General features: G+C 42.0%; 1 protein-coding gene across 1 annotated transcript; it reads left to right on the plus strand.

Moving 5' to 3' along the window:
• Nucleotides 1-11,631: 11,631 nt before the first annotated feature.
• On the plus strand, nt 11,632-111,150 carry NDUFS4 (NADH:ubiquinone oxidoreductase subunit S4). Its single transcript, XM_066253552.1, has 5 exons — nt 11,632-11,782; nt 42,684-42,762; nt 88,607-88,779; nt 90,740-90,813; nt 110,952-111,150. The coding sequence occupies exons 1-5, from the start codon at nt 11,685-11,687 to the stop codon at nt 111,053-111,055; spliced, it is 528 nt and encodes a 175-aa protein (XP_066109649.1). The 5' UTR covers nt 11,632-11,684; the 3' UTR covers nt 111,056-111,150.
• The last annotated feature ends 33,029 nt before the right edge of the window (nt 111,151-144,179 follow it).

Here is a 144,179-nt window from a genome sequence, read left to right on the forward strand (position 1 = left end):
TTTGGAATCAGAATTATGCTCGCCTCATAAAAGGAGCTTGGAAGTCTTCCTTCCTCTTGAATTTTTTGAAATAGTTTGAGAAGGATAGGAGTTAGTTCTTTGAATATTTGGTAGAATTCCGTTGTGAAGCCATCGGGCCCCGGACTTTTCTTTGTTGGGAGTTTTTTGATAACTGTTTCGATCTCATTTGGTGTAATCAGTCTGTTTAGGTTTTCTGATTCTTCCAGATTGATTTTTGGAAGATTGTATGTTTCAAGGTATTTGTCCATTTCATCTAGGTAGTCTAGTTTTTTGGCATACAGTTCTTCATAGTATTTTCTTACAATATTTTGTATTTCTGTTGTGTCAGTTGTTATTTCTCCTCTCTCATTTCTAATTTTATTTATTTGAGTCCTCTCTCTCTTTTTCTTGGTGAGTCTACTTAAAGGTTCATCAATCTTGTTTACCTTTTCAAAGAACCAGCTCCTAGTTTCATTGATCCTCTGTATTGTTTCTTTAGCCTCTATGTCACTTATTTCTGCTCTGATCTTTATTATATCCTTCCTTCTACTACATTTGGGCTTTACTTGCTGTTCTTTTTCTAATTCTTTTAGATGCAGGGTTAAGTTGTTTATTTGAGCTTTTTCTAGCTTCTGAAAGTGTGCCTGTAGTGCTATGAACTTCCCTCTCAGTACTGCTTTCACTGTGTCCCATAAATTTTGAGTTGTTGTATGCTCATTGTCATTCGTTTCTAGGAATTTTTTTATTTCTTCTTTGATCTCATTCTTAATCCATTCATTATTTAGCACCCTGCTATTTAGTTTCCATGTGTTTGAGAATTTTTGAGCTTTTCTGCTGTGATTCATTTCTAGTTTCATGCCGTTGTGATCGGAGAGAGTGCTTGATATGATTTCAGTCTTCTTAAATTTGTTGAGAGCACTTTTGTGCCCTAACATGTGGTCTATCCTAGAGAATGTACCATGAGCGCTTGAAAAGAATGTATATTCTGCTGCTTTAGGGTGAAAGGATCTGAAGATATCTATTAAATTGAGTTGATCTAGTGTTTCCAATAAGTCTGCTGTTTCTTTGTTAATTTTCTTTCTTGAGGATCTATCTAGTGATGTTAGTGGAGTATTGAAATCCCCTACTATTATAGTATTGCTGTTGATCTCGCCCTTTAAATCCATCAAAGTCTGTTTTATATATTTGGGTGCTCTTATATTAGGTGCATAGATATTTATAATAGTTATATCTTCCTGTTGGATTACTCCCTTTATCATTATGTAGTGGCCTTCTTTATTTCTTACTATATCCTTTAACAGCACACATTTTATTTTTCCCTTGTGTTCTTCCAAATCTCTTCCAGGGTCAATGGGTGAAAGCCATTAAAGTAGTTTCCTTTTGTTTTTTCTTCTTTTTCTTTCTTTTTTTTTTTTTTTTTGTATTTTTTCTGAAGCTGGAAACGGGGAGAGACAGTCAGACAGACTCCCGCATGCGCCTGACCAGGATCCACCCAGCACGCCCAATAGGGGGCGACGCTCTGCCCACCAGGGGGTGATGCTCTGTCCTTCCCGGGCGTCCTCTGTTGCGACCAGAGCCACTCTAGCGCCTGGGGCAGAGGCCGAGGAGCCATCCCCAGCGCCCAGGCCATCTTTGTTCCAATGGAGCCTTGGCTGCGGGAGGGGAAGAGAGAGACAGAGAGGAAGGAGAGGGGGAGGGGTGGAGAAGCAGATGGGCGCTTCTCCTGTGTGCCCTGGCCGGGAATCGAACCCGGGACTTCTGCAGGCCAGGCCGACGCTCTACCACTGAGCCAACCAGCCATGGCGTTCTTCTTTTTTTTGTACCTTTCTGAAGTGAGAAATGGGGAGTCAGAGAGTCAGATTTCCGCATGCGCGCTACTGGGATCCACCGGCATGCCCACTAGGGAGTGATGCTCTGCCCATCTGGGCCATTGCTCCACTGCGGCGGGAGCCATTCTAGTGCTTGAGGGGGAAGGCATGGAGCCGTCCTCAGGGCCCAGGCCAACTTTGCTCCAGTGGAGCCTTGGCTGCAGGAGGGAAAGAGACAGATATAGAGGAAGGAGAGGAGGAGGGGTGGGGAAGCAGATGGGTGCTTCTCCTGTGTGTCCTGGCTGGGAATTGAACATGGGACTTCCACACGTTGGGCCAATGCTCTACCTGTGAGCCAACTGTCCAGGGCCAGAAGTAGTTTCTGATAACATTTTTAGGTCTTTAACTGCCTCTTGTCTAATCTCATGTATAACGACTGTGTGGACACTGTAGTATGGAACCATTTTTCAGAAACATCCCAGTGTGTTTCAGAACTAGGGTACCACAAAGAGAGAGTTGAGGCTATAGGTAACTCCAAACCTTGAACAACTAAGAGAATCAAGTTGCCATTAGTTAAAATGCGGAAGGCACCTGACCAGGTGGTGGCGCAGTGGATAGAGCGTTGGACTACGATGTGGAAAGACCCAGGTTCGAGACCCCGAGGTCACCAGCTTGAGCGTGGGCTCATTTGGCTTGAGCAAAAAGCTCACCAGCTTGGACCCAGGGTCGCTGGCTCCAACAAGGGGTTACTCAGTCTGCTGAAGGCCCACGGTCAAGGCACATATGAGAAAACAATCAATGAACAACTAAGAAGTCGCAATGCGCAACGAAAAACTAATGATTGATGCTTTTCATCTTTCTGTTCCTGTCTGTCTATCCCTCTCTCTGACTCTGTCTCTGTATAAAATAAAAATAAAAATAAAAAAATAAAAAAAGTGCGGAAGGGCTGGAGGCTGAATGGATGACGAGACCAAGAATTCAGTGGGGACATGTTAAGTTCGTGATATCTAATCAGTATCCGAGGGAGAAAATTGAGCCCACAAGCGGAAACCAAAGCTTTTAATTCATGAGAAAAGGATGAGGGGGAGATGAAGGTTTGGTAGCTGTTGGTAAATGGAGGACATTTAAAAGCTAGGAGGCAGAATGAGGCTGTGAAGAGAGAAGTAAAGCGGACCATGGACTGAGTCTGGGGACATGCCAGCACCTATGCGCTGCAGGGGAAGGAGCAGGGACCAGCGTGGCATCTGAGAAGGAACATCGAAAGGAAGTGGAAGGGAAGCCGGGACAGTGCTGAGTCCTGGACACCACATGAGGGACGTGCATTCAGAGCTGAGTCATCAATTGTGTTCAGTGATAGGTCAGGTGACATACAGTCTGTAAATTCATAATGGGATTTAGCAATCAGGAGGATTTGGGTGACCCTGAAAGAGCAGTTTCAGTGCAGTGTCAGGAGAGAATGGTAGAGTTGCAGACGGTGTACATAGACAACTCTTGTTGTTGCAGAGATGGGGCAGTAGACCATATTTCCCCTTGTATAAGACACACCCACTTTTGAAAATTTGGGGGTCTAAGAACTGGGTGCATCTTATACAGTGGTTGTAGATTTTTTACTTGCATTTTCTGCGGTTGTTGTCTTTGCACTCATAGTTTAATGAATAAAACTTGAATTCAATAACTTTATGCAATACATTTTTTTTTTCAAGTTAAGGCCCCAAAATTAAGGTGTGTCTTATACATGACAGTATCTTATACATGGGGAAATACAGTAACTCTTTTTTTTTTTTTTTTAATGGGAGAAATGATCACAGGCATGTGAACTGAGGAGAACTGTCCCAGGAGCCAGGGAAAGATTTATGATGTAGGGAAAAAAAAAAAAAAAGAGGTAGACGTATGGGAACACTATTCTCACATGGAAGTTTCTCAGGTAGATAGTTTAGGAGTGGACCTCAAGTATAGGTAAAGGGATTCCCTTTCAATGGGAGAACGGAGGGTTCCCCTACAGTAACTGAGGGGAAGACAGAATATATTAGTGCAGTTGTTGGTAAGTGACACGGTGGTACGTGTCTGAAGAAGTGTCCTTTTGATTAATTCTCAGCGATGTGGGAAAGCCATCAGCAAGACGTGAGGGTATGAGGAGAAGTCACAGAGATTTCAGAAGTGAGAAGAAAGTGCTAGTCACCTAAGGAAGTGAGAAAATGAGTGGGATAGGAATATTTGAATATAGAATATTGGAAAGTTTAACAGGATTGCCAGTAGAATTATGGTCCAATTTTAGGTTTGTGACCAAGTGAGTCAAATCAGTCTAGTTTACTAATTCACCCCAGTCATTATTAGCTGCATAGGTGCAGGCTCAGGATAGAAAAAGGGTTGGGGCTGCCTGACCTGTGGTGGTGCAATGGATAAATCACTGACCTGTAAGGCTGAGGCTGTCGGTTCGAAACCCCAGGCTTGCCCAGTCAAAGCACATACAGGAAGCAATTACTATGAGTAGATACTTCCTGCTTCTCCCCCCTCTTTCTCTCTCTCCTCTCTCCAAAAATCAATTAAAAAAAAAAAAAAAAAAAGAGCTGGGGCTGACCTGCGGTGGCGCAGTGGGTAAAGCATCAACCTGGAAACGCTGAGGTCACTGGTTTAAAACCCTGGGCTTGCCTGGTCAAGGCACATATGGGAGTTGATGCTTCCTGCTCCTCCCCCCTCTTCTCTCTCTCTCTTTCTCTCTCTGTTTCTCTCTCTCCCCTCTCTAAAAAATGAATTTAAAAAGATCTTTAAAAAAAGAATTGGGCCCTCGCCAGATGCCTTGGTTGTTTAGCATCATCCCAAGGCACAGAAGTTGCTGGTTCAATCCCCAGTCAGGGCACATACAGAAACAGATCAGTGTTTTGTTTTTGTTTTTTTTTCATTTTTCTGAAGCTGGAAACAGGGAGAGACAGTCAGACAGACTCCCGCATGCGCCGGACTGGGATCCACCCGGCACGCCCACCAGGGGCGGTGCTCTGCCCCCCAGGGGGCGATGCTCTGCCCATCCTGGGCGTCGCCATATTGCGACCAGAGCCACTCTAGCGCCTGAGGCAGAGGCCACAGAGCCATGCCCAGCGCCCGGGCCATCCTTGCTCCAATGGAGCCTTGGCTGCGGGAGGGGAAGAGAGAGACAGAGAGGAAAGCGCGGCGGAGGGGTGGAGAAGCAAATGGGCGCTTCTCCTATGTGCCCTGGCCGGGAATCGAACCCGGGTCCTCCGCACGCTAGGCCGACGCTCTACCGCTGAGCCAACCGGCCAGGGCCCAGATCAGTGTTTTTGTCTGTCTGCTGTCTCTCTCTCTCTCCATTCTTCCCTCACTAAAATCAATAAATAAAATTTTTCTAAAAAAAGAATTGGAGGCCCTGGCTGGTTGGCTCAGCGGTAGAGCGTCGGCCTGGTGTGTGGGGGACCTGGGTTCGATTCCCGGCCAGGGCACATAGGAGAAGGGCCCATTTGCTTCTCTACCCCCCACCCCCTCCTTCCTCTCTGTCTCTCTCTTCCCCTCCCGCAGCCAAGGCTCCATTGGAGCAAAGATGGCCCGGGCGCTGGGGTGGCTCCTTGGCCTCTGCCTCAGGCGCTAGAGTGGCTCTGGTTGCCGCAGAGCGATGCCCCGGAGGGGCAGAGCATCGCCCCCTGGTGGGCAGAGCGTCGCCCCTGGTGGGCGTGCCAGGTGGATCCCGGTCGGGCGCATGCGGGAGTCTGTCTGACTGTCTCTCCCCGTTTCCAGCTTCAGAAGAAAAAAAAAAAAAAAAAAAAATGTTAAAAAAAAAAATGTAAAAAAAAATAAAATAAAAAAGAATTGGATTTGACTTAGGTGGCAGTTTCACTGAGTATAAGAAAGTAAGAAGGGCAATGGGCTTTTGAGTATAAGCAAAAAATTGGTGATAAATAATTGGCTGTGGAATTTAATCTTTTTTTTTTTTTTTTTTTTTTAGAGGGAGAGAGGGAAGGAGAAAGTCAGGAATGGAGAGAGATGAGAAGCATCAACTTGTAGTTGTGTCACTTTAGTTGTTCATTGATTGCTTCTCAGACATGCCTTCACAAGTTCAATTCAAGCCAGTGACCCCTTAATCAAGTCAGTGAACTTTGGGCTCAAGCTGACTACCATGGGATCATGCCTATAATCCTATGCTCAAGCCAGCGACCTCAGGGTTTCGAACCTGGGTCTTCACCATCCCAGTTCAGTGCTCTATCTACTGTACCCCCACCAGTCAGGCAGGAATTTAATCCAGATGAGGAGGGAGAAAGAACCATCATCAAGAGAGTGCAAAATGGGGAACTGCTCAAAGGATAGGCAGTTCTTGTGCTGTGGTCAGCAAACCGTGGCTATGAGCCACATGCAGCTCTTTGGCCCCTTGAGTGTGGCTCTTCCACAAAATACCACGTGTGGGTGCAAAGGCCAGCTTAGAAGCACCTTAATTAAGTTAATAACAATGTACCTACCTATATAGTTTAAGTTTAAAAAATTTGGCTCTCAAAAGAAATTTCAATCATTGTACTGTTGATATTTGGCTCTGTTGACTATTGAGTTTGCCGACCACTGTTCTTATGGAATCAAAGGATGATTGGCAGAACTGGGCCCCTCCCCCCCCACTACTTGCTCTTCATGGACAACTTGTCTTCATGATCTGAGCGAGTCTTTACCTTGATATCTAAGGAGCAGGGTGATAGAACAAATACACAGAGGACATAGAGAAAATAGATAAAAGGGTGATGAGAGGAAAAAGAGAAAGGAAGTACAATTGCTATCTGTTTGTGGTTGATTGATTGATTTTAGAGAGATAACAGGGAAGAGAGAGAAAAATATTAATGTGTTGTTCCACTGATTTATGCATAATTTGGTTGATTCTTGTCTGTGCCCTGCTCAGGGATCAAATCCGCAACCTTGGCATATTGGGACAATGCTCTAACTAACTGAGCTACCCGGCCAGTGCCAACTGCTATTTGTGTTTAAAGGGGGCTTCTCAGTTGTCACACGATACTTTTTTCTTGGATTTCTATTGGCCAGAACTGGTTACATGACCATTTCTGGCAAGACTGAGGTTTAAAAATAAAGTCTTTATCCCAGAGAATAATAAATAAAAAATAAGGATGAAGGAAAACAAACAAACGAACATTGGGCTTAGGCAATTACTTTATTTCTTTGCTTCTAAAATGTGCATTTCCCCACATTTTACCTCTCTGAGATCAGGATATATAATATATAGTTGGTAGTGTGTCGGGGTTTAATTTTTTGTCCTTAAAATACAGAAAATAACAATGCACTTTACAGTTGACGACATCTTATATTGGAAGAAAGATGGTAGTGTTTTGCCAAGACAGGAGAATTCTGGATGCAAGGAACAGATTTGCTTCGGGTAAGAGGAAAGGGGAGGAATACAATTAGTTTGTGTTTCTACATGTTAAGTTTGAGAATTTAGGATTGGAATGCCAGACGGTGATGGGGCATGTGATCAAATTTATGTGGGAAAATTCCAAGAGTTCTTCTGAATTTTGATTTGTTTATACCCTTTGTTTTCCAAAAACAATGTCAAGTGGCAGTTTTTTTCACTCTACGTAGAAATGATTCGACTTGTTGCCAAAGGCTCAGCAACCCTGCCAGATGTCATCATCATTTTATAAGATGATAGGGTCTCAATTCAAGGCTTTCAATTAAATCAATGGCGAAAAATAAAATGTGATTTAAAATAGGAGTTTGTAGCCAATAAGTGATGGTGAGGCTTTTTTTCATGTCTTTAGCGATTGCATGTGAAACTTCTGATAGAAATGTCTGGTTTTAATTTATTTCCCTTTGGATGCTTTATTGAAGATCCAAGTGCAAGGGTTGAAAAAAATTAAAACCAGACAACTTCAGATCCACTGTAAATTTCACATGCCATCAGAAAGCCTAAACTAAATGTTTCTTTTGGCCACCATGCTTGAAATGCAAACAAAAAGTAAAATCAATTCACATTTTAATACTCCTATTTGAAATATTAAAATGGTATTTGGACCTAGACATCTATTAAGCCCCGTGGTAGAATCTATAAGTTGGGTGAAATTGTAATAAATAAATAAATGCACATATCAAATTATTTCTGTTCCTGAAAGACCTGTATCCTGTGTTTGAAATGTGAGAAATAAGGAAATGAAAGGGATTATTAATTTTTTTTCTAAAATGAAAGCCTAGTAAAAGACAGATTCATGGTTTCAGTCTCTTGCCAGCAACACGGCGCCCCTGTCCCCAACATCCCCAACAAGGTGTTTTTCAGGAAATGGGATTTGACCAAAGATGAAATATTAGAAACCAATAAGATGTGTAGAGCTGAGAGAACAATCACATTACATATTATTTGCACAACAAATTGGCAGTTACAAAATAGTCGCGGGGATGTAAAGTACAGCAAAGAGAACATAGGTACTAATACTATAATAACTATGTCTGGTGTCAGGTGGATACTAGACTTACTGGTAGAATTGCTTTGTAAGTAATATAAATACCTAACCACTATACTGTACACCTGAAATATAATATTGAATGTCAACTGTAGTTGAAAAAAAATTCTACAAACTTTTTCTAAGCAAAAATAACAAAAAGAAAAGGCACTGTCCCCAAGTTATTTTATTTTATTTTTTTTATTTATTCATTATAGGGAGGGGAGAAAGGGGGGGGAGGAGCAGGAAGCATCAACTCCCATATGTGCCTTGACCAGGTAAGCCCAGGGTTTTGAACTGGCAACCTCAGCGTTTCCAGGTTGACGCTTTATCCACTGCGCCACCACAGGTCAGGCCCCAAGTTATTTTTGACATTTTAAAAAATTTTAGTTAGAGCCATCCATCCATCCATCCATCCACCCATCTATCAATTTCATTCTACATCTTCCTTGGTGACTTATTATGTGTCAGGGCGAGGTTAGGCACTAGGAAAATGATCAGCAAGAGCGTATATGACCCTTGTCCTCAGAGAGCTTACCTTTCATTTTGGAAAAAGAGGTGATGACATTGTATAAAAACTGCAGCATGGGAAGTGCTCTGAAGGAGAAAGATATGGTGCAGGTGGGTCTACAGATAGAGGAGTCAGTGTGGACAGGGAAGCCAGAGAAGTAGTCCTTGTGTGAGAGCATTGTACAATTAAGCCACTTGTTTCCTATAGCAAAGAGTCTATTGCTTCTTCTTCAAGAAAGGAAGGGAAAGAGACAGAGAGAAACATCAATTGGTTGTTCCACTCATTCATTCTGTCATTAGTGGATTCCTGTATGCGCCCTAACCTGGGATCAAACACGAAACCTCAGCGTGTCAGGATGACGCTCTAACCACCTGAGCTACCCGGCCAAGGGCGAGTCCAGAGGCGTTTTGATCGGGGTTGATTCAGAGGCTCACAGATGCCATTGAAGACCTAGGCTCTTTCCCTCTCTCTGCTCTCCTGCCCTTTCTTGTTGGCTAGGCTCTCATGCTTGTCCCCTCACACCAAGAAGGTGCCACAGCTCTAGGCATTATGTCCTCATACAACTGCATCCAAAGGCAGGGAAAGAGGCATTTCTCTCTATGTGTCCCTTTTTTTTCCAGAGGGGATTTCAGATCCCCTTGGCCATGTGCTAGCTGCAAGAGATGATGGGAAAGCAAGTATAAGGCATTTTTTAGTGTCTATAGTAAAAGTCAGTCAGCCTCTGTCAGCAAACAAGGGATAGGTAGGAAATGCCTAAAATGGTACCTACAGATTCTGCCAGACGGAGTGACTCTCAGCAGTGATCTTAAAGGCAAGGGGGCTGACCAGATAAGAGATAACGAAGGTCATTCCAGTGGCTACAGCTTGGGTGAGGAGCTCTGGAGAAGGACAGGAAGACAATGGCCAGAGAGGAAGGGGGGGGACAGACCATACGGAGCCTGTCAAAGCAGGGTAAGGGACTTTGTCCTCATTTTGTTTTTCTGAAAAACTCTGATTAACACACCATGGAATGCTCCCATCAACAAAAAGGAATGAACTATTGATATACACAATAACTTGGGTGGATCTCCAGGGCATTTTACTGAATGATAGAAGCCAGCCTCAAAAAGTCATATACTTGCATGAATCCATTTAAGTAACATCCTTGAAATGTCAATATAAATAGAACCAGACTAGTGGACTTTATTTCAATGTCAGGTTCCATGCATTGATATCGTATCAGTTATTTATATGATCCATGACCAGGTAGCTCAGTTGGCAGAGCATGGTTGGGATATGCCAAGGATGCGGGTTCCATTCCCGGTCAGGGCACATACAGGAGTCAACCAATGAGTGCATGGGTAGGTGAAACAGCAGATGAATGTTCCTGTCTCTCTCCCTTTCTCTCTTTCTAAAACCAATCATTTTTATTTACTTTTTTAAAGATGTGGCCTGACATGCGGTGGTGCAGTGGATCAAGTATCGTCGTGGAATGCTGAGGTTGCCAGCCTGAAACCCCCCCAACCCCCATTTGCCTGGTCAAGGCACATGCAAAAAGTAACTATGAGTTGATGCTTCCTGCTCCCCGCCGCTTTTCTCTCTCCCCTCTCTCTAAAATCAGTAAAGTCTTAAAAAACAAAAAGAAGATGTAGTCAATAGGGAAAATGTTGAAGGGTACACAACACCTCTCTGTACTGTTTTGCTTTTATCTTTCTGTACATTTTACCTGTCCTTGGACATGGCTTCCTCTCTTTGGTGCTAGGTACAGTTGCTGAATCTCTTTCTCTCTCTCTTTTCCTGTTGTATCATGGCTTCTTTGCATTGTCCTCGATGCAGACGCAAGTCTTCCCCATCCTCCTGTTAACCCTATCCTTTTAATAAGGTGCTGTTTCCATATGCTTAATCCTAAAACCAGCAGCATTGTTTTTTAAAAATCTCTTTAAAACACATACACACACCACACCCCGGCTTTTTATTTTATATCATCAGTCTTCTTAAGTTCAGTAGTCCACACTACAAACCTGTTTCTAGCATGTGTCTCAGAAGATAATTTTTTGTTTATATGGATGACACATTAATAGTATTTTTGGTGTCTGTGGAGTATGATCACATATTCAGAAATTACTGGGAATACAGTGACATCAAATATTACGTTTTAAAAGTTTTTCATATAAATTCGCACATTAAAAAAAAAGAACCCTACGCCAGGCCACATGTGCAGAGCCTTCACTTGGAACCTATGATTGTCCCAATTACCACACATCGTCACTCAGAACACAGCCTGGTTTTGGGAGCTGGCGAACTCAATCTGGCAACACTTGCAAAAGTACTACCTTAGGTTCTCAAGGGCCAAAAGGGCCTGCTGGCTCTTCTACTGGGTCCAGCCCTAAATAATCACGGTCCTTTGAAAAGATTATGAGTTGCAGGTGTTTAAATTTTCAAGTATTTTCTTTTGGTCTTTTCATTAAATAAGGAGGAGTCAAGGCAACAATTACACTTTGATGGAGGTAGTATACTGCTCACAAAAATTAGGGGATATTTCAAAATGAATATGAAGCGATAAAAAAAAGAAGCTTTAGATTTTTTTTAGTAAACAAGAACATCAGAAAAGCAAACAAGTCAAAGAAAGTTGTTCAATTATGCAAATGAATGCAAAACCAACTTTTATTTCATTGGTGAAAATGCACTATTCAAAAGGCTGAAAGAAAGTTCTGGAGTATGTGCACGCTCCCTGATCTCCTAATTTCTGTGAGCAGTGTATTTACACTTAAAACAGTTCTGCATTCTTTTGCAACCAAACTCTTCCCTGATGTTCTACATTCCAGTATCTATAGAACAGAACACCGAACAGGAATAGGAATAGAAGACCTGGTTCCTGTATTGCGGTTCCGCGGCTCGGGGGACGGAGGAAGTTTGTCCCTCGCGCGGCGCCGTGCGGCGTTCGCGCACGGCAAGATGGCGGCGGTCTCAATGTCAGAGGCGCTGAGGCGGGCGCTGTGGGGGAGAAGGGCAGCCGCTCTGGCTGCGGTGTCTGTCCCCCGGGCTCCGACCAGGTAACGGGGCTGGCAGCTTCTTCTTCAGGCTTCTCGGGCGTCGCCTCCGCTCCTGCGGGGTCCTCTGCGGCTGGGCCCCGAGAAGGCCTGGGGGAGGGGGGGGGAGGCGTCCCGAGAGGGGGCGGGCGGCGCTGCGGGGAGGCCGGGCCGGCGGGCGGTGCGGGGCGGCGGGGGCCATTAGGCGGGCGGGCTGTCCCGGCGGCTGCCAAGCCTCGGGAAGGGGCGGAGCCTCACCGAGTCCCCGTTCCCCACCCTCCTTTTCACCTGTGGCCCCGCACTGACCTGGGGGTGTGGGGGTGAAGTCACCTGCTGTCCATTCGCTCCCGTCCTTACCTGGGGGTGAAGTCACTTGCTGTCATTGCACTGCCGTCCTTACCTGGGGATGAAGTCACTGCTGGCCATTCCTTCCTGTCCTTACCTGGAGGGGGTGTGTGAAGTCACCTGCTGGCCACTCAGGCCTGTCCTGATCTGCGAGGAAATGACCTTCTGGCCATTCGCTCCCGTCCTTACCTTGTGGGGGGGGAGGTGAAGTCATCTGCTGACTGGTCACTCCCGTGCTTACCTGCGGGGTGAATTCCTCTTCTCTTTCATTGATGTTGATTAGATTTCTGAAGTGAAACATTGTTTTATGCATCCCTGCTTAGGAGAGACACTTGTTGGGAAATCGACGTTGGTAAAAATATTGGAAGTAAAAATATTGGAAATTAATTTTTCAAAGGCTGATGATAGTCCTGCTGGGAGGTTCCTCATCCATAATTTTATTAAATCCTTGCAATAATTTGGAAGTTTTTGTTATTGTTTTGTCTTGAAGCATCTTTGCGATGGTGGTATTTTTTGCGACTGCATTACTTAATGCTTCATTTTCCCAAGTTTTCCAGACTTTGTTGTCTTAACTGGACAGAGAGTGCGCACATGCGCGCGTACGCACACACACACACACACACACACACACACATTCTTATCTGCGAATAATTATGTTTTATTGCTGTTTAATATTGTTAATATAACTATAAACCAGGGCTCATATAGTGTGTCCTGCCTGAGAGTAAATATTGGGAACAGGGTCAGAAGGACTGGACAGACTGATGTGAAGAGCACGGGACCTGTGGGAATTGTTAAAGTGCTAATTAATTTAAGTGTTATATTAAATACATGTAAATACAAAGGGGGTGCAGAGGGTTAGAACTAGAGTTAACTAGAAAGGATTTTTGGAGGTAACTTTTATCAAAGTTTTAACTAGTGAGTTTTGGGCAGGTTCTGTGGGTTATGGAAAGGATTGAAGGCCGTACATAGTTCAGAGATATGTGTATAATACACAGTCATTGGAAAACGAGGATGCGAAGACTGGGAAAGATAAATAAATTTGCATTAACTGTCCTGCATACGAGGGACTTGAAGAATGGAATGTATTTCTCTAGTGTCAGGTACTTCATTCACAGTGTGACTTAGGGCTAGGCTAGAGGTGACTGAGCTTAGTTCTTATTCTCCTAGTCATTATGGACATTAATTTTGTGTTCCCAGTTAGTAATGTATTCTCTGTTGCCCTAGAACTGAAAACAGATTTGAAGGGCCCATTGGTGCATGGCTAGTCCGAACATGGCTGGATGTCAGCTGAAGTTAAGATACTACATTTTGGACACTTTGATGATAATCATGGCTACTAATCCAGAATTAAAGAGTTTCTTCTTACAAATGTCTTAGAAGAGACTTGGAAAGAAAATTAAAATTTAAGTTACTGAAGATTACTTTTTTTTCATACTTTAAAAATTTTAAAAGCTAAGGAAAACATTTTAAACAAGTCAAATCACATCCTTATTTGCTTTCCCCCTCCCCCTCCCCCTCCCCCTCCCCCTCCCCCTCCCCCTCCCCCTCCCCCTCCCCCTCCCCCTCCCCCTCCCCCTCCCCCTCCTCCTTTTTCTTCTTCAAGATTTATTGATTTTCTGGCATATGGGGAGGAGCAAGAAGAATCAACTCATAGTTGCTTCACTCTAACTATTCATTGCTTGCTTGTTGTATGTGCCTTGACTGGGCAAGCTCAGGGTTTTGAACCAGTGACCTCAGTGTTCCAGGTTGACACCAGGCTTTATTTGCTCTCTATGACACTTTTTTACCCAAAGAACTTAACGATGTTTATCTCGAGGGAAATCTATGGCCCTTCTCTCTCACATATTATTTGCTGTTCATCCTTGAGCTCTGTTTTTTCTTTGTGCTTCAAGAGTAATGAGTATCTGAAAAGGTTGAGTGTGGAAAGAAAGCCAATAATGTTTAGAAAACATTTGCAAATGATGTAACACTACAAATGACTTCAGTAGTCATTCTTAGGGAGTATTAGGAGTATTAGGGAGGGTAGCATCAGTAAGGCACTTGGTAAGGAGGGCAAGTAGTGAAAAGGTATAAATATTGGAAAAAAGGAACTGTTAGTAGAAGGAAAGGAGCTGTTAATGGCTACATTAACTTAGAAATTTTATTATAATGTCAGTAAACAATAAAAAAGCAAACCAAAAAAATGTCCAAAAACATACACATGGGAGAAAAAAATTATTTGAACAGTGTAAATGATTCACCTGATGTAGTTACTTAGCTCCTGCTCTAGAGTGAGTGAGTCTCAGAGATGGAGGAGAGCTGATGAGTGGCCCATAGTTATCATGATTTCCAGAGGGTTTGTCCAGGGTCAGTTTAAATACCATATTTCCCCAAGTTTAAGACCCTCCCATATATAATACGCATCTCAATTTTGGGGCCCGAAATTTGAAAAAAAAAGTATTACATAAAGTTATTAAACTCAAGTTTTAGTCATCATAAATTCATACAACTCCTCATCACTGTCAAAACTCCCATCTATTAGCTTGTCCTCATCTGTATCTGATGATGAATCACTGTCTTCATATATTGCCTCATCCTCAGTTCCATCAGTGGCATTTGAAATGCTACAACCACTGTATAAGACTCACTCAGTTATTAGACCTCAAATTTCTTGGAAAAAGGTGCATCTTATACATGGGAAAAAATACGGTAGGTTCATTTGAAAGCCAGATGAAGTGGCTCCAGTTTCAAAGAAGCCATACTTAGGACATTTAATGCAGCGATTTTTGTTTTGTTGTCTTTAGCCTCTTCATGCACACCTATCTATCTCATCCAGTTCTGGTTTCATTACTCCTGAATTTGGACTGAGTCTTGTATTTACCTCAAACACAGCCCCTGAGGGTCTGCAGAAGGTGCTAATGAATGTGGTGGTGACTGTGTATATGGGACCTTTTTTTTTTTCATGCTGGTTTTGTGCTCCAATTTCTGGCTCTATCCTGTTGCTCTGTTTCCTTTTTTTCTTTTAAGCATTAGATAAGCCACTATAAATTTATGCGTCTGCAGGAACCTGGGATGAGTAAGAGGCCCTAAGATTGACAAGTGTTCTGTGTGTATTACACCTTGCTAAGGAAGTGTCTCAGCCCAAACTTGAGAAAATTTAACAGAGGTAGTCAACCTTTTTATACCTACTGCCCACTTTTGTATCTCTGTTAGTAGTAAAATTTTCTAACCGCCCACCGGTTCCACAGTAATGGTGATTTATAAAGTAGGGAAGTAACTTTACTTTATAAAATTTATAAAGCAGAGTTATAGCAAGTTAAAGTATATAATAATAATTACTTACCAAGTACTTTATGTTGGACTTTCGCTGTTTGGCAGAATAAATCTTTATAAAACAACTTACTGTAGTTAAATCTATCTTTTTATTTATACTTTGGTTGCTCTGCTACCGCCCACCATGAAACCTGGAACGCCCACTAGTGGACGGTAGGGTCCAGGTTGACTACCACTGATTTAGTACATGTAAAACCCAGTATGTTGTCCTTACTTCAGATAAACTGGATAAACAGATTCCTCTCTGAAGGGCAGCTACTTTTGCTTTTTCTTTGGAACATATCAAAGCCAAGTTTTGTGAGCTTGAAATGTTTCTTAAGTGCTTTCTAACAGGTTTCATTGTTTGGCTTATTTTTCTCATTAAAAAATAACTAATTAGTTGGTCTGTTTCATCAGTAGCAGTATCTTTGTTGAGTAATTCTTGGGAAAATTAAGTATGTTAGAAGTGTCTGGCAAACAGTAAAGCTTACCTAAATAAATGTTAATTTATGTTAATTCAAACCTGAATATTTTTCTTTACTCTTGGTAATAGATGGAATTACTGTTTCAAATACTTGACTCGCTTCCATTCCCAGTGACAGGATTCTACATCACTGCCTTGTTGGCCAAATGACCGGTTTTGGCCAGTGACATGTCACTGGAATTGAGATACCTTGTCAGGCAGAAGCCTGAAGTGGTCCCATTTGCCATGTCTCTTTTCTTTCTGCTGTGAGATGGACGTATCTCGAGTCATGTTTTTTAGCCTAGATCCTGGAATGCAGATAACAGAAGCAGAGTGGAAGCTGATTCTTGTAGCGTATATAAAATATAAAATAACTAAGAAATTAACCTCTGTTGTATGCCACAGAGGTGTTTGGATTGTTGGTTACCTGAGCATAACAACCTATATGGACTCTTTGTATACACACACACACACACACACACACGCATGCACTCACTCACATTTACAAATGAGCAGGTATTAGCACAGGACTGATTAGTCCTGTGGCCACAGGCTTTTGGAGGGCTGGGAAACAATTTATTTTTGTATACTTCATGGCACCTAGTATAATGGCTCACACTTAACAGGCAAATGTTTATATAGATAAGTACATATTTGGGGTGTGTGATTGTGAAGAAAAGGAGGAAGCATAAGCAGTATTCCCATTTATAGCCGCATCAGAGAAAGCCAAGTAGGTACTAATCTACATAAATGTGAGTATAAAGTATCTACAATACCTACTCTTATTACCTGTAACGGTCTAAGTTTAGGATATTCACCCAAAACTGTTTACTTCTGTGTTGAAGTTGTCTTAGAAACAGTTTTTTTTGGTACTTCCACATTTCCTTGGCAAATGTCCTGATTCCTCTCATATATTCAGATTTAAAAGAGGTAGAAATGAATTTATTAGGAAAAGGGTACTCATGAAACAAGAGCTTTTGGAGTACTAGTAAGAGGTGTAATTATCAGACTTGCTCTCCGCAAGCTACTTTATGTGAAGTTTTTGAGTTTATAGTCCACGGGTCTTTGTGGAGATGATGGAGCAGCCCAGCTCCCATGTAGTACATGTTAGCAGGGCTCTCTGGTTGGTGTGGGTTGCAGACACAGTAAGACGATTCTGATGGAAAAGCTTCTAAAATCTATCACATACCTTGGTGGAATTTGAGAATGATTTTTATGGTATTTATTCTAAGCACAAATTAATAATAGCAGCCAACATTAGTTTTTCACCTTGTATTAGCCAGGGTGCCGAGGGCTTGACCTGCATCATCTCATATGTTTCTCCTAGTAATTCTGTGAGCTCAGTTGTTCCTAGTCTCTTCATTTTTTCAGATGAGGAAACAGGTTTTTCAGTTTACAGGCATATTGTATTTTATTATGCATGGCTTTATTGTGCCTCACAGGTGTTGTGTGTTTTCTACAAATTGAAGGTAAGACCGTTCACCAGTGAAAAGGTTATGACTGGCTTAATTGTGAGACTTGCTTTATCGCGGTGGTCTGGAAAGGAACCCACAACATCTCCTAGGTCTGCCGGTATGTTACTAGGAAATGGTCTGATTCAGGGGTCCCCAAACTTTTTACACAGGGGGCCAGTTCACTGTCCCTCAGACCGTTGGAGGGCCAGACTATAAAAAAAAAACTATGAACAAATCCCTATGCACACTGCACATATCTTCTTTTAAAGTAAAAAAACAAAACGGGAACAAAAAAAAAAATATTTAGCCCTGGCCGGTTGGCTCAGCGGTAGAGCGTCGGCCTAGCGTGCGGAGGACCCGGGTTCGATTCCCGGCCAGGGCACACAGGATTCCCGGCCAGGGCCTATTTGCTTCTCCACCCCTCCGCCGCGCTTTCTTCTCTGTCTCTCTCTTCCCCTCCCGCAGCCAAGGCTCCATTGGAGCAAAGATGGCCCGGGCGCTGGGGATGGCTCTGTGGCCTCTGCCCCAGGCGCTGGAGTGGCTCTGGTCGCAACATGGCGACGCCCAGGATGGGCAGAGCATCGCCCCCTGGTGGGCAGAGCATCGCCCCTGGTGGGCGTGCCGGGTGGATCCCGGTCGGGCGCATGCGGGAGTCTGTCTGACTGTCTCTCCCTGTTTCCAGCTTCAGAAAAATGAAAAAAAAAAAAAAAAATTTAAAATAAAGAACAAGTAAATTTAAATCAACAAACTGACCAGTATTTCAATGGGAACTATGCTCTTCTCACTGACCACCAATGAAAGAGGTGCCCCTTCTGGAAGTGCGGCAGGGGCCGGATAAATGGCCTGTGGGGCCGTAGTTTGGGGACTCCTGTCTGATTTAACAGACTAAAGTCGTGTGTTGACTCTTGCAGCGAGAAATATTATGTGTGATAATAGAAATTAAAACCTCAGTATTTTTTATTTCTTTTCCTTTTAGTGAGGTATGTTCTTGATTTGAGAGACCATCTGATGCGCTTTACTTAGGCTTCACTGTGCCTTTTGTTCAGTAAGCGTCTCCAGTTGAGAAATCAGGTTTTTTCTTTTGTTTATTTGTTCTTCAGTTAGGATTTTTTCCTGTAAATTTTGTAATTATTTTGGTGACAGACTTTCTATAGGTGACTTGATTTTTATACTTTCCCACCCTCTTAAACAAAGTACACATAATTATAGGCATTAACAAGGAATACTGCACATATTTTTCTGTTGTCTTGTTCCAGCAATCATTAGGAAGAAGTTATGTGTTCTGCTGACTTTAAAAACCATCAGGTGTCCATTAGCTTTCTGAGTTCTTGTGTCTGCTGTTTAATAGTGTTTTGGGGTCCTTCCCTGACTGGTCTGCTTCCCCTCTAGCAGTTTCACTACCCCTTTTGATTTATAATGGGTCTGAATATCAAGCAGGTAGACCTGTTAGAATTTTGTGTAAAGTTAAGGAGGGTTAATGAAACTGTGATGATGACCAAAATTTACTTTGTGATTAAAGCCTTTAGCTCATTTAAGGTTGATAGATAATTATAATACATGAGCTCTTATTACAGTTTTTTCAGTTTTCTTTTTTTAGTTTCCAGAGATTCTGATGGAACTTTATCATACCTGAATTATTCCACATTTTTCATCATGACTTTCGTCTAAATATTTGGGTATTTTAGCTAACTATTTTAAGTCTTTTGTCCTTTAAGTAATGGCATGAGAGCAATTCAGAATTCTAGTTCAGACTCTGCTTCTGTTGTCTGTTAAAAGTATTTTGATAAGTGAATAAATACATACAACCTTAGGTTCTTTAGAACTAGTGAGCTGCTCAGAACTGCCCTTTGGTCCTGCCCTTACTCACTAGGCTTACTTTTTCCTTGATGGGATTCTGCTCCATCCAGTTTGGTGGTTTTTAGACCCTGGCTGTTCACCAAAATCACCTGTTTGTGTGCCTAAAAAATTCAGATGCCTTGGCCTCAGTATATAGGGTTCAGCACATTTAGGTCGAGGCTTAGCTATATGGTGATTCTGATGGGAATCTAGGGCTGAAAACGGCTGTGTTTTCTATTTTTGTTGTTTGTTTGTTTGTTTCCTTAAATAGTTTCCATGCTCTATCCGGAAAGACTTCAAAATACATTTTTCCTTGGGGGGAGAGGTGGAGATTTCCGGAAATAAACAACAATGCTTCAACTTTTGCATATTTTCCTAATATAAATGAAATGTTATGCTTTTCGCCCATGCACTGGATCGAGGCTTTTTCTTGGAGAAACTTTTCTTTGAGGCAAAGCAGGCATTTTGAGAATCTTGGAGAAAGCAGGCCATGTTACTCGCTCTCCAGAGACCCTTGTTCTTCCTTCTGGAAGGGCTCAGGTTTAATACAGCGCAGCTGTTGAACTCTGCCCTTCAGAGTTTTTAGAAGAAAGTGTTTCACCCTTTAAAATGGAAATGCCTTTTTTAGGGAGATGGTCTTTGGTGGATATAGTTCTCTAAGAAAGTTTCATGCTTTTCTAGAGTTCTTTTGTTTCAGTGATTTCTTAGAATTGTTTCCGATGTTGAGAGGAGTGTCTCTGAGAGTGAAGGGCCGGCTGCTTTTGTGTTATGTTTTGCTGTATCCTTAACAAAGCTTAGATGAAGAGTTTGTTTCTTTGTGTTTTCTAGGACTCAAAAATATGTTTTCCCCCTTTATTCAGCCACTCCATACATGAGTAAATGGACCTTGAATAGGGTTTAGTAGACAAAGGATTCTGTTCTAGATGACTGTTCAGCAAGCCATATGCTTCTCCTAAAAATGTCAGTCTGTCCTGATGGGCTTTAAAGTGAATGCAGATGTTTTGGCTTTTTTGAGGACTACCACTCTGTGTGTGAAAGAGCACTTCTTTTTCAAGAGATTTCTTTAAAATACTTACAGAAATTTGCATGACATTTATATTTATACATTTTGTCTTTTAAGTCTAATGAAATGAGATTTAATTAGACATTAGTCATTTAAATTCGATGTTAATAATCTTAATACAAATGAGATTTAGAGAAACAGGTCTCAATATGGTTTTTGTTAAGACTTTATTATTTATTTAGTCTTTTTAAAATTTTGGAATTTAAAGTGCTTTATAATACGTACTTTTGTGCAGTGAAAGGTGATATTTTGGCAGGAAGGGATGCCTTTTTTGATGTTCGGTGCCTTCTGCTTTGGTAGGTTAACTCTAGAAGTTAGAGTTGATAGATTCATGTAGTGTTTGAGTTGGAAGAAAATCTAGGTTCATTCTGTTCCACCTTTATTTAATGCACGCATCTCCAGCAATTCCTGCTTCTTGGTTATCTAGCAGTTGAGGAATATATGGTAAATTTCTGACAGCCCTAGAAAACCCTCTGTACTTTTAGACTCATTGGCAAGTGATCTTTCCTTTTAATTATTTAATTATTTAATGTTTCCTTTTAATACTATAGAAAAAAATGGTGACCCCCGCCGCCCCCCATGCACACATCAGCCCTCAGAGCATTGAAGACTTTAGGTATCACTCATTCTTCCTCCGTGTCTGTGCTCCAGGCTTAACCTGTCTAGTTTGTGTACCCTTTATTAACTACCATATTTCTTCATGCTTTACTACCCCTTGGTAGTTCTTAGAATGTATTCCATTTGGCCAGTGCTTTTTTTTTTTTTTTTTTAGCTATACAGTGTATATTATTTTCTTGTTGTTGAGCTTTGAGAGTTCTTAAAATATCTGTACAGAAGTCCTTTGTCATACGTATGGTTTGCAAATATTTTCTCCTGACCTGTTTTGTGTTTTCATTCTTTTAGCAGTACCTTTTACAGAGTAAAAGTGTTTAATTTTGGTCAAGTCTGGTTTACCAGGTTTTTCTTTTTATGGGTTATACTTTTGGTTTCACATCTAAGAACTCATTGCCTGACCTTCAACCATGAAAATTTTTCCCTATATTTTCTTCTTAAAGTTTTAATGTATTATGTTTACATCTAGATCTATGATCCATGTCAAGTGAATTTTTGTATAAGCTGTGATATTTAAATTGAAATTAATTTTTTGCATATATGCATAAATTTGTTTTACTTCTATTTATTGTAAAGGATTTTTTTTTTGCCATTTAATTGCTTTTGCACCTTTGTCAACAGCAATCTATTGGCTATATTTGTTTGGGTCTGTTTTTGTATCCTCTACTCTATTCCAGACCCTTTGGCAGTATGATACCATCTTGATTGCTATAGTTTTACAGTAAATGCATATTGTAATTGAGTAGCTGTAATTCTTCCAATTTCCTTTTTCAACAGTTTTTTTTAGCTATTCTAGTTGCCTTGCCTTTCTATCTAAATTTTAGAATTAGCTTATCTATTGCTGTGAGAAATCCAGGTGGAACTTGAATGGCATTGCTTTAAATCTATAGATTAGTTTGAGGAGAGTTGTGATTTTTATTACGTCGAGTCTTCCAATCCATAAACATGTTATGTCTCTTCAGTTATTTATTGATTTCTTTTATTAGTGTCTCATAGTTTTGAATGTACAGATTCTATATATGTTTTGTTATATTTATGCCTAAGTATCTCAGTTTGGAGGAGACAGGGTAAATAGCATTGAATAAAAATTTAGTTGCTAATTGTATAATGTATGCGGAGGTAGGATTGATTTTTTTTTTTTCTGTATTTTTCTGAAGCCGGAAACGGGGAGAGACAGTCAGACAGACTCCCGCATGCGCCTGACCAGGATCCACCCAGCACGCCCACCAGGGGGCGACACTCTGCCCACCAGGGGGCAATGCTCTGCCCCTCCGGGGCGTCACTCTGTCGCATCCAGAGCCACTCTAGCACCTGGGGCAGAGGCCGAGGAGCCATCCCCAGCGCCGGGGCCATCTTTGCTCCAATGGAGCCTTGGCTGCGGGAGGGGAAGAGAGAGACAGAGAGGAAGGAGAGGGGGAGGGGTGGAGAAGCAGATGGGCGCTTCTCCTGTGTGCCCTGGCCGGGAACCAAACCCGGGACTTCTGCAGGCCAGGCCGACGCTCTACCACTGAGCCAACCGGCCAGGGCCAGTAGGATTGATTTTTTGTGTTGACTTAGTATCCTGCAGCCTTGCTAGACTCACTTGTTAGTTCTATAAGTATTTTTTAGATTCTTTGGGATTTTTAAGTAGGTAATCATATAGTCTCTAAACAGGAACAATTTATGTCTTTTGGTCTAATCTTTATGCCTTTTGTTTCTAATTGTTTTCCAGAAGGATGCTAAGAAAGAGTGGTAACAATAGATGGTCTAAACATTTTTTTTTATTTATTGGTTTTGGCTAGTGAGGAAGATGGAGGGGGAGGAAGAAACAAAAACATCGATCTGTTTCTGTATGTGCCCCGATGGGGTACCAAACCGGCAACCTCTGCACATTGGGACAATACTCTAGTCTAGCCAACCAAGTTGGCCAGGGCAACAGTTGATGTTCTTGCTGCCATTTATCAATATTAAGGGAAAGTATTCATTTTTTCACCATTAGTATAATGCTAGCTTAAGTTTTTTTTGAAATGCCTCTTCTAGATTGAGGAAGTATTCTTCTCCTATTTTGCTAATAGTTGTTTGTTTTTTATCATGAATAGGTATTATATTTTGTCTAATGCCTATTCTTTATCAGTTGACATAGTCTTTTTTTTCTTTAGACGATTCATATGATGAGTTTATATTGATTGATTTTTAACTATTGAACCAGCCTTGCATTCTCAGGATAACACCACTTAGTCCTGTTGTTTAATTCTTCTTATGTATCACTGTATTTGATTTGTGAGTATTTTATTTTTTTGAGGATTATTATGTCTGTGTTTATAAAGCATATTGGTCTGTGGCTTTCTTTTTTTGTACTGTTTTTGTTTAAATTTGGACTCATAAGATGAGCTGGGAAGTGTTTCCTCATATTTTCTTTGGAATTGCTTTAGTTTCATCCTACAAATTTTAATATATTTTATTTTCATTTGGTTCCAAATATTTTCTTATATCCTTTGAGAGTTCCTCTTTGATGCCTGGATTGTTTAGAGGTATTTTGTTTAATTTCTAAGTAGTTGGAGCTTTCCCTATCTTATTTCTAGTTTAATGCCACTATGTTTTTTTGTTTGTTTTTTGCCATTATGGTCTGAAAACCCAGCTCCCTGGGGTGTCCTGTACAGTTTCCATCCAGAACCCTGTGGCCCTCGTTACCTTGCTCTGCAGTGCAGTCTTACATGTGCACTTGCATCAGTTGGTTGGGAACAGGACAGAGAGAGATAAAACAGAAAAGCAATGGGATTGATCCTCCATTAGATTCCTAACTTCAGTGAATGGAGAGGAGAGCTTCCTTCTCTCAGGGCTTTGGCTCCAGCAGGTTTCTCTGTGGCCACGGGAGTGCCTTTGGCTGGTGCACGGTGCGTGAGAGAACAGAGAAGAGAAGGCACATGACCGATTCCCACACTTGCCCATTTCTGCTAGTTCCTTCTAGCTCTTAAGTGATGTTGGAGAATTACCTGTGGATTTCCTGCCACATTAAGTTCAGGCAGGGGATATTGGAGGAAAAACATGGTCAACCATTGCTAGATGAGGGGTACTGCAGATTTTGGTGATCTTCCCTGATTTGTTTTGTCTTCAGAGTCTTCAAATAGCTGTTTCATGCATCCTTCAGTGGGAAAGCTATCATAGGAGCAGCTGTTCTATGATGTTACTACTTTTTTTATTATTATTTTTGAAGTTAGAAGCAGTGAGGCAGTCAGACTCTCGCATGCGCCCGGCTGGGATCCACTCGGCATGCCCACCAGGGGGCGATGCTTGGCCTATCTAAGGTGTTGTTCCACTGCAGCCAGAGCCATTCTAGCACCTGAGGTGGAGGCTGTGGAGCCATCCTCAGCGCCTGGGCCAACTTTGCCCCAATGGAGCCTTGGCTGTGGGAGGGGAAGAGAGAAAGAGTGAGAGAGAAAGGAGAAGGGTAGAGAAGCAGATGGGCGCTTCTATGTGCCCTGACTGGGAATCGAACCCAGGACTTACACATGCCGGGCCGATGCTCTACCTCTGAGCCAACTGGCCAGGACCTATGATAGATTATTTTTAAACTGAATTCAAACATATCTTGCATTTTAGCACATCTGAATAGATTGGAAAGATCTAAAGGTGACTGAACGTTCTTCATATGATCAGATTCTAAATCATTGATTCTGAACTGTGATGTGGGGAAGGGAAGAGTTCACATACCAAAAACTTAGAAATGGGGAGAAGAATGGATTTCAAAGTACATGAGCCCTTAGTTAAAAATCATGGCATTTAATAAAAGATAGAAGTTTGTTGCACAAGCTAGTGGGTAGAAAAGTACGTTGAGTCACTGATTTCAACCATCAACCAGTAAATCTTTACTATTTGTATTGCTAATTATACTTCTGTATCATATGCATGTAGATAATAGCTCTCTGGTGTAATGAAAGGTGGGCCCTCCTGAATAAAAATTAAGAACAGTAATATTTTATATTGAGATAACTTTAGGGAACAAATAATGTTTATATATATAGGCAGTCGCCAGGTTACAAATGAGACAGGGTCTATAGGTTTGAAAATTAAGTATTTTGATGTACACAAAGGTAAAAATAAATACTAAGACAAACATCTGTCTCAATTGCATTTTATAGATAAATGTACTTGCTCTAGCTTACATACAAATTCAACTTAACATACTACCTGCTTCATAACCCAGGGATTGCTCGTATTGTGTAGGTTGACCTCTTACCTTTTCTCCCAATGAACTCTAAGACTTTGCTTGCTAAGGTTTGTTCACTAAGCCAACAGACATTTCTATTTCTTTCCTAGTCTCAAAAGACTGCTCTGCTTTGAGGGGGAATGTGTAGGGTAGACGAGTTCAAGCCCAGGCCAGGCGCTTTTTTCTCAGGGTCTTTGGGTGGGCTTTGTCTCGGGTTGGCATTTCCCAAGGTAGAGTCTGAGAGGCAAGGATGTGGTTGTAGGTGGTTTACTTGTGAGTTGAGCTGGGGACTAGACGTGAGGAGCCAGGGCATGAGACAGGGAAAGGAGGAGAAAACAGTCTGATGCTGAGATGGTTACTGTGAGCGGCAGAGGCTCAGCACAATGGGAACTCCCTGAGAAGCACACGGGGTGCCTTTCTGTGTGGACATTCACCCACTGGCCCTGTACCTCTCTGCTCACAGAAGGTGTCAGCTCCTTTTACTCTGAGCTGTCCTTGGGTGCCTGGAGACCCTGAGGCATCAGAGGTTGAAGTAGGATGTCAAGAGGATGGATGACCTAAGTCTGAGTTTCTGTAGCTGAACTGACAATGTGCCAAGAGAATGGTACCAGAGGCGTTGGTTACAGGCTTCTTATAGCTCAGGAGCCTCTGTGACCTATTTGGGGGGGGGGGTAGTGCTAATAATAATAAATCATTTATTGAGCACCTGGCCACTAAGGTATATGCTTTATATATGTTATTTCATTTCATGGAAGTGATCTCAGTTTTAGATAGTCTATTGACAATTATGTTGTACTTTCATCTGTTCCTACAGTTTTAAATGACCATATTTACTAGAATTTGCTTTATTCACCAATATTCTTGAAGGCCAAAGAATCAGAAAGTGAGGGCTTAGGATTCCCTTAAATGTAAATAATAATAGAAATACTCCAGGGAAGAGGTGGTTTCTTCTGTAATATTCATTGTTTAAAGACATTGTGATGGCAGGATACTTTCGTTTGGTGTGGTTGACCAGGGTCTGTGTTGTGTGTATTGTCCCAGCAAACAAAGCTGCCTGCAGTTTCCTTTGAGAATGTAACAGGTCAGGCTATTTGCCAGTAAACTGGATGATCTCATTCTTTGGGTGAATGTGTATTTTCTCTTCACGGATGCTGCCCTAAATGATTCAAAATAGAGACCTTTTCCCCACAGCTGCCTTTTAGGATCTTGCTTCTGTCTCAGTGTCTGTCTGATGGCTGTTGTGTAGGCTTTTCCTGCATCATACGAATGTGTGTCAGCCATTGTAGTGCATAGTTACTGCCAGGCTGGATGCCTCTTGCTAACTGGCAGATTTCAGCTTCTTCTTCCCTTAGTTGAGATTTAAAACATTGTTACATTGCTGATGAAGTTCATGATTTGAGTCTATCTTAGGTTCTGCTTGTAAGCGGCCCCTCCTTAGGACTCAAGTTTTAATTTTGATTCCAAAGATAATCTTTTGGCTTTGAGTTCAAACTGTGGATGTGGCCAATTCCCTTAACAGCCTCTTACTATTGTCCTTGACTCTAGCTTTGGGAAAAAACTCTTCTCTGGAGATTTTATATTGACTCCTGATTCTCGCCTTGGCTGTTGTAGCTTCCTTATACTTGAACCGCTCTCCTGGGTCTATGACCTCAGTATCACCCAGGACTGAGGAGCACACGTTTTGAAGTCAGCTCTCCCAGCTTTGAGTCTTAGCTCTGACACTGCCTGTCTCTCTGCCTACTTTGTGTCTGTTTTCTGTTTCATAACATGGACAATAATAATCTTTTTCATAAAGTCTGTAATGTCCTTAAAGCAGTGCCTGGCATATGCTAAGTGCCTAATAAATTATAACATCATCATCACCACAATCATCATCATCATTTTTCTTTCCTTTGCGACTTTTTTTGTTTGTTTGCCCCCATCTTTTTTTCCCTTCCTTTCAAAATTTTTCCTAGATTCTAGTTCCTCTCTCTGGATTATCAGAGCCTCTTAGGTTTTGTCTATTTATTAACAGTATTTTATTCATGCATCTATAAAAGAATGATCTGCACCTGGCTTTTTCCAGATCGTGACCTCCCGTGCACTCCTCAGCTCCACGCAGTCTATTTTCGGCATCCATCATTCCACCGAAATAGCTTTCATCAAGGTTGACAGTGACCCTGTTGCTAAATGAATAGACTCTTCTCAGTCCTTATCTAACATGACCTTTGCAGTCCAAAAAGATGACTTTCTCATTCTTGAATGAGTCTTCCTTTGACTTCTGTTTGTTTTTCCTCATTTCCACCTGCACGCCCATCACCTTTTGCCCATTCTTTGAACTGTCAGTGTTTCCGAGCTTGGACACAGCTCATTATTTAAAAAAAAAAAAAATTATGTTACATAATATTTTGTACACACGTGGATATATGTTAGGAAGCATAATGGCAGAATGAGTTTGTATGGACCCTCTGTACATTTAAAAGCTGGAGAATTACCCAGTCTTTATTCTTGGCATCCTCTGGCTGACAGGCTGAGTGACCCCACCCTGATGTGTCCATCCTCATCTCTCACACCTGGGGACATGGCAGCAGGACTGAGTTGAGGACCATGAGGTGAGAGGTGATCCTGTCGGCCCCCTGTACTAAGAGAGGTTCTGCTGAGAAGCATGCAGGAGGGACAGAGAAGAGGCTGTTAGCGTGGCAGCAAAGACGGGAGTGCCTGCGAGCAAACGCCCAGAGAAGCAGCAGCCTCTGGGATCCGGGAGCATGGGCATAGACTCCCCTGCGGCCTGTGCAGGAGCCCGCCCACGCACACTGGGAGCCGGGAGCGTGGGCACAGACTCCCCTGCGGCCTGTGCAGGAGCCCGCCCACGCACACTGGGAGCCGGGAGCGTGGACACAGACTCCCCTGCGGCCTGTGCAGGAGCCCGCCCACGCACACTGGGAGCCGGGAGCGTGGGCACAGACTCCCCTGCGGCCTGTGCAGGAGCCCGCCCACGCACACTGGGAGCCGGGAGCGTGGACACAGACTCCCCTGCGGCCTGTGCAGGAGCCCGCCCACGCACACTGGGAGCCGGGAGCGTGGGCACAGACTCCCCTGCAGCACATCGCCGTCAGCCCTGGCAAAGTCATTTAGACTTAGGACCTCCAGACCTGTAAGAGAATTAATTGTGCTTTCTTAGTCCCCCAACGTGGTGGCACTCGTTGCAGCAGCCATGGGAGATGAATGTGCTCTCTTTGTGTCGTCACCAACCGTGACTTTAGTCACCTTTTATTTACACTAGCACTTATTAGGCACTTAGCATATGCCAGGCACTGCTTTAAGGACATTACAGACTTTATGAAAAAGATTATTATTGTCCATGTTATGGAACAGAAAACAGACACAAAGTAGGCAGAGAGACAGGCAGTGTCAGAGCTAAGACTCAAAGCTGGGAGAGCTGACTTCAAAACGCGTGCTCCTCAATCCTGTGTGAGACTGAGGTGATAGACCAGGGGTCCCCAAACTTTTTACACAGGGGGCCAGTTCACTGTCCCTCAGACTGTTGGAGGGCCGGACTATAAAAAAAAACTATGAACAAATCCCTATGCACACTGCACATATCTTATTTTAAAGTAAAAAAACAAAACAGGAACAAATACAATATTTAAAATAAAGAACAAGTAAATTTAAATCAACAAACTGACCAGTATTTCAGTGGGAACTATGCTCCTCTCACTGACCACCAATGAAAGAGGTGCCCCTTCCAGAAGTGTGGTGGGGGCCGGATAAATGGCCTCAGGGGGCCACATTCGGCCAGCGGGCTGTAGTTTGGGGACCTCTGTGATAGACCCAGGAGAGCGGTTCAAGTATAAGCGCCTAAATGGGTAGAGCTCATTTGCATCACACACGTTTCACTCACAGAAGTCAGCACATACATGCGGTGACTAAAAAATATAGAAAATATTTTAAAAAACATTTAGAAATTCAAGTTAGTTCTCTCATTCTTCTACTTAGTGATTATTTAGTTCTCAACCAAGGAAACAGCAGTATATGCTGAGGCTGTGGGTTCCATCCCCGGTCAGGGCACACACAGGAATCAGCCAATGAGTGTATGATTAAGTGGAACAACAACTTGATGTCTCTCTCTCTCCCTTCCTCTGTAAAATCAATAATTTTTTAAAAGAAAGAAACAGCAATTTCAGTGGTAGAGGACTGGATTAGTAAGAGGTGGTGTGTGTTCTCCACTGGGGGTTCTGGGGCAGTCCTAAAGGATTACCTAAGTTAATTTTACTGTTTGCAGTTTATGCCTGACATGCTGACTGTAGGACCTGCTCTTCATGTGAGATGTGACTCGACCTTTTTGCCCTTAGAGCTCACAAGGATGTGTGCACACGGCTCTTGCACACATGTGTGTCACAGCGCCCCTAAGACCTTCTGCGTACCCCCTCCCCTGCGTGGGTCCCTCACCACCACAGCTGTCTAGTGGAAACCTATGTGTGTCGTTCTCCTCTCCTCTCGGCTCCGGTCAGCTAGCGTTCAGTCCTCGTGCTGTTCTGACTCCTTCAGTTTCCATCCTTACTGCTACTGTGGTCACTGCCATGCTTTCCCACTGGTCTCTGTGACCCCAGCTGTCATGTGTTCTCCGTATCGCCCTGACTTCTTAGTGTGCTGCACACGCAGTGCCTTTGTATCCTGCTCACACCTGCTCGGTCCCCCTCTCACTGGCTCCCGCCGGCCGGCCCAGCCCCACACACTCCGTCTTAGTGGACCCAACGTTCAAACATGCCTTCTCTCCCACAGTTTTGGTTCTGTCTGCACACTGTTTCCTCTAGCTTTCCTCTGGCTTCCCTGCCCCACACCACCCCAACACCCTGCGCCTCCTTATGTTCTGTCTGCCTTCAGGTGGCATTTAGGCATCCCTTTCTCTCAGGAGCACTGTTTGAAGTCACAGGTTTGGATTGTGATCGCAGAGCCACTGCTTAGGCATCTCCTTGTGTGCTACCGCTGGACTGCGTGCTCTGAGAGCAGGAACTGCATCTTCCCCACCTCCACACTTTTCATCACGCGCAGTGATACCAGCACGTCTGCACACTCATTTATTATGAAATAATACAGGAATTTAAAGACTATTATTCCATAGCATGTTAAGCAGAAGAGCATTTGAGAGATGTGTTTTCCTTAAGACACAGTACGTGGTCTTAAGAGTAACTGTCATGGACGGTGATGTTACAGATCATGAACAGTGATGATGTCTATAGTTTTATGATGTTCCCTGCGAACCTTACATTGAATATTAGTATTGCAGACTTTATCTTAAGGCAGTATTTATTAAAATACATAAGTAGAATTCTGTCGGACAGCTTTCTGTGTGATTTGGATTTTCACTAGAACTTCAGACTTTTCCATCAAAGAAACAATGGAAAAGATGGAAATATATTGCAAATTATAATTGTCGATAGTAAAGTAACATTTTCTTTCTGTAATAAATAGCTGTGTAGCTATTATACTACAGATTTTGGAATGGCAGAGTGCTTGTTATATAGAGTAAGCCTTAACTTTTGAGATTGAGGATTATCATTCTGCTGTTATAGTCCACATTAAACAAGTCACGTAATTTTACTTAATTACATTTATTTTAGAAATAAAAGCAAATAAAAATGGAATCTGTTAGGGTTTAAGGAATTTTGGAATATTATAGATATTGTTAAATTTTATTTTGTTTAATTTACTAGAAGAGTTGGGAGTAGAAAAATAAACACTGTTGGGGGAAGCACGTTTTTTGGAAAATAAAGAATTCATGAGTTTTCAATCAAATTTAAACTATTGTTTTTGTGGTGTTATACCTACTTTAAAAGTAAACTGTGAACATGTTTGACAAGGCTGTGCCACACATAATAGGCACTAAATATGGGAATTAATATGCCAGTTATTCTTTTAATTGCTTTCTCAATTGTGTAACATTTGATGCTCAATGGGAGCAAAATATCTGCCCTGACAGTCCTGCCACATCCACCACACCTCTCTGTCCCCAGTGCATAATTGTTCTACCTTGTATCTACTTTTGTCATAGAAATTACAAATGTTGATCGACTTACGACCTATGCAACTTACGACCATTTGACTTTACCACCACAATTGCTAGCCACGACTGCTCCGCGTCTGGCAGCGCAAGCGTTGCCCAGCTGGGCGTACGACAGTGCGGACCAGCTCCGGCAGCACTACCATCTCCGCGTGCACCATTTCATCTGTTATCCCAGACTCGGTACAGAAATTTGTGTTTTGTCTCTTGGATATTTTTCATCAAACCCCTCCCAAGATGTCTACCAAGAGGAAATTGTCTTTGCAAATATTAAACCAGTTGTACTGTAGTGTTTTACTTAAACCTGACTAATGTAAAAATAAGAAACAAAATGGTGTAGAGATACAAATGGCATAAAATGAACAAAGAAAATTATGATATATAACAATGATGAAAGAAAATTATGATAAAATATGACTTAAAGATTTTTATAACATCATTTCACAGTACTGTACATATAGCCTACTCAACTTACAACCAAATCGTGTTATTACCAGTCTGTCGGAACCAGTCGTGGTCGTAAGTCGAGCACTAGCTGTACTAGATTCAAAGCAGGGACATTGAATCATTGCTTATATGTCTACCTTCCCCCAATAAAATCTTTAAAGCCAGCATTATGCAGAAGACGTAGTAGATGTTTTATTATTATTTTTTTCATAGTAGATGTTTTAATAGATGTTTGATGAATTGAGAGTAGGATTAGAGTCTTGATATACATTCTTAAATATATATAGTCAGCAGAGTTTGGGCTTTGAGAACATAGATATACCGTACTATTTTGTAGTCAATAAGTATATTCACTCTTTCAAACTTTTCAAACTTTTCTTCAAACAGTATTTTATTGACTGTATATGCATAAACATAGCCAAAATATTTTAACGTTAAAATATAGTGATTATTAGTTAATAATACTGTATTGCATAGTGCCGAGAGTAGATACTAAAAATTCTCATCACAGGAAAAAAAATTGTAACTATGGATGGTGACAATAATAACTAGAGCTGTTGTGATCTTTTTACAATAGATACAAATGCAGAATTCTTATCTTGTACACTTGAAACTAATATACTGTTATGTGTCGATTATACTTTAATTCATAAAACTCTTCTTTATCCCTGGCTGGATAGCTTGATTTGTTAGAGCATCATCCAGGGATGCAGAGGTTGCCAGTTTGATACCTAGTCAGGGCACATACAGAAACAGATTGATGTTCCTGTCTCTATCCTCACTCCCTTTCCTCTCTCTAAAATCAATAAAATAAATGAAAAACCTAAAAAATTAAAAATCTTCTTTAGGTTAATGTATTTTTAAAAGATGAAATGTTTTGGAAAGTTAATTGAAAAAGTACTGGTTACATGTCTCATTGTCTTATTGATTTTGTTACTGAAATTAAATTGCATATGCAGTTCTAACAATACCTATTTAAAAGTCATGGACTTGGGTGTTTTTGTTCAGCGATTTACTTAGGGAAGTCAGTGGAAGTTTTAATTACTGTGTACAGGTCTAGTAAAATGTAGTTTTATGACTTTATTTGGATCAATCTTATGAGTTTTTCTTAAATGTCTGAAGGCCTGTAAAACTATTAATTGAATAATAAGCAGGCTATTTTATTCATTAAGCCAACCACTCTCAAGTTTAGAGTGTGTGTCTTTTATTTGGTCTTTTGTGCGCTTGTGCATATATATTTTGTTGTGTTACATTTATGAGGTAATAAAATCTGGATTGTATTTTATACTTATTTTTAAAACTCTTTAAATTTGTTTAAAAGAATTTATAGGTCTCTTCATTTTACAGGCATAAATTACTTTAAAAATACTTATTTCAAAGGGACACTGCTTGGCTAACTAGTATTTTCAGTTTGTCTTTTTAAGAACTCACCTTTAGTTACATTAATCTATTATTAATTTTTTAAAATTATGCCTTAGTTAAAAAAATTGTTCTAAAATAGGTCATAGGTAACTAACATCTAATGCAGCTGTTTAGAGAAATGAGTTATTCATTTTTTAAAAAGATTTTATTTACTGATTTTATAGAGAGGGGGGTGGGAGCGAGAAATAGCAACTCATAGTTGCTTCAGTTTAGTTCCTTACTTGCTTGTTGTATATGCCTTGACCCGGCAAGCCCAGGGATTTGAACTAGCAAACTCAGCGTTCCAGGTTGACACTGACCCATTGCGCCACCACAGGTCAGGTTGTTTTATTATTTTTAATCTGAACTTCTTTTTTTTTTTTTACAGAGACAGAGAATCAGAGAGAGGGATAGACAGGGACAGACAGGAACGGAGAGATGAGAAGCATCAATCATTAGTTTTTCGTTGCACATTGCAACACCTTAATTTTTAATTGATTGCCTTCTCATATGTGCCTTGACCACGGGCCTTCAACAGATCAAGTAACCCCTTGCTCGAGCCAGTGACCTTGGGCTCAAGCTGGTGAGCTTTTGCTCAAACCAGATGAGCCCTCGCTCAAGCTGGCGACCTTGGGATCTCGAACCTGGGTCTTCCGCATCCCAGTCCGACGCTCTATCCACTGCGCTACCGCCCGGTCAGGCCTGAACATTTTTTTTGTAATTGAATCCATGTCTTAGAATTGGCATCAGTTTTTGAGTTATGCTAATAAGAATTTAAAACATCTAAATGGAATTTAATTGTTTTTTTTAAATTTTATTCATTTTAGAGAGGAGAGAGAAAGGGAGAGAGAGAGACAGAGAGAGAAGGTGGGGAGGAGCTGGAAGCATCAACTCCCATATGTGCCTTGACCAGGCAAGCCCAGGGTTTTGAACCGGCAACCTCAGCATTTCCAGATCAACACTTTATCTACTGCGCCACCACAGGTCAGGCCGGAATTTAATTGTTAATTGAACATTACTTTCTCAAAAATAATACTGATCACTAATAATTTTACCTGAAATGGATCAGGGATAGTGTTATGTGCCTATTGTGTATATCTCATTTAATCTCAGTGGCTCCATGAGGTGATTGGTACCTTGCTGAACTATAAAGGTAGGTGATAATTTTTGATGATAGGAATGGTCTATGGTCAGGTCAGGCATCAGGGGCCTCCATGAATAGGTGGTTCGCAGGCCCCACGATGAGAATATTGGTTTACTGATGATAAACCATAGCAGTAGGTAGGTGGCAGGACCAGTCAAGTCGGGCAACAGCGTCTTCCTTGCAGTGGGAGATATAGCCTAAGTGGAGTTAGACCTGGAGTGCCCCTCTAAAAGTCTGGCAGCTGCGCTTGCTGAACTGCTAAGCTTGTTCAGTGACGCACCTGCAGTTTTTCATATACCACTCATTTTTCCGTGGAAAAGTAGTTTCGGTCTTGATTTATGACAAAAAAAATCTTATGATGTAAATTTTGAAAATGGTATTTGAAATTTATGTCTGTAGTAGCCTCTTCTGCAGAGTGTAACTAACTATCCCAAGGGTGTAGGTTAAGATGAACTTGTACACAGTAGATGGTACATTAATACTGAAGATTTTTTTTTTACGTCAACAGCTGGACTAGCTGACATTTATTGAGCCTTGACCAAGTGCCAGCTACTTACTAAAGCTCTGTGTATGTTGTTTCATTTAATCCTTACAGTAACCATATGCAGGGAGCAAAAATGTGGTCAACATTACTTTTCCATGTCGTATTTTAAATAGATAATGCAGTCATAGATTTCTGTGTGTTTAGGTAAATTATGTGCACGAGTCTTGACCCCCATCTGCTAATTTCCCACTGCTCCCACCCAAGAAGTCACTGTTACTGCTTTCTTACCCTGAGAATTTATCTGTGTGTGTTCAAGAAAATGCATTCTTACTCCATTCCATTTTCCACAAATGAAGCATACTAATTATAATATTTTTCACTTTGCTTTCAATTTTACAGCTTCCTAAAATCTTTACACATGCAAACAAGGGTGCAATGAATTTATAAACCCACGACCTTGATTTGACATTAATATTTTGCTGAGTTTTTATTTTGCTCATTTTACACTTATGCATATGTGTAATAGATAAGCAAAATGCATATATATGCATATATACACATATATATATATATGTTTATCAGCAAAATGCACATATGAATATATTCTTTTTTACCTAAGCTATTTGAAAGTAAATTATAAATAGGGCACTTGATCCCTAAATACTTCTATTTTTTTGAGATAAATTACCACTGCCAATGAAGGTTTTTAAGCAGAGGAATGGTATGCTTGGTTGTAATTACTTGGCCTTGTGGGCGAGGAGGCCAGTTAAGTGACTGTTACAGTAGTCCAGGGAAAAGGTAGGGACAGAAGTAGGGCAGTGAGTTTGATAGTACTCTGTGCTTAATTGCACAGAAAAGAAAAGTTGGCTTTTCACATTTTTTTTCAGAGGAAATCTAGAAAAGAAGTGTTTATCAACCTTTTGCGGGATTCCCTTTTCTCTCACCAGTAAACGAACTGGTCCTGCTTGTTATGAAAGGGATAGAAATGAACTTTTTATTTCTACATCAGGCACTCCATGCTGATTACTTAACATGTTATTTAATTCCGCCAGTCATTCTAGGAGGTATTATTACCCTTATTTTTACAGACGAGGAAATTGAAGTGCGGCATTGTAAAGTAATTTGTTCAAGATCACATTGCTAATGACTGGCAGATCTGGAATTTTAACCTGGGTCTAACTCTGAAGTCACTATGAGACCCTTTTCCAAGTTGTTTCATGAAGTTAAAAAAAAAGTCTTTGCATGTTGGTGATTTTTCTCTTCTATATATATTTTTAATCATGTAATCATCAGTCTTTAAACAATAGTGTCTCAAGAATGCCAGATTTGCCAATGGACAGATCATTTTTGAGTTGAAGAGTGAACACCTCCAATTAACTTCCTCTTTGATGTAACATTGCTAGGTGATGAATGCTAGTCTGTTCAACTATCATGTCCCATGAATTCAGCATATTTTTTGTGATCAAATTTTTTATTTTTTTAATGTTTATTTTTATTGATTTTTAGGGAGAAAGGGAGAGAGAGAGAGAGACAGGAACATCAATCTGTTCCTGTATGTGCCCTGACTGGGGTTTGAACCGGCAACCTCTGTGCTTTGGGACAATGCTCTAACCAACTGAGCTATCTGGCCAGGGCTTGAATTTTTTATTTTAAATATATTTATGATACAAACATGATTCCAGTGGTTTTATGGCAGCTGGGAGTTTTAAACCAAAAGATTTCTAAACTGAAGCAAAAACAAGTTGGGGATACTTCAAAGTAAAGATAAATGAAGATAAAATATATAGCCTTTTTTTTTTTTTTAATTAGGTGAGCTCTCCAAGATGAAACAGTAACATAAGCTGGTGTGAAGCAAAATATTTAATGGATTTTGACACCTTCTAAGCTTTTTAAGGCATTAGAAAATAAATTATGTTGCTCTTAAAGACCAAAATGTAGCTTTTCAAAAGTGGTATCTCGATTCACTTGAAAGTAGTAAACTCTCAATCTCTATAATACTCCCAACCTCAAATAGTCGATGGGAAACAGACGTGGTTCAACTTAAGCTCTCATATGGCATTCCCTGGAAAAGTTCATGGAAAGAGAATTGCTGTTAAACTAATGTATCAGTCAGGATATAAACTCCAAAATATCTGTGGCTTAGAATAACAAAACTTTATTTCTTGTTGATGCTGTGAGTCCCTTGGTGGGCGCTCTCCCCTCCGTTTGTCCTTTCGCAGGTCCCTAGACTAACACTGTTGGTCACCTGGTAGAGGAAAAGTGATAGGTAATTAGGCACTGACTCTTTAAAGCCTCTGCTAATATCACTTCCTCTCATATTTCATTGGCTCATGTAAGTCACATGCCCCCAGTGGACTCAAGAGAGAGCAGTGAATGTAATCTTATCATATGCTTGATAGGAGAGCTGGAATATTGGTCACAGCTATAATGACTGACACATACTCTTTATGGGGAACAGAAAGAGTGTTAATAAGTGAGTCATTTTTTTTATTTTTAACAAGATGCTAAATACCTCTGGAATAATTAAGGGTCTTGATGTTGAAAAGTGGACTAGATCGGTAACTGAAAATGTCAAGTTTCTTACTTGACTAGAGGAGTAGACTGGTTCACCTGAGCTTGCTTTTCATTTTGTGCATCACATTTTCAGAAATATATTAAAGATTTTTACTTTTTGTGCTTGTTTGTAGCAAATTTATTGTAGTGAAGTTTCAAAATTCTCAACTGTTTTCATGCAAAGCAGTAATCTGGTGATTGGTATTAAGTAAACAAAGTATCACTTATTTTGTATTACATAGACAGGCACCTAGAAGTTTTAAAGTATAATTGGGGAAAATGTGCTACATAAGGCAGTACAAATGAATAATATTGAAGTTCAACAGCTTTAAGTTGCTCTTCTAAAAGTTTGTGAATACATATATACACACACATACATATACATATATACTGTATATACATATACACACATACACAGAGTACTTCTACATTCATACATGAATAGGTTTTTTTTTAAGTAAAGTTATAAATATTCAGCTTTGATAAACGTGTGTGTGTGTTCCTCTTTGTTGGTAGTATAAACTGGGGTTCAAAGGATTCTTCTTTGGCATATTCTTTTTAGTTTTAATTGTGAAATAGACAATAAAAAAAGACCATTTTAACCATTTTGAAGTGTAGTTCAGTGTCCATATTGTTGTTCAGCCATCACTACAATATATCTTCAGAACTTTTTGTCATCTTCCAAAATGGAAGAAACCTCTGTATCTATGGAACAGTAACTCTCCATTCTCCTTCCCACCCATCATTCTACTTTCTATCTCTATGAACTTGACTAGTCTCGTCACTGCGTATGTGTAGAGTCATACACTCTGTCCTTTTGTGACTGATTCACTTAGCATTTCTTTAAGGTTCATTTCTGTTGTAGCATGTATCCGAATTCCCTTGCTTTTTAAGGCGGAGTATTTCATTGTATGTATATATCACATTTTAATTCATTAATCCATCAGTGATTTTGTATTCTGACCTGTACTGCTTATTTGATCTGAGCCTGTGCCTATGCTGATACCACATGTTAATTACGGTATCATATCAGCTGGGGAGGCAAATCCTATCTTACAGTTTTCAAATTCTCCTGGTTATTTTTGTGAATTTTTTCTTCCCTATGACAGTCACTTAATTTTATAAAAATTCTGTTGGAATTTTTATTGTAATTAATTTGTAGATTAATAGTTGACATCTTTGTGGTAATTTGCTTCCAGTTATTTACAAGACATGCTAAAGGACAAGCAACCCTGTTCCTTCCTTCAAGATGTTCCGAACCAGTCGAGTTACTCTTTAGTGGCCAGGATAGCTCCCTAATGTAACCTTCTCAAATGTGCACTTTCTCTATACTTGTTGTGTTTTATAATATAGTTACTGTCATCACTAGGACATTCATATTTGTTCCTTTTATTTTCGCCTTATTTCTGTTTATTTTGGTAACCTGGGGCTGTGAACTGGAGGTATTTTTTTCTCCTTTACTTGACATTTTCCACCATGTCCTCCAGCTCCTTTGTTACCACCCTCAGAAACCTTGCCCACATTCTCCTCGTTACTCCTCAATACCATTTCAGAGTCTGGCATATGAGAATAATTACTCTTATCCCTCTTGCACAAATCTTTCCTTAGTCTGTTGGCTGACTCTCAAAGGATTAGTCTAAGTCTTTGGCCTGAGTAGTGTCCAGAGGCACAGTTGCTATTAGTTCCTGGTACAAGTTCCACCTGGCTCAGAAGAATGGGGAAAAGGACATCTATGAGCAGGAGATTATTAATTTTTATTGACTTTCCCAGTTGAACATTTAAAGATAAATAATATTAAGTACTGTACATAAAGGTTAGAAATTACTGTGATAAATCTGAATTAGTATCAGAAGACGTATTTATGAATAGTTTATAAAGTATCTTCACTGTTATTTCCACTGAACTAAAGATTTGTAGGTTCTTTTCCTTGCCTTTTACTTCATATAATTTGCAAAATAGTAAAATAGACCCTTTACTCCTCAGCTTAGTTTTTTCTGTTAACAGTTCTTTCTTGCTTCTCTTTTCTGACTATAGTTTGTTGAAAACAGTTTAAATTTTCTGTGTTTTTCAAGATACTGGTAATTGGCCCAGATATCAACATACATCTGAGATAATTATTGTGACATAGAGACTATGTGTGTATTATTTTATTATTTCAATTAGAACTCTTATAATATTTTCTTATGGTTTAGTATGGAACTGAACACTGATTTAATGTGAATTTGGGTTAATTCAATTTGTAATTAATTGGCAACAAACATAATTGGCTTTAATAAAAAAAGTGAGAATTAATTGATTCCTTAATAATTTCTATAGGATTAGGAATTTTCTTTGTCTAAACTGGTCCTTTGAAGTTCTGGTTCAATTTTAATGTTTACAAAGCCATATTCAATTATATATCGGGATGATTTTGCTATCTATAGTTAGATACAAACTACCCCAATTCTCACTTGCTTAAAACATCAGTAGTCATTTGTTTTGCTCATTACTCAGCAATGTGGGCAGGGTCTGGCAGGAAGCTTCTCTCTGCTGCGGTGGCTTACCTGGGGTTCATAGTCCCTGTCCAACAGCTCACTCACATGCGGGCAGTTGGTGCTGGCCAGTGATTCCTCTTCAGTTGGGTCTCTGTGGGGCACTGTGGATAGCCTCATGATCTGTGGCTGGTTTATAGGGGAGAATATTCCAGCAAGCAATGTTCTAAGAGACAGGAAGTAGAAACTGCTAGTTTTTTAAGGCTTGAGCCTAGGAAAACACATCGCTTCACTTTTGTGTTATATTGATCAAGCAGTCACAGAGGTCAGATTTTGGGAACAGGAAACATAGACCCCTTGCGTCAGAAAACTTGGAACTGTGTGTTCAAACTGTTATAATGATATGGCAATTTTGCTGTTCTTGAAGAGTATATTTGAAGTATTAAAAACAGTATTTGCAAAGTGTATATGAGGAAAACTAGAGAACTCCAATGAAAGAAATAAAAAAATATCCTAATAAATGTACCTGGGTAAGAAGACTCACTATTGTTAAGATGTCACTTCTTCCCAACTTGATAGATTCAATGCTGTCCCAGTCAAAACCTTAGCAGTGGCCCTGGTCAGATTGCTCAGTAGCTAGAACATTGGCCTGGTGTGCCGAGGTTCAATTCTTGGTCAGACACACATGAGAAGTTACCATATGCTTCTCTTCCCCTCCCTCTCCTCCTTCTCTCTCTCGCCCCCTTTCTTAGCCAGTGGTTCAGTTAGTTTGAAGATAGCTTGGTTGGTCCAAGTGTCAGCCTCAGGTGCTCAGGATGGCTCATTTAATTCAAGCATTGGCCCCCGATGGGGGTTGCCAGATGGATCCTGGCCGGAGCACATGCTAGATAGAGTCTATCTCTTTATCTCCCCTACTCTCACTTAAAATAAAATAAAATAAAAAATAAAAAAAACCTTGACAAGCTACTTTGTGGATATTAAGAAACTTATTCTAAGTTTTTTTAGTGTATAAAGAGAAAAATATTTACACCTGATATGCAGTCCAAAATCGCACAGTTCATGTATTATAGAGTTTTGATCTAATAATCTGTATTATTTTGCTCTAATACTACTTCTCTTCATTTGAGGAAGGCAGAAACTTTATTTTCTTGAAATGCTGCTACATTTTCTAATACTCCAAGTTCTCCCGAATTTTCTTATTACCTAATGCTTTTTTTCTTGAACTATAGGGGTTTGGTTAAAAGTATTCAGTTGCTCTTAATTTCTGGAGTAAGGAGATTTTAAAAGGTGCATATGTATACTTTTTAAGTATTATAACAACCAGAACATGTGTTTTAACTGTTAATTTAAAATAATTTTTATGTAGGTATATTTTGTATAGATACAGTTCTGAGCAGCATATTTGCAGTGATAAGAAATAATACTAATTTTGGAAATAAGGTACTGATTTTTTAAAAAATATGTATTTATAAAGCAAAAAAACTTTTTGTATTATGAGTTACCTTTGTTAGGTTATTAGTAAGTAGATTTTCTGTAAACTGTGTCTAATTGTCCCCCTCTGATCCACAGGGGATATATTTTGAGACTCCTGTTTTTGCTATTAGTACGTACTTATGATGAAGTTTAATTTATAAGTTAGGCAAAGTAAGAAGTTAACCAACAATACCTAATAATAAAATAGAGCCACTGTAACAATACACTGTAATAACAGTTATGTGAACGTGATCTCGCTCTCTCAAAATAACTTACTGGGCTGGACTCGCCCTTTTTGTGATGATGTGCGATGACGCAGAGCCTGTGGATGAGGTGGAGGGGGATGGACATGCTGGACAGAGGGCAGTGCATGTTCTGGGCTGGATGGCGCTAGGTGTCATCACGTTACTAAAAATGGTATATAATTCACAACTTATTAATTGTTTATTTCTCAGATTTTCCATTTAATATTTTTGGACTGCCGGTGATGGCAGTTGACTGCAGGTAGTTGAGACAGGGAAAGGAAATGTGTAGATAAGGAGGGCACATTGTAGCTATTGAAAGTTGAACCTTTGGCGTGAAAGTTTGTATCAGTTATTGGTGATTATGTTACTTCAAAATAATGCTAGGGATTATATTGCAGAACTGAATACTATAGATTCAGTTCCTTTGGAAATTTGAGTCAGTTGTGTATACTTTTTTTTTTCTTTAGGATTTCATTTATTGATTTTACAGAGAGGAAGGAGGGGAGGGGGGGAGAGAGGTATAACTCATAGTTGCTTCGCTTTAGTTTTCCATTGATTGCTTGTCCTATGTGCCTTGACCGGGCAAGCCCAGGGTTTTGAACCAGTGACACTATCCATTGCACCACCACAGTTCAGGCTATACTGACTTTCAAAAGAGAAATCTACATAGGATGGCTTAATATTTTGGAAAACTCTAAAATATAAATTGTCACATCAGTGATAGCTGTGATATTCACTAGCTTAGAGTATAACATTTCAATCTGTTAGCTTTAAGTAATTTTGGGGTGGTGAGTGTGGGAAGATGCTAATATAAAGGAGTTATATTCTGTGCCCCCTTTATTTCTGACTTACTATTCTATTTTAACTATTAAGACTTTCTTCAAATCTATGAATGGCATTAATAAATAACATTAAAATGATCATACAAATCATTCTTGTTTAAACTACTTTTGTTTTGAAATTAGAGTGAAGAACCTTTTTTAACATTAAATCCTTTAACTTTTACTTGAGACCATTAAGAATAGGATTGAGATTTTTCTTTTTTATTCTGATGCCATCGTTTAGGGATAAGCATTCCAGGAGAGTTAATAAAACGTTGCACTTTTTCCCCCTGGTGATGACAGAGGAGCTTCTCAGATAGAGCAGCACAGTTCTTGTCACCTGTGGCCATTCTGACAGAGCCTGCAGACCGGAGTTTCCTGAGCCTGCGGTGAACTGTCACGTGAGAGTCTTGACAACCCAGAGGATAGAACTCACGGGGGAGAAAAAGGGGTTTTCTGCCCTCTTCTCTCCGTTTCTATTCATTTTGTTTTATAAGACAGATATTGTTCAAGTAGCTTGTCAGTGTAATGTCTTTCTGCCTCTCTTTTCTCGTTGCGTGGATTAGTTTTTAATTCAAAACCTTGCCCTGCAGGTCACTGAGCACTTCCATGTGGAGACTGGCACATGACCAAACCCGAGACACGCAGCTCATCACAGTTGACGAAAAACTGGTAAGGGTTTTCTTAAGTATACTGCTAGGGTTCTGCCTCCAGGCTTATTTGTGTAGAGTAGATTTTCAGAGTGGTGCTTTGGGTTCTTCTAGGAAGGTGTTTGAATTTGACTTTCTGGATTATATGTAAGTTTTGAGAAATTTATTTTAAACAAATATTTGTTGCAAAAAAGGTAAAGATAATTTGTGTTAAGCGTTACACAAATATCAAGTCATAAAAATCTTAAATGAAAATGATAAAAAGGCTTCCATTTTTGTGGTATTGATAAGTAGCAAATAGGACGTTTTTATTTTATAATGCATGCATTGTTTCTTATTTCTCTGTTATACTATTGCATTAAGTTACAAGGTACCAGCACTACCTAAAGTTAAGTATATTGGGCTTCTCTGTGATCAGTTGCCTTTTGACTGTGAATATTTGTGTGCACACATCCATTTCTGCAGTGCGCATGAGGGATTATAACTCGCAACAAATGAATAATGTTCTTCTGTTAATTGCAGCAGATAGAATTTTAACGACTATAACTTACAAAATTTTTCCACATGTGGTCTTATTGTAAATGCAACTTGTAATTCATGCTTATATTGTACAATAGCATAGATTTTGTAATTGTTCTAAGACTTCCAGTAAAAACGTGTGGTTCTACTTTCATTTTTATCTGGTTTACCACTTTCAAATATATGGGTATGTTTCTTAGCTACACTCCCCTTGTAATTGTTGCATATTCTTGTATTACTCAATTTTGAGCATAATTTAAAGTTTGTATTTGCACTATTAAAGATGTAAATAGGAAAGTCAATGGACAAGTTAATATATAAGGAAATCTCACATCTTATACTTAAGGCTGGTTGGTTTTAACTTGAAAGCCAAAGGATAACCAAAATAGTCTTAATAAACTGAAGTACTGGTTTTGGCATCCTCCTGTGAAAGACCCTATGGTGTTTCTTACTGACCTAAGGGGGACACTGGAGCCCTGACGTGGTTGCAGAGGTCCCCTCTGCAGGTTCATCCTGCACCTCTGTCTCTGCACCTGTTTGCTCCAGCGGCGCAGCAGCACAGCTTGCTCTTCTCGTTCCTGTGCAGGGCGCTTGGATCCCAGTTTTCTCTGCCTCTCTCCCTGCTGCTGCTGCCCTTGCTTTTCATTCAGGGCCTTCCGCTTATTCTTCAAACCGAATACCCCTTGTTTCCTCAGGTATAAAAGAACTGAGCCTGACCTGTGGTGGCGCAGTGGATAAAGCATCGACCTGGAAATGCTGAGGTCGCCGGTTCGAAACCCTGGGCTTGCCCCGTCAAGGCACATATGGGAGTTGATGCTTCCAGCTCCTCCCCCCTTCTCTCTCTCTCTCTCTCTCTCTCTCCTCTCACCCTCTCTCTCGCCTCTCTAAAAATGAATAAAAAATAAAAATAAAAGAACTGAGATGGGTGCGTGTGGGAAGGGGGAGGGCTGCTCGTGCCATGTATTCATTAATTAGGACACTGCTTTAACTTTTGCAATGACCATCTCTTTTAAGCCCCGAGAAATTGCCCTCTTGTTCCCAGTATTATGGGGTTTACTCTATGACATTTTCAAATTTTGTTGAGTTTAGTAGTAATGCGTCTAAGTTGTGTTCTCTCTGGTTTGAGAGTGCACGAGTCAGACAGTGGTCTGCTGCTCTACGCAGGGTGCGTGCAGGGGCTGGAGGCATGCAGACTGCCTTGAGTGTCATCTGTGTCTCAAAATCAGTTTCTTGCTTTCAATGAACTGTGTTGCTTTGCATAGCTCTTCTTCAGCTTTGTTAGGTCTTTCTTGAAGTATGTGCTAGTCAAAATGTAGGTGTGGTATTCCAGGTAAAAATCAATTGAATTCTTCTATATAGTTATTTGTAGTTACTGAAGTGATATGTAATACGGATAACTGAAACCCATAGTTGTTCATTTAGGTTTATATCGGAACAAAAGTATTAAGTAATCATAGGGAGCATGATGCTCATAGGGTTTCAGGTCTTCTTATCCCCACATCCTATCAGAGGGAGGATTCGGTAAGTAGCCTGATGACAAGACCAGAGGTTGAAGTGTGCTTACAGAAATACTAAGCGATTGGAACCGATTCTGTTTGCATTTTGAACAAAGTGATTCTAAGACTACATATCAGTATTAATGGTGAAAATGTTTCAAATTGTGAAGTGAATCCTTATGAGTATTTTTAAAGGATATATGGAAACTGTACTTTTGTGTCACTGTTATAGACTGTAAACCAGTTAATTCAGGGGACCATTTTTATTAACCACTAAACAGTACATTACTGTTATATTTGTACCTGAAACTGGAGAGGAACTAAACCTTAATTGGTGTGGTGAGGAAGTCAGCCATTCATTCTCATGACTTCTGTTGAATATCTTATGGAATGTATTTTAAAAATAAATATAGGTAATGCCTATTACTAAAGTCCAGGTCTCAGTTGGATATCAATATTAGTGTTTATTTTGGATACTAGGAATTTAAACCAGAGGATAACTTAGCTGTCACTGAGTTATATTATTGAATCTATTTTTCATTTCAAAAATTATGTAACCTTTTACTCAAGAGAAATTGTGAATTGTGCATGGAGTCCAGTAAGTAAGAAAGTCTATGAAGCTGAACTTGCTGGAGGGTAAGTGTGTTAGGAGTGCGAGGGAGGACTCGCGAGCCTTCCCAAGACAATGGTTCGCAAAGGGGGGTTTGAATGGGAGCCCAGGACCCTGGGAGAGGTCTGCACAGTCACACTTTTTGTCATCATGCAGAGACACTATTAAGGCAATTTTACTTAAATATCCTGGATGAAACAGCAAAAATTATTAATACATATTTAACTTTTTGAGTAGTACGAACGTTCATGTACATCCTCGTGCCTCCTGACCATCCAGAGTACGATCGATTTATTTAAAAATGTGTAAGGCAATATTAAAAAAAGGCAAATGTATGTTCTTTTTGTTTCCATACATTGGATATCAAATAAACATGATTTTAAGTTAATAAAACTGTAACTGGAACTAATTTCATTTTTTGAAAAAATACTCCCTGGGGTCAGTGAGCATGAAAAAAACTCACTACTTAAAGGGTTAAAAACCTCCACCCTGCATACCCTCTTTTTATTTTCCATGTAACAGGACAGAAGTATGCACAGAACATTCTGTTGCAGGTCCCCAGGTAGCTCTGTTGTGTCAAGGAGGAGTCCTGGTGTTGTTGAACTGCTGTTGCAGACTGAGTCTAGCCACGTTTCTCATGGAATACCTTGTAATTGAAAAAGCAATAACAGATGACTGACAAACTGTGGTAATTCAGTCTTTGGGACATGGCAGACATTTTCTAGAAAATAAACCCTTTACTTCAAGGAAGTGTCACCCATATTCAACTCAAGCTTCCAAGTAAAAATGAGAATTTTTAGAACTTGACTCTGCCACAGATCTGAGCACAACGGTGTCCCAGTTCCAACAGTGCTGGTGGTGGTCATCATGACTGACTTAGAACACTGTGTGAAGTCCGTTCACATTGGAGTACCTTCCTGCATGCATCTTGTGAACCCTATGTTCCGTATGACCAATGCATGATGTTATAAAGTTTTATAATGTAAAACTTTCCATTCAAAGTGCAGGAGAGAACAATGCTGTTTGTTATATATGAAGATATTAAGGCTCTGAAAATATTGCTCCTTTTTCTAATTACATATCTGTGTGAGGATGAATTTTCTTCACCTATTGCAACCAAGACAGCTTATTAGTATAATACAACAGTTTGAACACAAGAACAAACATTAGAATTAAGCTGTCCTCTATTAAGCTAGACACCAGAGATTTTTAAAAAAATGCATATCAGTGCCACTCTTCTCACTGAATATTTTAATTTTTGAAAATATGAATTTTCATAATGTTATGTTAATAATCAGTTTACTATTTTATTCTAAGTATACATTTAAGTTTTTCTCCATTTTAATATATTTTTTAAAGATTTTATTTATTGATTTTAGAGAGAAGAGAGAGAGAGAAAAGCAGGGAGGGAGGAGGAGAGGGAAGCATCACCTTGTAGTAGTTCTCGCATGTGCCTGGACCGGGCAAGCTCGAGGTTTCAAACCAGCAGCCTCATTGTTCCAGGTCAGTGTTCTATCCACCGCGCCACCACAAGTTAGGCCATTTAAATGTTTTATATGGCAAATATATACATATATCTCATACAAACAAAACCTCTTTTGGGTCCCAATAATTTTTATTTTTTATTTCATGTATTTTTATAATTAAATTTATTGGGGTGACATTGGTTAATGAGATTACAGAGGTTTCAAGTGTACAGTTGTATTGCATTGTGTGCCCACCACCTAGTAATTTTTAAGAGTGTAAAGGAGTCCTGAGACCAAAATGTTTGAGAATCATTCTCCCAAATCTTCTCTTTTCTGGGTTAAACATCCTCAGAGCTTTGATTACCTTCATGTTCTAGTTAATTCATCATCTTGATCACCTTGCAGTTTGACTCCCTTTTAGAATGTTGCCAGGATTCCTGGTGATGCTCCGGATATGTGGTGTGGGGCCTGGCAGGGATCATTGCCTCTGTCTCATTTAATCTCAGTGTTTCTGGGGAGGGGGGCTTAAAACTCAAGTGCTCCTACTTCTCCTCATTGTCAGTTTCATGGAGAGCTAAAACCTCAGGTCATTTTTATTTGTACTGTTATCAAGTCACGTTTCATTTCTTCTATTTTAAATGTATGCTGTTTATTATTCTAACCGTTATTCTGAGATGAGTTCAGAGGGCATGTTACAAAGTAAAGTTTAATTTATTTTTCTGTTACAGTTGACAGGCAAAATTTAATATATACAACATAAGAATTTAAGGGAATTTTTATAATGTTTCAGGGATGCCAGTACAATTGTAAGTACAAAAACAGAAAAAGATTTTTATATTGGCTATTGATTGTGGGTTGACAACCAGCAGCCTATCTTTTTTAGGCATAGAATGTAAAGGGGAAAAGACTGCCCAGATTTCCAGGATAGTCTTTCCACTTTAGAACTATATATAATGTTGACATTGTTTTAGGACAAACCCTCAGAGAATAAATTGTAGTATTTCCTGGATGAATTTTATAGCAGAGCACATGGTAAATTTCTAATCAGTCAGTCTTAAGAATATCTTGTTTGTTGTGTATAAACCGCTAATACTCTTTTCATTGACTGTCAGAATTAATAAATTTTAAATATCAAAAGAGTAGATGACAGCATCTTGAAATAATCTCGTCAATTAATGTTGAAGGACAATGTTTAAAAAAACCTTTTTGTGGTTGCACCATTATTTTTTCCGAATATGTGATACTTCCTGCAGATAATCAGGAAAGTTTACAAATGACTGTTTGCTGGGCACTTGGTTTTTGTTGCAGGGTTGCCGTGCTCTGGAGGTTGGGGGAAGGACTTCTTTGTCTTTGTACTGTATTAAGAGAGACTTTTCCTTTTAAGCCACCTCAGCCCACCCCATCCCACCCCAATCTCTTTGATGATCCTGTGTTGTCTTTTTATATTCATGTGGACTATACAAAATACAGAAGTTACATCTTCGGTATTCTTTAAAGATCTTGAGTAGGCACACCTCACAAAACAACTCAAGCATGAATTACATCTACATGGGCATGTTTCTGAAATACTTTTTCATCATTTTTATTACCTATTTTTAAAATACTGATTTCTGTTCACCTACTGTAGTTAAAATTTAAATACAAAAGGTGGAAAAATCCCCTCAGAATGTAAGAATTATTTCAATTGACTAGTAAAGTAATGCGAGATAAGCCTCACTAGTTTGGACTTTGGTTGTAACTTTTCTGAAGGGAGTTGGCTGCCGGCTACCCCTCATCCTTCATTTATTCAGTAACTACTTCCAGGGTGTGCCAGGCACTGGGCCCTGTGTCAGTAGGTGTTCAGTTGGGCGCCTGGTGATTTTGTTTAAAAACTGTTAAGTACCATTTGTTTCAATTACTATAGTTACCCTTGCATCCTCAGCATAAATGCATATGGGAAAGGAAATTTTACTTAGCAATCTATACATCTCAGATCTGTGGGATGGGGAACGATAGCTATCATTTCTGTTTTTTTTTTTTTTTTTGAGAATTTACTTTTTAGTCAACACTTTAATGTAAATCCTAATCGAATTTAAAACAGTCTGTATTAATATCTTTATTTAGAAATTAGGTGTATGTGTAAAGTAAATAGTCAGTGTTTTGAATGTTACCAATTTGTTGTTTTACTGCTTGATAATTTCTCCCATATAGCAGTAACACCCAGTTAAAGCTTTGTTACTTGTTGATATTTGCATAAGTAATTGCTATTTGATTAAGCACATGATATTAGCATACTTAGCTCACTGGAGGATAATACTGCTGCTTTAGAGTGTCTGCAAGCAGCAACAGGTTATTTAATAGACATTGTTTTTGTCACCTTAATAAGTTTTAAATTTTTTCATTTATTGAACTTGCTGTAAGAAATTTGTAAAAATGAACAATTTTTGCCAGCCTTTCAAAATAAAACAACTATATTTGCTTCACAAGCATCGGTTTTATGTTGTTTTTACTTCCTAACATACTAAAAGTTTATAGATGAAAACTTTTTATCAGTCTGCAAACTTGAATTAAAAATCGGTCATAAGAGGTGACCTGAACAAAAAAATAAACCAAAGTTGTTAAAGGCTTAGATTTGCTTTGACTGCTTGCTTTTTTTTTTTTCCCCCTAAAGGGGTCAGTTTTCTTTTGGTGAGATTACTTTCTTTTGGTGTATGGCAGCGCTATCTCTGCTAGATTATTGGAGGCGTAGTGTCTGTGATTGGGGTTATACAGCCTTCTAGCATCTCAAGTGTCTGTTTTGTCTGGACTTTGCTCACGCAGCATTCTTGTGCAAAAATTTCAAGGCTTTAGTCTGGAGCTCTGGGTCAAAGGATATGTCTCTTTGAACGGTAGACAGGAGTTTTTTTTTTTTATGTTTTATTCACTAAGTAGTATTTCATTTTACATCAAAGAATTGCAGCCTTTGAGAGACTTCCATGGTGGCAGTTGAGCATGTGTGGTTCTTTTTTTCAAGATTTTCCCTAAATATGGAATAATGTTTCTCCGTGCTTCTCAGTCTACAGACGCTTATTATATTCTTGTATGTCGATGACACTATTAAACTAAAAAGAAAAAATGCATTGATTATAAATGTTAGTTGGAAGGGAGTTTTATTTTTAAACAACTTTCATTGTACTTTTCTCTTTTGTATTTTACACTACCCACAAGCTGCCAGAAAAAAGGAAATGGTGAATAGTTTTAAAAATTATAGTAATACTGTGACTTAAAATTCTAAGGAAGGAGTAATGACTGATTTTGGAAGTCATTATTATGAAATCAGTTTTATAGTGAAATGGCCATTCTTTTATTAGCCTTTTTTAAAGTACTAGATGGGGGATTCGAGAGGGGAAAATATTTATTTTGAAAAATGTTAAAGCCTCAATTAATGAAAAATGTTAAGACTTAGTATAACTAGAATAAATGTCCTTTCTAAACCTTCGGGATAGGTCAGATATATTATGAACTAATAACAATCACACAATAAATGATTGCTTGTATGTGTAAATTAAATCGTATTTAATATTTTTATCACATGATATATATACTTAAGCATGTGAACTCATATTAAAATAGATTGTTTTTATGTTTACTGGTAAACATGCCCCTAAAATTACTGAAAATATCTAAATAGAATTAACTGGTCATTTAAAATAGAAATATTTCTACTCATTAATGACTTATCATTAGTATTAACAACTTCAAATGACTTTTGCACTTAACATTGAATAAAACAAGTCAGACAATTTATTATATACAATTATTTAAAGTCATATTATATTGATAAATACAGAACTTTGTTTTCTAAAATATATTTCCATTAAAATGGTATTTTTATATAGTCAAGCTGTATAAAACTTGTACTTATTAAATACTTATTGAGGAAATGAATGGTAATAGGTTTTCTGTACAAACATTGAAACTTAAAGTAGAGCATGGATCTTTCTATATTAGAATTGTTTAAGGAACAAAAGATCTTTCCTCTGCAGTCTTCAGCCGTCTCTATTATCTGTGCTCTTCAGCAATTAAAGCAGGTTATTTTCCTCTCTGTTCACTTGGAATACTTGAACAGTGCTGGAGAATTGAACTGACCAGGAATGTTTTATCTTCCAAAAGCTTTAAAGTTCTATGTACCAATTAGCAAAATACAGTAAAGGTTTAAACTGTTAATAGCCACAACATCTTTGATGTGTGGCTGTGTCCGAGCTGGTGCTGCAGAGCAGTCTCCATTGTGTCTCCTCTCAGGACAGTCGCTGGGTCACTTCTTTTCCTGCTTTACTACCTGCTGTGTATGGAAATTGTGTAGATACTTGACACAGGCTTTCAAGAATTTAAAATTCTTGCATGTTGCTATATAGGAGCTCTGGTTCTCAATAAAATAGAGTTAATATTTTGTTTGGATGTTATATGAAGTTTTTATCATATTTTAACGCTTATACAATTTATATGTGAAGATACATTATTTATCTTTAATTATTTCAAAGTACATAAGCTGTATATCATGTCCTTGGAGATTGATTGCTTAACTTTATTCATTTAACTGAATATAATTGTAAATCATAAGAGTTTATGTTAGACCGTGGAGATATTTGATGCTATATTTTATACTGTACTTGAATGTGGGTTGGTTTTTATGTTATTGTTTCTTTCCTTGGTAGCAGAAAGAGAGTATTTTGTTTTTAGTTGTATTGCTTTTTCAATTAGCCAGCTTTCCAGATAATTTCAATACTCAAGAATTCATCCAAATACCCACCTTGGATGTGCTGAAACCTCATGTCCCTCGTCTTAGAGTAACTTCCTGATGCAGGCACGGGGGGGGGGGGGGGGGGGGGTTAGAGGAAGGGAAGAGCGCCGGAATAATGTCTTTTAGTGACAGTTATTTTACTCTTGATATCGTGTCTCTCGGGGACAGTGTCAGAGCGTAGGAAAGGAGAACACAGATCTCAGAACGTCCATCGTTTCTGGGTTCCGGCTTCCTCAGTTGATATGACGTAGTCTGTGCTCTGAGTCTGTTTGGAAGACCCCTCGAAAGCTCAGGTGTCATTTGTGCTTACGGAGGAGGAAGCTCAGAAGATGGGTAGTGCCTATGATGCCTTCCTGCGTGCTGTGGGCTGTGCCCCCATAGAACGCTGCCTCTTTACAAGGCATACTTGTCAGGACGTGTTTGCACAGGCTTTGGTCGGTTTCGGTGTCATGTGTAAGATTTCACTTCTTCCAGTGTTGAGTATATTGCAGGTTAGTTTGTGAGGGTGTTTAATTTTAATGCCTCCAATAAAATAGGTATTAAAAAATGGTCTTGGCCTTCTCTGGACAACATGGAGGATCCAGATATACCAAAATCTTGGGTGGAAGCACTAATTTAAATTCAGGGCCTGAGGAGCTGATTAGTGTACTGATTTGCATTTATTATGGTGACTGCTGAGTCTCTGTTAGTATAATTAAAATCTGTTAGTAAAATAGGGTTCCTCGTTTCGTTAGTGTGATAAGGTATTAAGTATTTAAATATGGCTGTGTGGCCTCTGTTTTAGCATGATTAGAGATGAAAACTCCTCCAGAGCTAGGAGTTTTCAACTACAACCATCTACAGATGGTTGTGCGGCTCCTGCAAGGGATATTTTTTCTCGCCCCTCCTTTATGGTATAGAATATTATTGTGCTTTCTCATTTGTTCAATTATTTAAGCACTGCTCTGTGCCCTGGGGATATAGTAGGAACTAAGGAAAACATTATTGCCCTTGGAGCTTATATTTCTCATGTGCACGCATATGCCAAGTTTATTTACAGAACATTAAGTACTTCATAGATTAATCAAGGTGATAGGACAGAGAGCAAATGGAGGGGGGTGGCAGTCATAGGGGTTTTTTAAGAGAGTAATCGAGGAAATTTATTTTGAAGAGGTCTGATAGATGACCTAAGCTCTGAGTGATGGGAAGGAGCCAGGAATAGGACAGTCCCAGGTTCGAGCAGATCAGGGAAAGGGGAAAGGGAACACCCCAGGCTGCTTACTGATTAGTAGGGAACGGGAGAGCGATATCAGATAAGGTCAGAGGAGGACAGGGGCGTAGCAAGTAGGTTTTTATTCGTGTGTGCCCTTTTTTTTGCTGTTCATGAAAAAAGCTTTATAATTCTAAACAAATGATTAAATTTTAACACCTACTTTTTCAAAAGGATCCCAGTTGTGGGGTTTTTTTGGGGGGGGTTTGTCTTTGCATTTTTAGATTTTACATAGGGTATAACAATTGAGTGATTCTTATTAAAGAAACTCCTAATTTTGAAATTGCTTTCTGTTAAAGGTTGTCTTGGCCCCAGAATATTGACTTCATCTCCTGCTTCGACTATCCACTCTCCATGCCCCTCTCTCATTCCCACCACCCACCCAGAAACAGGGACAAGGGTGGAGGTTTGTCACCTAAGTAAAGAGAGGAGTAATGGGCTAAGCTGCTGTCCACCAGGTCAGTGCTGACAAAGGCACCAGCTGTTGAAGCTCCTGCATCTCGCTTCTGCTGGGGTCCCAGGCTGGTGGTGATGGTTGTGTCTGTACCTCAGCTGTGCCTCTTCTTGTGCTGTGTCTACCTCTCCTCTCTCCCCTTTTCTCTCTCTGCTTGGAATAGGTCTCCGTCTTTGTGACTTTCTCTTCCTCTTTGGCAGTCAATGTAGCTGATAGTCATCTGTCTTTCCTTTTCTGGCTGCTTGTGCTGGAGCCTCCACCCCTCCAGTCCTCCCTTCCAGGGACTGGTTCTTCCTCTTCCTCTGCCCCTCTGTCTGCCTGTCCAGTTTTGGCGCACTGGCCAACATTTTGGCTGTTACCATTCTTCCCTTTTTTGTACTCCTCTGTTCTCTTCCACTCCCTGGTTCTTCATCCCCTTCTCTCCTTTTCTTCATACTTTTGTAGCTCTTGTCCTCTTTCTTCCCTTATTTCTTCCTTCATTTCCTCCCAAAACGATGAGAGAACCACATGAGATGTAGGGAGGAGAGACAGAGAGGGCCCTGCCCTCTGATGGCTTTTTTCTCTCAGGTCTTATTCTTTTCCTTGGGAATATACAGGACTTTTAAAGACATTTACTAACTGGAGAAAGAAATACTGTGATTTATACATTATATTATAACTGTTATCTTTAATTGAATCTGAATTAACTGAGAAGTATGCTGTTCTGATTCACGCTGAGTTCTAGGGGATCTTGGAACAAAACATTGTGGCCATCTGTGTGTGTGTATATATATGTATAATAACTGATATTTTACCTTTTTTTGTCATGTAATTTGCCTTTTCTAACAATTTTGCGGAATCATTTATGGCATTACTCTCTTTACATAGATTCTGACAGTCATTTGTGTAGATGTATTGCTATATAATTACTATTCCCATGATAAATTTTTTTAATCATATACAACCTATTTTTTTATAAATTTTTATTAATTTTAATGGGGTGACTTCAATAAATCAGGGTACATATGTTCAAAGAAAACATCTCCAGGTTATCTTGTCATTCATTTATGTTGCATACCCATCACCCAAAGTCAGATTGTCCTCCATCACCTTCTATCTGGTTTTCTTTGTGGCCCTCCCTCTCCCCCTCCCCCTCCCTATCTCCCTTTCCCTCCCTCTCCCCCCCCCCCATAACCACCATCCTCTTGTCCATGTCTCTTAGTCTCGTTTTTATGCCTCAATTATGTATGGAATCAGGTAGTTCTTGGTTTTTTCTGATTTACTTATTTCACTCTGTATAATGTTATCAAGATCCCACCATTTTGTTGTAAATGATCCGATGTCGTCATTTCTTATGGCTGAGTAGTATTCCATAGTGTGTATGTACCACATCTTCTTTATCCAGTCTTCTGTTGAAGGGCTTTTTGGTTGTTTCCATGTCTTGGCCACTGTGAACAATGCTGCAATGAACATGGGGCTATATGTGTGTCTTTATGTATCAATGTTTCTGAGTTTTGGGGGTATATACTCAGTAGAGGGATTGCTGGGTCATAAGGTAGTTTTATTTTCAGTTTTTTGAGGAACCACCATACTTTCTTCCATAATGGTTGTACTACTTTACATTCCCACCAACAGTGAATGAGGGTTCCTTTTTCTCCACAGCCTCTCCAACATGTGCTATTACCTGTCTTGTTAATAATAGCTAATCTAACAGGTGTGAGGTGGTATCTCATTGTAGTTTTGATTTGCATTTCTCTAATAACCAATGAAGATGAGCATCTTTTCATATATCTGTTGGCCATTTGTATCTCTTCCTGGGAGAAGTGTCTGTTCATGTCCTCTTCCCATTTTTTTATTGGATTGTTTGTTTGTTTGTTGAGTTTTATGAGTTCTTTGTATATTTTGGATATTAGGCCCTTATCTGAGCTGTTGTTTGAAAATATCATTTCCCATTTAGTTGGCTTTCTGTTTATTTTGTTATCAGTTTCTCTTGCTGAGCAAAAACTTCTTAGTCTGATGTAGTCCCATTCATTAATTTTTGCCTTCACTTCTCTTGCCTGTGGAGTCAAATTCATAAAATGCTCTTTAAAACCCAGGTCCATGAGTTGAGTACCTATGTCTTCTTCTATGTACTTAATTGTTTCAGGTCTTATGTTTAGATCTTTGATCCATTTTGAGTTAATTTTAGTACACGGGGACAAACTGTAGTCCAGTTTCATTCTTTTGCATGTGGCTTTCCAGTTTTCCCAGCACCATTTGTTGAAGAGGCTTTCTTTTCTCCATTGTGTGTTGTTGGCCCTTTATTGAAAATTATTTGACCATATTTATGTGGTTTTATTTTTGGACTTTCTATTCTGTTCCATTGGTCTGAGTGTCTGTTTTTCTGCCAATACCATGCTGTTTTGATTGTCATGGCTCTATAATATAATTTGAAGTCAGGTATTGTATGCCCCCAGCTTTGTTCTTTTTCCTTAGGATTGCTTTGGCTATTCGGGGTTTTTTATAGTTCCATATAAATCTGATGATTTTTTGTTCCATTTCTTTAAAAAATGTAGTTGGAGTTTTGATGGGAATTGCATTAAATTTGTATATTGCTTTGGGTAATATGGTCATTTTGATTATATTTATTCTTCCTATCCACGAACAAGGAATATTTTTCCATTTCATTGTATCTTTTTCGATTTCCCTTAACAATGCTTTGTAGTTTTCGTTATAGGTCCTTTATATTCTTTGTTATGTTTATTCCTAGGTATTTTTGTGGTTGTTGTTGCAATCGTGAAGGGGATTATTTTTTTGAGTTTGTTTTCTAATGTTTCGTTGTTGCTATATAGAAAGGCTATGGACTTTTGTATATTATTTTGTATCCTGCGACCATACTGTATTGGTTTACTGTTTCTAGTAATCTTTTTGTGAAGTCTTTGGGGTTTTCGATGTATAGGATCATATCATCTGCAAAAAGTGAGACCTTTACCTCTTCTTTTCCAATATGGATGCCTTTTATTTCTTTATCTTGTCTGATTGCTCTGGCTAGAACTTCTAGCACCACATTAAATAAGAGTGGAGAGAATGGACAACCCTGTCTTGTTCCTGATTTAAGGGGGAAAGTCCTCAGTTTTATGCCATTTAATATGATTGTTAGCTGATGGTTTATCATATATGGCCTTTATCATGTTGAGATATTTTCCTTCTATAGCCATTTTGTTGAGTGTCTTAAACATAAAGTTGTGTTGTATTTTATTAAATGCCTTTTCTGCATCTATTGATAAGATCATGTGGTTTTTGTTCTTTGTTTTGTTGATATGGTGTATTACGTTAACCGTTTTACGTATGTTGAACCATCCCTGAGATTCTGGGATGAATCCCACTTGATCATGATGTATTATTTTTTTAATATATTGTTGTGTTCAATTTGCTAGTATTTTGTTTAGGATTTTTGCATCCATATTCATTAGAGATATTGGTCTGTAGTTTTCTTTTTTTGTGCCATCCTTGCCAGGTTTTGGTATGAAGGTTATGTTGGCCTCATAAAATGTGTTTGGAAGTATTGCTTCTTCTTCAATTTTTTGGAAGACTGAGTAGAATAGGAACCAAGTCTTCTTGAATGTTTGATAAATTCACTAGTATAGCCATCTGGGCCTGGACTTTTATTTTTGAGGAGGTTTTTAATAGTTTTTAAAATATTTTTTTCTATTTCCTCCCTGCTAATTGGTCTGTTTAGGCTTCCTGCTTCTTCATGACTCAGTCTAGGAAGGTTGTATTGTTCTAGGAACTTATCTATTTCTTCTAGATTGTTGAATTTGGAGGCATATACTTTTTCATAGTATTCTACAATAATTCTTTGTATAACTATGATGTCTGTGGTGATTTCTCCTCTTTCATTTTGGATTTTGTTTATTTATCTTTTCTCTTTTTTCCTTGGTGAGTCTTGCCAAGGGTTTGTCAATTTTGTTGATCTTTTCAAAGAACCAGCTCCTTGTTTTATTAATTTTTTCTATAGTTTTTCTGTTCTCTATTTCGTTTATTTCTGCTCTGAATTTATTATTTCATTTCTTCAGCTGGTTTTGGGTTGTCTTTGTTCTTTTTTTTCTAGTTCCTTAAGGTGTGAAGTTAAGTGGTTCACTTGAGCTCTCTCTTGTTTGTTCATATAGGCCTAAAGTGATATGAATTTCCCTCTTATTACTGCTTTTGCTGCAGTAATTCTGATATGTTGTATTGTCATTTTCATTAGTCTGTATATATCCTTTGATCTCTGCGCTTATTTCTTCTTTGACCCACTCATTTTTTAAAAGTATGTTGTTTAGTTCCACATTTTTGTGGGGGTTTTTTTCCATCGTTTTTGCAGTTGAATTCTAGTTTTCAAGGCTTTATAATCAGAAAATATGCTTGGTACAATTTCAGTTTTTCTGAATTTGCTGATGTTATTTTTGTGGCCCAACATATGGTCAGTTCTTGAGAATGTTCCATGTATACTAGAGAAAAATGTATACTCTGTCGCTTTGGGATGAAATGTCCTGTAGATGTCTATCATATCCAATAGTGCTAGTGTTTCGTTTAAGGCCAATATATCTTGATTGATTTTCTGTTTGGATGAACGATCTAGAGCCGTCAGCAGTGTATTGAGGTCTCCAAGTATGATTGTATTTTTGTCTTTTTATGTTTTTAGGTAAATCAGCAGCTGTCGTATATATTTTGGTGCTCCTTGGTTTGGTGCATATATATTAAGAATTGTTATGTCTTCTTGATTCAATGTCCTCTTAATCATTATGAAATGACCATTTTTGTCTCTGGTGCATATATATTAAGAATTGTTATGTCTTCTTGATTCAGTGTCCTCTTAATCATTATGAAATGACCATTTTTGTCTCTGATTACTTTTCTATCTTGTAGTCAGCATTGTTAGATATGAGTATTGCTACACCTGCTTTTTTTTTGGATGTTATTTGCTTGGAGTATTGTTTTCCAGCCTTTCACTTTGAATTTGTTTTTATCCTTGTTGCTTAGATGTGTTTCTTGTAGGCAGCATACAGTTGGATTTTCTTTTTTAATCCATTCTGCTACTCTGTGCCTTTTTATTGGTGAGTTTAATCTATTTACATTTAGAGTAATTATTGACACTTGTGGGTTCCCTATTGCCATTCTATAAATTGCTTTCTGTTAGTTTTGTATCTTGTTTGATTCTTCTCTTTTATTTTTCTATCATTTGTTTTTGTTTGGTTGTAATCCATACTTCTTTCCTCTGTTACTACCTTTATTAAGTCATGTGCTTCTGGGGTGGTTTTTCAAGGGTGGTTACCATTAAGTAATGAAAAGGGTACCTACCATGTTCATTGTAGTACACTATTTTATGAGTGCTTCTGCACTCCATCATCCTTTGCTATTGTTAATCTCCGTCCTTTCCCCTTTTTTTTTTTTTTTTTTTGTTGTCTCAGTTTAAATTTGGTTTTATTATGTTCTTGATGGAGCTTTTACTTGTGGTTTTATTTTTTTTTTTGTTCTTTATATCTGGTTGGAAAACCCTGTTTAGTATTTCCTGAAGTGGAGGTTTTCTGATGATAAATTCGCTCATCTTTTCTGTGTCTGAATGTTTTTATTTCTCCTTCGTATTTGAAAGATAGCTTTGATGGGTATAGTATTCTTGGCTGGAAGTTCCTCTCTTTCAGAACTTTAAATATTGGGGTCCACTCTCTTCTAGCTTGTAGAGTTTCTGCTGAGAAATCTGATGATAATCTAATAGGTCTTCCTTTATATGTTGTATTCTTTTCTCTGGCTGCCTTGAGAATTTTTTCTTTGTCGTTAGTTTGTGCCAATTTCATTATGATGTGCCTTGGAGTAGGTTTGTTCGGGTTAAGATAACTCGAGGTCTGTTTGCTTTTTGAATTTGAGGCTTTAGGTCTTTCCACAGGCTTGGGTAGTTCTCCATTTCATTTTCTCTCTCTTCTCCTTCTCATATACCTATTATTCTTATGTTAGTCTTTTTGATGGAGTCAGACAATTCCTGTAGGGCTTTCTCATTTTTTAAATTTTTGAGTCTTTGTCTTCTCTCTGTTGTGCCTCAAGTTGCTTGTCTTCTATGTCACTAATCCTGTCTTCTATCTGGCCTGTTCTATTAGCTAAGCTCGTTACCTGGTTTTTCAGTTCATGAATTGAGTTTTTCATCTCTGTTTGATTTGTTTTCATAGTTTCAGTTTCCTTGGTAATATATTCTTTGTGTTTGTTGAGTTGTTTTTTGAGCCCCCTAAATTGCCTTTCTGTGTTTTCTTGTATATCTCTGAGTATTTTTAGGATTTCTATTTTAAATTCTCTGTCATTTAACTCCAAGGTTTCCAATCGATTAAATTTTTTCTCCATAGATTTTTCCTCATCTATCTGTGCTACATCTCTGTCTTTTGTATCCATGATATTTTATTTCCTTTTTCTTAATGGCATCTGAGGGTGGTTTTGTTAATAACACTAATGAGAATTAATAAAGAATAAAAATTAAAAAAAAAAAGTAAAAAAGTTTTTTTTTCCTTTTTTCTTTCTCTTTGAGAAAATACTGTGAAAAACTATGAATTATATTGTGCTAAATGGAACAAAAACTACCTATAACGGAGGGCCTGATTTGGAGAGAAGTGATAAAGAGGCAAAAAAGGAGGTAGGGACCCACAAAGTGCAAAAAAGGAAAAAATTTGGATCAAGAATAAAATGATTTGCTTGTAAATGATGGTTGACTGAGGGTATAATGAAAGGGATTAGAGGGAAACAAGAAAAAGAAAAAAAAAGCTATTGTATTAAGTGGAACAAAAACTAGATAGAATGGAGAGCCGGGGTTGGGGGGAATGCTAATGAGTTAAAAAGTGAAGTAAAAAGCACACAAAATGCCACAAAGAAAAAATTTGAGTCCCAAATAAAATAACTTGTTCGTGAGTGAGGATCGAGTGAGAGGAAAAGTAAAGGAGAAAAGAAGAAACTAAGAGAGAGGGAGAAAAAAGAAAAAGGGAAAAAGAAAAGAGGAAAAATAAAAAAAAGAGTTAAGGGTTTTGGAATGTAACCCTCATAGAGAGAGGAAAAAGAAAAGGAAAAAAATGGGAAATATAACACTTATGGGTAATGTAGTTCAAGATGAAGAGAAAAGAATAAGACGAGCAGAGAATAAAAGGACCAAGGTGGAAGAAAAAAAAAATAAAGACAAGAAGATGAAAGAAACAAAAAAAAGTAGAAAAGGTTATAAAGTCTGTGGATTTTTCTTGATTTTGAGAGGTTTTCTTCTTCCTTTTTCTTTCCTCTCCTTCTTCCTGGTCGGTGACTCTGTACCCTGGGTTCTGTCCCTGTGGCACGCTTTGGTAGAGATTTGCAGTTGATGAGTCTCTATGGCGATGTCATATACTAGGCTTCAGTCTCATTGGTAGCCAGGGTTGTTAGCCTTTGCAGGCTCCAACGATGGGATAGTGTTTTCCTAGAGCCTTCTAGTTTCTCCTTCCTGAATTAGCAGCCTGATGATCCAGCTATGAGGCTGCCGCTGCCTCTGCCTGGAGAGTAAGAGGCTCAAAGAGCTGGCAAATCCCCACTCTATCCCCACTCAGTGCAAGGCTCTGGGTAAGGTTCTGTCAGTCAGAGCTGCTGGCATAATCAGGCAGGGCTGGGAGCCAATTGCTCTCAAAGTGCTTTTCTATGAGCCTCCAGGTGTGTCCAGTATGCCTCAGCACTCTGTGGGACCACTCTCCCCAGGCTTTTTGCACTTTGTAACCTGTTTTGGCTGGGAAGAAGATTCCCTAGTTGCTGCCTGCAGAACAGGAGGTCTTAAAAGCTGCCAAGTCCCTCTTTTTAATGTACAGCCCTGAGTGTGAAAGCTCTGCCAATCAGAGCCACCAGCTTAAGCAGGTAGGGGGGCGTGTTGACTTCTGTTCAGTTCCCCAGGTATATCTATTATAGTTAAATTTGCCTTAGCATTCCGTGAGATTGTTTCCTGCAGGCTTCTTCCTTGTTAAAAAGCCTACAGCCTATCTTGTCTAATGTCTGTAGTGTTCTCTGAGGTTTGGTCTATAGGAATGTGTTTTTCACCCTGTATTGGCTGACAGGAAGTTGCCCTCGCCCCTACGTGCATAGCAAGAGGCACTAAAAATTATCATGTCTCTTGTCTGAGATTGCTTGTCTGAGAGAGACCTTGTCAATTAGAGCTGCGTAAGTAAGTCACTTGGAAGGTGAGCAGACTGTGGGTTAAGCTAATTTCAGCGATTGTATCCACAGATCTGCTCCAGAGACAGACTGCAAGCTGCTTGCGCGCCCCTCCCTATAGTGTTTCCATATTTTTTCTTCCCTGGGAATGTGCTTTGTTAGCCTGGCAGAGGTGCCCCACCCACCTGGAGAAGTTTGGGCATAGGGAAGTTCGCTTTAGTACATTCCCCACCGCTGTTGCTGGGGGATCAGGGACCACACCGAGACTCTGGTCACAACCCACGCAAAGGCCTCTGACCCTGCCCCTCTGTCTGGGAACACGGGCGCTCACACCCAGGGTGTTAGGAGGAACCTCTCGCACACTATCCGCGCTCACCAACCAGGATATGGGGGTAATGGAGGCCGCCGCTCGCCAGCCTTCACTGGGGTCCAGTGCTTGTTAACTCACATTGGCTGAGTTGCTGCAGGCACACTCTTTCCTCAGCTTGGACGTCTGTGCCCCAGCTCGGTTCCCTCCGGGCTCCCAGCCCCACACTCTCTCAGTTCCAAGTGAAAGCAGCCTTTGCTCAGGTTAGTGAGGAAGGCAGAGTGTTCTGTTCTCCATTTTATTTCCTACAGGGTTGATTATATATTTAGTCAATTTTTCACTCGATCATACCTTTGTGTTCAGTGTGTGGGACTTCCAGATGCTCCAAGGATAGATTTTTCTGTCACTGGTTGAAGAACTTGTTGAAATTTTGGGGAGAGGTATCGAGAGCGCTCCTCACGGTGCCATTTCTCTGACGTCACTCCCTACAACCTATTTTTAATAGTGGGAATTTTAAACTTTATTACTCCAAAGAAGTTTAGAAAGTTTTGGGAGTCTAGTTTTGGGAGTTTGTTCTACAGATTTCAGTTAAGCTTTAAGTTGGTTAATAGCATTGTTTGAATTTTCTTTATCCTCCATTTTTGCCTGTATCTTTTATCAGTTACTGAGAGAGATATGTTAACATCTCAAACTACAGTCTGCTTCTTCCATGACTTGCCTCACCTTTCAGCATCACTTACTTTGAAGCTCTATTAGGTGTATAACATTGAAGATGTTTAGATGTTCCTAATGAATTGTTGTTTTTATGCTTATGTAGCATTCTTCTTTTTTGTGTGTGTGACAGAGACAAAGAGAGACAGAGAGAGGAACAGGAAGGGAGAGAGATGAGACAGTTGAGAGAGGCACCTTAGTTGTTAGGGAGAGAGGCACTTAGTTGTTCATTGATTGTTTTCTTATATGTGCCTTGACCGGGAGGCTTACAGCAGAGCCAGTCATCCCTTGCTCAAGCCAGCAACCTTGGGCTTCAAGCCAGTGACCTTTGAGCTCAAGCCCGCGACCTTTGGGCTCAAGCCAGCAACCCCACGTTCAAACTGGATAAGCCTGCGCTCAAGCCGGCGACCTCAGGATTTCAAACCTGGGTCCTTCGCGTTCCTGTCCAATGTTCTATCCACTGTGCCACCGCCTGGTCAGGCTGTAGCATCCCTCTTCTGCTGCTGATCCTCATTCAGAAGTCTGCTTTGACAACAATAGAACTGCTCGCATTTTCTTAGTCTTAGTTGTGTGTGGTGCGTTTTAGTCCACCCTTTTAATTGATTTGTGAGCTTCTGTTTGAAGTTTGTCTGTTGCACATACATTTGCCTCTTGACTTTTATTTTATTTACATTGATAATCTTTGCCTTCTGATTTCCTTTCCTGAAACTTTTTCTCCCCATTACCTTTCCCGTGTTCATTTTGGTTTGAGTACATTTTTAGGGACCCATTTTATCTCCCCCATTGATGTTTTAGCTGTGCTTTTTCTGGTGGTTCTGTTAGGGAGGGATATAACATACAACCTTAACTTTTCACAGTCTACCATGAACTATTAATATGTCACTTTACATACAACATAAGAGCCTTTTAAAATAGTGCTTCTGTCTATCCCTATAATCCTTTGTGTTAGTGTCGAAATACATTTTACTTCCACGTTATACACCTCATAGTAAAATATTAAAACTGCATGAAACAATGTTATCTTTTAAAGAAATTAAGAAATAAGAAAAATCTTTAAAAATTTTTTTGATTTTAGAGAGAGGAGGGGAGAGAGAGAGAGAGAGAGATACGTAGAAACATCAATCTGTTTCTGTATGTGCTCTGAGCAGGGATCAAACTGGCAACCTCTGTGTTTCAGGATAATACTCTAACCAAACAAGCTATCCAGCCAGGGCAAGAAGAAAAACAAGAATTTCTTTTTCTTTTCTTTCTTTCTTTTTTTTTTTTTTTGAGGGAGAGACAGGAAGGTAGTGAGAAGCAACAACTCATTGTTGCTTCACTTGACTTGTGCATTGATTGCTTCTTAAAAGTGCCTTGACCGGGGATCAGACACCTTGGACTCAAGCAGAGCCAGCAACCCCTTGCTCAAGGTGACGACCTTTAGGCTCAAGCCAGTGAACTTTGGGCTCAAGCTGGCAACCTTTGGGAACATGTGGATGGTCCCATTCTCAAGCTAGTGACCCCATGTTCAAGCTGACAAGTCTACACTGAAGCCAGCAACCTCGGGGTTCTGAACCAGCGACCTCAGCATTCTGGGTTGATTCTCTATCCACTGCTCTACCACAAGTCAGGCAAGAAGGAAAATATATTTACCTCCCAAATTACCATTTTTGATGCTTTAATCCCTTCATATAGATAGAGATTTCTGTCTGGTATCTCTCTGCTTCAGCTGAAGAGCCTCATTTAACATTTCTTATAGTACAGATCTGTTGGGACAGACTGAGAGTTTCTGTTTATCTGTAAATGTCTTGACTGTGCCTCTGCTTTTACAGACCTTACCAGAATGCCATAAACAGAGAAGAGAATATTTTCTCATTGGTCTGGAGGCTGGAAGCCCAGACTCCAGATGCCAGCGTCTGGTTGGATTCTGGCTGGCTTCTGGTTAGGACCGTCTCCCTGGCGGTGACAGTGGCCTTATCATTGTCCCCTCACGTGGCTGGGCGCGGGTAGATCAGCGCTCTAGTATCTGCTCTCTCAAAGGTAATAGTCATCAGGAATCCCACATCGTGACCTGTCTGACCCTGATTGCTTCCCAAGGCCCTGTCTCCAAGTACCATTACACTGATGGTGAAGTCCTCAATCTGTGAATGTGGGTGGGAAGCACTGAATGCTATGGATATTTAGTCCATGACAACCTTTTCATTGGATGTGGAATTCTAAGTGGAATGTTTTTATGTTAGCACTTTAAAGATGTCATTTCATTTAAAAAAAAATTGTGGTAAATATACATAAATCAAAATCTACAGTTTAATTATTTTTTTTATTTTTTTTAATTTATTTATTCATTTTTAGAGAGGAGAAAGAGAGAGAGAGAGGAGAGAGAGACAGTGAGAGAGAAGGGGGAGGAGCTGGAAGCATCAACTCCCATATGTGCCTTGACCAGGCAAGCCCAGGGTTTCAAACAGGCGATCTCAGCATTTCCAGGTCGACGCTTTATCCACTGCGCCACCACAGGTCAGGCCAGTTTAATTATTTTTAAGTATATAATTCAGAGGCATTAAGCACATTCACATTGTTGTGTAACCATTACCATTATCCATTTCCAGAACTTCTTTGTGATGCCAAACAGAAACTCCGAACCCCTCGAACAATAACTCCCCATTATCTTCTTCTCCCAGTCCCTGGTGACCTTTATTCCACCTTCTGTCTCTGTGAACGTGCCTACTCTAGGTGCCTCACGTAAGCGTACTAAATTTGTCCTTTTGTGACTGGCTTAATTCAGTTAGCATCCTCTTTTCAAGGTGCATCTATGTTGTAGTGTGTCAGAATTCCATTCCTCATTAAGGCTTTAGAATGTTCTGTTGAGTATTTGTGCCAGATTCTGTTCACCCACTCACCTGTCTGTGGCACACATGCTGTTTCTTTCGGCTGCTGTAACGTAGATATGGATGTACAAGCATCTGTTCTAATAGTCCCCTTTCCCCTCTCTGGTTCCTTTGGCTGGCCAGTGAATCACATCAACAGGACGCAGATGACAAGAGAAAGTCAGATATAATGCTGAGCACATGGGAACCCCCATACATGGGACATCAGAGACCTCACATACCTGTGAGGTTCAGATATAGAAATACGTCATGGGGGAAGTCAAGGGTAAAACTTCAGCTTGAATAATGGCGGCTTTGGTTATGGTAAATGCTCAGTGGTTAATGCCAGTAAAAGCTCTGTCCCAGGAACTGGGACACCAGAACAGCCCACATGACTAACGATCTGCAAGTGATCCGCTTCCGTGCCCCAGGAGATCTGCGTGATCTGCTGCTGTGCCCCAGGGGGCTGTGAGCAAAGCCTTTGTGCTCCAAGGACTGAATACCTGCTGCCTGAGCCAGTTAACCTGGACTGGGATCTGATTAACTCCCCTCGAAATTCCAGAACCCTTGCCTGCCCTTTTCTCCCCCCTGTGAGAAGGATGGCTGGGGATAGGGGTTTGAGACTATTTGGGAATATACACCCCCCCCCCCCAGTCTCCACAGAGGACTGGCCCTCTGAATAAATCACCCATAAAAGATTCAGTCCCTATCTCTATATATTTGGCTGAATTGGTGACAGGTGGAGCAAACTCTGGTATTTTCTGTTCAGAGGAATTGAGGCATGTAAGACATCCTGAGCAAGGGTGGGGTAGGTAGGTGCTTTGGGGACTTTAAAAGGTCATTGCAAGTTGATAATAAGAAGAGACATTTAGTAAATAGATAGGCCAAAAGACGTCATCACGAATCGTCTTTTGGGCAAGGCCTCTAGTTCTTCTGGGTAGTTTAAGAGAGGGGAGAGGTTTCTCTCGAACCTAAAGAAATTAAAATGGCCTTTAGCTCCCAGTAATCTGCATTCCCTGGGCACCTTGTCTGGACTCCTCAACTGTGTGCAGTAAACAGCTGAGAATGGTCGCCATCCCCACACTGTTACAAGGACAGTGTCCATCTGTGTGATAGTCTGGAGCTACTTTTGAGCAGTTTAGATTTTTGTTAGTACCTTCTTGTGCTGTTTCTTCTGGTAGCAGCTCTGATAAAATAACAGTACATTTCAGTCAGTTTTGAAGACTTTTGCTAATTTTTTGGTACATTTTTACAAGTCAAAAGTCACACTCCTTTTATAGTTCTGTATGGAAGAACACACACTAAATGCCCCCAAGCCAGTCAGCACCCGCCTATTTCTTTGTGCCTGGCGAGGAGACAGGGAGACTGGACTCTGTTGTGACAATATACATTTTTACCAAATTGTAAAGCAACTTGATGACATGTCAGGGACCCTGGAAATTCTTAAAACCTTTTTTTTATAAAGATTTTTATCTATTGTTTTTTTAGAGAGAGAGAAAGGTGTGGGGGGAGGTGGGGAGTGGGAAGCATCAATTCATAGTTGCTTCTCATGTGTGCCTTGACTGGGCAGGGATTTGAACCTGAGACCTCAGCGTTCTGGGTCTACGCTTTATCCACTGCAACACCACACGTCAGACTCTATAGCCTTTGATTTTGTTAATTCTACCTGCAGGGCTAACCTTAAAGGAATAAGATTATTGAGATTTTCTTTGCTGTAATCTATACTTAAAAAGCAGTAACAAAACAATTTGATTTTTCAATAATAAGGAATGGGCTAAGAAATTGAGACACATCAATTTAATAGATTATTAAAATGGCCAATAAAAATTTTGAAGACTGGTAACTACATAGAGAAAAATTAGTATTTGATAATGAAAATAACAAAATAACTTTATTGCTATAACTATATAAAATGGATATGCACATGGATAATTATTGGTAGATAACAGGGATAAGGAAACAGTTGCTAGGGTGTTAAGCATATGGGTGTATTTCTTAAAAGAATTCTAGTTAATATTGTGAAAATTGTATCTTTTTTTTTTTTATTTTATTTATTTTTTTATTTTCATTTTTCTGAAGCTGGAAACAGGGAGAGACAGTCAGACAGACTCCCGCATGCGCCCGACCGGGATCCACCCGGCACGCCCACCAGGGGCGACGCTCTGCCCACCAGGGGGCGATGCTCTGCCCATCCTGGGCGTCGCCATGTTGTGACCAGAGCCACTCTAGCGCCTGAGGCAGAGGCCACAGAGCCATCCCCAGCGCCCGGGCCATTTTTTGCTCCAGTGGAGCCTTGGCTGCGGGAGGGGAAGAGAGAGACAGAGAGGAAGGTGCGGCGGAGGGGTGGAGAAGCAAGTGGGCGCTTCTCCTGTGTGCCCTGGCCAGGAATCGAACCCGGGTCCTCCGCACGCTAGGCCGACGCTCTACCGCTGAGCCAACCGGCCAGGGCGAAAATTGTATCTTTTAAAATAAGAACCCTGGAAGAATCATCTCTGTCTCCCTTTTTGGCCAGGTAGTTTCTGATACTTTTTTACCTTTCAAACCAAATGCAGTCTCTTCTGTGACTCCCATGGCATGCATCGTACTTTATTTCCTATCCTGGTTTAATCCTTGAAGTAGGACCCTCTGTGGGGTGTTAGTGTAGGTGGCTAGTTATAAACGAAGGAAGGAGCAGATGGAATCGGACAGTAAGTCTGACTGAGGGGCAGCTTCTCAGACTGCCCAGGAGCAGAACCTCTCTCTACCCTGGGGGACCGCGGGCCCTGAGGGCCCTGTGGGCCCCGCACATAGGTGAGAGTGGGGGGAATTGAGGAGGGGGAAGTCCTCTGCTGAGACACACGTAGGAGGAGCCAAGATGGCGGCCATGGAGGGTGCCTAGCCTGGACAACCTGGGGAGAGGGTTGGACTGGCTAAGGGCATGTAACCCCAGAGGATCCAGGAAAGGGGTGGCTGCGGGGAGGTGCTGGCCCAAGCCCGCCAAGACTTAGGAAGAAGATTGGTTAGTTGGAAAGAAAGCTTACCCATTCCCAAACCCAAGGAGATGTTTGTTGTCAAAGCTTACCAAAGACCCTGGGCTCCCTCGCTGGTCTGCTTGCTCACTCTCCTGGTAGCAGACCCACATGGGCCCAAGTGCATCCCCCTTGGTGAGATGAGACACAGAGAAGTTCTGCCTCTCTCAGCCCTTCTGGGCCTGACCTGCAGGGGTGTGGGTCTGAGGGCCCAGAGGCTGCACTTGCGGGTGAGGCATGGAGGCTCTGGGCACCTGGGGCAGTCCTTCTCCTTTGCTGCAGTATCTTACCACTGTGTCTCCACCTTCCTACGTGAGGGTCCCCAGAATGCACTTCTTGCAACTCTGGAAGAATCCTGTTTCCACCAGCAACAGTTTTGTTCCCCATTTTTTAGGGGAGGACACTGACCCTTATCACTACTGCACAGGTAGCAGAGGGTGGGGCTTAGATCTTTCCAGATTTGTCTGAATCAAAATCCCTTGCTCTTAGCCAGCGTGTATTTCATACTACGATTATTTACTTCTCCCTCCTGTGTGTGCACACATTGTAGACCTCTTAGATTCTGGAATAAAGCCTTTGTCCTCCACAGCTCCTGGCATAGATAACTTCACAGAGCAGTATCTTTCAGTTTAAATCAACATGAACAAAGGTAAAAATTGTATCTTATTTCTTCACTTTTATGAGCTTCATAGGCTTTTCAGTATGTGAGTATATACTTAGTAAAACAAATTGAACATATATTGTACTCTCTTTTTGACATATACAAGAAATGGAACGATTAGCCTTTATTTGGAAAGAAAAACTAGCTCTGTGTTTCTGTCTTCCAGACTTGAAGCAGCTTACTGATTGCAGAATCCTTTGTTGTATCGTAACTACCAACTCAGTTTTCAAGGAAGATTTTCTGCCTCTGACACTTGTGTTATTGCCTGGTGAGACTCATACCAGTGTGTTGCTTTAACAAACACTGGTTCTCCCGGCACAGCTCTGTTTCCACAGTTATGATTGTATCTGAGTCACTATGGCCACTAACTTTTTAGAAGTAAAGTTCTTACATGGTAAGCAAATACATATTTTAGGTACACTGTCAAATTTTTGTATTTTTCAAACTAAAATTTATTTTCTAAAATGTTCCTCGTTATTTGTGAGACCATTAAATGAGTTTCTTGTGTTAGACATGTAGGGATCTTAAAGTTTTTTGAGATCTGACCTGACCTGTGGTAGCGCAGTGGATGGAGCATCGATCTGGAATGCGAGATCGCCAGTTTGAAACCCTGGGTTTGCCTGGTCCAGGCAAATATGGGAATTGATGCTTCCTGCTCCTACTCCTTTCTCTCTCTTTCTGCTCTCTTAAAAAAAAAAATTAAGAAAGTTTTTTAAGATCTAAGATTGTTTTCTTTTTAACATCTTTTATGGTTGAAGTAGAATGTAAATGCAGTCATCAAATTTAGATTAGTTGAGCTTTAAAATAAATTTAAACACAATTGCTAATCAAGAGCCTGCAGTAGAACACGTTTCTACAAGTAATATTTGTAGTTCCAATCTGTGCTTCATAAAACTTTTCAACATGAATCTATATATATAATAACCAGCAATTTAATGAACTTACTACCAAAAAAGCTTGGTAAAAATGTTGGCTCTTGGCCTGGCCTGTGGTGGCGCAGTGGATAAAGTGTTGACCTGGAAACGCTGAGGTCGCCGGTTTGAAACCCTGGGCTTGCCTGGTCAAGGCACATATGGGAGTTGATGCTTCCAGCTCCTCCCCCCTTCTCTCTCGCTGTCTCTCTCTCTACATCTCTCTCTCCTCTCTAAAAATGGATTAAAAAAATGTTGGCTCATTTGAGTGTATGGAGGGACCTATCAGAAATTCACCCAAGGTGGCGAAAACATTTCCCACTGATTTCTCTTTATGACAATTGTAAAACAACTAAGGTTGAGTGGGTGGGGCAGCTGGAAGTACGTAATTACAAGGCTCATGGCATTGCTGCAGTCTAATGGAGACAGAAGCTAATGATTCCGTTTTTATTTAAAGGACATGGTGCCAGAGAGGAGGTTCCCGCCGAGCAGTTGTGCTTCTTCAGTGTTTTCCTAATTTACCAAAGACACAACTGTCACAAACAGAACTTCTACTCTTGATACACAGCTGCACACGTAGGGAGGCTTTTGTCTGGAGTGCATGCCGAAGAACCCCTTCATATAAATCAACCAGCAGATGACGGACAGTGATGAAAATTTGATTCTTTGAAGTCATAATAGTCATTGAAATGTGTGAAATTCTGGTATTGAAAAGAGAGCGGCCAGCACGACTCTCAGTCCTGGGTGGTTGCAAGCAGCTTGCTGGGAGGTTTGTCTGCATTTTGACATCAACTTCCCATTGCTTGTTTCCTGCTTCCTTTGTTGCAAAAAAAAAAAAAAAAAAGTTGAATTCACACAAGATAAGTGGGGATAGTTGATAACCTAGTCATACAGTTTTTATGTGGAAGACCAATATTTTATAATGAAAACTGGTATTCAAAAAATCAAGTTCATTTACATATACTGGCATATATGTTCATAATAATTTTTACTATTTCTCCTCCACTGAATCACACTTGGGACATGGAGGGTTAGCCTTCAGCTCTACTAGTGCTAAACATTGTGGTAGCGATGTCACTGGGAGAGAACTTTGGAACTGTGATATGCATCTTTTCAGTAGCAAATTATCTGAATGCCCTTTCATCTCTGTATTATTTTTAAAATGGCATATTTCCATGTGATTGTGTTTCTGAAACTGGATTCTGTTAAGATACTGATATCCTTTAATAGGAATATAGGTATTGTGCATGACCCAGTTGCTTAAAAAATGTTTTAAAATTTATAAATCTGTGTATATTATCTATAAAGTAACTTGCTTTATTAGAACTTACAGATAATTATTAACTAGTACGTCTTGGGGTTCATAAGGTGCCAACTTGCCTGATTTAACTCTTTGCAATCATAGAAAATTTCTGAATTATTATAAGTTTTTTATTTTACCAATAAAATGAGAAATCTATAAAAGGTGATACTGACATCGTTAGAGCATTTGTCTTTTATAAGTAGGTTTTCAAAAATGACAGATGATCTCTAGTGAATACAGAAGTAGAAATCTAGAGAGAATGTCATTAGTTCAGTATAGTTTAAATCATTGGCAGATTTATTTATTTATTTTGCAAAAGCGGAGTCACAGGTCGGACAGTGAGAACTTCAAGGGAAAGCAAAGCACTGGGGGCACAAGTAACGATTCCTCGATTCCTCGTCATGCCTCCCGGCTCTTTGCAAAAATTACATTGTTTTAATGGAGTCTTGGAGTAGAAGCTTTAGCCCATTGAAATGTCACTTAAAGGACAGGTTCCTCTGTCCCTGGCTAAAGCTGTGTGGATGAAATGATAACAATAGAGTGTTGTAATGCACTTTAAAAGTGTGAGAATCAGTTCGTCTGGACCGAGTTGCCTGCAGGGACCAGCAGTTTGAGTGTCTGTTCCCTGTCCATGGCCGGTGTGTGCGTGGTGCCAGCCTCTGTGTCCTGTCTACTGTGGCTGCTCCATTCCGGGGCATCACCTTACGTGCACGATTCCCTGTCGGGAAAACCTGGGCTTCCAAATGCAGAAACGCGTTTGTTCGGATGCTGATTTTAAAGGGAGGAAGGTATCAATAAGTAATTGCCATCATTTTTTGGAAGCTAATAGTTAGTTCAAAATATATATCATATAAAGAGCCCAGCAACATTTGGTAGCATCTTACTTTAAAGAGGTTTTCCATCCTAAAATATCATACTATTCCTTTGTACTTAAATAAATAGTACAAATCAAGAAATACTATATAGTTGCATTTTTAAAGCTTTATTGGTTATTAAGTTACTTTGGCGTATCACACATATGCACACAAATATATATGTATATATATATCTATAATCACACTTATTAAAGTTTTTAAAGAAAAAATCTGTTTCCTATGACTTTATCTTCCTGAGGTAACTATTGTTAACCTTATGTTTCCTTTTCTATCGGTCTTAATTTAAAGAGTAGCCGATTTATAGTTCCAGTTCTTATGAATTCAGCTCATATTGGAGGAGGGGTTGCTATGGAATTTGGAAATGGATCCTCACCATGTAATTTTGTAATGTACATGTTGTTTCTTTATGCCCCACCTAAACCAGAGCTGAGGAAACAGTACATACTAATATAAAGATACATAATATTGAATAATAAGTTAATATGACCAATTACAAATGCTATACTGAATCAAGTGAGGAAGTCCTATTGAGAATTCCCGAGTAGTGGAAACCCTTTCAAACTCTTGAGTAAAGGAATATATTTTAGAAAACCATTAAAGTAATAAAACTGGAAATTACTTTTCACTGTAGTTGAACTTGACAGTTAAAAGTTATCAATTAGAACTTATATTTATTTATATCTTAAAAAGTCTTTACCAGTTGCACTTATTTTGATTTTATCTTATCCTATATTAAAAAAATACTTTAAAAATATGTAGACAAATGCATATTTGTATAAATATTTATAAGGATCATTTTGATAGTTTTTCCAAACACAAGTTTTGACAAAGTAACCACACCTAGTTATTGGTGCAGGTAGAAAGGGTATTGTGTTGTTAACCAGAGGATTGGTTGTAGCTAAAATAACTTTTAAAGAATTGTGTATTTAATCTGTGAGTAGGAAGACTAGTTGAGTCAGAAATACACTTAGTGTTTTCCCAGTACATGTTGCAGCACAAAGTATTTATACGAATTCTTTGGCCCATTTATTAGTGTGGCACTACAAACAAGCATTAATCTTTAAAATTGGAAGGTATATTTCAATGAAATTAAAACTCAGAAAATGGATTAAATTCTCTGGTTCACACAAGTTTGGTATATTTTCATGTTAACTGTCCTTTGTAACCATTCACTTATTCACTCATCCATTCATATATTTTACTGCTGCTGTGCAGCATCTTGATTGTTTTAAAACCCCATGAATTAGTATTATAATAATTTTATATAGGCAACATTCTGTTTATATGTTTATCAGTTTGTTTTTTTAAATAATTAAAAAAGTTGTTTTCAATTACAGTTGACATACAATATGGTTTCAGGTGTGCAGCATAGTGATTATGCATTTATCTGTCTGACAAAGTGATCACTCCAGTAAGGATAGGACCCATTTGGCAGTACATAGTGACTACAATATTATTGACTATTTCCTTGCTGTTTCTTACATCCCTGTGACTATTTTTATAACTACCCATCTATACTTCTTGATCCCTTCACCATCTTCACCTGTCCCCCTCAGCCTCCCTTCCATTTGGCTGCTATCGATTTGTTCTCTATTTATGACTTTGTTTCTGTTTTATTGGTTTATTTTATATTTTATATTTTATATTCCACGTATAAGTAAAATCATATGGTATTACCTTTCTCTGTCTGACTTCACTTTGGAAAATACCCTCTAGGTCCATCTGTGTTGTCACACTTGGCAAGATTTTATTCTTTTTTATGGCCAGGTAATAATCCATTGTACATATATATACACCACTTCTTTCTTACCCGTTCTTCTGTCAGTGAACACTTGGGTTGCTTTCATATAGCTTCGCTATTGTAAATAATGCTGCAGTGAAAATAGGGTTGCATATGTCTTTTAGAATTGGTATTTTGGGTATCTTTGAATAAATTACCCAGAAGTAGAATTGCTAGGTCATCTGGTAATTCTATGATATTTTTTAAATTTTTTTGAGGAACCTCCGTAATGCTTTCTATAGTGGCTACACCAATCTGCATTTCACCAAAAGTGTATAAAGGTTCCCTTTTCTCTTCATACTCACCAACACTTGTTTATTGATAGGTTGACAGTAGCCATTTGACAGGTCTTAGGTAATATCTCACTGTGATTTTAATTTGCATATCTATGATGATTAATGATGTTCAGCATCTTTTTCTATGTCTGTTGTCCACTGCACGGCCACTTTGAAGAAATGTCTTTTCAGATACTCTGCCCCTTTTTTAGTTGGATTGTTTTTGGATTTTTTTGGTGTTAAGTTGTATGAGTTCCTTATATATTCAATATTTTGGATGTTAACTGCTTATCAGTTATATCATTGGCAATATATTTTTTCATTCAGTAGGTTGTCTTTTTATTGCTGATTTCTTCTGCAGTGCAAAAACTTTTCAGTTTGCTATAGTCCCATTTGTTTATTTTTGTTTGTTTTTTCTCCTGACTCAAGGAGACATATTTAAAAAATATATTACTAAGAATAATGTCAAAGAGTTTACTGCCTATTTTTCTTCTGGGAGGTTAATAGTTCCAGGTCTTACACACAAGTCTTTAATCCATTTTGAGTTGTTTGTTTTTTTTTGTTGTTGTTCTTTTGTATTTTTCCTAAGTGAGAAGTGGAGGGTGGCAGACAGACTCCCACATGCACCTGACTGGGATTCACCTGACATAGCCACCAGGGGGCATTGCTCTGCTGCAACCGAAGCCATTCTAGTGCCTGGGGCGGAGGCCATGGAGCCATCCTCAGTGCCTGGGCCAACTTTGCTCCAATGGAACCTTGGCTGCAGGAGGGGAAGAGAGAGACAGAGAGGAAGGAGAGAGGGAGGGGTGGAGAAACAGATGGGCGCTTCTTCTGTGTGCCCTGGCCGGGAATCAAACCCAGGACTTCCACGTGCCAGTCTGATGCTCTACCACTCAGCCAACCGGCCAGGGTCTCAAGTTTCATTCTTTTGCATATATCTGTTCATTTTTTCCAACATCATTTATTGAAAAGACTGTCTTTACCCTATTGTATGTTCTTGCCTCCTTTGTCACAGATTAATTGAACATAAAGGTGTATGGGTTTATTTCTAGGCTCTCCATTCTGTTCCATTGGTGTGCATGTCTGTTTTTATTGCAGTTCTATGCTGTTTTGATTACTGTAGCCTTGAGTATAGTTTGATAGCAGGTAGTGTGATACCTCTAACTTTGTTCTTCTTTCTCAAGATTGCTTTGGCTATTTGGGGTCTTTTGTGGGTTCCATATACATTTTAGAATTATTCTAGCTCTGTGAAAAAATGGCATTGGTATTTTCATTGGGATTGTATTGAATCTGGACTTTTACTTTTGGTAAGATATGGACATTTTAATGGTAATCGGTAATATATGAATGCTAATTCTTCCCAAATATGAGCATGATATATACTTCCATTTATTTGTATCCACTTCCATTTTTTTTTTCAGTGCCTTATAATTTTTTGAATATAGGTATTGTTCTAGCAGTGGTCAGCAAACCGCGGCTCGCAAGCCACATGCGGCTCTTTGGCCCCTTGAGTGTGACTCTTCCACAAAATACCATGTGCGGGCACTACCTCGATAAGGAATGTACCTACCTATATAGTTTAAGTTTAAAAAATCTGGCTCTCAAAAGAAATTTCAATCGTTGTACTGTGGTTATTTGGCTCTGTTAACTAATGAGTTTGCCGACCACTGGTTCCTAGGTATTTTATTAATTTCTTGATGTAATTGTAATATGGTTGTATCCTTAATTTTTATTTTTGATGTCTTTGGAATCTAAAAATTTTTTTGGAATATAAAAATCTGAATTTTAATTTTTATCCTGCTACTTTACTGAATTCACTTATTAGTTCTAATATTTTGGAGGGGGGTGTTTTTGTTGGAATCTTTAGGATTTTCTATATACAGTACCATGGCATCTGCAATAATGACAGTTTTATTTCTTCCTTTCTAATTTGGATGACTTTTCTTTTCCTATCTGATTGCTGTGGCTAGGACTTCTAGTACTATGTTGAGTACAAGTGGTAAAGGTGGACATCCTTGTTTTACTCCTAATCTTAAAGAAAAAGCTCTCTGCTTTTCATGGTTGAGTATGATGTTAGTAGTGGGTTTGTCATATATATGGCTATAATGTTTCCTTTGGTCCTACTTTGTTGAGTGTTTTTAATAAAAAATGGATGTTGAACTATGTCAAATGTTTTTTCTGCATCTATTTTTTTATTATTATTATTGATTTTAATGGGGTGACATTGATAAATCAGGGTACATATGTTCAGAGAAAACATCTCCAGGTTATTTTGACATTTCATTATGCTGCATTCCCATCACCCAAAGTCCAGTTGCCTTCCGTCACTTTCTAACTGGTTTTCTTTATGCCCCTCCCCTCCCCTAACCCCCTCTCTCTCCTCACTAACCTCCCCCCCCCCCGTAACCACCACACTCTTGTCCATGTCTCTGAGTCTCATTTTTATGTCCCACCTATGTATGGAATCATATAGTTCTTAATTTTTTCTGATTTACTTATTTCGCTCCATATAATGTTATCAATGTCCATCCATGTTGTTGTAAATGATCTGATGTCATCATTTCTTACGGCTGAGTAGTATTCCATAGTATATATGTACCAAAGTTATTTAATCCACTTGTCCACTGATAGACACTTGGGCTATTTCCAGATCTTCGCTATGTGAACAATGCTGCCATAAACATGGGGGTGCATTTCTCCTTTTGAAACAGTGCTATAATGTTCTTGGGGTATATTCCTAAAAGTGGGATAGCTGGGTCAGAAGGTAGTTCGATTTTTAATTTTTAGAAGAATCTCCATTCTGTATTCCACAGTGGCTGCACCAGTCTGCATTCCCACCAGCAGTGCAGGAGGGTTCCCTTTTCTCCACATCCTCACCAGTACTTATTCTGTGTTGTTTTTTTTGATGAGCGCCATTGTGACAGGTGTGAGGTGATATCTCATTGTGGTTTTAATTTGCATTTCTCTAAGGATTAGTGATATTGACCATTTTTTTTTTTTCATTTTTCTTAAGTTGGAAATGGGGAGGCAATCAGACACACTCCCGCATGCACCCGACAGGGATCCACCCGGCATGCCCACCAGGGGACGATGCTCTGCCCATCTGGGGTGTCGCTCTGTTGCGACCACAGCCATTCTAGCGTCTGAGGCAGAGGCTACAGAGCCATCCCCAGCGCCTGGGCCAACTTTGCTCCAATGGAGCCTTGGCTGCAGGAGGGGAAGAGAGAGACAGAGAGGAGGGAGAGAGAGAAGGGTGGAGAAGCAGATGGGCGCTTCTCCTGTGTACCCTGGCCAGGAATTGAAACCAGGACTCCTGCATGCCAAGCTGGCGCTCTAACACTGAACCAACCGGCCCGGGGATTTTTTCATATGCCTGTTGGCCATCTGTATGTCCTCTTTGGAGAAGTGTCTATTCATTTCTTTCGCCCATTTTTGGATTGGATTGTTTGTCTTCCTGGTGTTGAGTTTTACAAGTTCTTTATAAATTTTGGTTATTAACCCCTTATCAGACGTATTGTCATATATGTTCTCCATTGTGTTTTTATTCTGTTCATATTGTCTTTAGCTGTGCAGAAGCTTTTTAGTTTGATATACTCCCATTTGTTTATCCTGTGTTTTATTTCCCTTTCCCGTAAAGATAAATCAGCAAATATATTGCTGCGAGAGATGTCAGAGAGCTTAGTTACTGCCTATGTTTTCTTCTATGATGCTTATGGTTTTAAAACTTGCATTTAAGTCTTTTATTTATTTTGAGTTTATTTTTGTGAATGGTGTAAGTTGATGGTGTAGTTTCATTTTTTTGCAGGTAGCTGTCCAATTTTTCCAACACCATAGGTTGAAGAGGCTGTCTTTACTCCATTGTATGCACTTACCTCCTTTGTCAAATATCAGTTGTTCATAAAGGTGTGGGTTTATTTCTGGGTTCTCCGTTCTGTTCCATTGATCTATATGCCTGTTCTTATGCCATGTACTAGTCTGTTTTGAGTACAATGGCCTTGTAGTATAACTTAATATCCAGAAGTGTGATACCTCCCACTTTATTCTTCCTTTTCAAGATTGCTGAGGCTATTTGTATTCTCTTTTGGTTCCATATAAATTTTTGGAAAATATGTTCTATATATTTGAAGTATGTCATTGGTATTTTAATCGGTATTGCATTGAATTTATAAATTGCTTTGGGTAATATAGACATTTTAATGATGTTTATTCTTCCTAACCATGAGCATGGTATATGCTTCCACTTGTTTGTATCTTCCCTGATTTCTTTTATCAGTGTTTTATAATTTTCCGAGTACAAGTCTTTAATCTCCCTGGTTAAATTTATTCCTAGGTACTTTATTTTTTTTGGTTGCAATGGTGAAGGGAATTGCTTCCTTAATTTCTCTTTCTGACAGTTCATTGTTAATGTATAAAAATGCCTCTGATTTCTGAGTATTCATTTTATATCCTGCCACCTTGTTGAATTCATTTATCAGGACCAGTAGTTTTTTGACTGAGACTTTAGGGTTTTCTATATACAATATCATATCATCTGCAAATAATGATAGTTTTACTTCTTCTTTTCCAATTTGGATGCCTTTTATTTCTTTTTCTTGTCTGATTGCTGTGGCTAGGACTTCCAGAACTATGTTGAATAAGAGTGGTGAAAGGGGGCACCCCTGCCTTGTTCTTGATCTTAAGGGTATTGCTTTTAATTTTTTCCCATTGAGTATGATGTTGGCTGTGGGTTTGTCATCGATGGCCTTTATCATGTTGAGGTATGTTCCCTGTTTTCCCACCTTGCTGAGAGTTTTGATCATGAATGGGTGCTGGATTTTATCAAATGCTTTTTCTGCTTCTATTGAAATTATCATGTGGTTTTTCTCCTTCCTTTTGTTTATGTGATCAATCACATTGATTGATTTGTGAATATTGTACCAGCCTTGCCTCCCCAGAATAAATACCACTTGATAATGGTGTATGATTTTATTTTATATATTACTGGTTCTGGTTTGCTAATAATATTTTGTTGAGGATTTTTGCATCTAATTTCTTCAGGGATATTGGCCTATAATTTTCTTTCTTTGTGTTGTCTTTGCCTGGTTTTGGAATCAGAATTATGCTTGCCTCATAAATGGAGCTTGGAAGTCTTCCTCTTGAATTTTTTGAAATAGCTTGACAAAGATAGGAGTTAGTTCTTCTTTGAATATTTGATAGAATTCATTTGTGAAGCCATCAGACACAGGACTTTTCTTTTTTGGGAGTTTTTTGATAACTGTTTAGATCTCATTTGTTGTAATTGGTCTGTTTAGGTTTTCTGATTCTTCCAGATTAATTTTTGGAAGATTATATGTTTCAAGGAATTTGTCCATTTCATCTAGGTTGTCTAGTTTTTTGGCATACAGTTCTTCATAGTATTTTCTTACAATATTTTGTATTTCTGTTGTGTCAGTTGTTATTTCTCCACTCTCGTTTCTAATTTTATTTATCTGAGTCCTCTCTCTTTTTTCTTGGTGAGTCTTGTTAAAGGTTCATCGATCTTGTTTACCTTTTCAAAGAACCAGCTCCTGGTTTCATTGATCCTCTGTATTGTTTCTTTAGCCTCTGTGTCATATATTTCTGCTCTGATCTTTATTATTTCCTTCCTTCTACTAGTTCTGGGCTTTACTTGCTGTTCTTTTTCTAATTCTTTTAGATGCAGGGTTAAGTTGTTTATTTGAGCTTTTTCTAGCTTCTTGAGGTATGCCTGTAATGCTATAAACTTCCCTCTCAGGACTGCTTTTGCTGTGTCCCATAAATTTTGAGTTGATGTATGCCCATTATCGTTTGTTTCTAGGAATTTTTAAATTTCTTCTTTGATCTCAATGTTAACCCATTTGTTATTTAATAACGTGCTATTTAGTTTCCAAGTGTTTGATCCAGTTTTTCAATTTTTCTATTGTGGTTGATTTCTAGTTTCATGCCATTGTGATCAGAGAAAGTGCTTGATATGATTTCAGTCTTCTTAAATTTGTTGAGACCGCTTTTGTGCCCTAACATGTGGTCTATTCTAGAGAATGTTCCATGAGCGCTTGAAAAGAATGTATATTCTGCTGTTTTAAGGTGAAAGGTTCTGAAGATATCTATTTAATCGAGTTGATCTAATATGTCCTTTAAGTCTGCTGTTTCTTTGTTGATTTTCTTTCTTGAGGATCTATCTAATGATGTTAATGGGGTATTGAAATCCCCTACTATTATAGTATTGCTGTTGATCTCGCCCTTTAAGTCCATCAAAGTCTGCTTTATATATTTAGGTGCTCCTATATTAGGTGCGTAGATATTTATAATGGTTATATCTTCCTTTTGGATTGCTCCCTTTATTATTATGTAGTGACCTTCTTTATCTCTAACTATGGTCTTGGTTTTAAAGTCCATTTTGTCTGATATAAGTATTGCTACCCCAGCTTTTTTTTCATTTCCATTTGCGTGAAATATTTTTTTCCATCCTTTTATCTTCAGTCTGTGTGCATCTTTTGATTTAAGGTGTGTCTCTTGTAGACAGCATATGTATGGGTCCTGTTTTCTTATCCACGCAGCTACCCTATGTCTCTTGATCGGATCATTTAATCCATTAACATTTAAGGTTATTACTGATATATAATTGTTTATTGCCATTTTTTTTCTTTAAAACTGTATTTCTCTTTTGCTATATTATTTTTTTTCTTTGATCTGTTTACAACAGGTCCCTTAGCATTTTTGGAAGCCTTGGTTTGGTTGCAGTGAATTCCTTGAGTTTATTTTTTGTTTGTAAAGCTTTTTATTTTTCCTTCAATTTTAAATGATAGCCTTGCTGGATAAAGTAGTCTTGGTTTTAGGTTCTTGTTCTGCATTACTTTGAATATTTCTTGCCATTCCCTTCTGGCCTCAAGTGTTTCTGTTGAGAAGTCAGAAGTCATCCTTATGGGGGCTCCTTTGTAGGTGATAGTCTTTTTTTCTCTAGCAGGTTTTAATATTTTCTCTTTATCATTTAGCTTTGGTATTTTAATTATGATGTGTCTTGGTGTTGGTTTCTTTGGGTTTCTCCTTAATGGAGTTCTCTGTGCTTCCTGAACATGTGAAATGTTTTCCTGCCTTAATTGGGGGAAGTTTTCCGCTATAATATGTTTGAACAAAGTCTCTATCCCTTGTTCTTTCTCTTCTTCTTCAGGAACCCCTATGATGCGGATGTTATTTCTCTTCATGTTGTCACAGAGCTCTCTTAGAGTTTCCTCAGACTTTTTGAGTCTCTTCTTTTTTCTGCTCTGCTTCCGTGCCTTTATTTATCGTGTCCTCTAACTCACTGATTCGATTCTCTGCTTCATCCATCCTGCTTTTAATTCCTTCCATTATATTCTTTATTTCAGATATTGTATTTGTCACTTCTGACTGATTCTTTTTTATTATTTCAATGTCCTTTTTTATATTTGTTATCTCTTTATTTAGGTTTTCTTAATGGCCATCTATGGTTGTTCTGATATATTTGAGCATCCTAACAATCGTTATTTTAAACTCTGCATCCGGTAATTTGGTTATATCTGATTCATTTAGGTCCTTTTCTGGGGATTTCTCTGGGGTTATTTGTGTTGTATTTCTCTGCCTCCGCATTTTCTCTTCACGGGAGTGGCTGTGATCACGTGCTCGGGTGCACAAGCGGTGGTGGCCTTGGCCTTTACCCCGCCCCCGTGTGTGATGTTATGCTCGTCCTGAGGGCACTGGCGAGCACCTTTGCTCAGCTGCGGGTCTCTGCCTGTTTCCGGGCTTTTGCCTTGCCCTTGCAGGAGGAGCCCGCTTGAGGAACGGCTCCTAGCCTTGGCTCTACCGCCGGGCAGGACTGTGTTCCCAAGCTCAGCTCAGTAGCGGACCTCCGCCTCTTCTGGGCTTTTGGCTCCACCCCCATAGGAGGAGCCAGCTGCCAAGTCAGACCGCAAGCCTGGGTTGCATGGGCGGGGCAAGTCTGTGCTTCTCTGCCCTTTCCCTGTGGCTTGTCTCCACCCTTTCCAGGGTTCCCGCCCTTCTCCCGCAGGCTAGATTACAGGCTGTCGGCAGCTGAGCTTGACCGCTTTTGCAGGCCCCCTTCTCCCCAGCCGGGCAAGATTGAGCTCACACCTGCTGCCAGCAGAACTCCGCTTTTTGCCTCCCGCTGCCGCCCGCCCTCCGGCGCCCCTCAGCCGCGTGGGTGGGGGCGTTGCAGCTCGGACCCTAAGACTCACTACTGTAGACCCAAAAGCTCCCTCTTTTTATGCGACTCTGCTCTGAATGCCGCGGGGGAGCTTGTTTGGCTGCTCTCCTGTTTCCCTTTGCTGGTATTGCTGTTTCCGGGGGAAATACTCACTTCAGCTTTGGGGAGTGACTCGTCTCAGGGGTTAGGGTGACTATCTCCCAAAATGCTTCTCCCTGTGCCTCCTAGATTACACTCTCTTCCTGTTTCTCTGGTCCTCTCCTCTCCCCCCCTCCGTCCCCAGGAGCCCCGGGTGGGTGGTTATGAGAGAGATGTTCTGCGTGGTCCCTTTAAGAAGGATCCTGGGTTTGAGAAATCAGACTCTTTCTCAAAAACAGTATCCTGACTTGTTTCCAGCTAAATACTGTCCTTACGCCTCTTCTGGGCTCTGGGGCTGCAGGTTGGGGCTTTATTCCTGGGGCTCAGGACCCTTCCCGCTCTGCTAAACTCACTTTCTGCCACGCGAGTCTCTCCCTGCTGCCGTTTGCTCCGGGGAGCTGGGCACCTTCTCTGCGTTTCCCGTTTCCTACCAGTCTCTGTGTGGCTTCTTCAGCGTTCCTTGGTTGAAGAGTCCTCTTAGTTTAGTCCAAAGTTGGTTTTTCCAGATGATAGTTCATAAAATTAGTTTGTAATCCACTTTGGTTCTGGGAGGTAGATGTTGGTACATCCGCCTACTCCAGCGCCATCTTGTCTCTCTCCACCTTTCCTTCAATTTTAAATGATAGCCTTGCTGGATAAAGTAGTCTTGGTTGTAGGTTCTTGTTCTGCATTACTTTGAATATTTCTTGCCATTCCCTTCTGGCCTCAAGTGTTTCTGTTGAGAAGTCAGAAGTCATCCTTATGGGGGCTCCTTTGTAAGTGATAGCCTTTTTTTCTCTAGCAGCTTTTAATACTTTCTCTATCACTTAGCTTTGATATTTTAATTATGATGTGTCTTGGTGGAAATTTCTTTGGGTTTCTCTTTAATGGAGTTCTCTGTGCTTCTTGAACTTGTGAGACGTTTTCCTGCCTTAATTTAAGGAATTTTTCAGCTATGCTATGTTTGAACAAAGTCTCTATCCCTTGTTCTTTCTCTTCTTCTTCAGGAACCCCTATGATATGGAAGTTATTTCTCTTTATGTTGTCATAGAGCTCTCTTGGTGTTTCCTCAGACTTTTTGAGTCTCTTTTCTGCTCTGCTTTTGTGCCTTCATTTATCTTGAACTCTAACTCACTGATTTGATTCTCAGCTTTATCCATCCTGCTTTTCCTTTCATTGTGTTCTTTATTTCTGATATTGTATTTGTCATTCCTGCCTGATTCATTTACTATCTCTTTATTTAGGTGTTTGTAATGACCATCTATTGTTGTTTTAAGATCTTGAGCATCCTAACAATTGTTATTTTAAACTCTGCGTCTGGTAATTTGGTTATATCTGACTCATTCAGGTCCTTTCCTGAAATTTCTTTTTTGTTTGTTTGTTTTGTATTTTTCTGAAGGTGGAAACGGGGAGGCAGTCAGACAGACTCCCGTATGTGCCTAACCGGGTTCCACCCGGCACTCCCACCAGGGGGCGATGCTCTGCCCATCCAGGGCGTCGCTCTGTCACAACCAGAGCCACTCTAGCACCTGGGGCAGAGGCCAAGGAGTCATCCCCAGCGCCCGGGCCATCTTTTGCTCCAATGGAGCCTCGGCTGCGGGAGGGGAAGAGAGAGACAGAGAGGAAGAAGAGGGGGAGGGGTGGAGAAGCAGATGGGTGCCTCTCCTGTGTGCCCTTGCCGGGAATCGAACCCGAGACTTCCGCACGCCAGGCCGACGCTCTACCACTGAGCCAACCGGCCAGGGCCCTGAAATTTCTCTTGATTCATTTGTGTTGTGTTTTTCTGCCTTCCCATTTTGTCTGTGTAAAAAAAGGTTTTGGCCGCTGGAGTATACTGGTGTGGCCTCTGTGTTCCCTAGGTGTGTTCTGTTTAGAGGCCCGCCACCCTCTGTGCTGCTGCTACCTCTGACGTTCAGGTACGGGGTTTGCTGGTACCTGCCTGCTGGGCTGTTGCCATGGTTTCTGCCCTCCTTCACGGGGGTGACTGTGATCACGTGCTTGGTGTACAAGCCTCAGTGACCTCGGCCTTCACCCTGCCCCCGCGGGTGGGGTTATGCACACCGTGCCCTGCCGCAAGCCTCAGCCCTCAGGGCAGGGTTGAACATCTTTGCTCAGCTGCGGGTCTCTGCCAGATTTCTGGTTTTTGCCCTGGGCGGGTTGGGGCTGCATCAGTTGCAGGACTCCGCCTGTTTTGGGCTTTTACTCCACCCCCATGGGAGAAGCTGGCTCCTGTGTCAGGCCACAAGCCTCAATTCCCGCAGGCCGGGGGAGGCTGCACTCCTGCACCCTTGCTCAAGGGCGGGTCTCTACCCCTTCCCCCCTGCAGGCTGGATTGCAGGCAGCCGGCAGCTGGGCTTGACTACTTTCCTGTGTTCCCTCCGCCCCAGCCGGACAAGACTGAGCTCATACCTGGGCCTCAGTTGTTGTCAGCCGGCTTCTACCCTTGCCGAGGGAACTGCATTTCTGCGCCCATGGTCGCCCATCCTCGGCGAGCCCTCAGCCGTGTGGGTGGGGGTACTGCAGTTCAGACCCTAACATTCAATAATATAGTCCTGAAAGCTCCCTCCTTCTAAGCAACTCTGATCTAAGTACAGCGGGAAAGCTTGTTTGGCTGGTGTCCTGCTTCCTTTTGCTGGTATTGCTGTTTCCAAAGGAAATATTCACTTCAGATTTGGGGAGTGACTCAGCTCAGGGGTTAGGGTGGCTGTCCCTCAAAGTGTTTCTCCCTGTGCCTCCTAGATTACACTCTCTTCCTGCTACTCCGGTCCTCTCCTCTCTCCCTGTCCCCTGGAGCCCCAGGAGAGTGGTTGTGAGAGAGGTTTTCTGCACGGTCCCTTTAAGAAGAATCCTGGGTCTGAGAAATCAGTCTCTTTCTTACAAACAGTATCCTGACTTGTTTCCAGCTAAATACTGTCCATATGCCTCTTCTATGCTCTGGGGCTGCAGGCTGGGGCTTTGTTCCTGGGGCTCAGGACCCTCTCCTCTCTGCTAAACTCACTTCCCACCACGCGAGTCTCTCCCGGCTGCCATTCACTCCAGGGAGCTGGGCAGCCCTCTCCGCATTTCTGCTTTTCCTACCAGGCTCTGTGTGGTTTCTTTGGTGTTCCCTGGTTGAAGAGTTCTCTTAGTTTAGTCCAAAATTGGTTTTTCCAGATGATGGTTCTTAAAATTAAGTTGTCATACACTTTGGTTCTTGGAGGTGAAAGTTGGTACGTCCACCTACTCCATCGCCATCTTGTCCTATTCTGCATCTAATGATATAATCATTTTATTTTTATCCTGAAGTTTTAAAAAAATATGTCACTGATTTTGGGGTTGAGGGGGCCAGCAGTAGTTTCTTCACTCTGGCTATTCATTGGTTCCTTGTCCTATGTGCCTTGACCAGGCAAGCCCTAGGTTTCAAACCAGTGACCTTAGCATTCCAGGTTGGCATTCTATCCACTGTGCTACCCCAGGGCGGGCTTATTCTTTATTTTGTTTATGTGGTGTATCATGTTTATTGATTTGTGGATGGATATTGTACCAACCTTGCATCCCAGAAATCCCTCTTTATTATGTTGTACAGTCTTTTAGATGTATTGCTGAATTCAGTTTGCTTATATGTTGCTGAGGATTTTTATTTCTGTGTTCATCAAGGATATTGTCCTGCAATTCTCTTTTTTTGTAGTATACTTGTCTGGTTGTAAAATGAGTTTTGGAGCCTTCCCTCCTCTTCAGTATTATGGTTTTGTTTTGTTTTGTTTTTAGCACAATGGGGTAGTAATTCTTCATTGAATGTTTGGTAGAACTCACCTGTGAAGCCATCTGTCTACTCCAGTGCTTTTGTTTGTTGGGTGTTTCTATTTACTGATTCTGTTTCATTAGTAATTATTGGTCAGTGCAGACTTTGTTTTCTTCCTGATTCACCTTTGGAAGATTGTATGTTTCTAGGAATTGATCCGCTTCTTCCAGGTTGTCCAGTTCATTGGCATTTAGTTCCTGAGAATGCTTTGTATTTCTTTGGTCAGTTGTCTCCTCTTCTCTTCCAGTTCTCTTTACTTTGGCCCTCTCTTATTTTCTTGATTATTTGGCTGAAGGTTTATCTATTTTGCTTATCTTTCTGAAGAACCAGCTCTTCATTTCATTGATCTTTCCTATCTTTTAGACTTTGTTTACATTGATGTTATGCCAGGGAGGGGGCTTTGGGTGTCTTGTTGGAGCTGGTTGGGTGGGCCACCTGGTGTGTTGGTTCTGGAGGCTTTTTGGGAGAGGCTCTGGTGTAGATCAGGTCAGCTGCTTTTTGCGTCTTGCTGGGAGTTGCAGGATCTAGACTGATCTGTAGTTGACCTTAGCTTGTCCTGGGCTTGGAGGTGCTTGGGAGAGACTGTGCCAGGAATGGATGCCAGCTGCCAGGCATGGGGCCCTTGGTGGGCACCACACCACAACGTTGAGCCCAGGCCAGCCGCCTCTCACCCTGGGTTGATGGCCCCTTAGTTGAAGCTACATTCCAGGCCAACACTGGCCTCGGCTTTCGCCAGGTCTGGGGTTACCTGATGGGAATTACACTGCAGGTTGAGACTGTGCACTACTTCTGCAGACTCAGGGTAGCTTAGCAGGAGGTATAAGTCACTCTGAGGCCAGCCGCTGCTTGTGCAGGATTTGTGGGCCTTTGGGAGAATTTAGGAGATTGGCCATGCAAGAGCCAAGTGAGGCTGCTTTTGTGGAGGAGCCAGTGGACACGGTTTAGCTGGGCACAGTGGGAGGGGTCTCGGGCGATCCCAGCAGCAGGCTGGAATGGAGAAAGGAAGGTGAGGCCTGCCGGTACTGGTCCTGGAGGGAGCTGTCCCTACTCTGCTCCTCCAGCTCAGGTCCTCATGCTAGTCAGTCTACTCCTCCCTGTGTCCCTGTAGCTTTCCGGCCGCCAAGTACGGAAGGAGTGAGTTCTGCATGACTGAGTCTGGTTCGGGCCCTTTAAAATTGGTGCTGCCTAGGTCTCCGGCTGACCTCCATGTCACTTGAAACAAGCCTTGCGGCTTTCCACAGCCAGATATAGGGATTCCATTGCCCAGCGCTGGAGCTCTGGGCTGGCGAGCGCGGTGTGGGCCTGGGGCCCTTCAGTCCCAGGGGACCTCTGCAGCCAGGATGCCCTCCCAGTGACTGATCACCGCATTGTGCATGGAGGACCTGCCTGTTCAGCGTCTCCCCCCCACCTCACCCTCTTGTCAGGGCTCTGTGTAGCCTTAGTTATAGGACTTCCATTCAGCTGGTCTTCAGGTGGCTCAGTTACAGTTGTTCTGTAGTTTAGTTGTAATTTTGATAGGTTTGTGGGAGGAAATGAGCACAGCATTTACCTATTCAAACACACTGACTAGACGTCTTAACCAGTTATTTAAAATTTATATCCATAAGCAAACTATGATTTTAAAATGTTTCATTTATAAGAACGGTATGGTTGACTCTAATGTAACTTTTGATAAAATGTTTAACCATTGCTAAATGAAGACTTCAAGTCTATTATTTTGTGTCCTCTCTACTACTGTAATATGATAAATATATCTCATCTGGGGCTTGAAAATTGTATGTTTTCATCAGTTGAGCATTTGATACTGGGTAGAATTATTTAAAAAGAGACAAGTAATTGACCGTTGTTTTTAAATCACATTTCTGCAGAGTTGTACCACTTTTTTGGCTTACCTTTGGAAATAGGTTTGATGTATCATTTTCTTTGTAGCAGGTTTCACCAAAGGGAGATAAGTCAAAATGCTAATTAAAATTGTTAATTGATTTTAATTGTTTGCAAAATGTTTCAGGCATTCCTCTGAATAGAATGCCTTATAATCAATTTGCTACAGAAACCACTAGTCATAGATTTTTATTAAAATTTAGTCATTATTTTTTACATCTTTTACTTTTAATGTTTCTTGACATCCTTTTTGGCACCTGCTCATGAAATAAGTCTATTGGCAATGAGCTCTTCTACCAGCACACTTTCCAGAAATTACCTAAATAAAATTTTATGAACCCTTTTTCACTGTGCCCTAACATACCCCAGTAGACCTTTTGCAAATAAAAACTGTAGTTTATATTGTAAAAGAGCAGAGTAATGAAATAAGCCAGAAAGCTTTTCAGCAAAACTCAACTTACGAATGGACCTGAATAGAGGTGCATGGCTATAGAAAGCACCGTTAGAGTGGGTTGGGCTGTAGACCGACTGTATCTGCTCCTTGTCCGCAGGACATCACCACCCTGACTGGAGTCCCAGAGGAGCACATCAAGACGAGGCGGGTCCGGATCTTCGTGCCCGCCCGCAATAACATGCAGTCTGGGGTGAACAACACCAAGAAGTGGAGGATGGATTTTGATACCCGGGAGCGCTGGGAAAACCCCTTGATGGGGTGGGCATCAACGTGAGTCTTTCAGTTTCACTGAAGTAACTTTCTCAGCTCTCTTTTTCTACATAGATTTTCCTTTTCAACATCCTGGTTTTAAAACTTCTTCATGTCCAATATGCTTTAGGACAGTACTTTTTGTGTAGGTTTCAGTGTTCTGTGACATAGGCATATATTTATGTGTCATATAGATTTCCTGTTTATACCTGTGGCCCAACAGAACAGTCCGTGGAAACCATCATTTTCAGAGTCCTATTTATTGGATAAAAATGACTTGACATTGTGAGTACGGTCAGTGTATTCCCCAGGCTGTGTACATTAAAGACACACTGTGTAAGCATTGTCAGTAATCAGTAAACTTTCACTTATTTTTAAATTAGAAGAAACCTCTGTATTTTTTTTTGTTTGTAAGGAGAAAAGACTAGATGATATTAGTTATTAGCTATTGTGAAGGAGACTTATAGGTTTCTGGTGTCTGATTAATCAGTGTACAGTACATTGGAATGTAGTGGTCATCAGTTCCGTGGCACCAGTGACATAAGTGGCTTAAATATCCCTTGTGGAATGTGGCCCAAATGTCAAATAGCAAGACAGCCTCTTATTGGATAAAAGCTGCTGCTACTGAAGAAAACAGCCACATACACCAGAAATTGTCGTTCCTTGTGCAGAGCTCGTCAGTAGCAGGGGCAGTATGATGAGTCCTGTTCCAGCAGATAGTTGAGGCACTGACAGAAATTGTGGAGGACATAGTTTGTGCTTTGTCAGGAGGGGTCTAATCCAGTCTTACTCGTGGTCTTGTTCCTGGAACAGTGTTAACAAAATGGCACCATCTTTCTGAGGGTCTGGCGGGAAGCACATTGTGTTTCCCAAGCCCCTCTGCTAAACTCCGCGGTAAACAGACAGCTGCTGTGGTCCCTGCAGGTCTCCTAGGCTCCTCAGCAGCTGTGACAGCCGTGCCCCTCCCTACACAGCCTCCTTTCCACATGCTCCATCCCTGGATCTCCTCGGCTCTGGCAAGCCTTAGTTCACCCCAGACCTGACAAGACTCACTGGTCCTTCCATTGTTTCGTCCAGAGTTCATCATTGTTGGGCCAGTAAATGGCCATTATCCAAATTGGAATCTTAGAACTGAGCATATAAAATCGAGACATATGAGCACAAATGTACTGTATTTAGGTAGCATACACTGCAGAGAGATTGCATACACTTGGAGCGGAGGGTACAGAAGACTTGTTGGGAAAGGTTGGTGGTGGTCAGTGTAAACTGGGGGAAACGGTGGGGATGCACTTCTCCGTGCCGAGGTGCTGGGAGCCATGGGGCTGTAGAATCAGATGAACAGAGACAGAGGGGTAGGAGAAAATCACATTTTAATACATGTGCATGGGGAACTCACAGAAGCGTGAACATGCCAAAGACAGGCAGAACTGGGTATATATGTCATTTTGGACAAATGAGGAAAGGGAAAAATAGGATCTTAGATTTCAAAAGTGAAAATGGGCAATTGACAGGTACTTGAAGGAGAGTGCAACAGAAAGCAGGCGACCCAGTAACTCTGGGCCCCAGGGGAGTCAGCCCGCGTGCCTGTGGCCTCCTGTCCACAGTACGAGGGGAACTAGGCTAACCCAGACATCCACATTTGTCCCTGGAGCGGGCCTTCCAGCTGACTCTATTGGCAGGAAAGGAGGAGAATCACAGTTTTTTTCTGAGTCTTTTAATAACTTGCTTAAAATCAGTCTCCCAAAATGCACGGTTTTGGGGATGGCAGACTTTCTGGTCTCCTTCAGAACATACAGACTATATTAGTGGTAGTTAACTATCTGATTTTCAAATAAAGAGTATATTCAAAATAAGGTATTTCATAAGTGGTGTACTTATTTGATATTATAGCATTTGGTTATTTTCTAAGCATTTTATTTTAAATATTGTTTTTTTCTGCCAAAATTTAATGTTAAATTTTGGAAAAAAATGTTTCTTTCAGGGCTGATCCCTTGTCCAACATGGTTCTAAACTTTAGTACTAAAGAAGATGCAGTTGCCTTTGCAGAAAAAAATGGTATGTTTGGTCTGTTTTTATTTGGTTTTAACAAATAAAATGAAGATATGATTTTGTGTTCTCAACATTAATCAAAACCAGCCAGAGATCTAGAATTTGAGTTGAAATATTTTTCAGTGTAGGTAATCCAGTGGTTTTAAGAATTTTATAGCAGCAGAATACCACCTCTCCCCCCACCTCCCAGAAAAAAAATCTGTAAAAGAATGCCCACGTACCAGAAAAGCCAATCTGGTCTGATTTGAAGTAGAGGCAGGAAGTAAAGCTGTTTGTCTAACTTCTACCCTGTTTATGAGTCCCTCTACCAAATCACTAACATTTGGTTTTAAAATCTAATTGAACCTTTCAGTTTTGACACCTATTCATTTATTTTTTTTCTTTCTTTGAGCCAAATCCCACATCTGTTACTCTACCTAATAGCTCTTCAGTTATTTCTAATTAGTTATCACCGTCACACGTCTACTCAATTGTCTCTGACTGAGCCATTTTCTCTCGTGCTATTTCATAACTTGAGTGGAGTCCTTGTGCACCGTGTTTTTAGTCTATGGTAGTGTGCAATATTGTCCAAAGCCCTCTCCCCCACTCCCTGAGAGCAGCTTCCAGTCCAAGTGCCTGCTGTCCTTTCTCCTGTGTTCTTACTGTACTGTTTGTATGTTTAGACACACAATGACATTTGTGTGTCTAAACATACAAATTGCCTCTTGCCCACAGGATTCGGTTTAGTAGTACGCTGTGCAGGTTTGTAGCCTATGAGCATAGGTCTCTTCTCATTTTCTGTTGTTAAGCTATGCGACCCAGTTGTGAAACACGCTCTGCAGTTATTCCAGTCTGAATGCTAGTGCTAATTATAATGCAACTCACAGGTATATGGTTTTGGATCAATTTTATAAGGAATGAAATGTGTTCCCATGGTTGAAGAGGCAGTCTTAGTTCCTGGCACCTTGGCCGGTGCACGAGCAACACTTGGTAACTCTCCACTGCTTGTCTCCCAGGGACTTAAACACACTACTGCGCATTGTGCTAGTAGTATGTTCTGTTCGGTGTGAATGAAGCCTCATTTGTTTCAGTATTCTGTTACTACAGGGTGGGACAGACATGTAGCAGATCGTTAGTGCTGTCTTGTAGAGCACGGTGTGTGTGTGTGGGGGGGGGATGGTGTTTGCTCTGCACCCCGAGCTGGCATTACCTAGCTCATGGTCAGGAGTCTGAAGCCACCCTGCCTCAGTCTTGGTCCAGGCTGTCTCTCTGACCATTTGTCTGGCCTTGTACTTCCATTTTCTCCTGTACACAGTGGGAATTGTTAGGATTGAATGAGTTAATTAGAAATGCTTAGGGCCCTGACTGGTTGGCTCAGTGGTAGAGCATCGGCCTGGCGTGCGGGAGTCCCGGGTTCGATTCCTGGCCAGGGCACACAGGAGAGGCACCCATCTGCTTCTCCACCCCTCCCCCTCTGTTTCTCTCTTCCCCTCCTGCAGCCGAGGCTCCATTGGAGCAAAGTTGGCCTGGGCACTGAGGATGGCTCCATGGCCTCTGCCTCAGGCACTAGAGTGGCTCTGGTCGCAACAGAGCAATGCCTCAGATGGGCAGAGCATCGCCCCCCCCCCCCCCCCCCGGTGGGCATGCCAGGTGGATCCCGGTCGGGCGCATGCGGGAGTCTGTCTGACTGCCTCCTCGTTTCCAACTTCAGAAAAATACAAAGGAGAAAAAAAATGCTTAGAACATCGTTAAGTATATAATAGTACATAAATTTATCCTACTCGTAGTAGACTTTTAAAAACTTAAATTACATAAGTGTAATTCCTTACTAACACTTTCTTGGCAAATTTAAAATTTCTTAATTGCATAATTGTCTCAAAGTGGTCACAGTCTTTCAAATATTATTTTGATTTAAAATTAACATTGCTTTTCAATTAAACTGTTGTTGGGGAGGAAAAATTTTGTTTCTCTTTCTAGGTTGGGATAATAAAATTGACCTAAGAAAGATTACCAGGAGAGAAGCAAAATTAAGCATGCATACAGATGCCCCATAAGCATCTGAAACCCAAGGACTTGTCATGCCATTGAGGTTTCTGTGCTGTCCTGAGCTAAGGGGTGGGCTAAGGCTAGGGGGTATGACAGTTCACGGGACACTCAGAGCAGGTGTCTGTTCTGCCGCACAGGTAGGTCATTCAGGTAAAAGTTAATGCTGGTAGTAGCCCTGTTTCTGGGCTAGGCCACCTGTCTGAAGTCCTTCAGGCAGTCAGAGCGGAGGTAAAGGTGGTTCTGTGTCTGCTGGGGCTTGATGTTTTCAGCTCAAAATGCCCCCCCGTGCCAGAGTGGCGTAGTTTGGGGTCATGCGTCTACTCCTGTAATATAGCTTATCAGAAACAGTGTGTTCATGTTTGCCATATTTTATGTCTGACTCTTTTAGAAAGCACTCAAGGTCTGTAACAGAGTTTGTTCTGTCTCTGGTCAGCCTCTCTCTCAGGGATCACAAGGACCACACTGGCTCTCTGCCCTTCCCTTCTGACTTCTGTGTCCCCGGGAAAGGAAGCAGAGGGCCACTATTAGTCAATAGACATATAATGTGGAAAAGCATAGTGGGTAGAACCTTATAAGACTCCAGGCTTAGTCACTGCTTTGTTGATACCTACCTCTGGGACACCTGACAGCTGGTGAGGTGACTGCCTTTCTGAAAGGTCTGTCCCTCCTCGGGCTATGAGCTCTGCTGGGGGGTCCTGGGGCTGTGAGCTCTGCTCCCCTCTGGGGTGTCCTGGGGCTGTGAGCTCTGCTCCCCGCTGGGGGGTCCTCGGGCTGTAAGCTCTGCTCCCTGCTGGGGGGTTCTCAGGGGCTGTCTCACCCTCGCAGTCACTGCAGTGCTTGTGGTCGGCCACATTGTTCACCCCAGCACAGTGTGTCCTTCAGTGGATAGGCTCTGTCTCTGGCCATGACGGTAGGACTCCACAGACCCCAGGGATGGCACAGGATCAGGGTGGTGGATAGTTCCTGAACCACTCGCCTCCCTCGATTCTGGCCTGCTCTCCTGCAGAGTTCCGTGGTCAGGATCCTGTCAGGGAACCTCTGCTCCCCTCACACCATCTACTGTGCTAGTGCTGCCGACCACAGGGACCAGAGCACTGGGGAGTCAAGGCAGTAAGAAGACATGGTTTAGAAGCCGGATTATGGAGACTGCTGAGTTAAGAGGCTGGTTACTGGGACCCTCATTCCACTGTTGTCTGCCTCCCGGAGCGCTGGGGCAGGTCTCACGACACCCAGCCATGATGGACCAGCTCCCTGCTCTGCAGTGAGAAGGGGATTAGAGGATGCTCAGTCCTGGGCCAGCGCATGTGGACCTCTATCTCTCCACTGTCGGGCCTGGTCTCTTATTCATTATACACTCTGGGGGCGGGGGTTCTGTTGCTGATATAGATGATTCTGTGTTGATAGTAAAGTTTGGCCAAGGTTATCCATTTTGAACCTTACATGTTGGCCTTTCGATCGCTTTTAGAAGTAGAAGGTTAGGGTAAAACTACGACACACAAAACAGTGTGTGCGCTTGGGGACTATTCTACACACAAAAGCCTGCCTTCCCTTCCCTTCTCAGTTTTCTTTTTGCTTTGCTTTGAAATGGTTAAAATAAAAAAGAGAGGACCCTCATTTCTGCTGACATGAAAGATTGTATTGTAGAGAATCATGTAATGAGGAACAAGATTTTCAGATTCGGTTGCTCCCTAGAAAACATTTCTAACTATATATATTTCAGATTCAAGTCATGAACATCGTCATCACAAAAGCTAACATTCATAAACACTTAATTATGAGCTGGACTCTATGGAAGTGCTTTTTATTCTAGTTTAATCCTCCCTGTAACAGTATGAAGCAGGAACAGTTACCCCCATTTCATAGGTAAGAGAAACTGAGGCTGCAGAGACAGATCACATCAACTGACAAGATCACCTGCCTGTAAGTGAGTGAGCACATTTTAGTTGAATGCAGACCTGTGTTGTCTCTGACTCCCTTTCCACTACAACAGTAGAATTAGTTGTAAGAGAGACCACATGCCCTCAAATTCAAATAATACTTTCTTTTTGGTTATTGACAGAAAATACACCTGGTCTGAACTACTACAGTGTGTCCGTAAAGTCATGGTGCACTTTTTTTTTTTTTAATGTTTTATCATAGAATGGCAAAGCTGCTCAGTTTTTTTTTTTCAATTTTTATTTATTCATTTTAGAGAGGAGAGAGACAGAGACAGAGAGAGAGAGAGGAGAGACAGAGAGAGAGAAGGGGGGAGGAGCTGGAAGCATCAACTCCCATATGTGCCTTGACCAGGCAAGCCCAGGGTTTTAAACTGGTGACCTCAGCATTTCCAGGTCGACGCTTTATCCACTGTGCCACCACAGGTCAGGCCATGGTGCACTTTTGACTGGTCACAGGAAAGCAACATAAGACGATAGAAATGTGAAATCTGCACCAAATAAAAGGAAAACCCTCCCAGTTTCTGTAGGATGATGTGGCAGCATGCGCATATGCACAGATGATGACGTAACACCGTGTATACAGCGGAGCAGCCCAATGCCATGCCAGTCGAGATGTGAATGGTACAGAGGAAAGTTCAGTGTGTTCTGTGGCTCGCTAAATTTGAATCCGTGACCAAAGTGCAACGTGAATATCAGCGCATTTATAACGAAGTGCCACCACGTAGGAATAACATTACTCGGTGGGATAAGCAGTTGAAGGAAACCAACAGTTTGGTGGAGAAACCCCGTTCAGGTAGGCCATCAGCCAGTGATGAGTCTGTAGAGGCTATACGGGATAGCTACCTAAGAAGCCCTAACAAATCTGTGTGTGAGCCCACATCGAACTGCACTGAATAGGTATGAAACTGGGAGAGTTTTCCTTTTATTTGGTGTAGATTTCACATTTCTATTGTCTTTTGTTGCTTTCCTGTGACCTTTCCTTTCCATGACTTTATGGACACACTGTATATAGACTTCCTCAGTACTAAAAACTTTTCTTCTCTGACATTTATATATAAGGTCTTCCGGAAAGTTCTGTTCATTTCTATCACAACAAATTTCGACACGTAAGCACATGTTTATTTGGCTCATGTGTGTCTATTTTTATCACTTAATGTATACATACTGATGTAGCAAATTAACTAAAACAAAGTTGATTCACGTTAGTCTTATGTGTGAAGCGATAGTGTACCATGGCTACTGATAAAAAGTTCATTTACATCACTGTAATTTTTATAAATTTCAACAAGGAAGAAATGCTACAGAAGCATGTCTGTCGCATCCACCATATTCCCCAGACTTAGCACCCTCCGACTATCACTTGTTTTTGTCCTTACAAAATTTTTTGAAGGGCAAAACATTCAAAAATGAAGAAGATATCAAAAAAGCACTGGTTCAATTTTTCACATCAAAAGATAAAACATTTTTCAAAAATGGGATATACAAATTGCCCTCACGCTGGCAAGAAATCATTAATAATAATGGCAATTATATTATTTAATAAAGTTTATTGATGAATGGTAAGAAAAATTTGTATTTTGTTTTATTCCAAAAACGGACAGAACTTTCTGGTAGACCTTATATAAACCCCAAAATCTTGACGGGCCTATGCTTAATAGGTAAAGTGATGAGTCAGAGTTCTTCACAATATCAGCAGTATCTTATCACTGCAGCAGTAAGTGGGTGGTAGCTTACTTGACCCCGAGTCTTCAGCCCTACCTGTGTTCCCTTCCTTACCCATTCCCTGCCTGTGTGCCCCACAGAAAGCATTCTAGACCTTATCTCTGTCCCCACCACCACGGCGGTGCCCTCCCTTTACTGTAACTCCCACAATGTTGCTCCCTCCCGGTTCTCACAGCGTGGTGCCGTGCTGTGCATTGGGCATCGGTATCCTGTTCCATGATACCTGTGCTGAGCACCCTGTCCTACACAAGCCGTGGTGGCTTTGGGGTCAGAGTTCAATAAGGCGCAGTCCTAGTCCTCACCTGTGATAGTTCACCCTGTCTGCTGGATCATGAGCACCTACCAGGGAATATACCTCGTCTGGTGCATCTGCAACTGTCAGTGTGCTCAGTACGCACGAGTGAATTGGAATAGTGCATTTAGTAATGTAGATTATTCTCCGGGTCATGTTAACGATTCTGTACAAATCACTTCAATCTTGCTACGTGTTTTGTCTTTTAGAAGACCTGTTAATTCCTCTCATTAGAAATCTGAAGAAAGAAAATTATACAAGAGTAATCAGTAATTTCTTATATTTTAGTGTGTTCATAAAATACGACAGAGTTCTGTTAAATTAACTTGTAGCTTCTTGAGGTGTAGGTCAGTGTACTTATGATGATCATCCTATAACTTTAGCCTTGTGTCCGAGCTGTATGTTAGTTTTTCTACTCGTGTAAGTATATGAGAACCCAGAAGAGTTCCCACCACAAGGCCAGTATCCAGCCACATAGCTCCTGCCTACAGGGCCTGAGTTCCAGGTTCCAAGTTCAGTGTCTTCTGTGACTGTGCTGCTGGTAGAGCACAGGGATTGGTCACAGAGGTCTGCACTGTCCGGTGCGGTAGCACATGCAGCTGGCTAACCTGGAGTGCGTCCAGTTTGAATGGGCTGTGCCGTTACCTTGAGGCACATTCTGGGTTTCAGAGACTTAGTAGTAGAAGGCATATAACACATCTAATAATTTATATGTTGGTTATATATTGAAATGATATTTTGGATCTATATAAGGTTAGGAAAATATATTAAAAATCAATTTTACCTGCTTTTTATTCATTTATTAATGTGGCTACTAGAAGAGTTGAAATGTTCGTGTGGTCATTTATGTCTCTGTGGGACAGCAGTAACATAGAGCACTAGACAGAATATGCCTTACGTGCATATTCTTAAGTGTTCATTAACACATGTTCTGTGGTGAACATAAGAAATGGGGACACCTCTCTGTCTTGGAAAAGTCCACGTTTTATATAAAAGAAATCTATTTTTTAGACATTCTTACCGAGTATGCATCTAAGTGGAAACTCATATATAATGATGAAACAAAAGAGCTGAGAGACCTACATGCCATCATAGTCTCCATTAGTCACCTGTTTTCGATTTCTTAACCAAATAAGCAAGGCGTCCTGAAGGTCCCTCTTGTTACATGAGAGTCGCACCTTTCTTCCTGATGTTAATGCTTCCACCAGCTTGCCTGGCCTAGGTCTCCTCTCACTGTCCTTTACTTCTTGTGCACCTGGGGAGTGGGAAAGGAAAGAGAAAACGCTCCCCACCTCGCACTGCCCCCTCAACATGTGAGTAAACAGAAGTGCCCCTGTGTCCTTTGACTTTGACTTCAGCATACACTCCTGAGAACCCATCATGAATACTCCTTTTCTCGTTACAAAGAAAGGTTCTTTGGGGTGTCCTCTGAAATGCAGATGCCTCTTACTCTTAGTTCTGTGACATGAAAAGACCCACCTTTCTCACCCAGTGGCTTTGGTCTGCTGTTTCCAGATGGGCCCAAGGTGCTGCGGAGGAGGGGCTGGGAGACCACTGGAGAGAATTTCAGTAGAGGGATAGGACCTACTACCATTTACATGCCAATAAACCAGGGAAGCCTTCCCCCACCCCATTTGATCTGATTCAGACTTTGTGGCTTTTCTCTGATATGCTGTGTTCCCCCCCCCCCCCATGTTGTTTTCATTGCTGTAAGCTATAAAAACTCTTTGAAATTCTCAAAATAGCGAGAGGATAGGCTGAGAGCTGCGTTGTGTTCCCAGTGGGTCTGCTGGGGTATCAGCAGGTGGACACTGCGGCTGGGCCCTTGATGGGGAGCCAGCAGGAGGCTGGAGTTGCAGGCTGGATTTAGCAGCCTCTCAGAGGTGGACTCAGGCAGCAGAGTCTGGGCTGTCACCTCCCTGAGTCTCCCCTGTACCTGTTAAGAATCATGAATCTCTTACAGATATAAAATGCATGTCAGCTGATTTCACTCCTGTGTTACAAAGGTACTAGGTAGATGGCACAATCAGTTCAAAGTAAAAGTCAAGCAGGACACATCCATGTGGAGAAAAGAAATGCAGATTGGTACAGAATTGGGTCAGTGAAGTTGCTACCAGTGATTTGCATATCTCAACAGTTCCATACAACTTAGAAAGTTATCAAGTAGGTGAAAGACAAGGAATTGAGCTATAACTGTAACTAGTAAGGACAGGCTATAGATGATAACCATTTTCCACTGAAACAAAATTTGTTTCTGTCTCCCCACTTTTAATTTTTAAAAAATCTCAGAAATTCATGATCACGAAACAAGATTGGAATGCATTTGGCCTGATGATTTACGTAGGTGTAGCAAGAGGCCTAATTTGCCAGTGTATTTTGTCACCCCAAGATCTATCTTTCTGGCATACGAATTATTTCAGGCTGTTTCATTCTAAGAAACAACAGATGTGGGAGAAGCTTTGACAGCAAGTAGATGTGACCCTTTGCAAAGATGTTTCGAGAGGGTATGGCCTTATCTTAGAAATTCTGGTCAGTGCAGAAGGCCCAGATGTAAATCTGGACCACAGCCTTACCCTGGTTAACGGTGCTTCTCCTGGTCACCTCCACCCCCATCTTTTGTCATCAGCTGGAGATGGCACCGAAGGTGGTGGCTTGGGCCATTCTCTCCTGATAACCTCATGTGAATGTTAATTCTTAGACCAACCAGAAGAACACAGAGAAGAGGGGAAATGTTACCTCTCCATTACACTGTAGGGGAAGAAGTATCATTTTCCTTCTGTCATTCTAGGCTCTATGCTGAGACCACCCTTAATAAAAATAACGTGGTAAACAAGTTTAATAACCTGTAGACCTCCTGTTTCCATGGGAGAGACCCCAGAAGTCTGATCCAGCACCTTAAAGGTGTGCCTCCAGCTAAAGACAGAGGTGGTGGAGGGGGAGCCCTGGGCGGCCCGCTGTGCTGCCCAGTGGGTGGAGAGAAGGAGGTCCAGCCTTCTCCATGGGGTGGCGTAGTTGTAGTGGGCCCCTCTGTTTCCTAGCTCACCATGAGGTCTCCCTTATAATTGTAAATGTCTCACACAGAAGGGCAGCTTCCCCTCTTCCCAGAGATTTTCCTGTATTCACTTTTCTTAACAAGCAACCCAAGACAGTCCTTAGGCCAAAGGAGCATATTTTGGGGTGACATTTTCTGTTCTTCTTTATCACTTAAGTTTCATTAAGTTTGCTTGGCTGAAAATTTTCATGAGGAATCTCAAATTGGACTAGTCAGAGCCTCTTGAGACCGGAAGCCAAATTGATAACCTGCCACCAGATTTCTCCTGCATGCCTGTTAATCTGGGCAGAGTCCTTGCTGCTTGAGGTCCCAAAATACCCTGAGGGCCTCAAAATATTCTCAGGTTCCCTGATACCTGAGGGAACTTTGGAAGCCTGGGGCCGGCCACTTTTCCTAGAAGGACTTGGTCAGCATTGGCTCTGTGAGGTCAACTTTAGTTCCTTAAAAGTGTCTGGTCCTGATTCAGTGAGCACCCTTCTCAAATACGTCATTCCAGTTGAGCCTTTGTTTGCATAACCCTTGTTTCCATTATGTGCTAACGAAAAGGAGGACATGCTGTTACTGAACATGCACAGATGACTGCATTACCATGAAAATAAGAATGTTCAATGAGAGTTCCTGAAACCTGTAGCGAGAGTAAGGTATCATTTACACATTTTAGTTTACAAAGTAGAGTCTACTAAGTTGTCAAGAATTATAAATGCCCCAAGAAGAAAAATAAAGGACTCTATATGTCCTAAAACATAGAACATTAAAACTATAAAAAATATACCAAACAAAAGCTACAGAGAAAGACAAATGATCTATTTCACGTATATGTGAAATCTAAAAACAGACTCCTAGAGACCAAATGGATGGGGAGCGGATGAAAGGGAATATAATCAATTATAGTGTGATAACTACAATTAATGGGGTGATCACATTGTAAGGCATAGAAATTTTTAATCACAATATTGTACACATGAAACTAATACATCAAATAAACCTAATTATTTCTAGCTTCAGTTTTTTTATAATGTTGAAAGAATTCATCGTTGTGATTTTCCAAAAGCCCTCTGGGGAATATCAAAGATTGTTTTAGATACTAGGTATTCTGAATGTTTTATTTTACATTAGGATGTGATTTCGGTCCTTAGGATAAGAATAGGATCATGGGTATCCAACAAACAGTATTTGGCTGCTTGCGTCAAAGTGGCCTTGAAACTCACAGACATAGGAGGCATGTGACAAGAATCTGGACTACATATGTCATCAAGAACTAGAGTTAGTATAAAGCATTTAAGGTTATTCTGATAAATCTCAGAATCCTGGAAATCTAGGCAGATTAGACAAAAAGAAGAACCTTTCATATTGTAAGTGAAAGCAATAAACTAAATTAATGATGCAAACCCATCAAAATTGGGCCAACTTTGCTAAGATGTTTAACATACTTTACAGCTTTTCAGACTCTCTAGCCATACTGTAAATCTAAGACAAATGAAATTTCCCTTTTGCTAATCATATGTATCTTTCTACATCCATTCAAGTTTTGTCCTTCGTGAGTCTTTCATCCGGAAACAATCTGCTTTTCTCTAGGGCGTTCCAAAACACATCCCATGACCTTACCTCACATGCAGAGTAGGTACCCCGTCGCCACTCTTGCCGCTGGTAGAGTTCATTTATATAGATGAATTAATTATGTCTTTTTTAACCAAAGCGACTTCAGTTTCATAGAGAACACAGATCATTGAAAACTCACACGCCAGTCTCTTAGTAGACTAACAGAACTCGTCAGTACACACACTTTCCACAGACATATGCTCTTCACAGTCCAGTGCCCCACATAGCCAAAATGAAAGCACTCGTTACCCGGAAGATACAGCCTTTCTTTAGGACATAAAAATAAGAAGCAAACATATATAAACTTGAAGTTTTGTTTGGTAATCAGTGTTCAGTAGTCTTATTAATGATCTTTCTAATATTATCCATTAACATTTATGCTTTTGAGTTACACAAAATTTTGAAAATTAATTTCATGGCAACATACTACAAACATAATTCTGTTGAAATAGCTTGGCCAGGCGGTGGCGCAGTGGATAGAGCATCAGACTGGGATGCAGAGGACCCAGGTTCGAGACCCCGAGGGCGCCAGCTTGAGCGTTGGTTCATCTGATTTGAGCAAAGCTCACCAGCTTGAACCCAATGTCACTGGCTCCAGCAAGGGGTTACTCGGTCTGCTGGAGGCCCATGGTCAAGGCACATATGAGAAAGCAATCAATGAACAACTAAGGTGTTGCAACGCGCAATGAAAAACTAATGATTGATGCTTCTCATCTCTGTCTGTTCCTGTCTGTCCCTGTCTATCCCTCTTTCTGACTCACTCTCTGTCTCTGTAAAAAATAAATAAATAAAAATTAAAAAAAAATAATTCTGTTGAAATAAAACTCAGAATAATGAATCATTTTGTATAAACACAAATTGACATTTTTCAGGACTGCAAACATTAAACAGAAGTTTAGAGAAAACAACTAAGAATAAAAATCAGTGCTTGTATTATATTTAAACTGATAGAGAAAAAAACTATTTTTATTAAACCAAAATTATTAAATTTGTCATTTGTAGATAAATCCAAAGATTTAGCTACATTATCTGAACTTAAATTCTTAAATGTTTCTTATGTCCTATAAGAGTGTCCTAAATATAGCACATTAAAGGTATTAAGAGTTCAATAATCTATTTAAGCACAGAACAGAACCACTTAAAGAGATTTTTAATAAATTAATAACATCTGGAGGTAGAAAAACATCTACACACAGATGTAAAAGCCTTCCTGAGTTGACAGGGCTGTAGATAGACATATAGTCACATAGAGAGCTCATAACTTTATAAATTCTAAAACTTTAGCCCTGGTTTAATTAGTAAATGCAGAATTACAAAATTTACTAGTCCTTACTAAAGATCTGTTCTCTCAGTGAGTCCAAATTCATTTATTTGAGCGCAAATAGAAAAGACTAGTTTTTTTTTCTAGTCCAAAAGAATGAATTTCTAAAGTTCTTAATTTATTTAAAGAAATCATCCAATAATCAAACTGCAAAATCAATTTCTAAGAGTAGTAGAGAGCAAAATTAAAATGAGAACAGAGTCAGCAAAGTTCTCGTGTTCACCTCTTGGAGCCAAGAAGAGACGTGCCTGGGCTTAGAACCACGGGGCTGCTTCTGAGGAAGTTCTCCTGGCTCCCTTCGGTGGGTGGTTGTCGGACGTCCCCGGTGGAACCACCAAAATTGTCATAAAGGAACGTTTCCTGAGATAAAATCATGGCTCTAATACAGATACAAATGAGCATGTGTCGAAGAATCTATCTCACTCACGCAGTAAGGGAGCCAGGCAGATGTTAGAACAGCTCATAGGGAAGTCTGTACAGCTCACATGTATAGAGTTAAAGGAGTGCTGCGCTGAATCGCCAATGAAGACAGAACTGGTTTCCCGGGGGGGGGGGGGGGGTTACAGACAACAGAATATCTCCATCTGTCAGAGTAGACTCCTCTTAGTCATAATAGCTGTGCTCTGTGAAGTCACCATAAATGCTAACTTAGCAAATACTGAAATGCTGCTCCTAGGACATACAGGGTGAGTGAGTCAAAGCCCCATGAGCCTCTCATCACAATATTTTGTCATTGATCAATAGGCTGTTTTGTGTGTTTCTGTGTAAATGGAGACCGTTGACTCGGGAACATTGAGCTCACAGCCAGCAGCCGGTCACTCACACCCGAGCGATGCGTACCTTAACGCACAGGCACAGCCAGCCGTCTCACACTCAGGACAGTACAGAGCTCTGTACTTGGGGGCCATTTTGAACAGTAACAGCATCAACAAGAAGCACAAAAACGGGGAAATGTGGCTGTCAGTAGACCAGGAAAAGGATGCTTGTTTACAGATGAGAGTTGAGACAGAAAGAGTGTCACCTCGCCTGACCTCCACTGGGCACATTTGCACTGGTGACAAATTTATCGCTGCTCCACGCACGTCATGAATGACCATGGAAGCATCGTAAATATTTGGGCTTACAAATAAATTCTCATGAGTAGGTGAATGCACAAACACCGATTCTGGAATAATGAGGATTACTTGTACCTACAGCTTATAGAGCTGCAAAGTGACTTGGAGACAGTTTGGAGGCCAAGGCCAACATCTGGTGGGCTGGGGATGAGCCATCATTTTCTGTGGAGGCACCGGGCTTGTTTTTCCTGCACAGCTTTCTTCCAGTCCCTAGTGTGTGGCTAGGGAGGTGTTCAGCCTGGCTGCTCGGGGCCTGAGGAAAGGGTGAATGCCTTAGACTCTCCGTTGGACGTCTGAGAGCATTTCCTCAGAAAGTGTGTTCAGCATGGGGCTCAGTGGGGTGCCTTGTATGTGGTGGGTTGAGTGGGTTCCGGAGATCCTTGTGCACACAGCACACCCCAGAGCAATCTGACGGTGATTTTTGGACATCCACATTGTTGTAAATTTTTTTTTCTCTAGAAAAATGTATTTTAAATTTCTATCATCTTATTTTCAAATGTCCTTTTGGAACATAAACCAGTTTGTATTGTGGCAAATTCTGAATAATGTGGTTCCAGTTACTGCTTTGGAAATAAGATTGAGACTACTTTATAGAAGCTATATTTGGAAAGATGAAGGTGGATGCTGACTATCACATCAGAGGTGGAGCCCTTTTTTCTTGAGGTGTGGCAGCTGTGACAGGCGTGAGATGTTACCATTCTAATATTTCTGCTGCCTGATGTTCTCACCTGATTTGCTCATTTAAATCATCTTGTATAACATGCGTGGAAAGAATTGCATTGCCAGTGTGTCCAAAGCACTTATTTCTCCTCCTTTTTCTTTTCTCAAAGAAGACCTAAGTTACTTTTAAATTATCCTGACACTGCCCCTCCCCCAAATATTTGACACTTGGGAATTTCAAAGTAGAGGGACTTTTAAAGTGAAATTCCTGAGAAGCTATTCCCCCCCTCAAATTATATTTTAAGTTCATGCCCTGTTTGTCCCAGGCATCACGTGGGTACGTATCCTGCTGCGAAGCCCTGAGACCTCCTGCAGACCAGCACACCTGTCCTTATCCCCCCTCCCGGAGCCCTGGCCACCTTCAAGCCCATGGCCTGTCAGCAGTGACCACCAGCCCTTCCATTCGGGCCCAAGTATGCAGGCCTTCTTGCTCTGCACACAAATGAACATTAGGAAAAAATTATTAAACTCTTCACTTCCAGACTGGTGTCGGGGTTGCAGAGGGGGTTATTAGAGGAGAAAGACCTTTTGCAGGGATTGAACCAAGGTCACTAGAGGTAACATATTTCACAAGCAGTAAAAGCACTGCTGGATGTCTCTCTATTTTTGTATTACTGAACCAAATATAAAATGGTTCTGTAAATAAGAATGAACAGAATTAAGATTCTCTCTCTGCCTCGTACATGGAATTCACAAGTGAATTGTTGTGGTCTGGTTTGTTCAGAGGTTTGCTTTTTTGTTGTTTTTTTTGGTAGTATTTGAAAAGAAGACACCAAATGTTCCTGTCGTAGGAAGCAGAATGTCCCAACCACAGTCTGGAGATTGACAAACTGGGCATATTTCTGGGGGGAAAAAATTGAGTGTAGATGTCACAGATCACTTTAAGTTTACTAGAGCTTTTGCCAGAAGTACTTTATCTGATAGGAGGGCTTAAGGTCCCAGGTATCTTTGTGAAAGCATTCCAGTGGCCGGACTGGTGGGAGCCCGCTCTGCCTGGCTGCGGTCTGGGCGGGCGGCGGCCCGCATAAGCAGGCAGCGCTGCTGGACAGGTCTGATCTCCTGCCGTGCACAGCTGGGGAGGGCGGGGCAGGCTCTCCATGGGCTGCCGCATCTTCATTCTGCACACGCACCCTTTGGGGTTTGGACGGTTCATGTCCATGATCCTACTCAGAAGTCAAGTCTTAGTTATTTTTTTTTTAAATACAACTTAATTTAGGGTTGAAAAGAAATTCTCTTGGTATTTCTTGCATATTCTTTTTAAGAATGAGTTCCACATGGAAAGTAGAAAAGTTCACGTAAGGCACCACTAAGTACAAATGTTTCCTGGCTTTTCAAGATTTGTTATTCTTGCAGTTAGTTGCTCTGTCTCATTCGCCGAAGCTCGCCGTTGCCCCAGGAGCCTTTATGTCACTGCAGAATCGTAGAAGTGACCCGAGGAAGGTGGTGCGGGTTGGCTAGTGGACCCAGTAAATCAGTTCACCCAGGCGCTGTAAGATGAATGCTTCCGAGAGGGGGTGCACAGAAAGGGGTTGTATCTTAGCAGAGACTCAGAAAAGAGCAGAGTGTTCTTGCAGCCTTTATCCTACATGGTAGGAAGGTTTCCTGAGTGACGGACAGACAGTCCCAAAAGAGACGTGTCCAGATGTGGCTTGAGTGGGTCTCTGCTGTGAACTGTTAGTATCAGACTCTCCACGGCCCTCTGAGGCAGAGCTGTCCCACACAGGAGGGTGCAGGGAGGGCTACCCCTCGCCCCAGCACCCAGGGGCCGTGGCCGTGGTAATGTAGAGGGCAGATGCTGTGAGCAGCCGGGCTCCCTCCGTGTGCCTTGCTTGTTTGCACATGGTGCCCTGCCATTCACATTCCAGTCCCGAGAATGCCGCTTCTATTGATATGTATTGTTATCACAATCCACAGCTGCTCGAGTCTGGCCCACAGTCCTCAAGGGCCAGCATGCTCCATGGTCACAGGATAAGACCAGTCCCCAATCTCTCTGTGCAGTGCCCCAACAGCCCTTCCAGACCTGGGACAGAACAGATAATAGAGCTGTCTGCATTCTGGTTCAGTAAAAAATAATCCTTTCCCTGGTGGCCGACAGACAGAGTGACCATGTAGATGAGAAAGTGGTTACCTGATATGTGTGTGTATGCGTACTGGTCCCTAAATGTTTCCTAGGACCCCATTTCCTGTTCTCCTTACACCATCTCTATTGGGCTGGCATAGAAAGATCAAGCGCCCTGGCCAGTTGGCTCAGTGGTAGAGCATCAGCCTGGCGTGCAGGAGTCCCAGGTTTGATTCCCTGCCAGGGCACACAGGAGAGGCGCCCATCTGCTTCTCCACCCCTGCCCCTCTCCTTCCTCTCTCTCTCTCTCTTCCCCTCCCGCAGCCAAGGCTCCACTGGAGCAGAGTTTGCCCAGGCGCTGAGGATGGCTCTGTGGCCTCTGCCTCAGGCGCTAGAATGGCTCTGATTGCGGCAGAGCAACGCCCCAAGATGGGCAGAGCATCGCCCCCTGGTGGGCATGCTGGGTGGATCCCGGTTGGGCGCATGCGGGAGTCTGTCTGACTGCCTCCCCGTTTCCAGCTTAGGAAAAATACAAAATAATAATAATAATAATAATAATAATAAAATAATAATTAAAAAAAAAAGAAAGAAAGATCAAGCAGGTCTCGGGAGCTTACCAGTGGTCATTACAACCAGACATAGAATCCGTGCTGGAACCGCCTCCCTCCTCCATGGCCGGTGGGCAGCGCAGCCTCTGGGCAGCATGCACGGCTGTGAGCTTGCTGGCAGGGGATTTGTAAGACAGCCTGCTCAACACAGTTACAAATAGAAAAGGAAAAAGAGGTTATGGAATCACACAGATTGAAGGGAAATGGGTGAAACAGATAAAATTTCAAGCAGAGGATGTTTTTATACAAGTGCAGTTTTATTCAGTTAAGTGCATAGCTTTAGTCAACCTGGGTTAAAATATGGGCTTTTCCACTATTAGTCAGGTGCCTTGTTATCTCCTCTGTGCTTTTCCTCGTGATTCAACAGAAAATTAGGGTATATATGATGCCTACCTACCTCACAAACCAAGCAGCCTATGAACTCAGTTTTTTTTTTGTTTGTTTGGTTTTTTCCCTTCATTTTTCTGAAGCTGGAAACAGGGAGAGACAGTCAGACAGACTCCCGCATGCGCCCGACCGGGATCCACCCGGCACGCCCACCATGAGGCGACGCTCTGCCCACCAGGGGGCGATGCTCTGCCCATCCTGGGCGTCGCCATGTTGCGACCAGAGCCACTCTAGCGCCTGAGGCAGAGGCCACAGAGCCATCCCCAGCGCCCGGGCCATGTTTGCTCCAATGGAGCCTCAGCTGCGGGAGGGTAAGAGAGAGACAGAGAGGAAAGCGCGGCGGAGGGGTGGAGAAGCAAATGGGCGCTTCTCCTGTGTGCCCTGGCCGGGAATCGAACCCGGGTCCTTCGCACGCTAGGCCGACGCTCTACCGCTGAGCCAACCGGCCAGGGCTGAACTCAGTTTTAAAACTGAATAGAAATACACTTAAAGCCCTAGTGCAGCACGGAGACAACCCCCCCCCCCCAATCACTGCCTAGGGGCTGGCGCTCTGCTTGTGAGGGGCCCCTTCTTCGTCACCCAGGTCGCTCTCTGACTCCCTTGAATCTTCGAATATGGGAATCGGGAGGGCAACCCCCTGCCTGCCTTCTCTAGATGCTGCTCTCAGCATGCACACAGGCACAGAGTATGTTCTCAGTCCTGGGCTCACCGGGCTAGCTCCGCGCTAGTGTGTACTTACTCACGTCTCTTCCCTGCCAGCTCGCAGCTTGGGAATTCTCTTTTATTCCCTGCCTTACCTCTGGTGTTTAAACAGTCCCTGACACAGAGCAGGCCATTGATACAGTTTATTAAATGAGTAAAGGTTCATTAAATGTTATTGTTGTTTACCTGCTTTATTTTTTACAATGACCAGCATCATTTGTTAATCGATGAAGGAAGTACCTGAGAAGTTCATAATGTTGAAGTTATTATGCTCAGTTCACAATATTTATTTGCTTACCAAAACCCCTTTCTATAATTCATAACTACGCCAAATTATACCTAACTACATCCAAAGCATTACAGATTCGAAATTAATGGGTTCCAACATGATGCAAATCTTATTTACACTAATACTTTACATAGATGTGTTCTTAGGAAGTTACAAATCAAATTTGAGAGCAAAATAATAACTATCTGGTGCTTACTCTGAGTCACAGGAGACGCTGCAGGGAAGACACAGGTGCAGAATCAGCCTGTGACCAAATCTGACTCTGCCCCTTCCTGGCTCAGTGACTGTTGCTATTTACCTGACCCCTCTGTGCCTCACTTTCCTCAGATATATACAGGAAATAGTATTAACTCACCTAAAGAGCTTAGGAAAATACCTTTCTCATTGAACTCAATAAATTATCAAGTGCGCCTGATCAGGCGGAGGCGCAGTGGATAGAGCATCGGACTGGGATGTGGAGGACCCAGGTTCGAGACCCCGAGGTCGCCAGCTTGAGCACGGGCTCATCTGGCTTGAGCAAAGCTCACCAGCTTGGACCCAGGGTCGCTGGCTTGAGCAAGGGGTCACTCGGTCTGCTGTAGCCCCACAGTCAAGGCACATATGAGAAAGCAATGAACAACTGAAGTGTCGCAATGAAAAATTAATGATTTATGCTTCTCATTTCTCTCCGTTCCTGTCTGTGTGTCCCTATCTATCCCTCTCTCTGACTCTCTCTTTCTCTGTCTCTGTAAATAAATAAAATTAATTAATTAATTAATTAACAAGTGCCACATGCTGTCTAAGCACTTCACATGAATTAGCTTTTTTAAATCCTCATGACAACCTATGGAACAGGTACTTCTCTTACTCCTCTTAGTAAGTTTTTTGAAATGCAAATAACCACTTGTCAGTGTACTTATTTTATTCAGGCCCTCCTGAAGTAAGGTCTAGCTTTGTGATGGTTTGTTTTAATGGGTCAGAAAGTACGCAGAGCATTCTCTCTCCCCTGAAAGTCAGGTTACAGTAACCAAGTGAATTCTGTCTCTATGGTCTCTCCTGTATTCCGATGTTCCACTTGCTTTTCTGCGTCTCCTTGGCCCGAATGAAGAGGAGGCCCGGCAGTGGGGTGATGGCCCCTTCAAACTGCAGCAGGCAGTAGGGGAGAGTACTTTGATGACTTGAGTTTCAGAGGCTTCACTGGTATGGCAAAGTTGAATTCTGAGGGGCTGCTGAGGCGTGAGCTCTGTGGCAGCAAATTCTAGACTTCCATGAAGCACTAGGATTCAGACAGTTCACAAGATCAAGAAGCTTACGTAGTTAGACACATACTAGTCCTTGTGGACATTTTATACATGTCGCACGATTCAGCTGTGAATCAGATGTTTCAGGATGAGTTATTTGAAGGAAGTTCTGAGGGAGAAGAATGGTACAGTACAGGGATGGAGAATGGATCTGGGGGAAGGCGACAGCTGTGGCGGTGGCTCAGACCAGGGGACAGAAGAGTAGCAGGCCGTACTTCCAGGAGGAGGAGACCAATGTGGGTGCTCTCCTTGGAGTAGGAACACTCAAGAGCCGGACTCAAAGCAGGAGACAGCCATTAATAATCTAATTCCCAAAATTGTAGAGCATGGCAGAGGGCCTCTCTCATGAGAGCGGACAGTTTAAACCAGGGGTCCTCAAACTTCTGTGCATAGAACATGCCTGGGGTCAGTAAAGTGCAAATTTCCAGGCCCCCACCAGAGTTTCTGATCCATGGGCCTTTAGTCGGGCCTAAGAATTTGCATCATCAAGCCCTTCCAAGGGATTCTAACGTAGCAGGCCCCTGAAACAGATGCTGGAAAACACTGTGAGTACATCTCTCTCTCATGGTCTCCCGACTCTGACCTGTACAGAGGGGGGCATGCACGTGTGCCTGTATTGCTGTGCATGAGTCTGCACTGTCACAGAGGCACCTGCTTTTAAAAACAGGGAGACGGGTTATAGCTCATTATTCTTCAGTGCAGATGTTACGGAAGTCACATATTAAACCACACAGGGAAATGGAGAATTTCACATCATACATAACCATCAGTAATTGGACAAAGGATGTCAAGCAAGGAGAAATTGAGTCAAGGGTTATACCTTTAAGAGACTGTAAATCACCATCAGGCAATATTTTGAATTCTCTTGTCACACAAAATTAAAAGAGAACAAATTGCTAAGTAAGTGTATTTCAGATGTGTTGACATGTATTCCTGGCCATAGATAAACATTAGGTTTATGTACATCAGCCTCTGCTCACTGTTCTTCAGGTATGGTCTTTAATTCTGTTCCTGTGGGTCTGTTTTTGTTTTCTAGGATGGAGCTATGATGTTGAAGAGAGGAAGGTTCCAAAACCCAAGTCCAAGTCTTATGGCCTAAACTTTTCTTGGAACAAAAGAACGCGGGTATCCACAAAGTAGATTGGCGCTGACTGACTGAAGTCAGCTGTGCGGTACTTCTAGTCCATGTATGACACAGCACCTAATCTCCCAATAAACGCCACCTTGGAACTGCAGGTACAGCTGTGGTGTTTGTTTTAAATGCTGTCTGAGATCTCAAATTGAACATGTTACAATTTCTTATATAGAGGGGAGATCTGAGGTAATTATACCTGCAGGAAATTTTAGTACTTAAATCTATTAAAAAGGAATGCTTGAGAATATTATTCTAAGCAAAACAAGTCAGAAAAAAGTTAAGAACCATATAGAAAACTAAAACTCATAGACACAGACAACAGTTACGGTGGTGACTAAGAGGGAAGGGGGTGAGGGGGGTTGGGGAGTAAAAGGGACCAAATATATGGTGACAGAAGACGGTGTGACTTTGGGTGGTGGACACACAGTGCAACATACAGATCATGTATCGTAGCGATGCACACCCAATACCTATGTGATTCTGTTGACTAATGTTGCCCCAATAAATTTTATAAAAAATAAAAATCTTAAAAAAAAATAATTTAGAAAAGGAATGCCTGAAATTAGCTGCAACATTGAAGGCTTGCACTTGCTTTTTATAGCCATTCTCACAATTAATAGTGTTCACAAACTACCAGCCATCCTTATTAAAATGCTGCCTTAGAAATTCTTTTGTTTTATCATGGATAGATTCATGATTATATTGCAGTCTGATAAACCTAAACCCAAATCTTGAGTTCTCTTTCTTAATTAGAACTTTATACTCTCTAAGTGCTGTTGAGCCTGAATCAGTCTACAAGAGATGTATGTGTAAGAAATAAGGAGAAAGGCATTCATACACGAGGCTGAAAGTCATCAACGTACAAAAGAAGAGAACAGAGCAGAGGAAAACTACAGAAACGATCAGAAAACAATAAAATGGCAATAACTACATACTATCAGCAATTACATTAAATTTAAATGGACTAAATGCTCCAGTAGAAAGACATAGGGTAGCTGAACGAATAAACGACCCCATACCTATGCTGTCTACAAGGAAGTCACCTCAGATTGAAAAACACACACTGATTTAAAGTAAAGGGATGGAAAAAGATATTCATGCAAACAGAAAGAAACAAAAATAAAGCTGGGGTAGCAATACTTAGAATAGACTTTAAAGCACGGTTATAACAAGAAACAAAGGAGAGCATTTCATAATAATAAAGGGGTCAGTTCAAGAATAGGATGTAACTCTTGTAAACATCTAAGCAGCCAAAAGAGGAGCACCTAAACATACAAAGCAAATATTAATGGACATAAAGGATGAGATCAACATTAATACAGTCATTTGGGGTTTTTTTTAAAGATTTTATTTAATTTAACAGGGCAGGTGTGAAGTGAGAAGTATCAACTCATAGTTGCTTCACTTTAGTTGTTGATTGGCTGCTTGTCATATGCGCCTTGACTGGGCAAGCCCAGGGTTTCAAAGCAGCAACCTCAGCATTCCAGGTCAATGCTTTATCCACTGCACCACCACAGGTCAGGCCATACTAAGGAATTTTAACACACTATTGACATCAATGACTAGAACATCCAGATGGAAAATCAGCAAGGATTTGGCACATTAGACTAGATGGACTTATTTTTGTCAAGTGCACATGGAACTCAAAGAGAAGAAACAGAGCATTATCAGGAAATACCATGAAAAAAATTAAATGCCAACAAATTGGACAGCCTGAAAGCAGTGGATCAGTTCCTAGAAACATGCGCTTTTCCAAAGCTGAGTCAGGAAGAAACAAAGTCTGAACAAACCAACCATTACTAATGAAATTGAATCAGTAATCAGAAACTGCCAATATAAACATAAGCTCTGGACCAGATACATAGCTTCACAGGTGAATTTTACCAACATTCAAAGAGCAATTTCTACCTATTATTCTCAAAAAATGCCAAAAAAAATTGAAAATGAGGGAATGCTCCAAAACTCCTTTTATGAGCCTAGTATATCCCTGATAACAAAACCAGACAAAGACACTACAAAAAAAAAAAAAAAAAAAAAAGAATTATAGGACAATATGCTTGATGAATATGGACACAAAGAAATCCTCAAAACAAAATACTAAGAAACTGAATTCAGCAGTACTTTAAAAAGATCATACACCATTATTTAGTGGGACTTATTCCTGAATGCAAAGCTGGTTCAGTATCTGCAAATCAGGTAGTGTGACACACCACATTAAAAAAGTAAAGGATAAAAATCTTATCCTTAGATGTAGAAAATATATCTGACAGAGTCAAACATTCATTTTTGGTTAAAAACTCTCATTAAAGTAGGAACAGAAGGGACATACCTCAGCATAATAAAAGACATATATATGACAAACCCACAGCTAACATCACACTCAACTGTGAAAATCTGAAAGCTTTTTCTTCATAATCAGGAACAAGACAGGATGTCCACTTTCATTACTTCTTTTCAACATGGTATTGGAAGACCTAGCCACAAAGAAAAAGAAACAGTATTCAAATTGGAGAAGAAATAAAACTATCATTATTTGCTGATGACATGATACAATATAAAGAGAACCCTAAAGTAAAACTATAAGAATAAATGAATTGAGTAAAGTAGAATACAAAATTAATATTCAGAAATTGCTTGCTTTTTTATATACCAATAACAAACTATCAGGAAATTAAGAAAACAATCCCATTTAAAATTGCATAAAATATCGAATAATAAATTGAACTATAGAGGTAAAAGACCTGTACTCGGAAAACTATAAGACAATGAAGAAACAAATAAATAGAAAGCTGTACCATGCTCATGGATAGGAAGAATTAACGTCTTTAAATGTCCATACTGCCCAAAGCAATCCACAGATTCAGTGTAATCCCTGTCAAAAATAGCAATAGCATTTTTCACAGAACTAGAACAAATAATTCTAAAATTTATGTGAAACCACAAAACACCCAAATTACCAAAGCCATCCTGAGAAAGAATGTTGTAGGTAATATTGATATCAAACTAGACTTTAAGCCTATAATATTCAAAACGCTATAGTACTGGCGTAAACACACACACATAGATTAATGGAACAGAATAGAAAATCCAAAAATAAACCCATACGTAAATGGTCAATTAATCTGTGACAAAGAAGGCAAGAATATATAATGGGGTAAAGACAGTCTCTTTAGTAAATGGTGTTAGGAAAACTGGACAGATACATGCAAAAAATAAATAACTAGACCACTTTCTTACACCATATAAAAAAACTCAAAATAGATTAAAGGCTAAATGTAAGACCTGAAACCATAAACCTCCTAGAAGAAAACATAGGCAGTAAACTCTTCAACATCCTTCTTAGGAATATTTTTGGATGTTTCTTGAAACAAGGGAAACAAAAAATAAACAAATGGGACAAAGTAAAACAAAACAGGTTTTGCACAGCAAAGGAAACCAACAAAATGAAAAGGCAACCTACTGAATGGTGGAAAATAATCCACCAATGATACATTCAATCAGGTAAATTTCCAAAATATATCAGAAAATCACACAACTTAAACACCAAAATAACAAACAAACAAAAAAAACCCAATCCTATTAAAAATGGGCTGAGGACCTGAATAGACATTTCTCCAAAAAGTACATGCTGACGGACAACAGACATACGAAAAGATGTTCAGCGTGGCTAGTCATCAGGGATATGCAAATTAACACCACAATGAGGTATCACCTCCCACCTGCCAGAGTGGCTATTCTCAGTACATCAGTAAGTGTTGGTGAGAATGTGGTTAAAAGACAATCCTTGTGCACTGTTGGTGGGATTGTAAATTGGTACAGCCACTGTGGAAACCAGTATGGCAGCTCCTCAAACAATTAAAAATAGAACTGCTTACGACCTAGCTATTCCACTTGTTGGTATTTATCTGAGGAAATCCAAAACACTAATTTGAAAAGATACATTACAGTAGTACTTATGGTAGCCAAGAGATGGAAGCAACCTAAATGTTAGACAGATGGGTAAAGGACTGGTACAGATGTACAATGGAATATTCCTCAGGTACTCGTAGAATGAAGTCTTGCCACTCGTGACAACGTGCTTGGACCCAGAGAGGATTATACTCAGTGAAATAAGCGAGACGGCAAAGACAAATACTATAGGACTTCACCTACATACACATCAACTGTAATTCCAGAATTTTTAAAAAATTAGTTCTACACTTTAGTGTGGAAATTATACCTCAAGAACATTGATGTGAACGTGAGAGAAACCTCAGTTGATGTCACCGCAACCCTTTCAGCTGTGTGTGATTAATGAGCATTTGGCAGGGCTGACAGTGGATAAACAGATAAATGACTGTCAGGGTTTCGCTACTTGGTTGAGAGGATTGTGCTGTTAGAAGTCATATACAGAAGAGTCCGAAAGTCAGATTTTCCAGCCCTGCAGTCATTTGCACCGTGACTGGGATGGTCCATGTGGAACGAGGTAGAGTGAGGAAATGTTGGAAAGAAATATTACTCAAGATTGACATTTGTAAAAAACCAAAAAAAAAAAAAAAAAGGATACTTGTCTAGTTTTCCATGATTGTGTAAAACAAAACAACAAAATTCTTCACATAACTTATTTGATGAAATATTCACTTTCTGGTGGGAGTTAGTTTTCTGTTTATAAATCGATGCATGGGAAGATGGAGTCATTTCTAGTGATGATGGACGCAGGATGCCAGTGAGCTACAGCTCCCCGAAGGGTCGTGCAGACCGTAGGGAACGAGGCCTGGGGCTGGCCTACGGGCTGGAGCCCGGGCCCTCCAGTCATAATCCAAGGTAAGACCGGAAATACGGCAATAAGCCCACGATGATGAGGGAGAGAGAGGAGAGGTCAAGAAAGGGTTTTGGTTTTGGTTTTAATGAAAAGTTATCTTTAAGCTCAAAAGCCACATGCCTCTTTTCTAGATCGCTAGGTGCTTAGGATTGAGAGTCCCAGAAAAGCAGAAATGGAGCTAGAAAAAAACTAGATGCCCTTTCAAACAGAAACTGTGGTTCTTGTACTAAAATACAAGACTCTTATTTGTGTCAGCATCTCATGGTTGCTGTAACAAGTCACCCAAAACAAAGCGGCTCGACACCACATGGAATTCTACACTTCTGGAGATCAAAAGTCCAAACTCAGTTTTTTTCAAGGCCAACATCATCATGGTCAGGTCAACATGCCCATGTGACCCTTCTAGGGAGCTATTCAAAAGGACGGACAGTTGGGCCTCTTTGAGCTAAGACATGTTTAAAATAAATTAATAATTTAATCAAGTAAATAATACATTTTTCAGATTTCATACCCCCTTTGGTGAAGAACCAAAGCACTGTGTTCTTAAGTAGGACAACCCTCAGGTCAGATGTCAGCCCTGCCGCTTCTGTTCGACTTCCCTGTGCCTTGGGGCCCTGGTCAAACGGTGCTGACCAAACAGGCACGTGGTAGATGTGTGTAGTGGACACTAGATAGATGCTGCACACTCTCCTTCATGAAGATACATGTTTATTTCACATTATTCCTGGCCGGGCACCACAGTAAATGTATGCATGTGTGCCTGCTAGGGTTTCTAATCTAAGTGATTGTTTTACGCTTACTTGTAATGTGAGATAGATAAGGCAGGCTGCCTACAGAAAGGAGAAGGGGTTGGGTCAAATAACGTACAGTTTAACTTTGAAAGTTGTGTTTATGCCCGAGAATAAACAGTACTTAACTGACCTGTTGTAATGTGAGGATTCATGAATGGTTTATGAGAAAGCAAGGGAGACTGTGATATGGATACAGAGTGATATAGTTAGTTCTTTTCTCAGAATCTAACTCAGATTTACTCTGAAATGAAATCTCTGTATCTAGACTAGTGTTTTTCAGCTGCTGGTCCATGGACTGACTGGGGCCAGTCCATCAGAAATGTGCCGGTCTGGAAAAGAGTGAACCACCCTTATGTCATAGGAAGATTATAGGCTCAATGATCTTAGTCAAATTCGCTTATGTTCAGGGTCATTTCTGCCTTAGCAGTCCCTGAAATAATTCTACTTTCATCAATCCCCAAGAGTAGAAAGGTTGAAAACCATTGAGAAAAATATCCAACACTAATAGGTTACAACTTGCTGATATTTTTTCTGTGTCAAAAATATCAAGTCTTTTCTGACATTTGGTGGTACAGTGGATAGAGCATCGACCTGGAACACTGAGGTCGCCGGTTCAAAACCCCAGGCTTGCCTGGTTAAGGCATGTATGGGAAACAATTATGCTCTGATGCTTCCTGCTCCTCCTCCCCCCTTCTATCACCTCTCTAAAATCAATAAATAAAATCTTTAAATAAATACCAACTCTTAAAAGTTCAAGTTTGAATTTGAAGATTTTTATAATTCTCAAAATGATAAAGTATATATGATTGAAGTAAATTATATTTACTTAAAATAAAAGGATAGTCATAATGTGGAGCTTAGTTTATAACTTAGCTATTGTTCAGATTTTCTTCAGGTTTCGTAACAATGGTGGATTTCATGGATGGTTGCATCTGTGTCACTGGTCGTCTTGCACACCCGTCTCTGTCAGTGTGGGCTGCTGCAGTAAACCGCCATAGGCTCTCTGGCTTACACACAGTAAGGATTTATTCCTCTCAGGTCTGGAAGGTATGTAAGTCTGCTCAGGTTTTGGGGAGGGCTCACCTCCTTGTTCATAAACAGCCATCTCTCTGCTGTGTCCCCACATGGCAGAAGGGATGGTGAGAGTCATCTGAGCTCTTTTACAAGTGTACAAATGCCCTTCGTGACAGCTAATGACCCATTTTCCAGAGGCCCTCTTCCTAATAACATCACATTGAGAGTTAGGATATCAACATAGGAATATTTGGGGGGGGGGCACAAATAGTCTACAACATTGTACCACTGGCCTCCAAATTACATGTCCTTTCTAAATGAAAAATACATGTATTCAATCCCAACAGCCTCAAAGGTCCTACACTGTTCCAGCCTCAACTCTACAGTCTGAAGATTCATAATAATATCTTAAGTCCTGAGGCCCGAGTGTGATTCATCCTGAGGCAAATTCCTCTCCAGCTACTAACTTATGAAACCAAACAATTTAGATGCTTCCCAAATACAGTGGTGGGAAAAGCACAGGACAGATCTTTGCATTCCAAAAGATGGAAGTAAGACCGAGGAGAGGACTAAGAGGTCCTAGGTAAGCCCATCACCGAGGAAGGCAGACAACATTGAGCCTTAAGCCTCAAGAATGAGGCAACAAAGAGTTGTTTTGCTGTTCCACCTTCTGGACCTGTGGGGTGGCAGCCTTACCCCACGGCTGAGGGGGCACGGTCTCCACCAGTACTGGGGCTCTCCAGGGGGGAAGCGAGTCCCCCGGACTCTGCACAGTGCCCTCCTGCGATTCCACGTGATGTTGGCACTACCCTTTGAAATTGAGGTGGAGGGACGTCCTATCTTCTATGCCCATGCACCCAGGGCATGTGAACAGAGTGTCTTCTTAAATAGATATTTTCATTTATTTGTGAGAGTAATAGACAAAATACATGATCCGCACAATCTAAAAGTGTTAATACTATTTATTGCAAGGCAAGTAAATATGAAGACCAAATACAGCTGTTCTTGATACCAGTTTACAATTCTCTTTAATTTTTATTTATTTTATTTTTATTATTATTATTATTTTTTTTTTTTTGTATTTTTCTGAAGTTGGAAATGGGGAGAGACAGTCAGACAGACTCCCGCATGTGCCCGACCGGGATCCACCCGGCACGCCCACCAGGGTCGATGCTCTGCCCACCAGGGGGTGATGCTGTGCCCCTCCGGGGCGTCGCTCTGTTGTGACCAGAGCCACTCTAGCGCCTGGGGCAGAGACCAAGGAGCCATCCCCAGCACCTGGGCCATCTTTGCTCCAGTGGAGCCTTGGCTGCGGGAGGGGAAGAGAGACAGAGAGGAAAGAGAGGGGGAGGGGTGGAGAAGCAGATGGGCACTTCTCCTGTGTGCCCTGGCCGGGAATTGAACCCGGGACTTCTGCACGCCAGGCCGACACTCTACCACTGAGCCAACCGGCCAGGGCCTATTTATTGATTTTAGAGAGAAGCAGAGAGAGAGAGAGAGAGAGAAACATTGATTTGTTGCTCACTGATTTAGGCATTCATTAGTTGACTCTCATAGGTGCCCTGACCAGGGATCAAACCTGCAACCTTGGCATATTGGGACGATGCCCTAACCAACTGAGCTACCTGACCTGGGTTATAATTCTTAAACATTTTGAAAAGGTAAAACTATCAAATGATTACTAGAAGGAACAATTTACATGTGAGTCAAAAGTAACATATGCCAGTTATAAAAATAGCTGTAGGAGGTCAAGTGCAGCATAAGGAATGTAGTGAATAGTATTGTGTTAATAGTAATTGTGGATAACCAGACGGGCCCTAGACTTAGTAGGGTGATCACCTGATCAGGTATATGTCTAAAGTAATAAAGTGGCCCTGGCCGGTTGGCTCAGCGGTAGAGCATCAGCCTAGCATGCGGAGGACCCGGGTTCGATTCCCGGCCAGGGCACACAGGAGAAGCGCCCATTTGCTTCTCCACCCCTCTGCTGCGCTTTCCTCTCTGTCTCTCTCCTCCCCTCCCGCAGCCAAGGCTCCATTGGAGCAAAGATGGCCCGGGCGCTGGGGATGGCTCTGTGGCCTCTGCCTCAGGTGCTAGAGTGGCTCTGGTCGCAACATGGCGACCCCCAGGATTGGCAGAGCATCGCCCCCTGGTGGGCAGAGCGTCACCCCATGGTGGGTGTGCCGGGTGGATCCCGGTCGGGCGCATGCGGGAGTCTGTCTGACTGTCTCTCCCTGTTTCCAGCTTCAGAAAAAATGAAAAAAAAAACAAACAAAAAATAAAAATAAAAAAATAAAGTAATAAAGTATTAAAGGAGAGACCGAGTTTTCCAGACAGGCATAAGCTCAAGGAATTCATCAGCACTAAACCACCTACAGAAATTATAAAGGGAGGTCTTTAGGCTAGAAAGAAAGGGTGCTAGTTAGTCATCGGATAGTAAAAACATCACTGGCAAAAGTAAGTATGTATGTTGTAAAGGTGGTAGGTTAATCATGTTTAAAAGTAGTATGAAGATTGAAAGATGAAATTAGTAAATATAACTGTTACTACAATAATTACATAGTTAAGGGATATACCAGATTAAAAGATGTAAAATGTGACATCACAAACTCTGTTTGGGGGAGTGGGTGGGGCCGTGAAAACCGAGCTGTAGGATGCATTCAAACAAGTTGTTGGCCACTTAAAACAAACTTCTCAATACAAGTTGTTATGTGTAAACCTCATAGGATCAGAAAGGAAGGGTCTTATAGCAGATGTAATAAAAAATAAAGAGAAAGGGACCTGAGCATACCATGAAAGAAAGTCATGCAACCACCCGAGAGAAGGAACAGGGGAACTATAAAACAGCCAGAAGACAATTGACAAGATGGCAGTAAGTACACACCTATCAGTAAGCACTTCAAATGTAAATGGACTAAATGCTCCTATAAAATGACATCCAGTAGCCAAAAGATGAAAAAACAAGACCCGTTTATTTGCTGACTACAAAATTATCCCTGAAAATGGAAGGACCAAAATGGAAATGGTGGGAAAAGATATTCCATGCAAATGGAAATAAAACAAAAAGATAAAACAAGAAAAGCTAGGGTCACGATGCTTATCTCAGATGAAATAATACTTTAAAACAAGAACATAATTAGAGAAAAAGGAAGGTATTATACAATGGTAAAGGGGTCAGTCCACTGAGAGAATATATTCTCTGTAAATATATGTTTTTACGTATCCAACATAGGAGCGCCTAAATATAGAAAGCAAATATTAACAGAAATAAAGGGAGAGATAGCAATAAAATAATAGTGGGGACTAGGATATTTTCCACTTGGATCAATGGTTAGATAATCCATACAAAAAAAACCCAATAAGGAACCATCAGCCTTAAGGTACACATTGGGCCAGATGGATTTCACAAATATATGCAGAACATTCTATCCAGACAACAGAATACACGTTCTTCACCAGGGCACGTGGAAGGTTTCCCAGGATAGATTCCATGTTAGGCCAGAAAAAAGTCTTAATAAATTTAAGAAGACTGAAATCCTATTATGCATCTTTTCCAACAACAACAGTATGAAAATAGAAATCTGTTACAACAAGAAAACTGGAAAATTCTCAAAGATGTGGATAGTAAGCAACATGCTACTGACATACCACATTAACCAAATTAAGGATCAAAACCACATGATCATCTCAATGGATGCAGAAAACACAGTTGACAAAAGTCAACATTATGATTTTAAAAACTCAACAAAGTGGGTATATAGGGAATATATTTCAATATAATAAATGCTATATGTGGCAATCCCATAGCTGATGTCATAGTCAATGGTGAAAAGCTGTAAGTGTTCCCCCTAAGTTTGGGAACAAGACAAAGATGCCCATTCTTAACACTTTCATTCAACACAGTATCGGAAGTTCTTGCAAACAAGTCAAAGTAAGTTCTTTGATTATGCAAATGAGATGCAAAATCAACTTATTTCATTGGTGAAAATGCACTATATATGATAAAAGGCTGAAAGTACTGGAGTTTCTCTGCACATTCCCGGAACCCCTATTTTTTGTGAGCAGTATATATACATACATACATACACACACACACACACACACAAACCTCTGGCAGAGATGATCAAGAAAAGAAGTATAAATAAACATAGTAGAAATGAAAACCAAGATGGGCAAATGAAGTAGGTTGTTGAAATGATCTGAGCTAAATACAATGTGGTATCCTGACTAGATCTTGGAAATAAAATTAGACTGCTATAGACTGAATGTTTGTGTCTCACCCCCTCCTACCACCAGATTCATATGTTGAAACCTAATCACCACTGTGACAATTTGGAGGTGGGGCCTTTGGGAGGTGAGAAGGTCACAAGGGTGGAGTCCTCCTGAATGAGATTAGTACCCTTATACAAAAGATTCCAGTGAGCTCTCTCCTTCCTTCTGCCATGTGAGGCTCTAAGAAGATAGCTGTTTCTGAACCAAGGAGTGGGTCTCTAACTAGACACCAATCTGCTGGTTCCTTGACCTTGGACCTGCAGCCCCCAGAACTGTGAGGCATAAATGTCTGTGGTTTATAAGCCGCCGAATCTACCTTATTCTGTTATAGTAGCCTGAATAGACTAACACATGAACAACAGCGGGGAGAAAAAAAATCTGAATCAAGTCTATAGCTAACAGCCACATACCAGTGCCAATTTCTTAGCTGTGAAACACATCCCGTGGTTATGCAAAATGTTAACGTTCAGAGAAACCAGGCAAAGGGCGTGTGGACACTGCAACATCTTTGCAAATTCTCTATAAATCTCAAATTATCTCCAAACTAAAAGTTAATTTTTAAAAAAATCTCATGGGAATTTTACCTGCAACGACTGATGGTTTTTTCTGTGACACAAAGGAGAGGCATGCTACACTTCGAATGAGTGTTTCTTTTAAGAACCACGAGAACTTGGTCAACCAGGTCCACTTTGAAAACTGACCAGAGTACCTTCCCCAAGGAACAGAGTTGGGGAAAATATCATTTAAAAGTATGCTCTGAAAATTATATCAAAAGGGCCAAAGTGCTGAGTCGTTGGGGCTCCTGCTCTTTTGGGGAGGAAACCCCAGTCTCCCCAAGGCTGCAAACCGTGTGGGGGCATCCACTGCCTCCTGCACTACAAGAAGGAGTGTGTGACATAAAACAGGCCTGGGTTTTGCTGGTTCGAGGGCCATAACTTACATTAGTTCCAGTAAGAACACCACTTCCTATCACTAGACAGGCAGTGCAAACCATAATAAAAGTGACTGCAAAAACATAATTCCATGTGAACATAAACAGCAAAGGAGCCCAGAGGTCACCATATCCCAGGAGCAGGGATGCTGGAGATGCACACCGAAAATTCATCAGGGCGTTTGGCTCAACACCAAACTCCACCAGCCCCTAGTCACAGAACCACCCTAAAGAAAGGCACAATATTTCTGCAGCACTTCACTGGCTGAGAAATGCTCATTTACATCTCCACTTTCAGATACTTTATTTCACTGAAGAATATCAAAAGAGTTCCCTTCCATGTTGTCATTCACTGAGAGGGGACAGTATTCAGACAGACTTGAAGTGATGGGGACAGATCCGGACAGGCTGGTATCCTCTGGCGAAGATCACTCAATCCATTAACTCCACACGGCCTCTTTGGCTTGTCAGGTGGCCTCTTTGAGAGGGTTCAGGAACTTCACGTGACTTTTTAGGAACGCCAAAGCCACCCTGGCCCTGTGTCTGCCAAGGAAGTGGAGGAGGTCCTTAACTCTCCAACTGTCCCGTTCTCCTTGGGGGGTGGGGTCGAGGTTGCCCACAGTGAGGCACCAGCAACAGTGGTGTGTCTTCCAAGCCTCTGTTTGGACTAGCTGCCTCAATTTCTCTCTCTGTAAAATGGGACAGCATCTATACTATCTCGGGACTACTGTGTGGGGTAAATAATAAGAGAATGGTCTCAATCATCACAGCGAGAAAGGCCCGGCACAGTGCCTGACCTAAAGTGCTGAGTAAACATCTGCTGAATGAGTTGAAGGACGGACGGAGGGAGGGATGACGGAGTTTGCCTGCCCACCTCTGAGAGGGCCGCAGGTCCCTGCCATGCTCCCCTAACGCCTGGGCCGCTCTTCTAACTACCAGATGGCGGACGGACAGCCAGAGTATCGATTCCAGCTACTGGGGGCCTGAGCACCTCCCCCCCCCAAGCCAAACTCTAGAACAGGGGTCCCCAAACTATGGCCCACGGGCCGCATGTGGCCCCCTGAGGCCATTTATTGGGCCCCGCCGCACTTCCGGAAGGGGTACCTCTTTCATTGGTGGTCAATGAGAGGAGCATAGTTCCCATTGAAATACTGGTCAGTTTCTTGATTTAAATTTACTTGTTCTTTATTTTAAATATTGTATTTGTTCCCGTTTTGGTTTTTTACTTTAAAATAAGATATGTGCAGTGTGCATAGGGATTTGTTCATAGTTTTTTTTATAGTCCGGCCCTCCAACGATCTGAGGGACAGTGAACTGGCCCCCTGTGTAAAAAGTTTGGGGATCCCTGCTCTAAAATGTAGCCTCGGCAATTCAAAGAAAACCTGCCTCCTTCACCCCCAGCTACTGCACAGAACCTTCCTGACTCGTACCCCAACTGGGAGTAGAATGCCTTACGGAGAAACGTCTGGTTCGTTCACATTCCCAGGAGCCACCTGGCGCTAGCAGTCTGTGTAGGGCCCTGGTGTGGGCACCGGGCAGCTCCAGATCGAGGAAGAAGTGGTAGGTTCTCTCTGGGGCGGGGGGATGCAGGTTCACATAACTTCTGCTTTCACGTGCCGGGCCCCAGGGACTGACCTTAGCCCCGTAAGTGCAGGGAAGGAGAGAATATATCCTTTTTTAGAACCCTGCCTTTCTCCACCAGGATGGCCAATACAAGGGGTGGCAACACATCACTCTCTTCCTCTAGTAACTTCTGCTCTTCTCTGTTCACCCCGGGCTGGCCCACCTGCCCACTCTAGGCCTCAGAGGGTAAGTCCCTCACTCCCACCCTCCTGAGTCTGACAGTCACAGACTGCCCCTCTCCCTGCACACTCCCCCACGGCTCACCCTCCCAGGGTTGACCTCTGAGGCACGGAGTCACCTGCTTGCTGCTGCCCCCTGCCCAGACCAGGAGTCCCCCCTGTCCACTTCTGTAGCAGACCAGGCTGGAGCCGTTAGCCTTCAAGGCCAGGCTGGGCATCGAGAGTCTGCTGTTGTCAACCTGAGTGTGCTTCCAACTGCTGGATGTGTGGGGGAAGAGTGGGGGGCTCTGGGGGAAAGAGTGAGGGGCTCTGGGGTCTCTGTGCCTGGAGTGCCACTTGACAGCGACAAAGGCTAGTGCAGAAGAGGGACTGTTCCCAGAGGCTGCGGGCAGCTCACAGCTCGAGCAGTCAGAGAGCCCGCTGGGGCAGAGACCACAGTGAGGACCCCCAGCCAGGCCCCCAGGGCTACGAGGCAGGGATTGTGGTGCCATCGCCACTGCAGTCACCACATGGTGTCTCTTCTGCTTCCTTGTGCCTCTGGCCTCCTGTGCAAATGCTGGGCTGAGGCGGCCCAGGGACCTACCCCTGGCCACAGGCCCCGCTCTCCTGCCAGGAGGCAAGCACAGGGGGTTTCCCAGCCTTCAGGGAGGGAGCGTCTCAAACACAGAAAGGCAGCCAGACTGCATACTAGACAGCCAGAAAAGGCCAGTATCAGTGAGGTGCATCCCCTTGACCTTGTCCTATTCCTCAGTCCCGATTTCTGCCAACAGGCCGCCCACAGGCCCCTCCACCTCCCGCTTGCAGAATGCCCAGGACTCGGGCTTTGCACTCCCGTCCCCCGGCCCAGGGTCTGCGACACAGACTCGGATTCCCCCGCAGATCTTCCCTCGGGCCAGCGCTGAGAAGAAATGTCACCACTCTCGGGTCCTCTGACCGAGGGGCCAGCAAGGCTGAAGCTCTTATCTTGCCCCCTCTCGAGCTTCCCACATTCCTGCCCCTGGACACGTGCTGGGGCCGTCGGTCACTGCCAGCCTCCACTGACTTCATCCTTCAGTCCCTGTTTTTGGAATCTCCAGGGGCGGGGCCCAGGTTGCCGGGAGCCACAGGCTTATGGGGATAATACAAACATTTCTGAGCTTGCGAACAACAGGCCCTTGAAGAGAACACACGCCCTCAGAGGACACCTTCCCGCAAAGGTTCCATGTCAGAGCACTTAGCAGCGGAGGAAGAAGGTGCCCAAGGTGCCCCAGACTCCCCTTCCTTCAGGGTCGCTTGGGAAGGACCTGGGAGGACGGGTGCCAGGCCCCCTGCCAACAGTTGGTTCCCAAGCCTGTTCTTTGGTGTCTGTCTGCCCGGGTCCTGGACGACAGCCAGCCCCCCGCCACTGAACGGATGGATGCGCGCAGCAGAGCCTGCCTGTCTGGCTGCATCCGCGCGGGTGACAGCTGCCGGCGGGAGGAAGTGGGCAGCCGCACGCAGGGTGGCCGGGGCCTGTCTCGGAGGGACCCCGGGCTGCAGCATCACAAAGCAACATGGCTCTGGGCGGGCAGGCAGGGCAGTCCGCAGGGAAGCCGCCTGACTGCGAATTAACTTCTTAACACAAGACCAGGCAGGAAGCTCGTCAGGAAGGAGGTGAGGCCGGTGACATCAGCCCCGGTGACCAGCCGAAGGCCTTCTGTGTGTGGCCCTCCGGGAAGGTTGTCCAGATCTTTCAGGACCCATAGGAGAGGCTCATGTTGGAGATGTTTTGTTTGTTTTTGTTTAAAGCAAAAGAAATGGTTTCAAAAATGCTTCCATTTTTCATCCGAGTACTTCCTGCACATTGACTCTACCCACAAGGGACAGTACGGTCACCTCCCGCACTGGGACAGATACACTGTCAGGGCTCCGGAGCCCCCAACCAAAGTGATATCAAGCAAGTTCATGTCACTGTTTACTTGATCTACTTCCAGAAAGGATATGAGAGTATTTGGGATAATAGCAAGTTGAATGGGGGAAAGTCATACAAAAAATCATAGCTCTGACAGAAAAAAGAAAGAACAGAAATGGAGCCCAACCCTTGGTCCTGGGTGCTAGCCAGGGTGAACCTAAGGCAACACTCCTGGCCACAGAATTCCTGTGATCCACTAGGAGGGAGATCAGCCATCAGGTCATGAGACTAGACACACTTTTATTTTGTTCCTGAACTGAACCTGAAATTTGTCATCAGTCTGTGCGTGACAGATGGTAGGCAACATCGTCAAAGCTGTCCAGGACACACACACACTCACACACACACACACAGAATGATGGCCACCCTGTGTCATCTTCCTCCCCACCAGCAGCCTCTCTGAAGTTCTCTGAGAGCTTGATTCTACCAAGGAGACACTATGGGAGAAATACCACCCAAGAATATCGTTGCTCAGTGACTGAAGTGCTTAACACAGGGACAGGGTTTACAGACTCAATGTCAGCCTGTGTTTCAGACTGGGGCTTTCCAACTGTTCGCCACTCAAACCCCATTTTGTTAACTTTACCAGATCCCACCTGAGCCAATTATTTTGGGAAAAATTTGACAACTAAACATATATATATATATATGTTTAGTTTTATATACTTTTATTGAGTATATATATATACTTTTATTGAGTAATGGCCTAGGAAGCCTTATCATGAATAATTGTTTTACTTTCAACACACTTTTTAAAATGTTGAAGTAGCCTGCACTGTACTGAATAACTTCTCAAAAATATACTTGACTTGGCCCTGGTGGGTTGGCTCAGTGGTAGAGCATTGGCCTGGCAAGTGGATGTCCTGGGTTTGATTGCAGGTCAGAGCACACAGGAGAAGCACTCATTTGTTTCTCCACCCTCTCCCATTCTCGCTTCTCTCTCTTTCTTCCCCTCTTATAACCATAGCTCGATTAGAGCTAATTGGCCCCAGGCACAGAGGATGGCTGCATGGCCTCTGCCTCTGGCACTAAGAAGAGCTCAGTTACTGAGCAACAGTCATGACCCAGCTGGGCAGAGTACCGCCCCCTAGTGGGCTTGCTGGGTGGATCCTGGTCAGGACGCATGCGGGGGTCTGTCTCTCTGCCTTCTCTTCTCTTGCTAAATAATAAAAAAAAATCCTTACCTCATCCTGACTTTTGGCAGAAGCCACTTAGCAGACATGTGCATCTGAGGTACCTAACAAACACCTGAACATACATGGGCTGCTGACTGAGGACCCATGGTTACAGACACCGGTGTGTGGGCTACAAAGATATTGTCTGATGTGACCAGTAAAGAATCTAATTTGTATCAGCACCCTCACCGAGGACCTTGGCCAAGGCCTTTTTTCTGGAAGCCTAATCTGTTCCTGCTCCAACGAGTCATCAGTCAGCATTCCTATCTTGTATAGTACAAGTCATGGAAAATGCTAAGGGTGGGGATGGTTTCCTAATGCCCCAACACTTTTATTTTAAAGATGCTACTTATCTAAGGAGCCCACTGGGAGAGCTCACAAATAAGTCAACTCACAGTAGAGACTTGTGGAGTATCAGCATGTTATTGTATATATTCAATGTAATTAAAAATCATTGTTCTTCCTGACGATGATTGCCTTGAACACATGATGAGAAAAAGATACAAAGGGCAGCTGGGTAGTGACACACTTGGAATAACAAATAAAGTGAAAAGAGCCCATAAAATAAAGGAACCAAGTGATTTAAAATCTGGCCCAAATGGGTCTTTCTCTGCTTAAGACACCATATAGGGATGGCTAAGGTGTGGTCAAGAAAGAAGGAAGAGAGGGCTTAGAATGTTGGGACACAAAATTAACCTCAGCAAATTTAAGAAGATGGAAATCATACTAAGCATATTCTCCAACCATGATGATTTGAAATTAGAAACCAATTGCAATCTATGGCCATACCACCCTGAACACGCCTGATCTCGTCTGATCTCAAAAGCTAAGCAAGGTCGGGCCTGGTTAATACCTGGATGGGAGAAACCAATTGCAAAAAGAAAGCAAGAAAAACCACAAGTATGTAGAGATTAAGAAACATGCTACTGCCTGACCTGTGGTGGCACAGTGGATAAAGCATCGACCAGGAAATGCTGAGGTCGCCGGTTCGAAACCCTGGGCTTGCCTGGTCAAGGCACATATGGGAGTTGATGCTTCCAGCTCCTCCCCCCTGTCTCTGTCTTCTCTCTCTCTCTCTCTCTCTCTCTCTCTGTCTCTCTCTCTCCCTCTCTCTCTCCTCTCTAAAATGCATAAATAAAATAAAAATTTTAAAAAGCAAACAAACAAAAAAGAAACATGCTACTATGCCTGACCAGGCGGTGGCACAGTGGATAGAGTGTCAGACTAGGACGCAGAGGACCCAGGTTCGAAACCCCGAGGTCGCCGGCTTGAGCGTGGGCTTATCTGGTTTGAGCAAGGCTCAGTAGCTTGAACCAAGGTCGCTGGCTTGAGAAGGGGTCACTCAGTCTGCTGTAGCCCCCCAGTCAAGGCACATATGAGAAAGCAATCAGTGAAGAACTAAGGTGCCCCAACAAAGAACTGATACTTCTCATCTCTCTCCCTTCCTGTCCATCTGTCCCTTTCTCTGTCTCTCTCTATCTCTGTCACACACACCAAAAAAACCCAAAAGAAAACAATAAGCTACTAAACAATGACTGGGCCAAAAAAGAAATAAAAAAGATAATCAAAAGGCACAGAGACAAATTAGAAAGATAATACAGCGTATCAATAATTTTGCAAATGTGGTAAGGTTTATCTCATTATAGGCCTATCTCAAGAAATAAGAAAAATCTCAAAAACAACCTAATATTTCGCCTTAAAGAACTAGAGAAGAAAAATGAAGTTTCAAATCAGTAGAAGAAGGAAAATAATAACAATTAGAGCATAATTAAAACAGAAAACAAAAAGACAATAGAAAACAATCTATGCAACAAACTGGACCAAAGACCTAAATACAACTCCTGAAACAGTAAAACACATGGAAGAAAACACAATCACTAAATTTATGAACCTTGGTCTCAGAGGGGAGTTTTAAATTAGAACCCAAAGTCAAGGGAAGTAAAATAAAAAAATGAATGAATGGGACTACATTGAACTAAAAATGCTTCTGCACAGCAAAGGAAGCCATGAACAAAACAAAAAGGCAAGCAACCAAATGAAAGAAGACATTTGCAAACCATACCTCCAGCGAGGGGTTAATATCCAAAATATATAAAGAACTCATACAACTCACAACAAAAACCCAAATAATCCAATTAAAAATGGGCTGAGGACAAGAACATTTTTCTCAAGAAAACATACAATGGCAAACATGTATGAAAAGGTGCTCAACTTTATTAGCTATAAGAGAAATGCAAATAAATCAAAACCACAATGAGATAATACCTCACACCTGTGAGAATCACTGCTGTCAACAAGACAAGAAATAACAAGTGTTGGAGAGGCTGTGGAAAACAGTGTGGACGTTCCTCAAAAAATTAAGACTAGATCTACCATATAACTCGGCAATCCCTCTCCTGGGTTCTACTAAAAAAAAAAATTATTTATTTATGAAGGTACATGTACCCCTATGTTCATTGCAGCATTATTCATGGTGGCCAAGACACAGAAACAATCAAAGTGTCCTTTGATAAATGATTAAAGAAGACGTGGTATGTATCTCCCAAAATATGTATCAATGGAATACTCCTCAGCCGTAAGAAAAGAGGGGATGCTCCATTTGTGGCATGAATGTATCCCGAGTGTCATGCCAAGCGGAACACGTCAGAAAAGATAGGAGACACATGGTCTCACCAACATGTGGGATATAAAACAGGTAGCAACAAAGGAACAAACAAAAAAATTCAAAGACAGATAACAGTACAGTGGCTACCAGAGGTAAAGGGGTTGGGGAAGGATAAAAACGGGTCAGATAGAAGTGACAGAAGGGGACTTGACCCTGGGCGGTGAGCACACCATGCAATATACAGATGATGTGTCACAGAATTATACACGTGAAACTTGTGTAATCTTGTTAACAAAGTCACCCCGATAAATTTTTAACCATGCATAAAAAGGAAATAAACAACTTCATTTACAATTGCTTTAAAAAGAAATATTATTTTAACCAAGGAGATGAATGACTGCTACACCAAAAACTGTAAGACATTGATAAAAGAAAAATAAATACAAATAAAAAAAAAGTTATTTCATGGTCATGAACTGGGATAATATTGTTAAATAGTCATACTACCCAAAGAAATCTATAGATTTAGTGCCATCCCAATTAAAATTTTAATAGCATTTTTCACAGAAATAGAACAATTTTAAAATTTATATGCAACCACAAAAGATGCTGAAAAGCTAAAGCAATCTTGAAAAGACTAATGCCGATGGCATCATGCTTCCTGATTTCAAAATGTATTACAAAGTTATAGTAATTAAAATAGTAAGATGTTTGCATAAAAACAGATACATCATTAGAACAGAATAGAGAGCCCAGAAATAAGCCCACACACATGCAGTCAATTAATTTACAACAAAGGAGGCAAGAATATACAATGAGAAAAGAAAAGTCGCTACAAAGAAGGTGCTGGGAAAATTGGACAACCATGTGATGCTGGACCACTACCTGAAACCAAACTAAAAAATTAACTCAAAATGGAATTAAACACCTGAACATAGACCTGTAACCACTACATTCCTAGTAAGCTCCTTAACATTGATCTTGGGGGTGAATTTTTGGATTCGACATGAGAAGCAAAGGCAAAAAAAGCAAAAATAAAAAAGTGGGACCACATTTAACCAAAAAGCTTCTACGCAGCAAAGGTGACCATCAACAAAATAAAAGGCAATTTATCAAATGAAAGAAAATACTTGCAAATTACATATTTGGTAAGTGGTTAATATCCAAAATATATTTTAAAAATCTCAATAGCAAATAGCCAAACAATCCAATTTTTTTTAAAAATGGGCATTTTTTCCCCAAAGAAGACATACAGATGGCCAACAAGTACAGGAAAAGGTGTTCAGCATCATTAATCATCAGGGAAAGTGCAAATCCAAATCACAATGAGAGATCACCTCATACCTGTTAATATAGCTACTTGCAAAAAGGCAAGAGATAATACTTGTTGATGAGGATGTGGAGAAAAGGGAACCCTTGGGCACTGGGGTGGGATGTAAAATGGTGTAGCCCCTAAAACAGTATGGAGATTCTTAAAAAAAAAAAAATCAGAAATAGAACTGCCTATGATCAACAATTTCCTTTCTGGGATGTGGATTCAAAGAAAACAAACCCCTAATTCAAAAAGATTATCTGTATCCCCATGTTCACTGCAGCATTATTTACAGTAGACAAGATATGGAAATTACCTAAGTGTTCCTCAATGGATAAATGGGTAATAAAAAGCATGCTATCATATATACAATGGAATATTACTTGGCCATAAAAAAGGAAATCTTGCCCTTTCTGACAACATAGACGGACTGAGAGAGCACTGTGCTAAGTGAAGTCAGACAGACGGACAATTCTGGGTGATCTTGCCCATCTGTGGGCTCTAGAACAAACACGCACTCTTAGATTCAGAGAGCAGATTGGAGGTTGCCAGCAGGTGGGGGTGGGTGGAATGGGCTAAGGGGCTCAAAGGGACAAACTTGCAGTTAAGAAAAAATAAGGACAGCATGAAAATTATAGCTCACAATACTGTATTGTACAGTTAAAAGTAGCCAAAAATAGATTTTAAAAGAAAAAAAAAAACTACGTCAGGTGATGGACATTCACTAGACTCACGGTGAACATTTCACAATAGATATGAATCTTGAATCATGATGTTGTCTACCTGAAAATTATTTCATATAATATGTCCATTAAATCTCCATATAAATGAGAAAGGAAAACAGACAAAGGTGGGGTGGAGAAGGGGAACGCGGGCCAGACACACCCTGCTCCCCGCAACCACGGAATGAGGGTTAAACCGGGTGGCTGCGCTGAGCGTCACCCTCTCCCATTTATTTCCAAACCTAACTCACTCAACATTTTTCTCTTCCATAATATGAACTTGACTTCTAAGTCCATTGGGGATCCACTGAGAAACCCGTGACACTGATCCACTGATTTTAAACCCACGCGAGTCTAGACAACATCCAGACTCGACACTGGGCAGTTAGGGTACAATGATGAGACTGTGTCCTCTTCCGGGACGTGTGGGTCCCTCTGTCCAGTCGCGGCCGCTCACGGAAGCCTGGGGCAGGCAGGGAGGAGCTGAGGCCCAGCGCTGAGAAGGGCGTTCATCCATCAGAAGAAAAGCCACCTTGGGTGGAATGAAGACAGTGGATTTCCACCTGGACCTAATCAGCCCTACTTAGGCATTAAAGAAACCCCAAACACTGAACTAACTGGTCCGCGATGATAACGTTCCAAGGCAAAGTGTCTTGTTTTTCTCGTTTCTGACGTAAGGGCCTGATGATATGCACAGAGCCGGCTGTGGCTGGCGTGGGGCTGGTCTTGGATGTTACAGGCCTCCACACCCACCGCTGCACTCCATGGAGCAGCTATCCAGGTGGGTCCGTGACGGGCAGGAGACTGCTCTCTGTGTTAGGGGACAGCTGTGCTCACGGTGCTCCGCCCGGAGACCTGCACTGCCCCTGGCAGGCGGCAGGCCCTCTGTCGCTCAGGCCCCCGGGCAGGCCTGCTGTGGAGCCACTCCTGTGCCCTCCCTGTCTCTGTGGTGCTCACCCACTCCGGAACCTCTGTGGGCCACCGAGGGCGCTGACACTGTGACAGGAGGCAGGAGGCGGGCAGGCTGCCCAGAGGACCCAGCGGGCCGGCCGGCTGCAGCGGGAGCGGCCTTTCTGGACTCCCGTCTTTTCACTGACCAGGGCCCTAACCGGGACCCCCTGCACCCTCAGGCTCCAGCAGCTGCTCAGGAGGGTGGCAGGAAGAACCAGCTGCTGGCCCAGCCACTCAGGCCGACCCGGCCGGACAGGGTGATTACAATCTCAAGTGCTGGCCCTTCCTCTGGAGACTCTGGTCACACAAAGCCTGTCTGTTAAACCTAGACAAAACACCTGCCCTCTAGGGCTTAGGTTCCCTACGTGGGAGTCCTTATCTTTTCCTTAACTGTAATATTAGAGGGTGGACTGCGCTGATGCTAGAAATTTGCATTTTGTATAAGTACCGGAGTGCTTTGTATACTGAAGGCACTCGTCAGAACACACACAGGATACATTTTAATTATTGAACATCATCGGTTCACTTATGGTCCTCTGCTGAGCACTCCTTTTTATGGGTGGGTGTTTTTGTATCAAAGTATTGGATCATGGACAATTAGGACAAAGGTATTTGCCTGATGCTGACAGAGGCTGTATTCTACACATCTGTTATATGCCCAGGTGTAATCTCCCCGGCGACGTGTTTCCGCGGAGATTAACACTGCTTTGAGCAGAGAGAGTAAATATACAAGGGCACCTCTGTTCTCTCCAGCGTAGGTGAGACCAATAACGTCAGTCTACCTGAGCACGGCTTTATGCTCATTAACATTTTAGTCTAATTAAGAGATGCCATTGAGGCTGGGTGGTGGCCCGCTCTCCAGCACGGATGCCCAGGGTGACTTCCTGGTAACAGAGTTATTTGAATGCACCCAGGGACTGTGCAGCAAGGTGCCAAGGTCTGTATTATCACCCCTGCCCGTGGGTAAAGGGGAGCCCGTGCTTCCAGCAGCCGTCTGGGTGGGAAGCGCACACAGACAAATGGAAACGAGCTAACCGTCCACAGAGGGCTCTCCACTGCCCCAGCGTGGGGTTCGTGCCTCGGACTGTGTGTGCGTTGTTGACCTGGATAGGCCGGGAAGGACTTGGGTGGGGGCCAGCATCTGGTTCCCAAGCAGGATCGGTCCCTGCTGGCATGTCACCAGCTGTAGGAGCTGGTTCCCACACCTAGTGCTGGGGACCGACGGTGAGATCTGCACCCCAGAGAAGGCTCAAGGGGCAAAAAGGAAGGATGAAGAGACCCTGCCCCCTCCGGCCAGATGGCCCCCAAGTGCCATGTCCAAAGCTGCACCACCCCGACTGCGCACAGGGGTTCCTTCCTCTGTCCTCTCGTCACCTCGCGGCCTCGCACAAGCACCCATGCCTCCCAGCCGGCAGCTCCCCGACCTCGACACTGCGGGCATTCTGCTCGAGTGTGGCAGACAGGTCCCTCGGCTCCTTCCTGGACTTCTCACCCAGCTGTCACCTGCCTCCAAAGGGACCTGAAGTGAGGTCCGGAGAAGGAGCAGTAGAGCCCAGGCCTCGTTTCCCTTTATCTGCACCTCTCTCTTCCGTCGCTCACTGTTCCCTGGCTTCTCTCCCTCCGGCTCCCCCGCCCCGGCCCTCCACGCACGATGTGTCCGGTAGGCACAGCGTCCATAGGACGGAGAGACGCCCGTTTCCTTGGTCGCCCCCCCCCTGTTTCCCCCCAAACCTGTCTCCTCTCCAGGACGGCAGAGTCTGTGAGCCAGGGCACCCCGGGCGCACGCCACCTGAGCCCACATCAGATGAAGGACCCGCCGTGGCGTCCCACTTCCCCGGGGTCTGACCTGGGAACTGACCAGCTCAGCAGGGAAGGGGTTACTCTCCTGGGTGCACGGGGTGGTGTGTGTGCGTGCGGGGGTGTATGTGTGGGTGTGTGGGGGAGAGAGGACAAAGTTGCTGGACCCTCTTCCCAGCTTGTCTGATGGAGATGCGACCTGGCACCACTGAAAGGCTTTCAGATTAATGGAGAAAAGGAGAAATCTGACAGCTTTTCCGCTGGTTTCAGTTCTCCTGGGTGGGCCGCCTGGTCTTGAATGTCACTAGCTACTTAATCTTGTGCATCTGAAACAGCCCGGCGTGTCCGAGGAGCCCTGCCTGCTCTGTGGAGACATCAGCTGGAGAGGCAGACAAAAGGCGGCGGCATTGAATTTCTCCTCTGAGCCTTTCCTTGGGCACTTTCCTCCTGCCCGCGGGATCATTAGCGGCCCCATCGGAGCAGAGGCGAGCATCCTGAGGTGAGTCGGAGGCGCACCCAGGCAGGGCTGGGGCGACCCTGGCCCGGGGCCCCCCTCCCTCTGCTCAGTGAGCCGGCCACACGGCACTGACCGGCCGTCCTCCCCTGCTTCTCACTGGCTGCGTGCCCCGGTGCGGTCTGCTCACTAGTCCTAAGCGATGGGGCCTACTTGACCTGGGGGCCGAGCAGACAGGTCTCCGGAAGCACCGTTCTGCAGCCAGAGGCGGGGACCCGGCCCTGAAGAAGTGGGGAGAGGATATCCTAAATGCACCAATGCACCTGCTCACATGCCCCACAGTAAGGAGGTTGAACTGATGTGTTCTCTCCAAAATATCTACCCAAGAAAGGAGGGTCAACATCAGAGAATGCTTTCTACTTCCCGTTTCATCAAACTGAACGTGCAAAAGAAAAGCCATCCAGGTGAAATGCGGAGCAGCAAAAGAGTGTAACTAAATTAAGCCGACAGCGTTTGCGGAGGAGGTTATGAAAGGTTGGCTCCTTATACTGAAAAGATAGGAATGTTCCTGTGGTTACTGAGTGGAATAACTGGCGGTCTGATCTGGTCTGGCACCAGTTGCTCTGATGCGACCTCCGCACACTGAACTCTAAACACAGCGGTTCCTGAGGAGCCAGTCAGAACGGAGCTCCTGTGGCTGTGCTTCAGATCATTTGCCCTTTCCCCAGAAAACCACTCCTTGCTGAGAGTTTTTAAACCTATGAGCACGGTTGAGTATACCAAGCGTAAGTGGTAAATTGCCCAGAGGTGACCGAAGCCAAAAAAATTACCTAGCAACTGTCCTCAGCCGGGCATCAGGGACAGGGAAGAAGTGGAGCCACCAACCCCAGGCCCAGCCTGGGATTTGCACATGACAAGTGCACGCAGGTCTCCCAGTCTCCTCCTCGTGCGGTGCATTTGGTGAGGGTGAAAGGTCTCTTTCCAGCAGAACACTTTCTAATAAACATACACACAACTCATCACAAACCAGACTCATTCTTCTGTCCGCCGCAGGAAGATGGAAGACGTAAACGGAGCCCAGCACCGCGGCGGGGTGTCACAGCGCTCCATTACGCCTTTGAAATATCACCAGATCGCTGGCTATTTTTAAAATACCAGCATCTCCTCTCTGGCCAAGGATGTCTGCTTTAAAAAAAAAAAAAAAAAAGATGCAGAGAGTGACTGCTGAGCCCTAAAATGGAAAATGTCTTCAGTAAACCAAAGCAACCTCATTTTAACAATCCTCTCAAACTTGAGGCCACCTTTTGGGAGTTTCTTTCTCTTTTAAAGACTCAGACTTAATGCGGCATCAAAGAATAAGGCGCCGACCAGGTGACCCGGGGGAGACGGGAGACGGGAGACCCACACGCCTTTCATCGTCCCAAGTGTAGCCGTGCCCCCGGGGGACTGGGACGCAGCTGGGCGGAGGGGACACAAGGGACTGGGTGCAGTTTTCAGAATATCAAGAAATAAAAGGAAAGATAGGAAATTCATTGTAAACCCAGAGAACTGAAATGGCATATGCCACTCGACAGAAAGGGTCATTTTTCTGGGGAGTGGACGTTTTCCCACCTCCTCATCTGAGCTCCCTGAAACAATACCTCCCTCTCCCAGGGGAGGGGTGTAGCTATGGACAAGAACCCGGAGAGCCTATACAACAGGAACCCCCATTCCCGACACGACACAGATGCCATTGCCGGAGGCCTGAGGCCCAGGGTCTAAGGCACCCTCTGAAGGAAAGGTGGGAGGTCCCCACACTTAGGAAGAGCTGAGAGATCTAAACCAGACACTGAGGAAGGCCCATGAAAAGCCTCCCACGCCCATAACGCGCACCAACGAGCCTACGGGCTGCCTTGGAGGTACGACGCCATGTCGCCCAGCGTCCCCCTGCAAAGACAAGCAACTCTGAGAAGGGTGCCACATATTTTCTTTGATCCAACAAAGCCTCTACTGAGGGGCAGGTATGGCAGTGATTACAAGAAACATGGTGGCCACCCTCGTGGGTCTTCAAGTCCATGGAGGGCATCAGATACTGGACTCGGAGCAGTAAGTCTGAAGAATAAAATGGGGTGCCACGGGGTGCTTTGGAAGTTGAGGGCCAGAGGGTCAGAGAAGGGGTCCCTGGGAACAGCTGAGAGAAGACACGGGTCACGCTCCAGGGAGACGGAACGGGAGAGCGCAGTGTGCGTGACTGAGAAGAGACAAAGGGCCTGGGGCAGAGCCCCCAGGGAGGAGGGCTGAGGCTCTATGGTGTGGAGGGAGTCCCGACAGTGTCCCTCAGGACACCGGGGCACTGCCGACACATTTGGTTTCTATTCCAAGAGAGTGAGAAGCCGCCAACAGACTTTGGGAGGAAAGTGACATGGTCACACCTGCCTTTAGGAAAGACCCTCTGAAACTGCTTTGCGAAGACAACATTGGGTTGGGTCACAGAGCAGTCCAGGAACTGGGAGGGAGCTGCTGACGTTCGAGTGGGACACGGCGCAGACTGGGCCGAGGTGGTGGCTGCAAGGTTAGAGAGAAGCAGGTGTATCCTGACACCTGCAGACAGACTTGGAGTGCAGGCACCTCAGAGCCCAGGGCAGGGACCGGCGAGGAGCCCTGTGAGGATCTCATCCTGCCCCGGGAGGGGGGTCTGACCACTGGGGGCCGTGGGAGGTACAGAGGGTCATTGGGAAGAAATTTACCAAAGACAACTTGGACCAATTCCATGAATTTGCCTGAAACTGGTCCTAGGTCTTTGCTTTAGAAAATTCGCGTGCGTGACAGTTCTTCCAGGTAGGTTACAAGGAACTTAGTTATAGTAGGAAAGGATCTAAAAGGGAGCCTGTGCCGTGTGGGGCGGGTTTGGCAGTGGCCTCTTAGGGCATGGAACGACGGCCTTCACACTTAGAGGAAAGAAACGGGGCTCTCAGGTCAGAGGTTCAAGAACACAAGTGACCAACTTGAGTAAGTTGGAGAGGGTCCCGGTGCCCCTAAATCTAAGGTGAGGTGACAAATGGCTCAGAGAATCCCAGCTCAGAGGAACAAAAAATTAGCTGTGCTGCCAGTCAGTTCGATTAAAGTAGAACTTGATTGTTAATTGAAGTTTTATTTCAACACTACTCCTCCTTCTCCTCATGGAAGATTTCTGTCTCGCTGGGATGTGACATGTTGAAGGGTGATCCAACCCAGCACGTCATTGAAGATGTGGTTTTCTAAATATTGGGGAAGAAATAGTCTTTATGTGTATGTGCTCTGGAATTTCATTGGTACAATGATTTGAAATAGAAATATGTATTTCTCAGATGTTAAAGTTCCTTTGAGGGGGGGAGAGGCTTATGTATATTTCAAATATAAAATATCTTGTGGATTTTAATGTCCATGCACCCATTCAGAAAGCATACAGCTCTGTGGGTAGCCATACACGTGTAGAAGTCAAAGCCCTGGATATGTCTGTATTGTACATAGAACATATTCCATATGCATATTCATATATCTGTCATTCTTTCTCATACCACCAGGAGCTAGCAGGCTTCTTTCTACCACATCTCTCCTCTTCTGGGGCCACCAGTTGAGCTGTAGGCTCGCCAAGAGGACATTTTTTTCAACAAAGTCCATGACTTGTCTTTGTTACTATAATAATGTAATTTGTTGGAATATTATGCAAGTAAAAGATGAGAACAAAAGGAGAGGCGTCCTTATGAATGTCAGCTCGGAAGCTTGGAAGGAGTTCACAAAAGGAAGGGTAAAGAAAAAGTTGCTGTCAAATTCTGGGCATCTGCCTGACCTGTGGTGGCGCAGTGGATAAAGCGTTGACCTGGAATGCTAAGGTTACCAGTTCGAAACCCTGGGCTTCCCTGGTCAAGGCACATATGGGAGTTGATGCTTCTTGCTCCTCCCCTCTTCTCCCCCACCCCCAGCTAAAATGAATAAAATTTTTTAAAAAACTAAAAATCTGTGGCATGGGTTGTATGAGCAAGGCAACTAAAAGAAATAGAAAGAAAAAATCCTACAAATGTATCCTATTTGCTCACAGTTAAGAGCAAATGCCTTTAAGTTTTGTTCCACTTCGATAAAATAAAACCAAAAGTGGTAGGTGATACATTATGCATGTAGCTGATGTAAGGAGAAATGGTTTGGAACCCTGATCAGAAGACCTCTATTCGAATGAGGACCTGATTTAAGTTGTACCCAGCGAGAGTGCTATACCTTGACTGTCAGAAACAGCTCTCGGTAACGCATGTGCCTATCTGAACCCAGTACACGTGTAAAGTAAAAACATGTTAAAGGGACGTACACGTCTTTTCCTTCTGTCAGTCAAGTTAATTAATTTACGTAATAGTAAAGGGGTGTATTTTCTTTAGCTCACATTTTCGATGTTCTGGTCGGCTCTCACCCTCATCATTGGATGATAGGCTCTCTCGTGGCACCAGGGTCCTGACGAGCGGAGGCCAGGGTTGGGGGGACAGTGTGGGCAACCAAGACGTCCATCGCCACCCCGACTTGTCCAGAAAGGGACTCCTTTGTTGGCCGCACCTGATAAGATTTCACCAGCAATGAGCGAGGAGGGATTGAAACTCTTACCAGAGGGATTGAAACTCTCCATACATCATTTATAGCCTATTCTATAAACACACTGTACATGTTTAAGTTTATATGTAGTAAACAGCATGTCGTTCTTATTTCATACTCTGTTTAGTCATTCTCATCTAATCCTCCTGTGACTTCATAAAGTCCCGAAAGACAGACTCCGTGCAGCTGTTGTTGGGGATGGGGCGTGTGCGAGGCAAGCCTGCGCAGTCCCTGCGGTCACACTGGGCCTGGCGTAGCTCCGGGGGTGGCGGGCTCCCTCCTGACGGAGTACGCTGTGGGGAGGCCTGCTTTGGTCAGTGACGTGTGTGGGGGAAGGAGAGCTCATTGATAAGAAGTGCCACTTAGAGTCACGTCTGATGATTTAGCAATAAATACTCACATATATATGTTTGTACTGGGGTCCCCGGATGGGATTTAAAAGAGCCAGGTAACCTTGGAAACTGCTACAAATGTATGTTTACAGGGGGAGAGAAGCTTGGATTTGAGGAGATTCTTGAAGGACCCCACAAAGGTCAAGAATCACTGAGGTGATAAAAAGGCACAAGGGGCCCTGGCCGGTTGGCTCAGTGGTAGAGCGTTGGCCTGGCATGCAGAAGTCCCGGGTTCGATTCCTGACCAGGGCACACAGGAGAAGCGCCCATCTGCTTCTCCACCCCCCCCTCCTTCTTCTCTGTCTCTCTCTTCCCCTCCCGCAGCCAAGGCTCCACTGGAGCAGAGATGGCCCGGGCGCTGGGGATGGCTCCTTGGCCTCTGCCCCAGGCACTAGAGTGGCTCTGGTCGCAACAGAGCGACGCCCCGGAGGGGCAGAGCATTGCCTCCTGGTGGGCAGAGCATTGCCCCCTGGTGGGCATGCCGGGTGGATCCCGGTCGGGCGCATGCAGGAGTCTGTCTGTCTCTCCCCGTTTCCGGCTTCAGAAAAATATAGAAAAAAAAAAGGCACAAGGTCCTCACTAGGGCAACAGCATGGGGGCACCTTGGAAAATACTAAGACGAAAGACTCTGACCTTACACAGGGACGAAGGCAGGTCCTGAACACACCTTTTTCCACAGGCACGGCATCGACAGCCACATGGAGAATAACGTCGTCTGGGGAAAGACCTCAAAACCAGCTGGGTGACTAATGTTCACACAGTAAGTGAGAAAACTATGTTGGGGCAGGTAGGAGATTCCCAGAAACAATCTTGCCATAAACCCCATCCCACAAACAGCTAACCATAATCAGGCTGGGACTCAAAACCTAGAAGGTTTGAACCCCATGTGGGGCTCTCCAACTTCTAAGACCTATCCAGGAGAGATGAGCCCCCTACACATCCTGCTCTGAAAGCCAACAGGGCTGGCGTCCACGAGACCCACACGGCTACAGACAATTGATCAATGGTCCTACAGGGCTCACAAGTTCAAACACACCACCCAGACCCCACGCAGAGGCAGCCTGAGAACCCCGGCCTCCCGTGAGAGAGGCCCGTGTGTGTGTCTGAGAGCCTCAGCTGAGGGGCAGGCGCCTAACTGAACACACCGAGCGGCCTGCTGAAATAGGGAGACGAGGCTGCCGGCACCGTCTGCACACTCTACCTCTGCCTCAGCCCGGCCTGTACCCCCTGATCTGTACCCCCCTGGCCTGTACCCCCCCGGCCTGTACCCACCCCGGCCTGCACCCCACAGCCTGTACCCACCCCGGCCTGCACCCCCCAGCCTGTACCCCTCGGCCTATACCCCACCCCGGCCTGCACCCCACAGCCTGTACCCCTCGGCCTATACCCCACCCCGGCCTGCACCCCTGATATCTGTGGCTGCCACCCAGGGACACCACTAAGTAGCCAGGATCAGGTGGTCAGCAGGGCTTATGCTGGAAGGCAGCCCTGGACTGTAACCAATGGAGAAAGAGTTCTTCCCTGGCCGGGTAGCTCTGTTGGTCAGAGCTTCATCCCAACATGCCAAGGGTACGAGTTCAATCCCCATTCAGGGCACATACAAGAAACAACCAATGACAACATGAATGAGTGGGACAGGTTGATGTCTCTGTCTCAGTCTCTCTCTAAAAATCAATAATAAGAAGAGAGAGAGAGAGAAAGAGAGAGGGAGGGAGAAAGAAAGAAAGAAAGAAAGAAAGAAAGAAAGAGAAAGAAAGAAAAAGAAAGAAAGAAAGAAAGAAAGATAGTTATTAACTGGCACCCCCACCCCCACCTCAGCACAGCAAGAGGCGGCAGTCCCAAGAACCCAGACTTTCTGTGAGGGAGAAGGAGGCCTAGCAGCCTACCTTCACAGCTCTGGCCTGGGGGGCAGTCTTCTGATTAAACATGTATCTGAGGGTTACCTGCAATCCTTTCCAGAGACTGAGGTGCTGGGCTGAGACCCTACCCTTGGGAAACAAAGAGATATTAAAATACACTCAACTGCAGGGAGCCACTAAAAATACACCAGGCTCTGGACAATCAGAGGTCTGGGAGCCAGCCAAGCAGCGGCTGGGGCAGGCTTAACATAAGGGGCATTTCCTAGAGACCACCCCTTCGGGACCAGACAGGTGCACAGAAACCAACACAGCAAGTTGAGGAGAAACTGAGGAATGTATTCGAAACAATGAACAAACCCCAGAAAAATGCCTTGATGAAATGGAGGCCGTAACTTACCTGATAGGGTTAAACAAACAAACTAAACAAAAAGAAAAGAAAAGAAACAGGATGGAAGGTTTTCAAACTCTTTATATGAGGCCAGTGTCACCCTGAGACCCTAATCAAACAAGGATGCCACAAGAAAAGATAATTATAGACCAATATTTCCCATGAACATAGAAGTAAAATTCCTCAACAAGATATTAGCAAACTGACTTCAACAACACATTAAAAGTGTTGTACACTGTGAGCAGACGGATGTACCGGGGGGAAACAGGGCGGTTCCACACGCACAAGTCAACAGGACACACCACGCTCCCAAGACGAAGAGTAAAAATCATGATCATCTTCATAGATGCCAGAAAAGTTTTTGACCAAATTCAACATCTATTATGAGAAGAAAAACAAAACAAAACTCTCTTAGCAAAGTGGGAATAGAGAGAACAATTTTCTCAGAATAAACGTCGTTTTGACAAGCCCACAGCTAATGTCATTCTCAGTGGGGAAAAGCTAAACGCTTTTCCTTTATCTTTGGGAACAAGACAAGGATGTGCGTGCTCATTGCCTCTGTTCAACATAGTGTTACAAGTCCTAGCCAGAGCAGTGAGGCAACAACACAACCGGTAAATAAATCAAGACTTCCGAACTGGAAATGAAGTAAAACTATCATTACTTATACAATGACCTGGTATTATACACAGAACACCTTAAGGACTCCCCTATAAACTGTCAGAACTAATAAGCCAATCCCGTAGAGTTACAGGACACAAAACCAATATACAAAAATTAGTTCTATTTATACACTGATAATGAACTATCGGAAAGAGAAATTAAGAAGACAGTTCCACTTGCAACTGCATCAAAAAATTAATAAAATACTTATAGATAAATTTAACCAAAGAGGTAAAAGAGCTGCACATTGAAAACTAGAAGACATTGAAAAACAGTAGATGACACAAAAAGTTATTTCTTGCTCATAAACTGGGGATAATGTTGTTAAAAATATTCATACTATCCAAAGAAATCCATAGCTTCAATGCCATCCCAATTAAAATTTTAATAGCATTTTTTCACAGAAATAGAACAACTTTAAAATCTGTATGCAACCATAAAAGACCAAAGAGCCAAACCAAAGAACAATGCTGAAGGCATCATGTGTCCTGATTTCAAAATGTATTATAAAGTTATAGTAATTAAAATAGAAAGATATATGTATAAAAACAGACACATAGTTAGAATAGAATAGAGAGCCCAGAAATAAACCCACACATATAGAGTCAATTAATTTATGACTATGGCGCAAAGAATATACAATGAGAAAAGGGTAGTCTCTTCAGTGAAAGGCATTGGGA

Source organism: Saccopteryx bilineata, chromosome 1, assembly GCF_036850765.1.
Source record: "Saccopteryx bilineata isolate mSacBil1 chromosome 1, mSacBil1_pri_phased_curated, whole genome shotgun sequence".
Lineage (NCBI taxonomy): Eukaryota > Metazoa > Chordata > Mammalia > Chiroptera > Emballonuridae > Saccopteryx > Saccopteryx bilineata.

What these genes read in the sequence shown, in the direction of transcription:
- NDUFS4 (XM_066253552.1), top strand. Translation starts at nt 11,685, where the DNA reads ATGGCGGCGGTCTCAATGTCAGAGGCGCTGAGGCGGGCGCTGTGGGGG. An exon ending in GTCCCCCGGGCTCCGACCAG is followed by an intron (nt 11,783 to 42,683) that starts GTAACGGGGCTG and finishes CTTGCCCTGCAG; the next exon opens with GTCACTGAGCACTTCCATGT. An exon ending in TCACAGTTGACGAAAAACTG is followed by an intron (nt 42,763 to 88,606) that starts GTAAGGGTTTTC and finishes CCTTGTCCGCAG; the next exon opens with GACATCACCACCCTGACTGG.